Source organism: Rutidosis leptorrhynchoides, chromosome 6 (assembly GCF_046630445.1).
Source record: "Rutidosis leptorrhynchoides isolate AG116_Rl617_1_P2 chromosome 6, CSIRO_AGI_Rlap_v1, whole genome shotgun sequence".
NCBI classification, from domain to species: domain Eukaryota; kingdom Viridiplantae; phylum Streptophyta; class Magnoliopsida; order Asterales; family Asteraceae; genus Rutidosis; species Rutidosis leptorrhynchoides.
In genome coordinates this window covers 38,296,884-38,441,062 of record NC_092338.1, presented here as the reverse complement: position 1 = coordinate 38,441,062, position 144,179 = coordinate 38,296,884, and the positions used below count along the sequence as shown (strand labels likewise).

Sequence of the window (144,179 nt, the reverse complement as noted above, 5' to 3'; positions counted from 1 at the left end):
AGTTTTCGGGGTTTCCCACTTTTCAACAGTTTCTATCTTTGCCGGATCCACCTTAATACCTTCTTTGTTCACTATGTGACCGAGGAATTGAACTTCTTCCAACCAAAATGCACACTTTGAAAACTTAGCGTACAATTCTTCCTTCCTCAATACTTCTAACACCTTTCTCAAATGTTCACCATGTTCTTGGTCATTCTTTGAGTAAATAAGTATGTCATCAATGAAAACAATGACAAACTTGTCAAGGTATGGTCCACACACTCGGTTCATAAGGTCCATGAACACAGCTGGTGCATTAGTTAAACCAAACGGCATGACCATAAACTCGTAATGATCGTAACGTGTTCTGAAAGCAGTCTTTGGAATATCATCTTCTTTCACCCGCATTTGATGATACTCGGAACGTAAGTCAATCTTTGAATAAACAGACGAGCCTTGTAGTTGATCAAATAAGTCGTCGATTCTCAGTAGTGGGTAGCGGTTCTTGATGGTAAGTTTGTTCAACTCTCTGTAGTCGATACACAACCTGAATGTACCATCTTTCTTCTTGACAAACAAAACAGGAGCTCCCCACGGTGATGTGCTTGGTCGAATGAAACCACGCTCTAAAAGTTCTTGTAATTGGCTTTGCAGTTCTTTCATCTCGCTGGGTGCGAGCATGTAAGGGGCACGAGCTATTGGTGCAGCTCCTGGTACAAGATCTATTTGAAATTCAACGGATCGATGTGGGGGTAATCCCGGTAATTCTTTCGGAAATACATCGGGAAATTCTTTTGCAATGGGAACATCATTGATGCTCTTTTCTTCAGTTTGTACTTTCTCGACGTGTGCTAGAACAGCATAGCAACCTTTTCTTATTAGTTTTTGTGCCTTCAAATTACTAATAAGATGTAGCTTCGTGTTGCCCTTTTCTCCGTACACCATTAAGGGTTTTCCTTTTTCTCGTATAATGTGAATTGCATTTTTGTAACAAACGATCTCTGCTTTCACTTCTTTCAACCAGTCCATACCGATTATCACATCAAAACTCCCTAACTCTACTGGTATCAAATCAATCTTAAATGTTTCGCTAACCAGTTTAATTTCTCGATTCCGACATATATTATCTGCTGAAATTAATTTACCATTTGCTAATTCGAGTAAAAATTTACTATCCAAAGGCGTCAATGGATAACTTAATTTAGCACAAAAATCTCTACTCATATAGCTTCTATCCGCACCCGAATCAAATAAAACGTAAGCAGATTTATTGTCAATAAGAAACGTACCCGTAACAAGCTCCGGGTCTTCCCGTGCCTCTGCCGCATTAATATTGAAAACTCTTCTGCGGCCTTGTCCATTCATGTTCTCCTGGTTCGGGAAATTTCTAATAATATGGCCTGGTTTTCCACATTTATAACAAACTACATTGGCATAACTTGCTCCGACACTACTTGCTCCACCATTACTCGTTCTGACACCATTTGTTCCTTTCGTTCTATTAACCCCTGGTCCGTAGACCTCACACTTCGCCGCGCTATGACCATTTCTTTTACACTTGTTGCAAAATTTGGTGCAGAACCCCGAGTGATACTTTTCACACCTTTGGCATAGCTGCTTCTGATTGTTGTTGTTGTTGTTGCGGTTATTATTGTTGTTGGGATGATTGTTGTAGTTGCTGTTGTTGTTGTTGTTGTTGTTGTTGTTGTTGTTGTTGTTGTTGTTGTTGTTGGGCCGTTTGTTGTAGTTGCGATTGATGTTGCGATTGTTGGGATAATTGTTGCGATTATTGTTGTAATTGCTGTTTGTAACATCCCGCGTTTTTCCGTTAAATTTATTTTAACACCGTCTTTTTTTTTAAATAATATCTTTCGTATTTAAATTCGTCGACTCCGTTGATGAACGTTCATAATATTCTCGTTATTTAATTATAACATCTCTCGTTAACTTGCGTTTTAAAAATATTCGATCGGTTAAATCCCGCACCCGCTTCTAAACTCGAGGGACTAAAATTGACACGGGGCAAACTAGTTGACTAGGTCAACTAGTCCACCCCAATCACCACCATTCAACCATCTCCCTCTCTCTCTCTTTCTCTCTAGCAAGAACACACACACAAACCCCAACTTCATAAATCATCATCTAAATTCGATCTAGGAGACTTACAACAAAACAAATTACATATTTGGAATCCTTGCATCTTCCTCTTCGATTTCATACCAACCTCATCTCGTTTGGGTAACTTTCTAAAATCACTAATTTTATGTGTTCTTGAGATTTTTGAGTTATAAAGTTGTTAATTAGTGTCTATGGCTCATTGTGATGTCGTGTATGTAATTTGTATGCTCGATTCGTTATTTTTGGTGTAACTAGTTCAATATGAAATTACTTGCTAAATCCTTGATTTTGGATGAACAAATGTTGTTAGATTGTTAAAGTGCATGTTTTAAAAGTGTTACTAGTATCATTAGCTTCATTTTGATGTATAGGTTGATTAAGGAAACTCCAAAAATATGATTATTGATTTTGAGATGTTTGACTAGGGTTTGATAGTTCTTGACATGAATTTTTGGATGCTTGAATGCCATGGAATGTTAATTATTAGTGTTTAGTTGTAATGTATGTTTCATTACCTTCAAAACGGCATATTATATGTGTGAATTGGTTTCCCGAAACTCAAATTGCATTTGAAGAACTTGAAACCTTAAAAATGAACGTTTAATGATCACTTGATGAGTTTTCGGCTATTATAAATGATGTTTTTGTTTGGTGAAACATGTTTAGTTGTGTTCCTTGTCAAAAGAGCTTTCCAACGGTATAAGATACGTCTTCTAGTTGTTTACGGTTTGAGTTTTGCGTTTGTTTGAAAATTGACCAAGTCTTGAACAAGTGAAACAGGCCTGGGACCAGGCCACGGCCATTGTCGCGGCGCGACAGGCCTGGCCGCGGCGCGGCATAAGCCGTGCCCAGCTTCTGTCTCCAATGTCCATTTCACGTGAAATGTTTGCCATGTTTTAGACTTCCAATTCGCATGCAACTTGTTCTAACATGCTTATATATGAATAACTAGCATAGAAAATTTGTCCGAGACCCGACCCGAACATGTTGACTTTTTCGTTGACTTTGACCAAGTTTGACTTTTTGTCAAACTTAACCAATTAATTATGCAATCTTTCTAACATGATTCTATACTTGTATCTTGCATGAAACTTGACAATTTGACTCACATGCTTCATAATCGAGTCGTAACGAGCCATAGGACTAATTGAACATCTTTGACCGTTTGTGTTACCGTTATTGATATAACCTATATGTTTAGGTCAAGACTAGCCTTGTCCTTGCACACGGTTACTTGTTGAAGTACTTTATTAACTCTTGTACTCAAGGTGAGATCATAGTCCCACTTTTTCAATCACTTTTATTCTTTACATCGTGGGCTGAGAAACACATACATTTCATACTTATTTACTTTTCATGCTTTTACATTGTGAACAAATACGAATACAAAGATGCATACGAGTTTGAACAAAAGTCCTCAATCCAATTATCATTAGTTCCACTTGCAGGGTGTAAGTGTAAGCGTGTAATTATGTTGTGTGGCCATACGGGTTTAACAAACCCTCATTCAGACGGTTCGCTACCGTTAGTGAATGAAATATAATTTCAACAATGTATAGTGTAAGTTCTAACACTAAATTCAAAATTCAGAGGGAAGATTCGGTTAAGCCTTGATAATTGGGTGCTCGTGATACAAATACTATTTTGGAATGTGAATGATTCTGGTTGAGAAATTCTTAAAGAACCTTGTGGTTCAATACAATTTACTTACTAAACCTATGATTTCACCAACGTTTTTCGTTGACAGATTTCTATGTTTTTCTCAGGTCTTGCACGATATGTGATACATGCTTCCGCTCATTATTTGATACTTGCTTTGGATGTCGAGTATACATGCTTTTCATGGAGCGTCTTTTGACTTTACTTTAAACCGTGTCGCCTAGATTTCAATCGTACTTATAACGTTGTAACTTAACTTTTGGTTGAACAATTCTTGTAAACTTTGAAACAATCTTTATTTTGAAATGAAGGCGACATATTTTGGTCAAACGTTATCTTAAAGACTTATAATCAGGTAATGGGACCCACGTAGCCGACGCCGTCACTTGACGATTTGTCGGGGTCGCTACAGGTGGTATCAGAGCCTTGGTTGTAGGGATTTAGAGTTCATTTGTGTCCACCCCGAGTCATAGGGTACATAGGTGAATCTAGACTACAACCGGCATATAGACTGAAGTAGGAATTACTTGACTATTTGTGCATTTATACTCGAACTCTTCTATCATATCTAACTCGTATTCGATCTTGATCTTACGTTGATAAATTTTGTTGACGCGCCACCTTGACTTTATGAAGTAATGTTAAATGCACATGAGAATCAGGGTAATATAATTTCCGGGATTATATTACGGTGATTCATATGGACATTCCGACATTATGACATAAAGAATTTAAGGCGAGTCAAGGAAAATTTTCTCTACATCATCATTCCATATCATGATTAGTATTATTGAGAATACTAATCAAAGATATTCTTGTGTCTTGAAGGAACAATGCCTCCCCGTCGCGGGCCACGTAATGAAACTTCCGAACAAGCTTTTCAACGCATGATAGCCGCCGCCATAGGTGTGGCTATGGCTAGTACCTCCTCCGACATCAATAACAACCACAACCACAACAACCATGGAGCCGGAAATTCAAACGAGGGTTGCTCCTACAAAACTTTCATGGGGTGCAAACCTCACACCTTCGATGGGACCGGAGGACCGGTTGTGCTCACCCGATGGTTTGAGCAAACAGAAGCCGTTTTTAGCATAAGCGGTTGTCGGGACCAAGACAAAGTCAAATATTCCACCCACACTTTTGCCGGTATCGCCCTCACATGGTGGAATACATATGTGCTGTCGGTGGGTATCGATGAAGCCCACACACTCTCATGGGCCGACTTAAAGAAAAAGATGATCACCGAATACTTCCCGCGCGAAGAGACCCGTAAGCTCGAACACGAACTAAGAACTTTAAAAGCGGTCGGGAATGACCTTAAGGCCTATAATCAACGATTCTCCGAACTTGCTTTGATGTGCCCAAATCTTGTGAACCCCGAATCTTTAAGGGTTGAACTTTACATGGATGGTCTCCCCAAGAGCATCAAACAAGGAGTAATGTCATCCAAACCCGCTAACCACCAAGAGGCTTTGAATATGGCTCGCCAATTGATTGAAACAGTGGACGAGATTGAAGTGCCGGCACGTAAAGCCGAGGATAAGTCGGGTGACAACAAAAGAAAATGGGAAGCCCCCCAATCAAGCAATTACAACAACCCCGCCAAGAAGCCCTTCATCCCCAACGGCAAGAAAGGTTATACCGGACACCTACCGTATTGTAACGAGTGCTACAAACATCATTTAGGTGAATGTGGCAAACCATTTTGCTTGAAGTGTCAAAGAAGTGGCCATGTAGCCCACGATTGTAGGAATACCGCTCCCGTCGCCCAAAAGGAGCACAATGCACCCAAGACGGGTGTTTGTTTTGAATGTGGCCAACCGGGTCATTTTAGGAGTGCGTGCCCAAACAAGAAAATCAACCCCAACGCACGCCGTTGAACTTTCAACATCGACACCTAGGATGCCCGAGATGACGATGGACTAGTCACGGGTACGTTTCTTCACAACAAACAGTATATTTCATACTTATTCGATTCGATTACCGCTAGATGTTTATTAACCAAGTCTTTGACTCGTGCTCTTTACATTCCACTTTTTTTCCCCTAGATATTACTTAGACGATTTAAGTGACCAACGGAAAATATTGTGTGCCTATAAATTTTATTGGAGGATATACGTTAAGACTTTTGACTTGACACCTATAGAACTAGGGAGCTCGGAACCTATTCGTTAAAAAAAAAAAAAAAAAAAAAAAAAAAAATGTTTCCCCATCATCTTGTATAGATTATCGTGAACTGAGTAATTTTCGGTTGGAAACCGATACCCTCTCCCTCGCATCCATGACCTCATGATTTCTTGCATGAATCCCGTGTGTATTCCAAAACGACCTCCGTTCCGGTTATCATCAATTGGGGGTTAAGGGAGACGATGTCTCCTGAGTCTTTTCCGAACTCGCAACGTTAGTTGTAAATCCCTCTTAGTACCATTCGATTTATCCAAGGCTCGTCCGTATTCATGAACCTCCTAAACCACGTATGCAACTTATCTAGACAAATCTGTTATCACATTTATAGATGACATCTTAACTTATTCAAGTAAAGAAGGCAAACGAACAACATCATCATCTTACGCTCGAACTTTGAGAAAAGAGCAACTCTATACCAAATTCTCCGAGTGAGAATTTCTGTTAAACGAAGTCAAATTTTCTAGACCATGATGTTAATGGTCAAGGCATTACAATCAATCTCGAAATCAAGCCACACGTGATCATGAAACTCTCTCAACTCAGACTTGTATTCGTAAAATCTTAGAACTCGCCTGTTATCACCGAAGATTCATTTCTGACTTTTCTCGTGTTACCCGACTTTTAAACTCGTTAACTCACTAAGGGAAAACTTTAAACCTCTCCGTGTTCGAACCTTGAGCGTGATTCTTCACACCAACATTTCTAGTTAAAATCGTATAGCAACAGATGGAACTCAAACATGGAAATATTTCTACATGAACGCCGAAAGGCATACTCTCTCGACTCAAAAATTAACGTAACTAAAATTCGTTAGTTTGCACGAAGAAGTCGAATACTAAATTGTGGATCCGATCAATTTTCTCGTCATCACGTACCACACTACACACCTCTGATATTTCACCGTTACCGTCTGATATTACTGAAATTTAAGATAGCACACAATCCAATGATACTTCACTCTTCTTTGACTTAACGCCCTTGCGTTGCTGATAATCGTCCAACCATTATTCAACCCCGAACTATACAATTACGTGTACTATCTCGTTTCTCTTTCAGGCTTCATTTTTTTTTTACAACTAGAGGCACGTTATGGCAACCTCGAGATGTAAGCTCATCCTATTCAAAGTCCTCATTTCACTCCTATCCTCATCGCTCGCATTTCCGTTAAGGAAACTCCTTGTGACATTTCTTCATGGATAGAGAAACTCCTCATATTACATTAGTATTCACCACGAGGGTGAATAGTCCTAACGAACATTTTTCGAACCCTAACTGACTTGTTCAAACATATCTTAAGAAATTCTATTCCAACACGGTGTATCTTCGTCATTTATCCTGTATTGAAATACTCGTTTCACCTCTAGCGTTGCAAGAGACCTTGGGAACCCGCTTAGACATATGTACCGCGTATCTTCCACAACCGACGAACCGAGCAAACGTACGATTCAATCTTGGAAAGACATGTTACAGACTGGTATTGTCACCTTTAGTAGTTCCCCTTACTGCGACAGCTATCACTCGTATATTAATGCAGCACTTCCGAAACCCTATATGACCGCAAATGTCATACCCCTGTTCATTTAACCAAAGCATGCGGCAAGCAAATCGCCAAATCTGAACTCCATCAAGAAACAACAATTGAGATAATCCAAGTCCGAGAAGGGCTCGAGACGACCCGTAGTCGCCCAAAAGAGTCATACCAAACTTAGATGAAAACCTCACAAATCCCAGTGTGTAACCGCGTAATATTGAGAAACCGCACCTTGGAAGGGTGTAATCCAATTTGAGAAATCGAGAAAGGCTATATCCGCAATATCGAACCTTTTGAAACCTTGGGGCGTATTGGAACCGCTTCCTATCGTTTAGAACTTCCGACTCAATTAAGTTTCCGTTTACCTTACATTACGAGTAACAAACTTAGAAACGTGTCCTGCGGAACAGGAGCATGCAATCCTGCTAGATACATCAACTATCGATGACAACTTCTCTTCATAGGGAAAAACCAGTTGAAACCGGAGATCGTAAAACCAAACCCAAATACAACGTAAAACCCTGACTATCCAACTCATGAGAACACTCAAGGACGTACTTTCACTTATTCATTGCATGGACAACGTAAAGTCTCGAGTAAGAGATATCGACTACTACTTCCAACTAAATTTCGGGACGAAATTTCTTTTGAGTTGTGGATAATGTAACATCCCGCGTTTTTCCGTTAAATTTATTTTAACACCGTCTTTTTTTTAAATAATATCTTTCGTATTTAAATTCGTCGACTCCGTTGACGAACGTTCATAATATTCTCGTTATTTAATTATAACATCTCTCGTTAACTTGCGTTTTAAAAATATTCGATCGGTTAAATCCCGCACCCGCTTCTAAACTCAAGGGACTAAAATTGACACGGGGCAAACTAGTTGACTAGGTCAACTAGTCCACCCCAATCACCACCATTCAACCATCTCCATCTCTCTCTCTTTCTCTCTAGCAAGAACACACACACAAACCCCAACTTCATAAATCATCATCTAAATTCGATCTAGGAGACTTACAACAAAACAAATTACATATTTGGAATCCTTGCATCTTCCTCTTCGATTTCATACCAACCTCATCTCGTTTGGGTAACTTTCTAAAATCACTAATTTTATGTGTTCTTGAGATTTTTGAGTTATAAAGTTGTTAATTAGTGTCTATGGCTCATTGTGATGTCGTGTATGTAATTTGTATGCTCGATTCGTTATTTTTGGTGTAACTAGTTCAATATGAAATTACTTGCTAAATCCTTGATTTTGGATGAACAAATGTTGTTAGATTGTTAAAGTGCATGTTTTAAAAGTGTTACTAGTATCATTAGCTTCATTTTGATGTATAGGTTGATTAAGGAAACTCCAAAAATATGATTATTGATTTTGAGATGTTTGACTAGGGTTTGATAGTTCTTGACATGAATTTTTGGATGCTTGAATGCCATGGAATGTTAATTATTAGTGTTTAGTTGTAATGTATGTTTCATTACCTTCAAAACGGCATATTATATGTGTGAATTGGTTTCCCGAAACTCAAATTGCATTTGAAGAACTTGAAACCTTAAAAATGAACGTTTAATGATCACTTGATGAGTTTTCGGCTATTATAAATGATGTTTTTGTTTGGTGAAACATGTTTAGTTGTGTTCCTTGTCAAAAGAGCTTTCCAACGGTATAAGATACGTCTTCTAGTTGTTTACGGTTTGAGTTTTGCGTTTGTTTGAAAATTGACCAAGTCTTGAACAAGTGAAACAGGCCTGGGACCAGGCCACGGCCATTGTCGCGGCGCGACAGGCCTGGCCGCGGCGCGGCATAAGCCGTGCCCAGCTTCTGTCTCCAATGTCCATTTCACGTGAAATGTTTGCCATGTTTTAGACTTCCAATTCGCATGCAACTTGTTCTAACATGCTTATATATGAATAACTAGCATAGAAAATTTGTCCGAGACCCGACCCGAACATGTTGACTTTTTCGTTGACTTTGACCAAGTTTGACTTTTTGTCAAACTTAACCAATTAATTATGCAATCTTTCTAACATGATTCTATACTTGTATCTTGCATGAAACTTGACAATTTGACTCACATGCTTCATAATCGAGTCGTAACGAGCCATAGGACTAATTGAACATCTTTGACCGTTTGTGTTACCGTTATTGATATAACCTATATGTTTAGGTCAAGACTAGCCTTGTCCTTGCACACGGTTACTTGTTGAAGTACTTTATTAACTCTTGTACTCAAGGTGAGATCATAGTCCCACTTTTTCAATCACTTTTATTCTTTACATCGTGGGCTGAGAAACACATACATTTCATACTTATTTACTTTTCATGCTTTTACATTGTGAACAAATACGAATACAAAGATGCATACGAGTTTGAACAAAAGTCCTCAATCCAATTATCATTAGTTCCACTTGCAGGGTGTAAGTGTAAGCGTGTAATTATGTTGTGTGGCCATACGGGTTTAACAAACCCTCATTCAGACGGTTCGCTACCGTTAGTGAATGAAATATAATTTCAACAATGTATAGTGTAAGTTCTAACACTAAATTCAAAATTCAGAGGGAAGATTCGGTTAAGCCTTGATAATTGGGTGCTCGTGATACAAATACTATTTTGGAATGTGAATGATTCTGGTTGAGAAATTCTTAAAGAACCTTGTGGTTCAATACAATTTACTTACTAAACCTATGATTTCACCAACGTTTTTCGTTGACAGATTTCTATGTTTTTCTCAGGTCTTGCACGATATGTGATACATGCTTCCGCTCATTATTTGATACTTGCTTTGGATGTCGAGTATACATGCTTTTCATGGAGCGTCTTTTGACTTTACTTTAAACCGTGTCGCCTAGATTTCAATCGTACTTATAACGTTGTAACTTAACTTTTGGTTGAACAATTCTTGTAAACTTTGAAACAATCTTTATTTTGAAATGAAGGTGACATATTTTGGTCAAACGTTATCTTAAAGACTTATAATCAGGTAATGGGACCCACGTAGCCGACGCCGTCACTTGACGATTTGTCGGGGTCGCTACACTGTTGTTGTTGTATTGGTGATTCTTATCACCGTTTTCCTCCCACTTTCTTTTGACTTGCTTTACATTGGCCTCTTCAGCAGTCTGTTCTTTAATTCTTTCTTCAATCTGGTTCACTAGTTTGTGAGCCATTCTACATGCCTGTTATATGGAGGCGGGCTCGTGTGAACTTATATCTTCTTGGATTCTTTTCGGTAATCCTTTCACAAACGCGTCGATCTTCTCTTCCTCATCTTCGAATGCTCCCGGACACAATAGGCACAATTCTGTGAATCGTCTTTCATACGTGGTAATATAAAATCCTTGGGTTCGTAACCCTCTAAGTTCTGTCTTGAGCTTATTGACCTCGGTTCTGGGACAGTATTTCTCGTTCATCAAGTGCTTGAATGCTGACCACGGTAGTGCGTACGCATCGTCTTGTCCCACTTGCTCTAGATAGGTATTCCACCATGTTAACGCAGAACCTGTGAAGGTATGCGTAGCGTACTTCACTTTGTCCTCTTCAGTACACTTACTTATGGCAAACACCGATTCGACCTTCTCGGTCCACCGTTTCAATCCGATCGGTCCTTCAGTTCCATCAAATTCCAAAGGTTTGCAGGCAGTGAATTCTTTGTAGGTGCATCCTACACGATTTCCTGTACTGCTAGATCCAAGGTTATTGTTGGTATGTAGCGCAGCCTGTACTGCGGCTATGTTTGAAGCTAGAAAAGTACGGAATTCCTCTTCATTCATATTCACGGTGTGTCGAGTAGTAGGTGCCATTTCCTTCAAAATAGTCAAATGGAACAAGTTAATCATACAGAATATTAAGAGTAGTTAATAGTATTTCGTAGCATAATATGAACTCATTTATAAAAGCTTTTTCTTCATATTAGCGTTTTATAAGTTTAAATTCGGGTAGTATCTACCCGTTAAGTTCATACTTAGTAGCTAATATACAATTCAACTACTACAATTCTATATGAAAAACTGATTATAATAATATTTCGCGTTCAAACTTTTACACAATATTTTACAAACTTACAATACCGCTTATTTTACATATAGCATGAAATATAGCACACAATAAATTTGATACAAGATGGTTGTGAAGATAATTCTAGCTAGTACACAAGTCGTTCAGCAAAGGCAATAAAGACACGTAATTCATACGTCCAGAAACAAGTCATGCATTTTGGTTTTACTAGGATTACTTCCCATCCTTGGTCTTGTGGAACATAACCGTTATGGCCGTTGATAAGACAGCGTGTTGTAACGTCGTCAAAGGGACGAGGGTTACGTAATGTCCAACAGTCCCGTAACAATCTAAAAACCTCATTTCTTACCCCAATTACCGACTCCGTCACTTGTGGGAACGTTTTGTTTAATAGTTGTAGCCCGATGTTCTTGTTCTCACTTTGGTGAGAAGCGAACATTACTAATCCGTAAGCATAACATGCTTCTTTATGTTGCATGTTAGCCGCTTTTTCTAAATCACGAAGTCCAATATTCGGATATATTGAGTCAAAATAATTTCTTAACCCATTGCGTAAAATAGCATTTGGGTTCCCCGCAATATATGCGTCAAAGTAAACACATCGTAACTTATGGATTTCCCAATGTGATATCCCCCATCTTTCGAACGAAAGCCTTTTATAAACTAAGGCATTCTTGGAACGTTCTTCGAATGTCTTACAAACTGATCTCGCCTTAAATAGTTGTGCCGAAGAATTCTAACCGACTCTAGACAAGATTTCATCAATCATGTCTCCGGGTAGGTCTCTTAAAATATTGGGTTGTCTATCCATTTTGTGTTTTTATACTATAAAATAGACAAGAGTTAGATTCATAAAAAAAATACTTATTAATACAAGCAATTTTTACATATATCATAAAGCATAAGCACATTATATTACATATATTACACCACACGAATACAACTATCTTATTCCGACTCGCTTGTTTCTTCTTCTTCGGTTTTGGTTCGTTTTGCCAAGTTTCTAGGGATATATGATATTCCCCTAATACGAGCCGTCGTTTTCCACATTGGTTTAGAAAAACCTGGTGGTTTAGAGGTTCCCGGGTCATTGTTACAACTTAAGGACTTCGGGGGTTGACGATACATATAAAGTTCATCGGGGTTGGAATTAGATTTCTCTATTTTTATGCCCTTTCCCTTATTATTTTCTTTTGACTTTTTAAATTCAGTTGGGGTAATTTCTATAACATCATCGGAATTCTCGTCGGAATCCGATTCATCAGAGAATTGGTAATCCTCCCAATATTTTGCTTCCTTGGCGGAAACACCATTGACCATAATTAACCTTGGTCGGTTGGTTGAGGATTTTCTTTTACTTAACCGTTTTATTATTTCCCCCACCGGTTCTATTTCTTCATCCGGTTCCGATTCTTCTTCCGGTTCCGATTCTTCTTCCGGTTCCGACTCTTCTTCTGGTTCCTCTTCGGGAACTTGTGAATCAGTCCACGAATCATTCCAATTTACATTTGACTCTTCATTATTATTAGGTGAGTCAATGGGACTTGTTCTAGAGGTAGACATCTATCACATAATATCAAACGCGTTAAGAGATTAATATATTACATAATATTCACATGTTAAAAATATATAGTTTCCAACAAAATTTGTTAAGCAATCATTTTTCAAGTAAACACGGTCGAAGTCCAGACTCACTAATGCATCCTAACAAACTCGATAAGACACACTAATACAAAATTCTGGTTCTCTAAGACCAACGCTCGGATACCAACTGAAATGTCCCGTTCTTATTGATTAAAAACGTTCCATATTAATTGATTTCGTTGCGAGGTTTTAACCTCTATATGAGACGTTTTTCAAAGACTGCATTCATTTTAAAACAAACCATAACCTTTATTTCATCAATAAACGTTTATAAAGCTTTACGTAGATTATCAAATAATGATAATCTAAAATATCCTGTTTACACACGACCATTACATAATGGTTTGCAATACAAATATGTTACAACAAAATAAGTTTCTTGAATGCAGTTTTTACACAATATCATACAAGCATGGACTCCAAATCTCGTCCTTATTTAAGTATGCGACAGCGGAAGCTCTTAATAATCACCTGAGAATAAACATGCTTAAAACGTCAACAAAAATGTTGGTGAGTTATAGGTTTAACCTATATATATCAAATCATAATAATAGACCACAAGATTTCATATTTCAATACACATCCCATACATAGAGATAAAAATCATTCATATGGTGAACACCTGGTAACCGACATTAACAAGATGCATATATAAGAATATCCCCATCATTCCGGGACACCCTTCGGATATGATATAAATTTCGAAGTACTAAAGCATCCGGTACTTTGGATGGGGTTTGTTAGGCCCAATAGATCTATCTTTAGGATTCGCGTCAATTAGGGTGTATGTTCCATAATTCTTAGATTACCAGACTTAATAAAAAGGGGCATATTCGATTTCGATAATTCAACCATAGAATGTAGTTTCACATACTTGTGTCTATTTTGTAAATCATTTATAAAACCTGCATGTATTCTCATCCCAAAAATATTAGATTTTAAAAGTGGGACTATAACTCACTTTCACAGATTTTTACTTCGTCGGGAAGTAAGACTTGTCCACTGGTTGATTCACGAACCTATAACAATATATACATATATATCAAAGTATGTTCAAAATATATTTACAACACTTTTAATATATTTTGATGTTTTAAGTTTATTAAGTCAGATGTCCTCGTTAGTAACCTACAACTAGTTGTCCACAGTTAGATGTACAGAAATAAATCGATAAATATTATCTTGAATCAATCCACGACCCAGTGTATACGTATCTCAGTATTGATCACAACTCAAACTATATATATTTTGGAATCAACCTCAACCCTGTATAGCTAACTCCAACATTCACATATAGAGTGTCTATGGTTGTTCCGAAATATATATAGATGTGTCGACATGATAGGTCGAAACATTGTATACGTGTCTATGGTATCTCAAGATTACATAATATACAATACAAGTTGATTAAGTTATGGTTGGAATAGATTTGTTACCAATTTTCACGTATCTAAAATGAGAAAAAATTATCCAATCTTGTTTTACCCATAACTTCTTCATTTTAAATCCGTTTTAAGTGAATCAAATTGCTATGGTTTCATATTGAACTCTATTTTATGAATCTAAACATAAAAAGTATAGGTTTATAGTCGTAAAAATAAGTTACAAGTCGTTTTTGTAAAGGTAGTCATTTCAGTCGAAAGAACGACGTCTAGATTACCATTTTAGAAAACATACTTCCACTTTGGGTTTAACCATAATTTTTGGATATAGTTTCATGTTCATAATAAAAATTATTTTCCCAGAATAACAACTTTTAAATCAAAGTTTATCATAGTTTTTAATTAACTAACCCAAAACAGCCCGCGATGTTACTACGACGGCGTAAATCCGGTTTTACGGTGTTTTTTGTGTTTCCAGGTTTTAAATCATTAAGTTAGCATATCATATAGATATATAACATGTGTTTAGTTGATTTTAAAAGTCAAGTTAGAAGGATTAACTTTTATTTGTGAACAAGTTTAGAATTAACTAAACTATGTTCTAGTGATTACAAGTTCAAACCTTCGAATAAGATAGCTTTATATGTATGAATCGAATGATATTATGAACATCATTACTACCTCAAGTTCCTTGGATAAACCTACCAGAAATGAGAAAAATAGATCTAGCTTCAAAGGATCCTTGGATGGCTTGAAAGTTCTTAAAGCAGAATCATGACACGAAAACAATTTCAAGTAAGATTTCCACTCGAAATAAGATTGTTATAGTTATAGAAATTGAATTAAAGTTTGAATATGATTATTACCTTGTATTAGAAAGATAACCTACTGTAAGTAACAAAGGTTTCTTGATCTTGGATGATTACTTGAAATGGATTTAGAAAACTTGGAAGTAAACTTGCAATCTTGGAAGTATTCTTGATTTTATGAAACTAGAACTTTTGGAATTTATGAAGAACACTTAGAACTTGAAGATAGAACTTGAGAAAGATCAATTAGATGAAGAAAATTGAAGAATGAAAGTGTTTGTAGGTGTTTTTGGTCGTTGGTGTATGGATTAGATATAAAGGATATGTAATTTTGTTTTCATGTAAATAAGTCATGAATGATTACTCATATTTTTGTAATTTTATGAGATATTTCATGCTAGTTGCCAAATGATGGTTCCTACATGTGTTAGGTGACTCACATGGGCTGCTAAGAGCTGATCATTGGAGTGTATATACCAATAGTACATACATCTAAAAGCTGTGTATTGTACGAGTACGATTACGGGTGCATATGAGTAGAATTGTTGATGAAACTGAACGAGGATGTAATTGTAAGCATTTTTGTTAAGTAGAAGTATTTTGATAAGTGTCTTGAAGTCTTTCAAAAGTGTATGAATACATATTAAAACACTACATGTATATACATTTTAACTGAGTCGTTAAGTCATCGTTAGTCGTTACATGTAAATGTTGTTTTGAAACCTTTAGGTTAACGATCTTGTTGAATGTTGTTAACCCATTGTTTATTATAACAAATGAGATGTTAAATTGTTATATTATCATGATATTATGATATATAATATATCTTAGTATGATATATATACAGTTAAATGTCGTTACAACGATAATCGTTACATATATGTCTCGTTTCGAAATCATTAAGTTAGTAGTCTTATTTTTACATATGTATTTCATTGTTAATACACTTAATAATATATTTACTTATCATTTAACATAATTAACCAAGTGTATCAATATCTTAATATGATTCATATGTACCTAGTAAGACGTTGTTATAACGATAATCGTTATATATATCGTTTTCGAGTTTCTTAAATTAATAGTCTCATTTTTATGTATATAACTCATTGTTAAAATACCTAATGAGATACATACTTATAATAAAATCATGTTAACTATATATATAACCATATATATGTCATCGTATAGTTTTTACAAGTTTTAATGTTCGTGAATCTCCGGTCAACTTGGGTGGTCAATTGTCTATATGAAACCTATTTCAATTAATCAAGTCTTAACAAGTTTGATTGCTTAACATGTTAGAAACACTTAATCATGTAAATAACAATTTCATTTCATATATATATAAACATGGAAAAGTTCGGGTCACTACACCTGCAGTGGGCTATTTTTTTCAGAATTCGTTTTCTTAGAAGGTAGTTTCCATTTTTAATAATAATAATAATAATAATAATAATAATAATAATAATAATAATAATAATAATAATAATAATAATAATAATAATAATAATAATAATAATTATTATTATTATTATTATTATTATTATTATTATTATTATTATTATTATTATTATTATTATTATTATTATTATTATTATTATTATTATTATTATTATTATTATTATTATTATTATTATTATTATTATTATTATTATTGTTGTTGTTGTTGTTATTGTTATTATGATTATCATGATTATTATTATTATTATTAGTATTATGATTATAATTGTTACCACATTTATATTTATAAGTATTACTAGTGTTATTATTATTATTATTTGTAACACCGCTAATTTTTTTTTTTTTTTTAAACGTGGCGGAAGCATTAACATTAATTAAATACGATATCGACATTTGTACAAACCGATGTCACGTGTCATTAAAACAATTTACATATTAACAGGAAGAGACGTAAATACATTCTGTTTTCAAAAGTACATGGTTCTTATTCTAAAAGACCACATCAGAGTTAACCCTGTCAAACATAACATCATCATGCCCGTCTTCTCCCAAAAGCACTATCTACAAAAGCTAACAACCTGCGGGGAGGAGATAGAGGGGAATTAGCACGAAGCTAAGTGAGTACGACTAACTACAGGTAATAGCATACAAAGTTGTTATACTAATCATGTCACAATAGTCTAACACACAAACATCACCCAAGTGCCGTCTACAGAGACTCTGGCGGCTCGGCCAAACCATTAACCACCAGCTGATCGGACTGGGGCTTACCAGAAGTTCCTCCACCACCGTATGTATATACATAATCCACACGCGACGGACGCGTCATTCACATATATATACACCACGATTGTATAGGCCACCACATGAGGAACCCAACCCGCAGGTTGATCTCTCCTACCGAGGCCACCACACAATAGGGACGCACTGGGCTCCAGCAGACAAGCATCAACCAACATGCAGTCATCACAATGTACTAACTATCCACAACAATAAGTATATCTAACAAGCATGGCAGTCATAATATAACATGCTACTATATGCTATATTCTCCAGTTAGTCCCACTCACCAAATACCAGCAAACGAGAAGGTGTTCAGCTATCTAATCACTGAACCTTCTCTTTCTCCTTTTCTCCTGAGAAATACATATACACGAGTTAGTTTATGTCCATAAACACCAAATAACACAATACAGAAAATTTTGTCAGAAAACTGTCCGCTAAAAATTTTCTGCTTAACACTTGTGCACTTTCAAAATTTACATCTTAAACACCAAAATACAAACCGGCAGCATAACCGCTAAAAATCAACACTTAGGTAAAATATTCTGCCCTGGACACTCAATCGGTCGACTGACTCTTACAGTCGATCGACTGTCGACACAATCGGTCGACTGACCTTCCCAGTCGGTCGATTCATTTGGTATTACATCAATCGGCCGAAGGTAAATCTCAGTCGGTCGGTTCACTCAACAGTCAGTCGGTTGTCTGTAAATAGGTCGGTCCACTACCTCAGTCGGTTGACTGTCGATCGACAGTCGGCCGAGTGTGTTCATCTTCATCAAAAACTGAACACAGGCTACGGACTTCACGATGAAATCCTTAAATCTCGATCTAGAGCTCATTTTAAACACTAAAATCGACCACAACTGTAACGACCCGGATTTTTACGATCATTTTATACTTATGAGATTAATATTTACATAAAATAAACCTTACCAACATGATAAGCAATCCAAACTGTTGAGACTTATGTTTTTGAAAAGAGTTTTACACAACGTTTGACCGTCCAATTTGACCGATGATATCACGAACTATATAATACACGATAATTATACGATTATGTATATGTACATATCTATACATATTTAACATGATTTAAGGATGGTTTAACATTTCATTGTGAACTAACAACAATGAGTTATAAGTATACTTTGAGACCACTAACTTAAGTTATCAAAACGATAACTATATGTAACATTCTTTGACATTTATAGTTACAATATATAATGTGTTGGTGATCTATGTGATCAATATGATTTAAGTGTAATGGGATTAATTTGTAACCAAAATAATCTTGATAAATATCGAACAAGTTTGGGGAAGTGTGGAGTGCACACTTGTTTGAACTTATCTTGATTATGACGGGGGTTCGGGGGCAGCGCCCCCGATAAGCGGGGTCCAAGGGGTGGCAACCCCTGGCGGGGTCCAAGGGGCAGAGCCCCTGGCTGGGGTCAGCTTGGAAATTTTTTTTTTGGGCTAACATTGCTTTATTAAAAATGTCTTAACATTTTATTTTGGCCCAGTTTGACCCAAAAATAAAAGCCCAGTTTTGAGCCTCTTTTACAGTTATAAACCGGTCCATATTTGAATTCTTATTCCGATTCCTCAAAATTTCTACAAGTATATCTAGGGTATATGTAACCGTATCATACCCAGCTTCTATACGTATTTACTATTGGTATATACCAACAATAAACTTCAATGATCAGCCACTAGACATGATGTTACATGTGGGAACCAGCCATTTAACCTCATGTGTGACTTTTGTGCAAGAAAACAAACTAAATCTCCTATATATCCATCCCATAATCATGCTATTTTGCACACACACACATACAATTTCATTTCCAATTTTCTTTCAAGTTAATTCACTCCCTAATCTCTCTTCATTTACCTACTCAAGAACGTATCAATATAGTCATCCGATTTCAAGGAGATTACATCCAATCTTTCAATCCCACTCCACCACTCTTTTGATTCCAAGATTTTCCTTACCTTTTCCAGTAGCTTTGTCCAAGTAACTTGAGTTAGTAACCTTATTCATAACCTTATTCGATTCATATTTATATAGCTATCTTATTTTGTGTTATAAAATTTTAACAACAAGAACATAGTTTGAGTGATTTAAAACTTGTTCGCAAACTAAATAGATCCTTCTAATCTGATTTTTAAAAACACTTCAAGACCTGTAATATATCATATTATGACAAAATCGGATTAATCATATCTTGGCTAATTAACATAATATTTAATATATATTTACTTATGATTTTATTTTATATATTTCAGGACCACCCGTAAACAACATGAGAAGATTAATCATAAGACCTCATGATTGTACGCAACACGTCATTTGACAACACGGTACTTTATGTACGCAACACGTCATTTGACAACATGGTACCATGGGTCAAGATTAATTCTGATCAACACGAATACGATGGGGTCTTTATTTATTTTATTGAGCAACTAATTGTGGACCACTAATATCGGACTGCTAACTACGGACTAAGAAAATATTAAAAGTATTATAAGTATATATATATATATATATATATATATATATATATATATATATATGTAACGATTACTTGAAAAGAAAATATGTTGATATATTATATATATATATATGGTTAGGTTCGTGATATCTATCGGAGACCAAGTCGAGTTAAATACCTTCAAGGCAAAAGTGAGTATATAGTCCCACTTTTAAACTCTAAATATTTCGGAATGAGAATACATGCATTTTATGATTTACGTTATGGACACAAGTGATTAAAAATATATATTCTACGTTGAGTTGTACCACTGGCATACTTCCCTGTAACTTGGTAACTACTATTTACATGAGGTATTGTAAACGCGAATCCTGTTGATAGATCTATCGGGCCTGACAACCCCAACCGGACTGGACGACCAGTATTCAACGGTTGCACAGTACTTCGTTTCGGTGACTACACTTGGTACGGTGTAGTAAGATTTCATAATAAAGGGAATATGCGACGTGATTAAATGTTAAGTATGGTTATCAAGTGCTCAACAACTTAGAATATTTTTATTAAAACGTTTATATATGAAATCTTGTGGTCTATATTCATAACGCTGCCGGCATTAAACCTATATCTCACCAACTTTATGTTGACGTTTTAAGCATGTTTATTCTCAGGTGATAACTAAAAGCTTCCGCTGCAACATGTTGAATTTAAGCAAGATCTTGAGTATGCATATTTGTGTCAAAAATAAAACTGCATATCGGAGGATTTGTAATGTAAAATATGTTGGAGGTCGTATTGTTATTATCACATGTAAAGTTTGTAAGTCTAAGATTATCACTAAACGATAATCATTATTAAGTTGTTTAAACCTTGTATTTGTAATAAAAGCTATGGTTTGTATTGTAAAAACGAATGCAGTTTTTGAAAAATGTCGCATATAGAGGTCAATACCTCGCGATGAAATCATATGTTATTGTACTCGTCCTTATGGTTAAGGTCGGGTTATGACAACAACTTGTTCACTACCTGTTATATACTCAAAACCCACAACAATTTGACCATAACAACACTTAAATCACTTGTTTTGACACAAATTTACACTTTTATGAAAACTAACACAAAAACTCCATTTTCTTGAAGATTAAAGCATGAAAAGCTATGAATCTTACCTTGTTAGAATCAGTAAATCACAAGGAACACAATGATATGAACAATTTGAGCTCTAGCTAAAGATTAAGGATTAGGGTTTGATTGTAGGTGAGGGGGATGAAGAACGGGTGTGTTTGGGAATTTTCTAGAAATGGGAAGAAATGAGCTGCACTAGTCACTTAATTTAGATTAATTTCTCACACTGTGCAACACACGGGTATTTATCAGTTATCTGATATCTTTTGCACATCATTTGGTAGCCCAAACGAAGTCCAAACTAAATAAACAAACCTGTTATGTGACCCTTGTCACAAACTGGTCCTAACCACATCATTAAATAATAACAAATATTAAATAAAAATAAAAGCATATAGTAATATGATGTACGAAAAGTGGTATATGAATTGTCGTATAAAATAATATGGAAAAATACCGATTAGAGATTGCTACACACTAACGGGCAGTGTACCCGATCGTGTAGTAGTATAGTAACTGGTTTAGTTCCGTGTATCGTTCCAAGGACAGTTGTATTAGTCAAAATAGAATTATAAACTATATTATGATTAACTAAGTAAATGAAGCTTAAAGGTAGAAGTTTTATGTTTTGGTGGCTATTTAACGATTTAGCCAAATCAGAGAAGGTTAAATGTAAAAACAATATTTTTGGTCTTTTAAGTTTATAAGATGAAAATAAGTGCAAAGAAAGTAAGTAAGATAGATTCGATATCAATTTAAGGAAAAATACTCATCTAGACTTTTTACCCTCGATGTTGAATGTTATTTAAGATTAAGACCGGATTGATTAGTTATGCACGAGAACTAATTGATCGGTTCACCAAGAGTAGTCTTGAGTAAACACTCAAACGGGATTACAAGACGCAAGTGATGTTCTTGACATCTAAGACCTCCTATTTGTAATCAACTAATTCAACTAGTCTAAAGACTTGAAGAATGATCAAGTCAATGGTGTGTTGATCATGATCCACCCCTATGTCAACTTATGATTTAACCTAGTTCATTCCCTTGGTCCGGTTAAATGCTCAATTCACCCAACCCAAGTAATCAATTTAGTGTGGTAATAAGATCCCTATAAACGTCACTAGATAAGGCAAATTACTAACACCTATTAGTTATATGGAATCGAGTAATGAAAATATGTATAACAATATCTAGGGAATTGATCGTTCACCTATATAACTACACATATCAATTAGGCTATCCGAAAGTATCTACAAGAGTCGTTCTTACATCCCTATATAAACTAACCATTTGAACTCAACTTATCCCTTTTGGTAAAAGATGGATAAACACATGTCACTAGATGTAAATCAATAAATTAATTTAACAAGATGATGTTTCTTAATCAAATGAACATATCAACTAGTTGAATCGAAAGGATTAAGCTTTAACAAGAATGGTTTTTGTATTCAAACATCAAACTATCGTGCATAATAACAATCAATCAAAAGTAAACATTCAACATCTCAGTTATTTATCTAGATGAACATTATAGAGTTTAGCCAACAATCATAATTACAAACAAAATAACAATCAACTGATAAGTAGATTTCATTGTTGGAGGACAAGAAAACAACCTAATAGAGAATGAATCTTGGATGGAGAAGGTTTTGATCTTTGAAGACTTGATGTTGATCCTCTTTCAAGAGCTTGGAGTTCACCAAATTTGCTCCCAAAATCGTCTCAGTAACCTCTGGTTTCGTATATGATTAAACAGTCCCTCAATCAGTAGGTTTTAAAGTGGAGAAAGTAGGTCAAAAGGCAAAAGTAGCTGAAAACCTACTACAGGACGGCGTCCTAAAGTCTGGACGGCGTCCCGTTCTTAAGAGTTGGATGGTGTCCCAAAGACTTGGACGGCGTCCCACATTAAAAGGCTGGACGGCGTCCCAAAGCCTTGGACGGCGTCCCAATGTAACGAAAATTGCTGTTTCGTTTTCTTTTCAATCTTATTTCATTTGGACGAAGCCTAACACCTTTGATGCCTTGTTTTACCATTTTAGAGCATAAATTAGACCTTAACTTGTATCGGGATCAACCAAGGTCATAGATCATCAAAACTCTTTATAAATCACTCTCCGATACAAATTTGAACATCTTGGCCTATTACTTGTAGAAACGCCTTCATTATCCTTGATTCTAGAGCATTTTTACACAATATTGCGATAGATATATATGATGTTATTGAGCAATATCAAAACACCCCACACTTAAACCTTGCTTGTCCTCAAGCAATTCTTTCTTTACAAAGTAGAACAATATCAAACACAATCACACAATATAGATTACAAACATTACATAAATCACTCGAAGCACATGATACACACACGTTGATATGGAACGCAACTCACGCTATATGAAACACACGCTTTAAGTATAACACACCTTTATTGTAATCACACTCACGCTATATACACAATGGAAATACACACACACATTTTTGGGAGATTAGAGCCAAGTATCCGAAAAATTTGATCCTACGGAAATCAGGACCTTATGAAAACATTTTATGGTTTTTGAAAATATCATGCTAGTTTTAAAACTAGGCACATTTTCCGATTTTGTCGAATTTTCTGAATTTTGAAAAATGAGTGCGGGTTTCCGCTATTGGTTAAGCCAATCCCTCCCACGGTACCTAACACCACGCGATGCCGGTAAGAAAATAATGTGCTTAGGAGGATACACATTACGTCCGGATATCATTGACAATTATGAGGTAATCATCTAATCCGTTAAATCAATCATGAAGATTGAGGTTCATCAGTCTTAAAAGCTGATATCTTACCTTTCCGGAGGTTATCCACTGGGAATCTGATCAATTCACTGACATTTTGTATATCATGGTGCGCTTCCCATTTTACTAGTAAATCTCCCTCATTGAGACAAACTTTGACTACCAGTTTCCCTGTTTGACGTTGAGGCCTGGTAGATTTCCAGTCGATGTTAGTAATGACTTTTCAAGATTTTTCGTCACCCTACAACTGGTCTGGACTACATCTTCTGAATTAAATCAGTAAGTGTGTCATTCGGAAGACTTTACTTCCTTGAGGATGGAATAGATACATCCTATTGGTCATAAGAAGTGGTCGGACGCAACATTGTCCTTGTTAGGAGAAACAATGAGGATCGTCCTTAGGGTTTTCGATCTGGCGCGAGATCCGGTTTCCGACCATGCTATACAATCACCGCTCTCTCACGGTTTACACTCGTTTTGGTACAAGTGACCTACAAGTTAGCTTTACTAAACTAGTAGGATTTTCATCCAAATAATTGAATGATAGAGCAACTTCAAAGACTATTAATAATTTAAAACATAAATCAACATTTATTTTCTAGATTTTAAGACCACAATGTGTGTAACATGGTTTTTGGACATTTAATCGTTTTTAAGGCTACTTGAAAATTTTAAATTTTTTTTTTTTAAATAAACGCCTTAATTTTAGTAAAACGAGTTCCCGATAAATTTCTATTCCCCACCCCACACTTGAGATCATGCAAGGCCCCCATTGCATGAAATCAGAAAAAGGATTAAATTTAAAGGGCAAAGTGATAGGGTGATTGTAGAAATTTTCAATTTTTAACCTGCAAATCGTGAAACATGTAGACGGATGCCGCTGAACTTACTGCCAGCATAAGAGCATCGTCCATTCCGCGATTATCATCATACACATATCATAATATCAAATGTTGCTGAACTTAATGCCAGTCTTTGAAGTTCAATCACGCTGCACAATTTAATAAACCACACAAATAATACTAAAAATAATGGTGTTTTTTCAACCACACCCATTATCAATCCACACAATTAGTTAAATATTACAAACCAAAAATTTTCTAAAAACACACCATACAAATTAAATTGTCTGAAAACAGTGTACAAAATGATCAAAGGCACGCAGGCCTTAACTGGATTAGTTACCATATGGCCAAAAGTAGTTTCCCGAACCATCTCTGTAAGGGCGTCCTTGCGGGTATTCCTGATCAAACCGGTTCCTAGCATCCTGCATCGTAGCGTTATTATCATAAATCGGGTGAGGAGGAGGTGGGTTTTGAGGATCCGTGTAATATTGGGGTGTCAGACGTGTCGTCCCATAGTACTGCTCGGGGTTGGAATAAAACAACTCTGAGTTATGGTTATTCCAATCAATACCATAACTCATCCATCCCTGATCGTGCACTTGAGCAATCTGTCGTTGCTCCATTCGCTGCTGACTATCCCACATTCGATCGTTGTGTGTCCTTTGCTCACTCGGACTCAACCTCATATTATTAACACTACTAATCAAATTATCCCAACTAGATTGGGACGGATGCTAAGGGCCCTGATCACCAACGTTCGTTTGCACCTCCATTTCTGCTTCCTCCTCTACCTGCTGTTCTTGCTGCACGCCACTACCACTCGCGCCACCTGCGCCACCTGCCACAAAAGGTACCAAATGCCCATTTCTATCTTTCATAAGAATTTCAGCATTGATATAAGAAACCTTTTTTAATGGTTTCATGACGTTAGTACACTCCTGTAATTGGCTGAAATCTATGTTGAAGTGTCGAGCAATTCTGGTGATGTAGTGGCCTTCAAGAAGCGGCTTTTCTCGCCGTGTCTCGGTAGCGATGGTTAGGAAATAGTTTCCTATCAACCCAGGAATGTCGGTATAGCGACCCCGTTTAATTTGGTCCATTATCCATAGATCCAAAGTTTTAACCTTTTCATTGCCTTCGACTCTCGCATTGAAAGTGCATGCAATGAGTCGATGCAGAAGTCTATCATCCCTGGATGCAATCTCATTATACCTGTGTCTGCTCGATTTGAATGGTGTAGATGCATTTGGCCTACAAATTCTTCGCCAATAAACAGTGTCATTAAAAACATATCGACCAACGTAATCGGAACCCCGCAAGTATTCACCTAACTGGGTGTCGGAGAGTTCCTCAAAAATACCCAAAACTATGCATAGCTCAAAACTGTTTATACCCCTATATTCGCCCCCCAACCGAAACTGGAGAAAATCATTTGACAAATAATCACGGACATTATTAAACCGTACCGTTGAGTAGAATTCTTTTAGTAGTACGGGATAAATTGGTTCGTTGATGCTGAAAACTTGTTCCCATGCGTGGGTAACTATCCTACCGTAGGGTATGGCTAGTAAGTTGGAAACATGGCGGTGCATACCCGCCTCATCCAACGGGCCCCAGATAAAATACCATGTGGCATTAATAGGCCTGCTATTTACCTTCTCAAATGTTTCTGCGTAGTCGTCGTCATTTTGAACCAGTCTCAACCAAACTCGAGGATCATTTAGATCCTCCTCTTCTTCCTCTCCAGATGATGATGATGAATGTTGTTGCGGTGGTGGTGGGGGTGGAGCCAAACCTGCGGTCCTGCCTCTCTTTGCTGGTCCTCCTCGACTAGATTGTCCCCTAGAAAACATGATTGGAGCTTGGATTTGGTAGAAGAAAACGCGAATTTGAGGTAGGAAATTAGGGTTTTTGGAAGTGTGTTCGTGTTTGGCAGAGAGAAGTTGATAAAAAATGTGTTTTGTGGTTGAGAAATGGGGTGGATAGGGTATTAAACGCGTTTTTTTTTTCTGAGTCAGAGGTCTTGGACGGCGTCCAGTACCTGGGACGGCGTCCAAGTCTTAAAGATGGGACGGCGTCGAGTTAAATGGGACGGCGTCCAGGAGCCTTAAGGTGGGACGGCGTCTAGGAAAATGGGACGGCGTCCCAATTAACTAAAATTCACTGACCTTCTTTCTTCGACACTAGCCAGTTTTAAGTCCAAACGTAAATCATTTTGCACAACACTAAAAATTATCGTACACACAATTCAAAATATTTACATTTGTGAACCATTTTTTTAACGAGTCGTTCACCCAACTTGTCCCCATTTTGATTTACGCTTTGTTCTCGAAGTTGAGGCTAACCTCATCTTCGATTTCTAGGGGACCATTAACATAGTGCTTGACCCGGTGGCCATTCACCTTAAACGTTTCACCTTTTGAATTCCTTAACTCCACCGTTCCATATGGAAAAGCCTTGTTAATAACAAATGGTCCCATCCATCGGGACTTGAGTTTTCCAGGGAAAAGTTTAAATCGTGAGTTAAATAGCAAAACACGATCACCCTCTTTAAAATCTTTCAGATTCCTAAGACGGTTGTCGTGCCAAACTTTTGTCTTTTCCTTGTATATGAGCGAGTTTTCATATGCATTTTGTCTCAACTCATCCAACTCATTAAGTTGGTTTAAACGAAGGTTTCCTGCTTCTTCAAGATCGAGGTTACATGTCTTAAGAGCCCAATGTGATTTGTGCTCTATCTCCAAAGGGAGATGACATGCCTTCCCATAGACTAGGCGGTAAGGTGTGGTTCCAATAGGAGTTTTGTGGGCGGTTCTAAATGCCCACAAAGCATCGTCAAGCTTCATTGACCACACCTTAGGATTTGATCCAACCGTTTTCTCAAGGATCCTTTTTAGTGCCCGATTTGTATTTTCAACTTGCCCACTTGTTTGTGGGTGATAAGATGTAGAAATTTTATGGGTTACCCCGTATCGTTTCAACACCTTTTCCAATTGGGTGTTGCAAAAATGGGTACCACTGTCACTAATTAACGCTTTCGGGGTACCGAATCGGGCAAAGAGCTCTTTAAGAAAAATTACAACAACTCGTGCATCGTTTGTGGGGAGAGCCTTTGCTTTCGCCCATTTTGACACGTAGTCAACTACAACGAGTATGTATTGGTTGGAATTAGATTTTGGGAATGGTCCCATGAAATCAATGCCCCAAATATCGAAAACCTCACAAACTTGGATTATGTTTTGAGCCATTTTGTCTCTTTGACTAATTTTTCCTGCCCTTTGGCAAGAATCGCATGATGTACAAATTTGGTGGGCATCCTTGAAGATGGTAGGCCAATAAAAACCGGCCTCATAGACTTTTATCCCCGTGATTTGGGGTCCGAAATGTCCACCAGTGGGACCAAGATGACATTGGAGAAAAATTTGATTGCATTCTTCCCCGGACACACAACGACGGATTATCCCATCGGGACACCGTTTAAAGAGATACGGGTTTTCCCAAAAATAGTATTTTATGTCACTGAAAAATTTCTTTCGTTTTTGATGTGACATACCGGTTTCTAGGAATCCACCCGCAAGATAGTTGGCTATGTCTACAAACCAGGGATCATCAATTTTCTCAATTTTCATGAGATTTTCATCAGGAAAATTATCTTGAATAACGGTCTCATGGAGAACCTCAAGATTCAGGTTCTCAAGTCGAGAAAGGTGATCGGCTACTAGGTTTTCGGTCCCCTTTTTGTCTTTAATATCAATGTCGAATTCTTGCAAAAGCAAGACCCAACGTATTAATCGGGGTTTAGCATCTTGCTTAGCAAGCAAGTACTTTAATGTCGAATGGTCTGTATAGACAACCGTCTTTGCTAGTACCAAATAGGATCGGAATTTATCAAACGAAAAGACAATTGCTAGGAGTTCCTTCTCGGTGGTAGTGTAATTAAGTTGGGCTCCTTGCAATGTCTTACTAGCATAATAAATGGGCTTGAAATATTTTTCAATTCTTTGCCCCAAGACTGCACCAATAGCAAAGTCACTAGCATCACACATAAGTTCGAATGGAATTGACCAATTCGGCGATATAAGAATGGGTGATTGCGTGAGTTTTACTTTAAGGAGGTTAAAGGCGTTAAGACACTCGTCTGTAAAGACAAATGGAGCGTCTTTCTCAAGAAGTTTGTTCATCGGGGTTGCAATTTTGGAAAAATCTTTAATGAACCGCCGGTAAAAACCGGCATGCCCCGGAAAACTTCTTACACCTTTCGCATTTGACGGTGGTGGTAATTTGGCTATGACTTCCACTTTAGCTCTGTCCACCTCCAGTCCCGCAGAGGAAATTTTATGACCTAAAACAATGCCCTCTCTTACCATAAAATGGCATTTTTCCCAGTTAAGAACAAGATTAGATTCTTCACACCGAATTAACATACGCTCAAGATTATGAAGACGTGAATCAAAAGAATCACTGAAGACTGAAAAGTCATCCATGAATACTTCCATAAAGTCTTCAATCATCTCATGAAAAATAGCTACCATACACCTTTGGAAGGTAGCAGGAGCATTGCATAAGCCAAAGGGCATACGTCGATAGGATAAAGTACCATAAGGGCATTTAAAGGTGGTTTTCTCTTGGTCCTCGGGTGCTATAGGGATTTGGAAATATCCCGAGAAACCGTCAAGAAAACAATAAAAATTCTTTCCTGCCAACAACCTTTCCAACATTTGATCAATGTAAGGAAGGGAAAAATGGTCTTTTCGGGAAGCATCATTTAATTTTCTGTAATCAATGCATACCCTCCAACCCGTGATAGTCCTGGTGGAAATTAATTGGTCGTCTTCATTGGTGATAACGGTCATGCCACCCTTTTTGGGTACACATTGGACTGGACTCACCCAAGGACTATCCGAAATTGGGTAAATAAGACCTGCATCAAGGAGTTTGACAATATCCTTTTTAACGACTTCCTGCATATTAGGGTTTAGTCGCCTTTGTCTTTGTACACATGGTTTATAGTTATCTTCCATTAATATCTTATGCGTACAATAAGAGGGACTTATACCCTTGATGTCATGAATTTTCCATGCTAGAGCCGGTTTATGGGCTTTTAACATGGAAACAAGCTTAGACTTCTCACTTACAGAGAGTTCGGATGAAATGATAACCGGAAGAGTAGAACCCTCTTGAAGGTAAGCATATTCCAAGTGTTTTGGGAGTGGCTTGAGTTCTAAAACGGGGGGTTCTTCAATCGATGTTTTACATCGGTATTCATTTCCCAAATCCAACTTTCTGTACTCTTCATCATTTGGCTCATAACCGTTAGCCATCAAGGTGGTCAACATCTCCACTTCTTCCACCATATTCTCTTCATCGCCTTCCGCAAAAATGCATTCTCCCGTACCTTGCAATTCTAGAAATTCCTGCAACAACTCCGAATATGTGTCTACGGTTTGCAAATAATAACATTGATCATCAGTAGACTCGGGGTATTGCAAGGCATGGTCAACGGAAAAGGTAACCTTCATATCCTCAATACTAAGGGTCAATTTCTGCCCATGAACATCTATCATAGCTCTAGCAGTATTGAGGAAAGGTCGACCTAATATAAGAGGCACACGTGTGTCCTCCTCCATGTCCAAAATTACAAAATCAGCCGGAAATACTAGGGTACCCACTTTTACTAACATATTCTCTAAAATTCCATGGGTGAATTTAACGGAGCGGTCCGCTAGTTGAATTGCCATTCGGGTTGGTTTTAGTACTCCGGGGTTTAGCTTAACATATAATGAATAAGGCATTAAATTTAGGCTAGCCCCTAAATCCGCTAATGCTTTAATGCATTCCAAATCTCCCAGGAGACATGGTATTGTAAAACTTCCAGGATCAGCTAACTTCTTTGGTATTTTGTTCATCAAAATTGCTGAACAATTGGCATTCATGGTGACGGATGAAAGTTCCTCCATTTTCTTCCGATTAGTAAGTAAGTCTTTTAAGAACTTAGCATACTTGGGCATACCCGAGATTACATCAATGAAAGGCATATTTATGTTAATTTGTTTAAACATATCTAGGAATTTTGACCTTTCGGCCTCTAGCCTTTCTTGTTTTTGCTTTCTTGGGTATGGGAGCGGTGGTTGATATGGTGTCACTACGGGTTTTTCCCGTTCTTCCTTTTCAACCACTTGTTCCGGCTCCTTAACCGGTTCATCATTTTGGTTCAACGAAACACTGAAATCAGAATTTTCGGGCATTTTTGGAGCATCGTATGCTAAACCACTCCGTGTGGTGATAACATTGGCGTGCTCATTTCGGGGGTTCTTATTGGTATCACCCGGTAAACTTCCTGGTTTTCTCTCACTAAGTAAACTAGCTAACCCACTCATTTGCTTCTCCAAGTTCTGTATTGAGGCTTGTTGGTTTCTAAACTGGTGTTCGTTTTTCTCGTTGGTTTGGTTTATGTTTGTGACAAGCTGAGTTTGTGATGCAATTAACTTTTCCAACATACTCTCCAAATTTGACTTTTTCTCTTCCTGTTGGGGTTTTTGATAAAAACCCGGAGTTTGTTGTTGGTACCCGCTACTTGACCCTTGTTGGTAATTGGAATTTTGACCTTGAGGGTTATAGGGGTTGTTAAAGTTCCGGTTAAACTGGGCTCTTCCTTGAAATTGATTATTATTTCTTTGGCTTATGAAAGCCACCTCTTCTTTTTGAGCCATAGTTAAACCGGCATCACAATCTTTTCCTAAATGGAGTCCACCGCAGTATTCACAACCTACTTTCATACTATGAATTTCCTTGGTGATTTTGTCCATGTTTCGAGCAACACCGTCTATTTTTACACTTAGGGAACTAAGGTCATCATAAGCACCGGCGCTTTGGACTTGAGCATTACGAGTAATTGGGCGTTCTTGATGCCACTCATGAGAATAATCGGCTAGCTTCTCGATTATCTCATAAGCCTCTTGCTCGGTTTTGTCCATAAGTGAACCTCCGGACGCTTGATCAATGGAAATTCGGGTTGCAACATCACAACCCTTGTAAAAGATTTGGACTTTTTGAAAGGTATCCAAGCCATGGTTTGGACAACCTCTTAGCATTTTGGAAAATCGATTCCATGCTTCGTACAAGGTTTCCATCGGCTTTTGACAGAATTGAGTAATTTCGTGTTGGAGTCTCGCGGACTTAGAAGCTGGAAAATATTTCTTAAGAAATTTTTCCAACATACCATCCCAAGTTTCTATCGTAGCCTCGGCCAATGAATCTAACCAACTTCGTGCTTCCCCGTGGAGTGTCCATGGGAAAAGTCTTAAAAATATGGCCTGGTCAGTGTCTGGTTTAAGTTTGAAAAGAAGACATATCTCTTGAAAGAGACGAATATGTTCGTTTGCATCTTCATTAGGACCACCACTAAATTGACACCTGTTATTAATCATTTGAAGAATAGGTCCCTTTATTTCAAAATTTACCTCACCAGTGGGCGGAGTAATGGCACTACCTTGGCCGGTTCGGGTTGCTTTCATCTTAGCCACCATTGATTGTCTTGGTACCAACGGTCTTTCTCCTTCCATTTCAAAATTTGGGGGTTGAACGGGTTTACTAAAATCTGAATATCGAGGCTTGGTTGTACTTGATTCTGAATCAAAAGTTTCTTGCTTTGATGAAGATTCAAAAAGTTCAAGTACTTCTTTTGGAATTCTACCAAGCTTTCTATCAGGTTCCGTAAATGGTGTAAGTAATGGAGATTCTGAACTTCGGGTATGTGGCATATGCAACCTATAATCTGTCAATCACACAACTAACAAAAACTATTAAACATACCGATTCTACAAGATTATTCAAAGACTATTAATAATTTAAAATAATTAAGAAACTACTTAATCACAAATTAGTTAATAATTCTATTTTGACACAAAACTGTCCCCGGCAGCGGCGCCAAAAACTTGATGTGCAAAAAGTAGTATATGAATTGTCGTATAAAATAATATGGAAAAATATCGATTAGAGATTGCTACACACTAACGGGCAGTGTACCCGATCGTGTAGTAGTATAGTAACTGGTTTAGTTCAGTGAACCGTTCCAAGGACAGTTGTATTAGTCAAACTAGAATTATAAACTATATTATGATTAACTAAGTAAATGAAGCTTAAAGGTACAAGTTTTATGTTTTGGTGGCTATTTAACGATTTAGCCAAATCAGAGAAGGTTAAATGTAAAAACAATATTTTTGGTCTTTTAAGTTTATAAGATGAAAATAAGTGCAAAGAAAGTAAGTAAGATAGATTCGATATCAATTTAAGGAAAAATACTCATCTAGACTTTTTACCCTCGATGTTGAATGTTATTTAAGATTAAGACCGGATTGATTGGTTATGCACGAGAACTAATTGATCGGTTCACCAAGAGTAGTCTTGAGTAAACACTCAAACGGGATTACAAGACGCAAGTGATGTTCTTGACATCTAAGACCTCCTATTTGTAATCAACTAATTCAACTAGTCTAAAGACTTGAAGAATGATCAAGTCAATGGTGTGTTGATCATGATCCACCCCTATGTCAACTTATGATTTAGCCTAGTTCATTCCCTTGGTCCGGTTAAATGCTCAATTCACCCAACCCAAGTAATCAATTTAGTGTGGTAATAAGATCCCTATAAACGTCACTAGATAAGGCAAATTACTAACACCTATTAGTTATATGGAATCGAGTAATGAAAATATGTATAACAATATCTAGGGAATTGATCGTTCACCTATATAACTACACATATCAATTAGGCTATCCGAAAGTATCTACAAGAGTCATTCTTATATCCCTATATAAACTAACCATTTGAACTCAACTTATCCCTTTTGGTAAAAGATGGATAAACACATGTCACTAGATGTAAATCAATACATTAATTTAACAAGATGATGTTTCTTAATCAAATGAACATATCAACTAGTTGAATCGAAAGGATTAAGCTTTAACAAGAATGGTTCTTGTATTCAAACATCAAACTATCGTGCATAATAACAATCAATCAAAAGTAAACATTCAACATCTCAGTTATTTATCTAGATGAACATTATAGAGTTTAGCCAACAATCATAATTACAAACAAAATAACAATCAACTGATAAGTAGATTTCATTGTTGGAGGACAAGAAAACAACCTAATAGAGAATGAATCTTGGATGGAGAAGGTTTTGATCTTTGAAGACTTGATGTTGATCCTCTTTCAAGAGCTTGGAGTTCACCAAATTTGCTCCCAAAATCATCTCAGTAACCTCTGGTTTCTTATATGATTAAACAGTCCCTCAATCAGTAGGTTTTAAAGTGGAGAAAGTAGGTCAAAAGGCAAAAGTAGCTGAAAACCTACTACAGGACGGCGTCCTAAAGTCTGGACGGCCTCCCGTTCTTAAGAGCTGGACGGCGTCCCAAAGACTTGGACGGCGTCCCACATTAAAAGGCTGGACGGCATCCCAAAGCCTTGGACGGCGTCCCAATATAACGAAAATTGCTGTTTCGTTTTCTTTTCAATCTTCTTTCATTTGGACGAAGCCTAACACCTTTGATGCCTTGTTTTACCATTTTAGAGCATAAATTAGACCTTAACTTGTATCGGGATCAACCAAGGTCATAGATCATCAAAACTCTTTATAAATCACTCTCCGATACAAATTTGCACATCTTGGCCTATTACTTGTAGAAACGCCTTCATTATCCTTGATTCTAGAGCATTTTTACACGATATTGCGATAGATATATATGATGTTATTGAGAAATATCATAATACAATACTAACTTAAGGGCAATCTAGTAATCTTACTTCTAGGCCCGCTTGAGAATGTTACAAATCTACCCCCTTAAGAAGATTCCATCCTCGGAATCTGGTCAAGGTCAAACAAATGAGGATAGCGCGCTCTCATTAACTCCTCGGTTTCCCACGTCAAGTTAGAACCTAAACTGTGCCACCATTCCACTAACACCATTGGAATCTGTTTCTTTCTTAGCTTTGTGACTTTCTTGTACACTATTCTAATCGGCTCTTCTACTTATCTCTTAGTCAAATCAACTTTTAAATCCTTCATTGGAAGAATCTAACTTTCATCATCCACTTTGCACTTTCTCAGATAGCACACGTTGAACGTGTTGTGTATTCCTGCTAACTCTGATGGAAGATCTAAAACAACAGTCTGATCATTCAAAATTTCTTTGATCGGAAATGGCCCAATAAACCTCGGTGCTAGTTTACCCCGTTTACCAAATCTGATCACCCCTTTCCATGGCGAAACTTTCAGATAAACACGATCACCTACATTAAATGTCACAAGATGTCTGCGCGGATTAGCATACATCTTTTGTCGGTCTCTGGCTGCTTTTAACTTCTCACGTGCAATTTCAACCTTTTGTGCAGTTATCTGAACAATTTCAGGACCTGCAAATTGTTTCTCACCCGCTTCTAACCAACTTGTAGGAGTTCTGCACTTGCGACCATACAATTTCATATGGCGGCATTCCAATACTCGAATGATACGAATTGTTGTAAGCGAACTCTATCAATGAAAGATGTGAATCCCAAGAACCACCATATTCTAAGACACACGCTCTTAACATGTCTTCTAACGTTTGAATCGTCCGTTCACTCTGACCGTCTGTTTGTGGATGATATGCTGTACTTAGATTCATACGTGTACCCAAATTCTGTTGTAAACTGTTCCAGAAGTTCGATACAAACCTAGTATCTCTATCGAAAACTATTGACAACGATATACCATGTCGACTAACGATCTCTTTCAAGTACAATTATGCCAAATCACTTAACGAAGCTGTTTCACGAGTAGCTAAAAAGTGAGCACTCTTTGTTAAATGATCCATAATCACCCAGATCATGTCATGTCCTTTCTGGGTTCGGGGTAACTTGGTTACAAAATCCATCATTATATGATCCCATTTCCAGTGAGGAATTTCTAACTGTCTTAGAGATCCATACGGTTTCTAATGTTCTGCCTTAACTTGCGCACAAATATGACATTTTTCGACAAAATTCGCAATATTTGTCTTCATTGTCAGCCACCAATACAATGTTTTCAAGTCTCTATACATCTTTGTACTACCTGGATGCACTGATAATCTCGATTTATGCGCTTCAGTAAGGATTAAATCCCTCAAATCTCCAAGCATAGACACCCAAATTCGATCTTTATAGGTCTTTAATCCTCTAGAATCATTGCATAGGTCAAATTTTCTTTTGGTCATTTGTTCAGTCTTTAGGTTTTCATCATTCAAGGCTAATAACTGAACGGTTTTCAAACGATCAATCAAGTCTGAAACTATTTTGATTCTCATAAATCTAACATTTTTGATGGTTTTCTTGCGACTCAGAGCATCTGCGACCACATTTGCTTTACCTGGATGGTACTTAATCTCACAATCGTAGTCTTTAATCAATTCTAAACATCGACGTTGATGCATATTTAATTCTTTCTGCGAAAAGATATATTGAAGACTCTTATGATCTGTATAGATTTCACAATGTGTACCATACAAATAATGTCTCCAAAGCTTCAAAGCAAACACAACTGCAGTTAACTCTAAATCGTGAGTAGGGTAGTTTCGTTCATGATTCTTCAACTGTCGTGAAGCATACGCTATAACATTATTTCTCTGCATCAAAACACAACCCAGACCTGCACATGATGCATCGCAGTAGACCACAAAATCTTCTGTTCCCTCTGGTAAAGCTAAAACCGGCGCTTGACATAACAACTGTTTGAGAGTCTGAAAAGCCTTTTCTTGTTCATCAGTCCATCGAAAGGCTACATCTTTTCTAGTTAACTTATTCAACAAACCTGCTATTTTAGAGAAGTCTTTGATAAATCGGCGGTAATAACCTGCTAAACCCAGAAAACTCTTAATTTCTGTCGGCGTTTTCGGTGAGTTCCAATTCATTACGGCTTCTATCTTAGACTGATCTACTTTAATACCCTGTTCACAAATCACATGACCCAGAAACTGTACTTCCCACAACCAAAATTCACACTTAGAAAACTTGGCGTACAACTGTTCATGTTTCAGAAGTTCTAATACCAATCTCAAATGTGTAGTATGATCTTTCTACATTTTTCGAATATATCAAGATATCATCTATGAAGACAATCACAAACTTGTCAAGATACTGACGACACACCCTGTTCATGAGATCCATAAACACTGCTGGCGCATTTGTTAACCCAAATGGTATAACTAAAAATTCATAATGACCATATCTAGTTCTGAATGTTGTTTTCGGTATATCACTCTCTGCAACACGTACCTGATGATACCCTGAACGTAAATCAATCTTTGAAAAGTAGGAAGCACCCTGTAACTGATCAAATAAGTCATCTATTCTTGGTAACGGATACTTATTCTTGATTGTTCTCTTATTCAAGTCGCGGTAATCTATACACATACGAAGCGACCCATCTTTCTTTTTCACAAACAAAACAGGAGCACCCCACGGTGAAGAACTTGGTTGAATAAACCCCTTATCTAACAGTTCCTGAATCTGAGACATCATTTCTCGGATTTTTGACGGAGCTAATCTGTAAGGAGCTTTTGCAACTGGCGTAGCACCTGGAACCAAATCAATTTTATACTCTACTTCACGTACTGGAGGTAACCCTGGTAAATCATCTGGAAATACTTCTGGATATTCTGACACAACGGGAATATCGGTCACCTGCTTCTTATCTTTCTTAACATCAATCACGTAAGCTAAGAATGAATCACACCCTTTCGTTATTGCCTTCCGAGCTTTCATTAGGGAAACCATAGGGAAGTTAAATCCACTGCGCTCTTCCCTAGCTATCACTCAGGATCCGTCAGCCAAACGGAAAGAAATCATCTTCTTATCACACTTAATATTAGCCCTATTAGCTCTTAACCAATTCATGCCTATGACTACATCAAAGCTAGGTATAGGCATCAACAAACAAGTTAAAGGGAAGGAATGGCCGTCAATTTCGATGGTAATTCCAGACACAGATGATGTGCATGGAACCATTTTACCATCAGCTACTTCTACTTCCAAAGGCTCATCTAACTTCCTAACAGGCAACTTCAACTTATCACAGAAACCTAAGGACATAAAAGATCGATTCGCTCTAGAATCAAATAACACACGAGCTGGCAAGGAATTGACCAAGAACATACCGGTAATGACATCATCGGTAGCGGTTGCAGCATCTACCGTCATCTAAAACACCATTGCCTCTGCTGTTAGAGGATTCTTTCTCTTCTGCCCGGCAGTAGAAGCAGAAGATCCCCCAGAAGTAACTGACCTTACTCCTGACCCTGCCCCAGAACCGGATCTTGACGCAGATGGACAATTAGCAGATCTATGCCCCTCTTGATGGCAACTCCAACAAACATTAGACTTAAATGAACAAGCTATTGATTCATGACCTAACACTCCACATTTTAAACACCTTCTGGTCATTGGAGAACACGGACCAACATGGGTTGACTTACAAACATTACACCACCCAGACTGAGTTGAACCTGACCCACTCATACCAGACTTACTTTTCTGTTTAAACCCACCTGACTTCTTACCACGAAACCCTGATTGCTTACTTGATTGCTGAATAGACTGACCCCCAGATTGACTTTCTGTTTACCCCCAAAAGATCCACTTCTCGAACTTTCTCTTTTTGCTGCCATTATAGCACCTTCTGTAACTTTAGCCATCTCATGAGCCTGCGCCAAGGTTGTTGCAAATCTCGCAACGGTTCTGTACTCCGGCTTAATCACCCGCATGAAATGCTGAATTTTATCCTTTTCAGTCGGTACCCATTGTTGAATAAACCTTAACTTCGATATGAAATCTCTGAAAACCTCATCAATCGTCATACTTTCTGTCATCTTCATACTCAGAAACTCGGTTTTCAATCTTTCCATCTCATACTCAGAACAATACTGCTCACGAACTTTAGCAGCAAATTATTCCCAGGTAATTTGACTGATCTGTTCTTTAGGTAAATATGCAGTGATAGAGTCCCACCATTCCATTGCTTCACCTTTGAAAAGCCTACTAGCAAATAACACCATGGATTCAGGCTCACAAAAACATGCTTCTAACGCCCTCTCCACTTCTCTTAGCCAATTGAGGGTCATCGTAGGGTTTGTGTGTCCGCTGTACTCAGGAGGTTTGCAGTCCATAAACTATTTATAGGTACACTTCCTTCTTGTCTCAGGGACTTGAAATGGGTACATCATTTGATTAGGAAAAGTCTGGTTAAACGGAAATGGCATTTGATAGTTTTGATAGGTATTTTGTGGAAATTGTGACTGAGAACTGCCACCGGCTTGATTATAAAAGTTAGGATGAAAGGTTGTATTTAATGCAGTGGTATTAGGGTTCCATTGCGCCCGTTCTTGTTCCCATTCCTTAATTTTCTCCTGAGCTTCTAGTAACCGACTTTGAAGTTCTATTACTTCTTGAGAAGTTTCTTCTTCTGAAGACAGATGTCCATCTTCGTCAGGGGCTCTGAATGTACCAGTTCCAGGGGCAGTAGGGAAAGTAACGTTAGCTTCGTTATCTGTCATTGCTGCACTACCACAACACTCACACCAAAGCTTAGTATAAATTCTGTTAGTACTAACAACTAACACATATCCTGTCCTAATACTCACTTAACCTATCCCCAGCAGGTTATGTTTGACATGACTCTACTAAGTTTGGGAACATGACATGTAGATCACAATGCACATGCTGCCAAACTCAGCTCTGATACCAACTTGTGACACCGCTAGATTTTTTTTTTGTTTTTAAACGTGGCGGAAGCATTAACATTAATTAAATACGATATCGACATTTGTACAAACCGATGTCACGTATCATTAAAACAATTTACATATTAACAGGAAGAGACGTAAATACATTCTGTTTTTAAAAGTACATGGTTCATATTCTAAAAGACCACATCAGAGTTAACCCTGTCAAACATAACATCATCATGCCCGTCTTCTCCCAAAAGCACTATCTACAAAAGCTAACAACCTGCAGGGAGGAGATAGAGGGGAATTAGCACGAAGCTAAGTGAGTACGACTAACTACAGGTAATAGCATACAAAGCTGTTATACTAATCATGTCACAATAGTCTAACACACAAACATCACCCAAGTGCCGTTTACAGAGACTCTGGCGGCTCGGCCAAACCATTAACCACCAGCTGATCGGACTGGGGCTTACCAGAAGTTCCTACACCACCGTATGTATATACATAATCCACACGCGACGGACGCGTCATTCACATATATATACACCACGATTGTCTAGGCCACCACATGAGGAACCCAACCCGCAGGTTGATCTCTCCTACCGAGGCCACCACACAATAGGGATGCACTGGGCTCCAGTAGACAAGCATCAACCAACATGCAGTCATCACAATGTACTAACTATCCACAACAATAAGTATATCTAACAAGCATGGTAGTCATAATAGAACATGCTACTATATACTATATTCTCCAGTTAGTCCCACTCACCAAATACCAGCAAACGAGAAGGTGTTCAGCTATCTAATCACTGAACCTTCTCTTTCTCCTTTTCTCCTGAGAAATACATATACACGAGTTAGTTTATGTCCATAAACACCAAATAACACAATACAGAAAATTTTGTCAGAAAACTGTCCGCTAAAAATTTTCTGCTTAACACTTATGCACTTTCAAAATGCACTTTCAAAATGCACTTTCAAAATGCACTTTCAAAATGCACATCTTAAACACCAAAATACAAACCGGCAGCATAACCGCTAAAAATAAACACTTAGGTAAAATATTCTGCCCTGGACACTCAATCGGTCGACTGACTCTTACAGTCGGTCGACTGTCGACACAATCGGTCGACTGACCTTCCCAGTCGGTCGATTCATTTGGTATTACATCAATCGACCGAAGGTAAATCTCAGTCGGTCGGTTCACTCAACAGTCGGTCGGTTGTCTGTCAATCGGTCGGTCCACTATCTCAGTCGGTCGACTGTCGACTGACAGTCGGCCCAGTGTGTTCATCTTCATCAGAAACTGAACACAGGCTATGGACTTCACGATGAAATCCTCAAATCTCGATCTAGAGCTCGTTTTAAACACCAAAATCGACCACAACTTGTTCACTACCTGTTATAGACTCAAAACCCACAACAATTTGACCATAACAACACTTAAATCACTTGTTTTTGACACAAATTTACACTTTTATGAAAACTAACACAAAAACTCCATTTTCTTGAAGATTAAAGCATGAAAAGCTATGAATCTTACCTTGTTAGAATCAGTAAATCACAAGGAACACAATGATATGAACAATTTGAGCTCTAGCTAAAGATTAAAGATTAGGGTTTAATTGTAGGTGAGGGGGATGAAGAACGGGTGTGTTTGGGAATTTTCTAGAAATGGGAAGAAATGAGCTGCACTAGTCACTTAATTTAGATTAATTTCCCACACTGTGCAACACACGAGTATTTATCAGTTATCTGATATCTTTCGCACATCATTTGGTAGCCCAAACGAAGTCCAAACTAAATAAACAAACCTGTTCTGTGACCCTTGTCACAAAGTGGTCCCAACCACATCATTAAATAATAACAAATATTAAATAAAAATAAAAGCATATAGTAACACAATACTAACTTAAGGGCAATCTAGTAATCTTACTTCTAGGCCCGCTTGAGAATGTTACATTATTAATTTATCATTTTATGATTATTATCATTAGTGTGAGTATCATTAACAGTAGTGTTATTATTACAAATGTATATAATTATTACTAAAAGTATTATTATTTTTAATCTATCATTATTTTCATAAAAACTATTAATAACACTACCATTATTATTATTAGTAGCATTAAAATTATTATTTTTATTATCACAGATACAAGTATCATTATTAGTATTATCATTTCTAATAAAGTTATTATTAATATTAGTAAATCATTATTACCAAAACTATTATTTTTAACAAATAAAAATTTTGTTCATAAAATACACGTATTACATATACACTAATTATAATAATATTTCATATATAACCATATATCAAACATATTACATTTTTATATAAATACTTTCATACAATAAACTATTGAATTTAACGTTTAATATTAATCATAGACATATATATATATATATATATATATATATATATATATATATATATATATATATATATATATATTAGTAGCATTAAAATTATTTTATTTATTATCACAGATACAAGTATCATTATTAGTATTATCATTTCTAATAAAGTTATTATTAATATTAGTAAATCATTATTACCAAAACTATTATTTTTAACAAATAAATATTTTGTTCATAAAATACACGTATTACATATACACTAATTATAATAATATTTCATATAACCATATATCAAACATATTACATTTTTATATAAATACTTTCATACAATAAACTATTGAATTTAACGTTTAATATTAATCATAGACATATATATATATATATATATATATATATATATATATATATATATATATATATATATATATATATAGTAATATAACTAAATGTATAGATATTAGTTATTTTAAATATATACAAAATAAACAAATATAACATAAGATATAATATATATAAGTAAAGAATATATATTTTCAATGAAATTTAGTATAAATTCTATATAACTACAAATATATAAAATTTATATAGTTAATAAGTGAAATTATGAGATTCCTATTATATGTTTTAATAAATATACAAATGATATAGGTTCGTGAATCCAAGGCCAACCCTGCATTGTTCAGTATCGTCATATGTATTTTTACTACAAAATACAGTATTGTGAGTTTCATTTGCTCCCTTTTTAAATGCTTTTGCAATATATATTTTTGGGACTGAGAATACATGCGCTGCTTTTATAAATATTTTACGAAATAGACACAAGTGATCGAAATTACATTCTATGGTTGAATTGTTATACCGGATATCGCCCCTTGTTGAACTTGGTAACCTAAGAATTGGTGTTTATTATAATTACCACCAATTGACACGAATCCTAAAGATAGATCTATGGGCCTTGACCAGCCCCAGTCAGAGAATTTGAACTGCTTTAGTACTTAGATTTAATTTTTGGGGATATTCAAGATGCATTTTGTTAATGTTGGTTACCAGGTGTTCAATTCATATGAATGATTTTTATGCGTGATGTTTATGAGAATTGGAAATATGAAATCTTGTGGTCTATTAAAATTATGAAAATGATTGATTACGTTAAACTAATGAACTCACCAACCTTTTGGTTGACACTTGAAAGCATGTTTATTCTCAGGTATTAAAGAAATCTTCTGCTGTGCATTTGTTCATTTTAGATATATTACTTGGAGTCATTCATGACATATTTCAAAAGACGTTGCATTCGAGTCATTGAGTTCATCAAGATTATTGCTAAGTCAATTATAGTTGGATATATTATGAAATGCTATGCATGACGTCAACTTTTAATGTAATGAAAGGTTGTCTTTTAAAAACGAATGCAATGTTTGTAAAATGTATCATATAGAGGTCAAGTACCTAGCGATGTAACCAAATGTAATGTATTCGTCCAGATGGATTAGGACGGGTCATGAAAATTAACCATTAAATACCTAAGTTTTATGTAATGTCTGTAATGACCCGACAAAATTGTCATTGACGGCGTCGTTAACTTAGGTCCCATTACGTGGTCATAGTCCCTATATGAGACGCGTTTGACCAAAATTATGTCGCATTCATTTGAAACGTACAAGACTTGCAAAGTTTAGTTTACCAAACGGATCGACAACAAGTTTAAGTTTACAAAAGTATAAATTACAGTTTAAGTAACTTGCGACATAATTAGTTGAAAATCACAGTTGCTATAAATAGCGTAAACATGTATGCTTTAAGTTTGAATCCAAAAGTGCTATCGCTAGCAAATGCATGTATGCTTGACTCCAAGCAAGTAATCAAAGTGTGCGGAAGCATGTATCAAGTAGCCAATTATGAACCTGAGAAACATATAGAAAACTGTCAACGAAAAACGTTGGTGAAATCATAGGTGTATTTGTAAACGTTGTTTTTGAACCACGAGATTTTGTATTTCCATAACGTTGATTATCCAAATCGTTTGCATTCCAAAAGTATGTTCGCGAGCTCCCAATTATCAAGACTTAACTTTCCTTCCATAGAACCCCATCACAATAGTGTTAGAACATACACTGTTTCTCGAAAATATATTTCATCCGCACAACGGTAGCGAACCGTCCGAATGAGGGTTTGTCAAACCCGTATGGCCACACAATATAAGTTCTCGCTTACACCCTGCAAGTGTAACTAATGATAATCGAATTGAGGATTTTTGTTCTAACTCGCTGTGGAATATTTGTTTCCGTACTTGTGTTCAAAATATAAAAGTATGTAGTATTAAACGGTATATGTTTCTCATCCCATGATTTAAAAGTATAAAAGTTGTTGAAAGATGGGACTATGATCTCACCTCGAGTGCACGAGTATAAATGTACTTCACAAAGTAAACGTGTGCATGAAAGTTGCTTAGCCTTGACCTAAACAAGTAAGTTGTATTAATTAACCAGTTACGACACAAGGTCTGGCGAAATGTGTTCAATTAGTCCTATGGCTCGTTACGACTCGATTATGTAGCATGTGAATCACGTTGTCAAGTTTCATGCAAGATATAAGTGTAAACGAAAGGTTATAACGATTAAAAAAAGTATTGGTTAAGTTTGAATAAAAGTCAACTTTGGTCCAAGTCAAAGTCAACGAAAAAGTCAACACGTTCGGGTCGGGTCCCGAACTATTTTTCTGAGGTTTTTAATCATATATCAGCATGTTAGAACAAGTTACATGTGAATCGAAGGTGCGTAGCATAGCAAACATTTTTCGTAAAAGTGTCATGGTGAACAGCTGCTGAACACGGCTTATGTCGCGCCGCGACATGGGATGGCCGCACCGCGGCAATCAACTGGAGCTGGTGCCTGGCTCGTTTCAAAAGTCTAAGTCCCAAACTAAATTTCATTCAAACACGTTTAACGAACCGTAAACATTCAAGGCACGTATCTTATATCGTTGGAAAGGTATTTTGATGAGGAATACAACTAAACACATTTCATCAATCAAATTCATCATTTAAAACAACAAAACCTCTTCGAATGATCGTTAAATGTTCAAAATCAAAGTTCAAGCTCATGAAACGCATTTCTTGACTCGGGAATCCAATTTACACATACGATACGCCGTTTTAAAGGTAATGAAACATACAATACAACTAAACACTTACTAACAACATTTCATAGCATTCAATGCGTCAAAATTTCGTTTTAAAGTTCATCAAACCCTAACCAAAATCATGAATTTGAGAAATCTAGAGTTTTTAGAAACCTTACCCCAAGTAGTGAAATTGGTACCTAATCGAAGAGGATGAAGAGAGGATTATGAATATGTAATCTGTTTTGATGTTTGCTTGCTTGAATTGATTTAGATGATGATTCTTTGAAGATGTTAAAAAGTGTGTTCTTGAGCTAGAGAGGGAAAAAGAGATGAGGGAGGTGGAAGTATGAATGAATGGTGGAGATGGTGGGTTGACTAGTTGACCCAGTCAACTAGTTTACCCACTTGACAACTTCGGTCCCTCAAGTTTAAAGCAGGTGCGTGAATTTACCAAACGAATTAATTTTAAAAACGCTAGAGTAAACGAGAGATGTTAAATCAAATAACAGAAATATTAAGAACGTTAGTTAACGAAAGATACGAATTTAGATAACGAAAGATATTATCTAAAAAAAAGACGGTGTTAAAAATAAATTTAACGGAAAAACGCGGGATGTTACATTACCCACACCTTAAAAGAAATTTCGTCCCGAAATTTAGTTGGAAGTAGTAGTTGTTGTTTCTTCTTTGAAACCTTTGCGTTGCAAATTCTACGAATAGGTGAAGGCACTTCCTTGGGCATTTCAACAAACTTTGACAGTCGGGATTTCACGTCGTCCTAGAGTTTGGTTTCACGATCTATAATTTCAACGGGTTCTTCTACGAAGTGGAGTTTGTCATCGATAGTAAACTCATCGAAAGGAATAACAAGTTCTTGTTGGGCAAGACACTTTTTCAAGTTTGACACGTGGAATGTAGGATGCACGGGACTCGGTTGCGTCAAAAGGTCGAAACGGTAAGTAACGGTTACAATATGCTCCAAGATTTCAAAAAGGATCAAAATATCGCGGATTTAGCTTTCTACATTTCCCGAAATGGATTACACCTTTTCAAGGTGCGATTATTAATATTACGCGGTCACTCACTTGGAATTTGAGAGGTTTACGTCTAACATCGGCATAGCTCTTTTGGCAACTACGGGCCATCTTGAGCCTTTCTTGGATTTGAACGATCTTAAAGGTTACTTCATGAATGAGTTAGATTCCGGTGGTTTGCTTGTCGCCTACTTCAGCCCAACAATTAAGAGAACGACAAATGCGGTTATATGAGTTTTCGAAAGATGTGGCGTTAATACTCGTGTGATGACTATCGTTGTAAGAGAATTCGGTTAAAGGCAAAGACTTTTCCCCGAGTAAATTTGGAGTCGATAACATAAATTCGTATTATGGTTTCGGAGGTTTGAATCGTATGTTTGTTTGGTCCGTCAATTTGTGGTTGATGTGCTGTACTCATGTCTAAACGTGGTCCCGAGGCTTTTTATAAGGCACTCCGAAATCTAGAAGTGAAACGAGGATCCCGATCCGAAATGAGGTACATTTCTTTAAGGTATATTTGAACAAGTTTTCGTTTCTCAAGAATTTCGCGCCGCGGAAGATTCTTCGATTTTCGAAAATGTTTGTTAGAGCAAGTTTCTTATTGGTTTCTGAAAACGTTCATTAGGACTATTCACCCTCGTGGCGAATACTAGTATAACGTGAAGAGTCTCTCTCTCCATTGAAATTAGATAAAAGATTTCCTTATACGGAAGTACGAGTGTAATACGAGAGAAGTTTCCGCCTCGATGTGAGCATGACAAGCATATTGTAGTTCGTCGATAAAACCGTTCGAAAACGAGATAGTATACACGTGTACATATGTTTGGGGTTGAAAGAATTTGTCATTCATTCGGAAGCATAAATATGGTTCGACAATAATCGAAGGTGTGTCCTTGGTATGGTTGTTATCAATATTCTCGGAGTTTTCGGATGTCCAACAAGAAAAATGAAGTAATGTACATGGCACATGATGGTGATTAGGTTGATCGAGTCCAATCACCATCACGAGTCATTAGAACTTTGGTATGACTTACCATAATACAGCCACATTGATCGAGTGTCGTTATATTACGCTAACTCATATCTCCATTCCCACATCACTCCATAGAATCAAGTTCGTGTGATCGTGAAGTTTTAAAATGAACAAAGTGTAACGACGTCTCTAACGTGACTCGTATTGAATCGAAAGAATTAGTGCAACTCTAAAGAAGCGTTCCCCGAGGGAAGGGTATAAATGATTGTTCACGTTAAATGCAGTTCAAGTCAAACAATAATATATTCCGGTACGAGAAGTGTAACGAATTATGATAACGAATAGTACGCAACCGTAGTGATAAGTATTGATGATGATACTCTAGGTGAGTAGTGGTGGTAATAACAAGAAGTGGTAGATAGTAAGGAACACCGGTGTAACGTCGGTAGTGGCTACTAATTGCCATAGTGGTGGAAACTTTACAACACTTGTGGATAGTAAGCTGGGACGGTGGTGAATAACAACATGGGAGACAGAGTTCCCGAACTAGTATCACTAATGAAGTCGTCGTCCTCCCTACGCGTATGAATCTTAAGTTTACGTGTGTTACCAGAAAATGGCAGAGTACGAGTTCATATGAATGAAAATTTGGTACCATTAAGGAGTTCACCTAGGAAAGATTCAAGTATGAATGCACAAGTAGTCAAGTAAGTGCTATCTATAGCAAACGTATGTCAGAATGCAATGGCTAACTATCCGGTTGTAGTCTAGATTCACTAATGCGTCCTAACGACTCTGTCAGACACACTATTGCATATCCTAGTTCCCTACAACCAACGCTCTGATACCATTAGTATCGACCTGACAAAATCGTCATTGACGGCGCCGTTAACTTAGGTCCCATTACGTGGTCATAGTCCCTATATGAGACGCGTTTGACCAAAATTATGTCGCATTCATTTGAAACGTACAAGACTTGCAAAGTTTAGTTTACCAAACGGATCGACAATAAGTTTAAGTTTACAAAAGTATAAATTACAGTTTAAGTAACTTGCGACATAATTAGTTGAAAATCACAGTTGCTATAAATAGCGTAAACATGTATGCTTTAAGTTTGAATCCAAAAGTGCTATCGCTAGCGTATGCATGCATGCTTGACTCCAAGCAAGTAATCAAAGTGTGCGGAAGCATGTATCAAGTAGCCAATTATGAACCTGAGAAACATATAGAAAACTGTCAACGAAAAACGTTGGTGAAATCATAGGTGTATTTGTAAACGTTGTTTTTGAACCATAAGATTTTGTATTTCCATAACGTTGATTATCCAAATTGTTTGCATTCCAAAAGTATGTTCGCGAGCACCCAATTATCAAGACTTAACTTTCCTTCCATAGAACCCCATCACAATAGTGTTAGAACATACACTGTTTTTCGAAAATACATTTCATCCGCACAACGGTAGCGAACCGTCCGAATGAGGGTTTGTCAAACCCGTATGGCCACACAATATAAGTTCTCGCTTACACCCTGCAAGTGTAACTAATGATAATCGAATTGAGGATTTTTGTTCTAACTCACCGTGGAATGTTTGTTTCCGTACTTGTGTTCAAAGTATAAAAGTATGTAGTATAAAACTGTATATGTTTCTCATCCCATGATTTAAAAGTATAAAAGTTGTTGAAAGATGGGACTATGATCTCACCTCGAGTGCACGAGTATAAATGTACTTCACAAAGTAAACGTGTGCATGAAAGTTGCTTAGCCTTGACCTAAACAAGTAAGTTGTATCAATTAACCGGTTACGACATAAGGTCGGGCGAAATGTGTTCAATTAGTCCTATGGCTCGTTACGACTCGATTATGTAGCATGTGAATCATGTTGTCATGTTTCATGCAAGATATAAGTGTAAACGAAAGGTTATAATGATTAAACAAAGTATTGGTTAAGTTTGAATAAAAGTCAACTTTGGTCCAAGTCAAAGTCAACGAAAAAGTCAACACGTTCGGGTCGGGTCCCGAACTATTTTTCTGAGGTTTTTAATCATATATAAGCATGTTAGAACAAGTTACATGTGAATCGGAGGTGCGTAGCATAGCAAACATTTTTCGTAAAAGTGTCATGGTGAACAGCCGCTGAACAAGTCTTATATCGCGCCGCGACATGGGATGGCCGCGCCGCGGCAATCAACTAGAGTTGGTGCCTGGCTCGTTTCAAAAGTCTAAGTCCCAAACCAAATTTCATTCAAACACATTTAACGAACCGTAAACATTCAAGGCACGTATCTTATATCGTTGGAAAGGTATTTTGACGAGGAATACAACTAAACACATTTTATCAATAAAGTTCATCATTTAAAACAACAAAAACCTCGTCGAATGATCGTTAAATGTTCAAAATCAAAGTTCAAGCTCATGAAACGCATTTCTTGACTTGGGAATCCAATTTACACATACGATACGCTGTTTTGAAGGTAATGAAACATACAATACAACTAAACACTTACTAACAACATTTCATAGCATTCAATGCGTCAAAAGTTTGTTTTAAAGTTCATCAAACCCTAACCAAAATCATGAATTCAACCATTTTGCAATTGAAGCTTTTCTAAATCAACCAACACATCAAATTGAAGCTAATGATGCTAGTAACACATTTAATACATGAACTTTAACATTTAAACAACATTTAATCACTCAAAACTAAAGATTAAACACACCCATTTTTTATATTCAAACTAGTTACTCAAAACAACAAATCGAGCATACCAAACACATATTCATGTTAGACTTGAGCCATAGACACTAACTAACACCATTTCAAGTCTATAAAGCGAATTTGAGAAATCTAGAGTTTTTAGAAACCTTACCCCAAGTAGTGAAATTGGTACCAAATCGAAGAGGATGAAGGGAGGATTACGAATATGTAATCTGTTTTGATGTTTGCTTGCTTGAATTGATTTAGATGATGATTCTTTGAAGATGTTAAAAAGTGTGTTCTTGAGCTAGAGAGGGAAAAAGAGATGAGGGAGGTGGAAGTATAAATGAATGGTGGAGATGGTGGGTTGACTAGTTGACCCAGTCAACTAGTTTGCCCACTTGACAACTTCGGTCCCTCAAGTTTAAAGCGGGTGCGTGAATTTACCAAACGAATTAATTTTAAAAACGCTAGAGTAAACGAGAGATGTTAAATCAAATAACGGAAATATTAAGACCGTTAGTTAACGAAAGATACGAATTTAGATAACGAAAGATATTATCTAAAAAAAAAAAGACGGTGTTAAAAATAAATTTAACGAAAAAACGCGGGATGTTACAATGTCATACTTAAATCATACCATAAACACTTATCAATCAAGTATTTTGAATATTTCATATATTTAAAACGTTAATAACATAATTTTACCTCATTCAAATTATTTATTCATGTTAATTATCAAATAACTTACTGTCATTCAAAGTATTTAAATAAGAATTAATTATTGTTTAATCATTACGTTTAATCAAACGAACCGTTAGTAAAATTAATGATTCTTCACTTAAGCTCATAATTTTGATCTGAGGCAAAAGTGTCAAGGGTTTCGATCGGTTGATGTTGATTCGGAGAACAAGATTGATGAGAATTCGGGTCTTTATGAACATCAATATAAGGAGATAGATGTAGCACTTGAAGGTCAAGGTTTCATCAACAAAAAAAGAAAATTAAACGAGACCGTAAGTGTTGTTTTGGGGTCGGAAGCTACTCAATCGGACGGGTTGGAGACGAGACGCTTGTTAGATAATTTGGCTCATGTTGCTACGGGTAATGTTGCGGGCAGGTTGCATTGTATTTGTACGGACATAAAGTGTAAAGGTTTTTGTCGGGGTTGGTTCAAGCATTTGAGTAAATTTCGTGGGCCCGGGGTGAAGATATATGGTCCTAAATGTAAAGCTAAAGATAAGGAAAAAAAGAAGACTATGTCGGATAATTTGTTTTGTTTACAGGATTGATCTGATGGTGATGAGGAAGGGGATGCGTTACAAATTTCATCTAAAGATGCTCGAGTGGATGGGTCTTGCAAGTGGTCGTACGTGGGCTCGGGATCAGGACGACCGTTATGTGATGGGGGTTTTTTCGATGTGTTTAAAAAGCACGGGTTTAGTCCTCCTCCGTCGGGTTCTACTTCCAGCTTCGTGATTAGGAACGGGTCACCCTTTTCATTTAAGGCTGGGACAGGTAAGGGTATCGTTAACACCAACACGGGGGACGAAGTTTCCTTGGCGCATCTCAATGCTATTAAGGTGGTTGACGATATCGGTTAGTGGGTTTGGGTTTTCTTTGGTAGTTGGTTATTATGTACTTTGTTAGATTGTTCGTTTTTTTTCATGTTTTTTAGACGTTGGTCGTGTTGTAGTCGGTTCTCGATGGGGCTTGGATCTAGTTAGCTTTTGTTCGGTTATAATGTTAGGTATAGTTTTATGTTTTCGAGCCTTATCCATGTCTTTTTCTTGTATTTGGTTCTTCTTTTTTCTCTTTCCGAGAAAAAGTTATTGTTATAAAGTTTTCGTTTTTTGCCGGAAAAAAAAAGTCAACCAAGCCCTTAAAAGTTAAAACAATTATGTCAGGGTCTAACCGGTAAATTTCCATACATATAAGGTTTAATATGCATTTTCTTTAAAATTGCAGGCGGCTGCTTATAATTTCGAAGTTGCGAAATATCTGACCTAGTTAAAACCCCTTTATCAAACCCTAGTTTTCAAGCAACCAAAATCACCGCTGAAAACCTCCTAGAGAAACAGAGCAGATATGGTGGAAGAAGAACAGCAACAACACAATGGTGGATACCAAATCGACCTTGGGAATCTGATGGCATATGATCCTCAATTCCAGTTTTCATCTGTTCCTATCAACAGGTTTAGGGCTTTAATTAATTAATCGTGAATTAGTTATCTTGTTATTTATTGTGTATTTAATCTTCTTCAAATGATGTCAATCGTTTACTAAGCTTTAAGTTAGGGCTGCTAAAGAGTCGAACTAGCTTAGTGTAAGTCTAAAAAGCTTGTTTTTATATGTGAACACTGTATGCAATAGCTGAGCTTAAGTACATCACTACCTAATATCTCAAATTACATGATGGAGACTGTTTGTTAATGACCTTAACCTGCAAGCTTTTGGACTGCTTAGGGTATATTTTTGTGATGCTTCATCAATCTTGTGTATAGCAGGGACTATCAGCTGTATTTTGAAACATTAGACTAGTATTTAGACCTAAGTCTTACGTAATAATTAATATGAGAGTTTGTAAGATATCTGGTACGAGTGGTATTAACAATTTGATATATAATCTTAACGCAATTCTCTGTTTTGTCGATTGCCTGATTATATGTTAGGGAGGATATGGTGAAGGAGACCATATCACACGCTACTAAATTAGTTCAGGCGGTTGCTGATTCTCTCTTTACATTACCTTCTGCTGAAGATGCTTCTGGGCCAATTGTCTCCCTGCCACCACCAACTACAAAATTGCCAAGAGAAAAGCCTGTATGTTATTTTTCTTATCATACATTTTCTACTTGCATTCTATGTATGTGGCCGAACTGCTAAACATGTTTGGTATATTCTAAACATGTTTAGTCCCTCTGAATAAAACAACACCATGACTTCAGTTTCTGAATCTTTTTAAATTTCTTTCTGCTCGATATTTTTTTATCTAGGATCACTGTTTGACATGTTGTTTAGGGCTTTAGGGTCTATGTGTGTCTTAGACTGTATGAACATGTCAGTCACAAGTTTACAATGTGTCATCAATTTATTAAAAAAACTAATAGTCAAAAGTCATAAAGGTGGTTATATCAAGTGCATGTGAAGTTAGTTACCCTTCTCTATATCTTCTGTTTGTAATTCATGTAAGACTACTTGTATGCTTTCAGCTACCAAAGCCTAAACCTCCAACAAAATGGGAAGTTTTTGCCAAAAAGAAAGGTTAGTACTGAGCAATATTAACTTTTAATTAGTTAGCCAGTCATATGGAGCAAGACCTTCACTTATAGGTCATTTAACGTACTAATTTTTTGACCCTTTTGCAGGCATTCAGAACAAAAAGAAAGATAAACTTGTTTTTGATGATCAAACTAGTTCTTGGAAGCGTCGCTATGGTTATGATCGGGTAAATGATGACAATGATCTTCCAATTATTGATGCAAAGATGACAGATGGTAAATATATCTAAACTTTAGCTATTGTATTCTCAGTGTTGGTAGTTGATTACATAAATAAAGTAAGTACGATGTGAAACATCCTTTGCATATGAATGGAAGCATCAATGAATTTAACATGGTTTGGGACACTTCATTCTTACAGAATCTACATTTGAGTTTTAAATCTTAAAAAGCTGTTTCCTTTTGCTTTACAATTTGATTACCCAACAACTCTCTTCAACAATCAATCTATCAAATCATTCCTTTAACTGCTTTTATACTAAAAAAAATGTAAACGACAATGTCTACTTAAATTTAAAAGTTTGTGTTGTTTTGGGTGTTGATGTGTATAATATACTTTGATTTATCTACAGAGCCAGGAGTGGATCCTTTTGCAAAAAGACGGTCAGAAAAGAAACAACGAGTTGATAAACAAGAGAGGCACCGTTTGGGTAATTTGAAAGAGGCTGCAAAAGTTGGTGCTTTACCAAGGTTAAACCTTTTTTTAACCATAATCCTTATCATTGAGTGTTTAGTGTCATACTGATCATTTAATCTCTCTGTCTTTTTGTACTACAGTCATGTTCAACTAGCTGCAACAGCGTTGCCTATAACCGGGACCCAGACTGCACCTAGAAAGGCTAGCAAGGATGAACTACAGAATGTAGCCGGGATGGCGGCAACTTCAACTGCAAGTGGTGGTAAATTCGACAAAAAATTGGCTGGTGAAAAGCCTCCAAAACATGATAAGAAATACAGGAAGGTGTGTAATATAAACCCTAAATCTGAAAAGTACATGTGCTGTGTTATATATTCATCCAATGTTTCTTGTTTGATGATTTATCTTCATGGTTACTTTGTCTATCTCTCCAGTTCTTGCCTGTCGTTGAAGGATCAGGAATGGGAAACTTAGAGAAGCAACAAACAGACAAGATTCTTAACAAATTAATGGCTAAGAATTCTCATGAAATACTCAATGTTGGAAAGGTATTACGATTTTGACCTCGCTTATGAATGGTTTGATTTGGACTGTTTTTTGATCTCAAATGAACCAGATCAAAAAATTTAGCTGCACATGTTGTGATTAACAACATATTACTTATATACAAATGACTTGAAATTTGACAAAAGTACTGTCTGGTTGTCCCATGTTACCTTTGTATTATATTTTTTTGTTACCATTTTTTAAATGTGTCAATGCTATTGATATGAGTCTATGAGATGCATTTGTTTTGTTTCTGTTTGTTATGTTAGTTTATGAATTTTCTGCTTGAAAATAGGCTGTTGACATGTACAATGCAAAGAGTGACAAGAAACGAAGAAATCATCAAGGAAAGTCTTCATCAACTTCGAGTAAATTGAAAGTGAAGAAGAGCCCGTACAAGAACGCTGGAAAGAAGAAACCTTCGTTTAAAGGAAAATCGAAATGAAAACATGTTTACAATTTTGTCAAATGATTTTGTTTTTTCTTCAAGCATTACATATGAACCAGAAAGACAGCAATGAAGTTTGTGATTTTGTACTTGTAGTAGTAGTGCTATTAAAATATATAAACTTTTATTTTCATCCTTGTGTTTACTATTGAAGAAATGTTACGTAGTATATCATATATCTGGCAAAACTTCCTCTAAGATTGATACTGTTGAGAGTGATCATTCTTTTGGAGCCTATTGACCAAAACGCCAATTTTCGTAGCTCATTACAAGGATTCGCCCTAGAAAAACGAAATAGCCAAAATGGGACTTTAATTCCCATTTTCTTGTCAACTGTTCGTTAGGATATAGGAGTATGTTGTGCTCAATACTCTTCTTTCCTTTTAATTTTCTATTAATTTAAAATTTAATCTCGAGAGTTTAGAATAGATGATATTATGTGCATCTAAGTGCAGTGAGCATACTGAACGATATTATGTTAGTTGGCACAAGTTCACCCGTAGGTTTGAGTCCGTTAGGATTAATTACGGTTTATAGGGTTAACTATTGTTTTGGAGCACATGGAGTCATCTCATTATTGTGTAAGAAAATAGCGGACTATTTTAAAGAGTTTGAGTTACTTTTTCAAGCACCTATTATCATAAACAAACGATATTATGTTAGTTGGCACAAGTTCATCGGTAGTATTGAGTACATTAGGATTACTTACTGTTTACAGGGTTAGTTATTGTTTCGAAGCACATGGAGTCATCTCTTTATCTATGTGTAAGAAAATAGCGGATTATTTTAGAGAGTTTTGAGTTTACTTTTTCAAGCACATATTATCATAAGGGTGATAAGAGCACTGGGAGTGGTGACTGATGTCACTTGGCATGTCAGGCCTGACTTGCTGAGTCAGAAAAAGTGGGGAGTGGTGACCTCTGTCAGTTGGGCATGTCAGTTTATATTTTTATTATTATTTTTATGATTTTAATTATTACATAAATGAATATAATTATAAAAATTAACATAAATAGAAATAACTTCCATTAAAATAAAAATTAAACATTACATTTCCTAATAATAAAAAACCATACGATTCCTAAAAATTAAAAAAAAAAAAACATTACGTTATCGCGATTAAAAAGTTACAATTCGTTAACTATTTCGTCATCGCGATTATGCCATAGATGCGAAACTAGAGTATGTCGAAGATACTCATGCTTGTCTTTGTCACGCAGCTCTTTTGTCTTCTCGGCATATACATCACACCTTTCGTACCAAGTTGATCCTTGTAGGTTGTTGACAGGCAAGTAGTAAGATTTATTTTCAGCGATATTAAAACCATTGTCTTCAATTATCATGTTGTGCAATATGATGCAACCATACATGATTCTTTTGATTTTGTTTACGCTATATGCCCTAGCAGGTTGTCTTAAAATACCCCCAACGACCTTGCAAAATTCCAAATGTCCTCTCAACGTCTTTACGAGCTGCAGATTGTTTCTTTGTAAAGTATTTCCTTTTTGCGTCAACAACACTTGAGAATCCCTTAACGAAAGAAGCCCACGAAGGGTAAATCCCATCAGCAATATAGTAGCCTCGATCGAAATCAACGTCTCCAATTTCGTATGGAACTTGAGGAGCCGTGTCAGTTAGTAAACTATCAAACAATGGAGATGCATTAAGGACATTCAAGTCATTGTTCGAACCGGCCATTCCAAAATATGCATGCCAAATCCAATTGTCATACGATGCAACGGCTTCCAACATGATTGTCTGGTAACCGTGATCGCCTCGGGTGAAATGCCCTTTCCATGCATTTGGACATTTACCCCAAACCCAATGCATACAATCAATGCTTCCAAGCATTTCAGGAAAGCCGTGAAGTTCTTCATGTTTATGATACAAACGACGTATATCGTCCTCGGTCGGTTCTCTCATGTATACATTACCATACAAGTCTATAATACATCTTGTAAAATTTTGCAAAGACTCACGTGATGTTCTCTCTGAAATTTGTAAATATTCGTCAAATAGATCCGGTGAATCACCGTATGCTAGTTGACGAATGACAGAAGTGACTTTTAAAATAGTAGATATTCCGAGAACACCACGTGCATCGGGACGTTGTTGAAAATATGTAAACCACTTTGGTGCATTGGGACGAGTAGAGTAAGAAAGTATACCTTCAATTATTTTTTCAAGAAGACTTTGTGACATTCGATAACGCCGTTTGAAATATTCAGGGGGATACTTCGGATCTTGAACAAAATAATCTTTCATCAAACGATTGTGCGCTTCTACACGATCACGATGAATGTAGCGACGTTTTCGTCTTGAGCTTTGAGCCTCATTTTGTTCCTCGACCTCTCTACGTATTACCACGTTATTTCGATAGGCAAATATATACTTTTCATTGCGTTAACCAAACTTTCTTCGTCGGAACTACTCATTTTTAAAGAAATATTTTTATTTAGATGATAGAATTTGGATTTGATTGTGGGAGTATATGTTGAGTAAGATGGATGTAAAATGATATGTGTTTGTGTTTGTGTTTGTATATGTGTTGTGTATATATAGCATTAAAAAGGAAAAAAAAAATTAAAAAAAGCCAACGGTCCAATATAGAGCCGTTAGATGTATTTAATTTTTTTTTTAATAAACCGAACCCCAAATTTCCGTCGTCTGGGCTACTGACGAGGCCGCGACTGAACCTCGATCAAGGGATGGGGAGTGGGGCGACTGGGAACGAGGTGTGGGACGGGGTAAATGACACCTTCCACTCCCACCGCTCTAAAGGTGATGATATGTACTTAATCCATTTTTGTTATGTACACAACCATCATATGCTTTACAGTGTTGTCATTCACAATGCTTTTGAATTCATTCTACCAGGTCACAAGTGACGACAACAAACCGGCGGTGGTTAAAAAATAATGTATTCATTTAGGGAAATTCGCCCAAATACACTTTTTTTAAAACTTTTCTTCCAAAATACACTTTCGGGAAAAAAATTGTCTATTTACACCATTAGGTCGACCACCATTTGGGTCGACTACCCCTTTACCCGGTCGACCACTTTAGTTTTCAAGGTAATCGACCAACATTCTTCATTGACGTTGGTCGACTACTTCAATGATATGGTCGACTTCAAGGTCGACCGACTTGTTAGCCATAAGTGGGTCGACTAACCCTATTCGACCATACTTGCGTTGTAGGCGACCGATTAGTGGGTCGACTATATTAGTGAAATAAACTTTAATTTGAACAACAAATATTATATATTATCTCATACTACATTTATTGATTACACAACAAATAACACAAGTTACAGACACAACACATACACGACAGTTAAACGGCGGAAAACATATGAACACACATACCTATCATCCATGGCAGTTAAACACATTTAAAACACAAAGAAGAAGCTAATCATCACTCAAATTGTAAGTGGAGCCAAATTGTGTTGAGCATGAGTCTTCACGTTTTCCTTTACCCTTGCCCTTTACCAACCCCTTCGGTTTTGCCTTTGTTTTTGAGTTACACTTGGACTTTTGTTTACCTTCAGAAAGATCATAATGTGCGGTGCAAGTTGATCTAGTATGTCCATATTCCAAGCAACGACTGCATTTTCTTTTAGATTTGAAATTGTCTTTGTCCTCTCCTTGGGACGGTATACGAGCAGTACTCTTCAGTCTACCCGATTGTCGCTTTGTAACCAATGGCGGTAGGACGGTTTGTAGGTGTCCTGGATCTATCCATTCAGAAATATGATCTAGCGGGTTAATATCTTCCATGTATGCCGACTTGTACGTTTCAGTGTGGAAATACTTCTGAACGTGTGTAGTAACGTTACGTAGAACAAAATACCTTGCTACTGCCATTACATGTCCACAGGGTATACCGGAAAACTGCCATTGTTTACATGTGCAAGTTTTATCTTGTAGATTGACTTTACCGCCCTTTTTCATATCCAATACCTCAAACTTAACTTGTGATATCGGTTTGACAGTCCAACTAATAGACTTACGATTTCTTTTACCAAGCTTACGCTCTGCATATGGTGTGACAGGGGTTGTTAAACCATCAGCAGTGTTTCGGTGTTCCCAAAACCATTGTTGAACTGAAGCTCTAAAGAATTCAAGAAGCATTGTAATCGGGAGTTTCCTCGCATGAACTGACAGTGCGTTCATTGACTCTGCACTATTAGAAGTTAGGTAAGCATACCGAACACGATCTGCATGATGTCTAGACCATCTGTTGAACCCAACAGTAGTGAGTGTACATGCACTGTCTGGGATACGTCGTGCTAGTATACCAAAGTGGTGATCAAAATCAGATTTTCTATACGCTTTGCACATTTTCCAGTAGTGCCACTCGTAACTTTTAACCCTTTTAGACACACTTTTGAGGTTTCCCAACAAATGTCTAGCACATAGTGCATGAAATACTTCTGGAAATACGTTTGATATGTCAGCAGCTATTGCAGGTGCCCTGTCAGATATAATGGTAAGATTAACAATACAACACCCCGAAGACTGTAGAGAGTCTCTTAGATTACCAAAAAACTATGTCCAATGATCGGTGGTCTCTCATGCTCCAATACCGTAGGCTAATGGAAGGATTCCATTGTTAGCATCCATAGCGACAACAATCAAGTTAGTCCCCAAGTAACGACTTTTTAAATGAGCCCCATCGACTATGATTACTGGTCGTGCATAGTTAACAAACGAACGTGTTTGCATATTAAAGTATTGAAACATTATTTTTAAATACGAGTTAAATTAATAAGTAAATAAAGAAAGCATTAAACATACCGCTGCACCAATGGACATGTAACTCATAACAAATCTGCCTTTGTTGTCCGTTCGAATGTTGGTTACACTGCCTGGATTAGACAATCTAAGATTATATAGATAATTAGGTAGTATTTGAAAGGAATCTTCAAGACTACCCCTCAACATCTCAATTGCGTAACATTTGGCTTTCCATGCTTGGTGGTATGATAGACTTATTTTAAATCGCGCCGACATATCAGTCCTTATATCACTCGGTCGATAGACACGACCTTCTTGTTTCATCACCTCTTTCAGTATATTACCTAGGACCTTCTTGGTGGCATGCTTATTGTTCGGAAGAATTTGGGTATTTGAGCACGTGTGTAGATCATTCAACTTCCGTACTTGAAAGTTGTTGCTATCTTGTATACACCTAGCAGTAATTTGCCATGAACAATTTGGTGATATGCATGTAGCTGTATACCTTGACTTATCTGAGTACTTTGGTTTTATCTGGAACCCTTCAGTAACACACTTTGTACGTAATTGCATAAGAAAATCTTCCTTGTTTTCGAAAGTCTGATTCAATTTAACTAGATCTGAGGTTTCATATATTGTCATTGATCTAGGTTTCATTTCGGGTTGAGTGTTCGACAGTAACGGTGGCATGTTCCAAAATATATCATCTGGTTGGGGATTATACTTATTTGGCTGGTCATAAGTTTGTGTTTGGTCGACGTATTCATCTTCGTATTCATCATCACTATCAGGAACATCAGCCTCATCAACTATGTAGTTAGAAAAAGGGTGTTTTGTTGGTTTGATTGGATTCACATTTTCCATATCATCATGCTCAGATCCGCTTTGATCAGATGTAGGTAGGTCAACGATGTAATGATCTTCGTTACCTTCAAACGGTGGTTGTTTATCATTCAACAAATTGGTGTATTGTATTTGTTGGTTGATTTCATTTGTGGTTTGAGTTTGTAAGTTGATCTGATTTACAGATTGATTTTGTAGGTTCAAATTATTTGTGTATGGATGTGGTTGGTTGTACTGATCAGTGTATGGGTGGTGTAGGTTGAACTGATTGTTACTTTGGTGTTCTAGGTCGTACTGATTGATGGTTGACTGTTGTAGGTTGAACTGATTGATGGATGACTGTTGTCGGTTGAACTGATTATTGTATGGATGATGTAGGTTGAACTGATTATTGGATTGCTGAGGTAGGTTGAACTGATTATTGGATGGATGATTAAGGTTGTACTGATTATTGTAAGGATTTTGTAGGTTGAACTGATTATTGGTCGGATGTTGTAGGTTTAACCGATTATTGTATTGTTGTTGTAGGTTGAACTGATCATTAGGATTAGTAAGGTTTCGACCTAAAACATGCATTGAATTCGTAATATCTTCTAGATATATGTGAACGGGTTGATTTGAGATGGCGAAATTCATAAAATCATTAAAATCATCTTCATCATCAGTGATATCCAAGACACAGTTATCGACAACGTATTTCATAGATATAACTAAATCTTGTGAAACATCAATTTTTTTCAACACATATTTTAACAAAAGCGTATGATTTAAGGGTTTGTTTGGCGCGATTATAAGTTTCAAAGGTACTCTGGGACAATTAAGTGGCATATAAACTATATGATTATTGACATGTTCAAAATAACCTCCTGAACAAATATATATCTTTAACTTACTCATCACTATAAATGTAAAGACATATAAAAGTAGGGATTACTCACCAATAAGTGATGACCTCAAACTGCGCAAAGAGTTAACTTCAACTACTAAGTTGTTGTGAATATGAATCTGGTGTGTTTGAATATCGATCAAGTATGGTATTTATTAAGTATGGGAATTACTTATGGGATCCCATTACTTATAGAGTACAAATGGATAACATGAATAAAAGGATCTACCATTATCCAATTAAATTCATGAAAGGTGGATTTCCTATCCGTAGCTAATAAGTATAAGAAATGTTATCTAAATGTGGGACCTAGGTTGCCTTTTTAATCATGAAAGTCCACTGTGGTCGACTACTTCATATATGGGATCGACTATGTCATTTTTATTAAGTGGTCGACCCACATCAGGGTCGACCACGGTGTATTTAAGCAGTGGTCGACCACATTTTACTATGTGGTCGACTACTTCATATATGGTGGTCGACTATGTCATTTTTAGTAAATGGCCGACCCACATCAGGGTCGACCACAGTGTATTTAAGAAGTGGTCGACCACATTTTACACCAGTGGTCGACCAGTCATTTGGTGACTGTCAAAAGATTACAGTGGAGCATGTTCAACCTGCTGACCTAATATGACAACACAAACATTAGAGCTACCTTTTACAGTGGATCCTGTTCAAAATACAATACCAACACAAACATTAGAGCTACCTTTTACGTACTTCGATTCGAGATCTAAAGAATATCTTCCCCATCCTATGTCTGTATTCTAATGCAACCTTCGCAGTATCTTTCTCGAATGGGTAGGTTAGCTGGCAAAATACACGCTCCATGTTTATGCAAACCCATACGCCACAGTCACCGTAATATCCTGACTGCTGAGGTGAGTCGATATACGTAAATGTAGATGGCATCGAGACGTGTGGTGGAGGAGTGTAGTTAATTGCCCTCAAAAACTCTGGCAGACACTTACCCAACTCGGAAACATAATAAGCGCGGTGGTCAATTGAGCTGTGCTTGACAAAACTATCGTAAATGACGACGGTGAAGTCCTTAAGATCAAGCACAATAAGCACCCAGTGATCCGCATCTTCCAAACATGTTGGGAATAGGACCTACAATTAACGTTAGAAAGTTATACATATAACTCCCACCTGAATGTATATGTCAATGTATATTTAAACTGTATATGTATATGTATTTGATATTGTAACCTTCTGACACTTCGACCAATGTGGGAAAGGGAGTCTCGATCCGTCTGCATAACAAGTAATATTGGGATTGGTGTAATTCGGGTCAAGTGTTACACCCTTTTTAAAAATCCCCATCCACTTAATCATGTCAACCGACATGATCGTACATCTTTGGCGGTCCTTTAGTGGCTGAAAATCCATTTGATCTAAACGGTAGCTCCACCACAACAACATAGATCCCCAACCATTAATATTCTGAAATTAACAATCACTTAGTCAATCTCAAGTTAGCGGAGTTAAATGTCGACCACTTTAATAATAAGTTTATAAAACACTTACAAAGTTATCTAAGTAACCGCCTTCAAATTTGTTGTAGATCCGCTCCCAAAACTCGTCAGTGATGAATATAAATCTGTCGGATAGGCCCCGAACAAATACCGATAAGCACTCGTAATGTGGAGTCATCATCTCTTCCGGTGTCTTAGGGCCGTTGATGTCAAAGCAGAGGGGTATAAAATACTATTAAATTTTAGCAGAAAATACTATTAAATACGATACAATTTTACACAAGATATTTATTTATTTATAGAATGGATATACTTAAACCTTGCTACAACACTTATAGGCAGTGTACCTAATCGTACAGTAGTGTAGTTTTTAGTAAGTCCGGTTCGTTCCACAGGGAGATCTTTAAGCAAAGCTCAACGCTATATTAGTTTACTTTTATAAAAATACAAATATATATATAAGTAATATTATTATTATAAAGAGGGGTTTTTACCGTTTAATGACCGGTTTGTCGATTTTAAAACTTTAGTCGCAGTTAAAACCTAATGTAAAATATAAAATAAATACAAGACTTTAAATTAAAGCGTAAAGTAAATAACGATAATGAAATTGCGAATAATAAAAATGCGATAAAAATTAAATTGCGATAATTAAAAAGTACGATAATTAAAAGTGCGATAAAATGAAATAACAATAAATAAAAGTGCGATAATTAGAAGTGCAATTAAATATACAATAAAGGAAATAAAATATGATATAAAAGAATTATGCTTATTTAAACTTCCGTAATCATGATGTTTGACGTGTTGATTTTAGTTTTATGCCCATGGGTTAATTGTCCTTTGTCCTGGATTATTCAATATGTCCGTCTGGTTTTTGTCCATAACAGTCCATCAGTCATAAATATAAATTGCAAGTGTCCTTGTCAAATTATTATTATACCCGAAGATAAATATTCCAACTAATTGGGGATTCGAATTGTAACAAGGTTTTAATACTTTGTTTAATGAATACACCAGGTTATCGACTGCGTGTAAACCAAGGTTTTACTACTTTGTTAACAATTACACCAATTACCCTTGAATGTAATTTCACCCCTGTTTTAATTATTCTAGTGGCTATTAATCCATTCCCGTATCCGGTTAAATGAACGATTATTCGTACAAATAAATACCCCGCCCATCGTGTCCGATCGAGTGTATATGGTAATTTATAGGGACGCCCAATTGTAAATCTTTATATTAACATTAACAAACTTTCATTTAGTTAAACAAATATAAAGCCCATTAATAGCCCATAGTCTAGTTTCCACAAGTGTCGTTCTTTTGTCCAAACCCCAATTATGGTACAAAGCCCAATTACCCAATTTTAGTAATTAGCCCAACATCATGATTACTTCGTTTTAAATAAGCATAATAATAACTTAGCTACGAGACATTAATATAAAAAGGTTGAACATAACTTACAATGATTAAAAATAGCGTAGCGTTACACGGACAGAATTTCGACTTACACCCTTACAACATTCGCTAACATACCCTTATTATTAGAATTATAATTAAAATTAAAATATAAATTATAAATATAAATATATTACGTATATATTGAGAGAGATTGAGAAAAATAAGATGTAAAATTCGATCAGAATTCGGTTGGCTTTATAGCCAGAAATGAATTTTGGGGCTCCGCGACTCGCGGCAAAAAGCCCTTCAAACTCCGCGAGTCGCGGAGAGGTATTTTCATTTCACACCCTTGGAGTTTCTGGCTGCCGACGGTTTTAATAATATATATATATAATATATATATAATTAATATAATTAATTATATATTATATTATATTTATATACATAGTTAACTTGTAATTTTTAGTCCGTTGCGTCGAGCGTTAAGAGTTGACTCTGGTCCCGGTTCCGGTTTTTTGAACGTCCTTGCGTACAATTTAATATCTTGTACTTTGCGTTTTGAATCTTGTACTCTTGTGATTTCGAGACGTTTCTTATCAATAATTGGAACCTTTTTGATTGTCTTTTGTTCTTTTGAGCTTTTTGGTCGTTTGCGTCTTCAAATCGTCGAATCTGTCTTTTGTCTTCACCTTTTATTATTTAAACGAATATCACTTGTAAATAGAACAATTGCAACTAAAAGCTTGTCTTTCTTGAGGAATAATGCTATGAAATATATGTTCGTTTTTAGCATTATCAAATATTCCCACACTTGAGCGTTGCTTGTCCTCAAGCAATATTGTCTTGAAATACTAGAATCACTTCTTTATTCTTCACACTTTGTACATCAGTGATTTCTATACGGCGGTATAAACAATGGTAGTAACGATATGGTTTACAGTCCCACATGACTATAAAAATTTAGATCCATTAAGGAAATTGGATCTTTATGAAAACATTTGATCTTTTGAAAATTAAATCTAGTTTTTTTTTTTTTTTTTTTTTTTTTTTTTACCCTAGATAAGTTTTCCGGAATAACCCTTTACCGGTGTTTGCAAAATATTTTTGTGGGTTTGGTGGGTTTCAGATTTGAAAATTTTAGCTCAAAACTTGCGGTTTTGTGTCACCCACTTGCTAACCTTGTATTTGGAAAGCAACACGTCCAGTTTACTTGTTCCGTATATTACCTTTCGGCAAACTACCGTCCGGTTGTAAAGGAAAGCGTTGAACAAGCAACTGTTAAGGCAATGTCCCGTGACATGCTTTTGATTATGGTCTATAACGTGTCGGACGCAATTACTATCCTTGGTAGGAGCAATAGTAAAGCTCACCCTTATAATTTGTCGGTCTGGCACAAGGTCCTGTCTTTGACCATGTTATGCAACCACCGTTCTTACGGTTGACACCCGATTTAGTTCAGGTGACCTAATGAATTCCAGGTGAATTCCTAGGATTTTACGTTCAATGGTAATGAACGCATTGAAAATAGGGTTTTCAGAAAACAAATCGGTTTATAATTTTGATCAAAATATTTTCTCGTTCAAGCTCGAGTTTAGATATCATTGAATTCCATGAGTTTGTAATTCTCAATCTTTAAGGTCAATCTCTAGGATTGAGTAATATCAGTCTTAAAAGCTGATTTTTAATCTTTAAGGAGATTATCCTTTCTGGGGATCTGATTCATTAGTCTTATCCAGCTAATTTGCACGGTGCCTCCCCATTGTACGAGATAAATCCTTCTCATGGTTAGGATAAATCTGACCACTTGGCGACCCTGTTTAATGCTGAGGTCCGTGGATTTCCTGCTGATTTTAGTGATGACTTTTCTAGATTTTTCGTCAACCTACAGCTGGTCTGAACGACAACTTCATGACCTAAATCAAGAAGCGCGTGTCTTTTTCGGAAGACTTTACTTCCTTTTAATGATGGAATTGATTCATCGTGTAGATCCATCTCTTCTTTTCTTTCATCGGGTAAAACAGTTTAGTTTAGTTCAAAGCAAAAGTATTTTCAGTTATTTGTTACAAATATATGTGACATATGTTTAAAATAACTTGGTAAATTTTCCCACACTTGGCTTTTTATTTTTCTTTTTATCGTCCTCTATTCCATTTTAAATGAATTTTAACATTTTAGTTTGTTTCTCAATTTATGTCCTTTCCGAGGTAACAATAATTTCGGTGTTAAAACCTAGTTTTATCGTTCATAAATATGTATAAACATGATTTGAATTCATTTAATTGAAAATTTTGAAAAATTTTACTAGAATTGGGTAGTCAGTATATAAGACTAGGGCTGTTCTTTTTTTATCAGAGAGCACTAGATTCTAATACAACTACTGCTTTACTAGTATTTTTAATGGTAACCAAGTGTTTAATAAAAATTTTTAAAATCCGAAAGAATTTAACCCCTTCCCACACTTAAGATCTTGCAATGCCCTCATTTGCAAGAAATCAGTAACAATTTAAATTATTGAGGGTGATTTGTGTGAAAATGATTAAATTTTTACCAAAGTTTCCAAATATATTGGCGTTTGTTTGCTGAATGATAAATGGTGCACGTCATTTGTTCATTCCGTCTTGTTGTTATTTCACATATATTTTGCATCATTGTCGTCAAAATTACTTGCTTTTGCTGAACTTAATGCCAGTCTTTGAAAATGCGTTGTTTTACCCTGTTGTGTACATAAGATAAACTGCAAACATATATACATATTTTTGAAGTTTGGTTTATTACCCCACATTCAAAAATTATTAAAATCTAAGAATAAAAGTTAGATAATTATAAAAATGATTACAATATTAACAAAAATATTAAATACATCAATAATTACAAATTACAAAAAAAAAAAAAAATAAGTAAACTAAGGATGATATTGGTACCAATAGGGGTTCCACGCATAACCATAAGTGCTATAGAATGCTTCGGCAGGGTCATACGTAGGATATGGTGGCTGCATCTCTATCGACCAAGGAGGGAAGACGGGTTTCGGTGTAGGAATATAGTTTCTACCTATATGTTGGCAATGCGCTATGATCTGGTTCTGATGAACTTGCCAATCTTCAAATGCTCTCTGTCTAGCATTTTCGTATTCCTGAGAAGCTATAAACCTTTGCATTTCTTGCATCTGGTTCCCCCCTCCTACATTACCTTGTTCTTGGTTTCTCTCTACCTGTGGATGTCTACCATTGTATCGTACTGCGGCGTTATTTCGCCGCTTCAAAACTTTAGCACCATGGTATACATTTAAACCTATAGTGTCGCGGGGTTCCGGCTCTTCTACTAATAATCCCCCCCGACTTATATCCACACCGAGATATTCACCAATCAAAGTAATAAAAATACCACCTCCTATTATGCTATGTGGACGCATCCCTCGAACCATAGCTGATAAATAATAACCCACACAATATGGTATACTTACAGCGCTGTGTGGGTCTCGAATACACATATGGTAAAACAAATCTTGTTCATTTACCTTTTCTTTGTTTTTACCCCTTTGTGTAATCGAATTAGCTAAAAACCTATGTATTACTCTTAATTCGGCTCTATCTATATCCAAATAAGAGTAGTTTCCCCCTTTGAAACGGTGGTGGCTTGTCATTTGACTCCACACACCGTGTGTATCAAAATTCTCATCTATTTTCCTACCGTTTAGTATCAATCCTCTACAATCGGCAGACGCTAATTCCTCAGGCGTATATATACGTAAAGCCTGAGCCATGTCCAGTAAAGACATGTGGCGCATCGAACCGCCTAACAAAAATCTAATAAAAGAACGATCGGTTAAACTAGCTACCCGATCATTCAACTCTATACTACATAACAACTCTTCACACCATACTTTATATACAGGTCTGCGTATGGTGAATAAACATATCCAGTCATTAAAATAAGAATTACCATACCTCTGTACCAGTAATTCCCTAATTGGCCCGGCCAATTCTACAGCTTCCAAGGGTCCCCATTCTATGACCCTTGGTACCTCAACAACCTTGGAATGAAGAGTATGCAAACCCCGTTGATATTTTGGATAATCTATCCAAAGTCTGTCAAATCGCAAGTTCGGGTGCAACTGTTCCAAGTGCATATCTGAAAAGGTCATGACTGGATGAGGTACATCCTGCTTGTAGTAGTTATCTACCTCCTGTTGTTCCAAGTTCTCAGCAGGAGCGTGACGGGCTTGGGATGAAGATTCACCCCTTTCAGTCTGCAAAACACATCAAACACAAATTTTGTGCATCCAAATATGCATTAGTGTCAGCAAAATCATCAATCAAAATAAATTCAATGACATTATCAATTTATATCAAACTTAAGCTTATTTTCACATTTTTATCAAGTCTACACTTTTTCAAATAAGCATATACGAAAATTTTCACCAAGTTCATAAGCATTCAACTCAAATAACATGTCAAAATAATCATTACTAGCAAATAAACAAGTCTCAAATGGCATTATCTTTCAAAAATCAAGTTCATGAATTTTGGACTTGAAAAAGTCCACTTTAATTCTCAAAATCATGTTTAGGCTCAAAGTTTGGATCATTTAACTACCTAGACATGTTACACTACTCAATTTAGCAACAATTCATGACAAAAATCGGCCATAACCTGTTTATATCAAAAAGCCCCAAATTGCTCAAGAACACAAACCCTAGATTCTAAAGAATTTGAAGTTTTTGGCTTCAAATCATGTTAACAAGCATCAATCTAGGTTATACATGCATAATATACTAACAATTTAACACTAATTACACTAAAAATTAACAAAATTCAAATTATGAAAATATGCTCAAGAACACACTAAAATTCGGATTTAAAGGTGATTTGGGGTGTAATTGTACCTGTTTTCTTGAGTAGTTCCTAGATATCATCCTTCTCAACATGATTGTAGTGAAAAATTTGAAGATTAATGGTGAAAAATCGAGTTTTTGGGATGATTTTCGTGGGTTTTCTCGAGCTCTTTTTCGCAGTTTTTTTTTCTGTGTTTTTGTGTTTTGTGTGTACAGATCGTGCAGCTGGTTATATTTTTTTTTTTCTGTAATTTTGTCCCTCCGCGAGTCGCGGAGGTTTTCACTTAAAACTCCGCGAGTCGCGGAGTTATTATTTTTTTTTTTTTTTTATTTTTTTTTTTTTTTTTTTTTTTTTTTAATCCTTAACTTATAACACAATTAAGAAATTAATTTTAAAATTTTGTTTCCCTTGTTATTTAGGACGAGGTCGTTTCGGATCGATGTCCTAGTCCGTCCTTCGACAAAATTTTAAAATTTGTCTTTTTGTAGCGATTGTTTTAAAAGCTAAGATTTTTGGGTTTTTTAATGTTTTTGGCATACTTTAAATCAACAAGATTAAAAATATTGATAATAAAAGTTCTCGTCCCTTCCTCGGGTAAGCAATTTCGGTTCAAAGACCTAGTCTTCAACTTACGACGAATTTTAAAAATCATATTTTTAACTTAATGAGATAAAGTAAATTTTTGTTTTTAAATTCACACAACTTAAATATAAAATTCAAAATTAAAATTAAAAATTCACACCAAACTCAAAATTTAAAATGCATAAAATTAAAAATTAATATTTTAAAAATTAAAAATTCACACCAAACTTAATTTAAAAATTTATAAATTCATACCAAACTTATATTAATTTTTCAAATATTTACAATTTTAAAAATATTGTTTTTACAAAGTTTACAATATTAATTTAAGATTTAAATATTAATTTTAAAAACATGGTAAAAATAAAATTAAAAATCTTTTTGTCTTTTTATCCCACTTTAATCAATCAAATATTATCAAAAATATGCGCCCCTCTTTTCGGTAAAGTAATTTCGGTTCCAAGACCTAATTTAACTCATGACGAATTTTTTGAAATATTTTGGTTTGATTGATTAAAGATATTTATACCTTAAGAATAAACGTTAAATTTCGCAGTGATGTAATAAATTTTTGAAGGATATCAATAATTTCGGTCGCCAAACCTAATTTTATTTAATACCAATTTAATACTTTTTAGCGAACAAATTAGCGTTTATTATCAAAAGGTTAAAAATAAAAATAAAACTAAAAACTGTACAGACATACCTGTGAAATAGATTTCTTAGTTATATGATCTATTATATTCATAAGATAGTCGGTTTAATTGGTCTTCCATGGCTGCATAGGCGTAACCTCGAGCATTCATTGTCTTTTCTTCTAAACATATGAACGGTCCGTCTCTGCATAAAGTAACAAATTCGGTATTTGAATAAGTTTGATTATTAGAACATTTACCTCCATGTGACCATTTTCCGCATTTGTGACATTTTTCTAGGTGTCGTGCTCTTCTTTTCGCTGCGGATTTTGATTTTCCTTTACCAAATTGTAACTTATTATCTTCGCATCTGGATCCTTTTCTAACTCCGTCCATTCTTTCTCTGATTACTGATACTATTTCACTTGGGAGTATGTCATTATTACGTTTAGTGATCAAAGCGTGTAGCATTAGACCATGGTTTAATTCACAGGCAGTCTTCATTTTGTAAAAACCTAAAAAAAATAAAAATTCAGAATGGGGGGAGAAGACTAGTTCTTTAGGGTCTGCTAGGGAAAGACCATACGTGTTCCATTTTCGAGAACTATACGAAAACAGACAATCTAACTCTAACAGAAATATATATTATCCTTTAAAGACTTGATTCTCCCCACACTTAGTTAGCTGTGGCATCGAAATTGTGATTAACTTCGTTGTTGACCTCCATCGGACCATGTATGTAATGTTTAACTCTGTGACCATTAACTTTAAATTCAATCCCATTTGAATTTATTAATTCTATCGTTCCGTATGGGAAAACTCTTTTGACTATGAATGGTCCAGACCATCTTGATTTCAATTTTCCAGGAAATAGCTTGAATCGTGAATTGAAAAGAAGAACTCTATCTCCTTCTTTAAATTCTTTTGAACTTCTGATTCTTTTATCATGCCATTTCTTCGTTCTTTCTTTATAGATTAACGAATTCTCGTATGCTTCATGTCTTAATTCTTCTAATTCGTTTAGTTGACTTAATCGTAGACGTCCGGCTTCATGTAAATCAAGATTACATGTCTTCAAAGCCCAAAATGCTTTGTGTTCAATTTCTACTGGAAGATGACATGCTTTTCCATAAACAAGTCTAAAAGGTGTGGTTCCAATTGGAGTTTTGTAGGCTGTTCTAAAAGCCCAGAGTGCATCCTCCAATTTAATGGACCATTCCTTTGGATTTGATCCTACGGTTTTTTCAAGAATACGTTTTAAAGCTCGGTTTGTATTTTCAACTTGTCCACTTGTTTGTGGATGATATGCGGTGGAGATTTTATGAGTTACTCCATATCTTTTAAGAACTTTCTCAAGTTGATTATTACAGAAATGAGTACCCCGATCACTTATTAAAGCTCTCGGTGTTCCAAACCTTGCAAAAAGACGTTTCAAAAAGTTGACTACAACTCGTGCATCGTTAGTTGGGAGAGCTTGTGCTTCCGCCCATTTAGATACATAATCAATGGCTACGAGTATATATAGATTATTATGAGATTTTGGAAATGGACCCATAAAGTCAATACCCCAAATGTCAAATACTTCACATACTTGGATGACATTTTGTGGCATTTCATCACGTTGATTTATTTTTCCGGCCCTTTGACATGCATCACAGGATTTGCAAAGAAGGTGTGCGTCTTTGTAAATTGTAGGCCAATAGAATCCAGCTTCATAAACTTTTCTTGCTGTTAGTTGAGGCCCATAATGCCCTCCTGTTGGTCCTGTGTGACAATGGTTTAAAATTTTACTAGCTTCATCTCCAAATACACATCGGCGTATTATTCCATCGGGACAACTTTTAAATAGATGTGGATCTTCCCAGAAATAGTGTTTTATATCACTGAAGAATTTCTTTCGTCTTTGGTATGATAATCCTTTTTCAAGGAATCCACAAACTAAGTAGTTTGCATAGTCTGCAAACCATGGGATTTCTTTATAATCTATCTTCAATAGATATTCATCAGGAAAGTTGTCTTGTATGGCTGATTCATTCAGAACTTCTAATTCGGGATTTTCAAGACGAGAAAGATGATCAGCGGCGAGATTTTCTGCTCCTTTTTTATCTCGGATTTCAATATCAAACTCTTGTAAGAGTAAGATCCAACGGATTAATCTTGGTTTAGCATCTTGTTTTGAAAATAGGTATCTAAGAGCAGAATGGTCGGTATAGACCACCGTTTTTGCTAGAACGAGATATGATCGAAATTTGTCAAAAGCAAAGACAATAGCAAGGAGTTCTTTTTCAGTAGTTGTATAGTTCGTTTGTGCTCCTTGTAACGTCTTACTAGCATAATATATAGGTTGAAATCGTTTTTCAATCCTTTGTCCTAAAACGGCTCCCATTGCAAAATCACTTGCATCGCACATTAGTTCAAATGGTAGATTCCAATTTGGTGTTATCATGATCGGCGCATTAGTGAGTTTTTCTTTAAGAATATTAAAAGATTTGATACATTCATCTGAAAAGATGAATGGCGCATCCTTTTCTAGGAGTTTATTCATAGGAGTGGCAATTTTTGAAAAATCTTTTATGAAACGTCGGTAAAAACCGGCATGCCCTAGAAAACTCCTAACTCCTCTAACATTGGTGGGATGTGGAAGTTTAGCAATTACATCTACTTTAGCTCTATCCACTTCAATTCCTTCTTTTGAAATTTTATGTCCAAGAACGATGCCTTCTTTAACCATGAAATGGCATTTCTCCCAATTAAGTACTAGATTTGATTTTTCGCATCTAATTAGCATTCGTTCCAGATTAACTAGACATGATTTAAATGTATCCCCGAAGACTGAAAAGTCATCCATGAATACTTCCATGCATTCTTCTATCATGTCGTGAAAAATCGCCATCATACACCTTTGAAAGGTTGCAGGGGCGTTGCAAAGTCCAAAGGGCATGCGTTTGTAAGCAAAAGTACCATAAGGGCACGTGAATGTGGTTTTCTCTTGGTCTTCGGGTGCTATTGGAATTTGAAAATATCCGGAAAATCCATCTAGAAAACAATAGTAACTATTTCCGGCTAATCTTTCCAACATTTGATCTATGAAAGGTAAGGGAAAGTGATCTTTTCTGGTGGCGTCATTTAATTTTCTATAATCAATACATACACGCCATCCTGTTACAGTCCTAGTAGGAATAAGCTCATTTTTCTCATTTGTAATGACAGTCATGCCACCCTTCTTAGGCACGCATTGAACTGGGCTTACCCATGGACTATCAGAAATTGGATATATCAAACCTGCATCTAGCAGTTTAATAATCTCTTTCTTAACTACATCTTGCATATTAGGATTTAGTCTTCGTTGACGTTGCACATACGTTTTATGACCTTCTTCCATAAGAATTTTATGTGTGCAATACGAAGGACTTATTCCTTTAATATCATGAATCTTCCATGCAATGGCTGGTTTATGAGCTTTCAACACAGAAATGAGTTGTGATTTCTCATTTTCAGTAAGAGAAGACGATATTATTACAGGTAATTCAGATTCACCATGTAAATAAGCGTATTCCAAATGGTTTGGAAGTGGCTTTAACTCTAATTTCGGAGGTTCTTCTATTGATGATTTATATCGATATCTGTCTTCTTCTTTTAGCATTTGAATTTCTTCTGTTGTTGGTTCATATCCATTAGCTATTAGTGTAGCTAACATTTCAGCTTCATCAATTGGTTCATTACCTTCTCCTAAAGAACATTCTCCTGTTCCTTGTAATTCTGGAAATTCTTTTAATAATTCTGCATGTGCATCTATAGTTTGAATATAATAACATGTATCATCTGCAGATTGTGGTTGTTGCATTGCTCTATCAACTGAAAAGGTAACACTCTCATCCTCTATACTTAGGGTCAGTTTCTTACCGAACACGTCTATCATTGCTTTAGCCGTGTTTAAGAATGGTCTTCCTAATATGAGAGGAACTTGAGAATCTTCTTCCATGTCCAGAACAACAAAATCTACTGGGAATACTAAAGTACCAACTTTAACTAGCATGTTCTCCATTATCCCTCTAGGATATTTTATTGATCTATCGGCTAGTTGTATGCTTATTCTGGTTGGTTTCAATTCTCCAAGGTCTAGTTTAGCGTATAGTGAATACGGCATTAGATTTATACTAGCACCTAAATCTGCTAATGCTTCTATTGAACTAAGACTACCCAGAAAACATGGAATTGTGAAACTTCCTGGATCAGATAGTTTTTCTGGTATCTTATTCAACAGCACTGCTGAACAATTGGCATTCATAGTAACAGCCGAGAGTTCTTCCATTTTCTTTCTATTCGTGATTAGATCTTTCAAGAATTTAGCATATCTTGGCATTCCTGAAATTACATCAATGAAAGGAAGATTTACATTTATCTGTTTAAACATATCCAAGAATTTGGATTGCTCGGCTTCAAGTTTTTCTTTCTTCATTTTACTCGGATAAGGAAGAGGTGGTTGGTATGGTTTAACATAAGGTTTATCCTTAACTGTGTTATCTTCATTAACCTTCTCAACTACCGGTTCTTTTTCCTTATCTTGATCAGGTTGTGGTTCTTGTGGAGTAGGAATAGTTTCATCAGAAGTTACAGGTATTTCAGGTGGTTTAAGTGTTGTACCACTTCTTGTGGTAATAGCTTTAGCTGTTTCATTCCGGGGGTTAGCATTTGTATCACTAGGTAAACTTCCCGGTTTTCTTTCACCTATTAACCTTGCTAGGTTACTTACTTCTTGTTCCAGATTTTGAATAGAAGCTTGTTGATTTCTAAATGCTTGAGCATTTTGTTCATTTGTTTGTTTTTGAGATGTGAAAAACTGCGTTTGAGTTTCAACTAGCTTCGTCATCATATCTTCTAAATTTGGCTTTTTATCATCGGTTTGTTGTGGTGGTTTGTTTTGAAAATTAGGTCTTTGCTGATTGTAAGTATTATTGGATAATTGTGGATTGCTAGGACCTTGTTGGTTGTTGTATGGAATATTTCGGTTATAATTCTGGTTTTGATTGTAAATCGGTCTTGGCGGTTGATAATTATTCTGATAATTATTTCCAGGCCTTTGGTTTATGTATGAAATATTCTCTCTTTGTTCCATTGTTAATTCAATACTGAGACAATCTTTTGTCAAATGTGGTCCTCCACACTGCTCACAACTAATTCGTATTGAGTGAATATCCTTAGTCATCTTTTCCATTCGTCTCTCCACAGCATCTATCTTTGCCGAAATGGAATCTAAGTCATGGCTAGAATCGGCTCTAGCTGCTTTAGATGATCTAATGATATCTTTTTCTTGGTGCCACTCATGTGAGTGGGAAGCAGTATTATCAATAATTTTGTAAGCATCAGTTTCGGTTTTCTTCATAATCGAACCACCAGCTGCTATATCTATGTCTTTTCTTGTAGTGATGTCGCATCCTTGGTAGAATATTTGTACTATTTGACAGGTGTCTAAACCATGTTGCGGACATCCTCGTAATAACTTTCCATATCTTGTCCACGCCTCATATAGAGTTTCATTTGGCTTCTGTGTGAACGTAACAATTTCTGCTTGAAGTCTTACGGCTTTAGATGCAGGAAAGAATTGTTTAAGAAATTTGTCAATTAAAACGTCCCATGTATCAATCGCCCCTTCGGGTAACGATTCCAACCAATCTTTGGCTTCTCCCTTTAAAGTCCAGGGAAATAACATGAGATATATCTGTTCATCCTCCACTTCTCGTATTTTAAATAGTGTGCAGATCCTATTAAAGGTACGTAGATGTTCATTTGGATCTTCCTTCGGCGCACCACTAAATTGGCATTGATTAGTTACCATGTGTAGAATTTGTCCTTTGATTTCATAATCTGGCGCATTAATGTCTGGATGAGTAATTGCGTGACCTTGGCCAGTGCGTTTAGCTCTCATTCGGTCTTCCATACTTAAAGGTTCCAGATTCTCCATAATTGAATTTGTTGAATCGGTATCACTAGATGATTCTGATTTAATAGTTCGTTCCTCAACAATCTCTGTTTGAATGATTGGTGGTTCCGGAGGAAAGTTTAGTGGTTCAGGATCTACGAACCGTTCCTGAATATTTTCTGGATTCTCAATTGTGAGGTTTGTTTCAAAAACTGGATTATCGGAAATTTGAACTGAAGTACTTGGTCGACTGGATGACGATTCTAAAGAAAAATCAACGGCGGTTATATTTGTTAAACGATGTCTTGATCGAGTTACAGGTGGTGAACGTACAAAAGGTGGTGAACGTCTTGCTCGGTGCATTCACAGAATATTCTATTAGTTTTAAAAAGGAAAGAAAAATTATAATAAGTTATCCAATCAATAGACTTTTCTGATTTTGCCCACGTTTCGAATAGCCAAAAGATGCAGCAGAGGGGCAGGATTCGTTTGGTCTCAATATAATTGAGGACTGTTTGGCTCCAATAACCCGGTCCACGTACAAATCCAACTATTACTACGAACCAGAAAATTTTGATGTCTATCAATTTAACCACTTAAAATAAATTTTCGTAATTTTAAGAAATTTAGATAAGAAGTAGAAAAAATTCTAAGTCCTAAAAACTAGAATAGCGAGAAATAAGAGAGAAAAAGAGTTCGTCGCAAAAGGTCGAAAAAGAAAAATGGTTGAAAAATAAAAGGTGACGGAAAAATAAAAGAAACTTATAAAAACTTAAAAATACTTAACTAATTTAACCTTATTACTACAACTAACTTAAAATTATAATCGCAAATTGAAATTACTAATTGGAATGATAATTGATACATAGTAAAAGGTCTAAAAATATTAAAGCTTACAGGAAAAACTAAATCCCAAATGGAAATAACTTAAAAAGAAACTAAAACTTAAAAAGGCGTCGCAAAATTCTAAAGCACCTAAATCTTAGTCTAAAGAAAAAGCACTTAAGGAATTCTACGGCAAAGCCTAAAAATATAGGAGTAAAAATAACTATAGCAAAAACTAAGTTTAAAATTAAATATGAGCTAAAAAATACAAATATTACGCTACAACGATTAAAAAGGTACAAAATATAAAAATATACAAAAAGTTGTAAAAAGTACAATTTTTATAAAAATATTATTTTTATATTATTTATTTTACTAAACTATTAATTTTACAATTTAATAAAAACTTATTAAAACTAAATACATAAATATAAATAAAAATAAAACTTAAAACTAATAATAATAATAATAATAATAATGTTTAAATAATAATAATAAATAATAACCCGTGATTAATGCGGTTTTAGGGTTTTTGTCCGTGTGTCAGAAGCCCTCCGCGAGTCGCGGTGATAAATGAGGAAAACCCCGCGAGTCGCGGGGTTCAGAAAAACAGTTGACAGGTTTTACTTTTTACGCGTTTTTCTTTATTTTTTTTTTTTTTTTTATTTTGTTTTCTGTTTTTAATTTAAATAAACGATTTTTAATAAAATTTATATTTTTATAAATTAAAATAAAGATAAAGAAACTTATAAAACTTAAATATTTAACAAAATCCTAAAAATACTTATATTTTTGTTTTTCTTTTTATATTTTTGAATGATTAAAACGTAATTTTTACAAAAACGACTTTTAATAAAAGTAAATAAAAATCTTTTTTTTTTTTTTTTATATTATATTAGCGTTGCGCTTCAGGTTTTTAAGATAGTCCCCGGCAGCGGCGCCAAAAATACTTGATGTCAAAGCAGAGGGGTATAAAATACTATTAAATTTTAGCAGAAAATACTATTAAATACGATACAATTTTACACAAGATATTTATTTATTTATAGAATGGATATACTTAAACCTTGCTACAACACTTATAGGCAGTGTACCTAATCGTACAGTAGTGTAGTTTTTAGTAAGTCCGGTTCGTTCCACAGGGAGATCTTTAAGCAAAGCTCAACGCTATATTAGTTTACTTTTATAAAAATACAAATATATATATAAGTAATATTATTATTATAAAGAGGGGTTTTTACCGTTTAATGACCGGTTTGTCGATTTTAAAACTTTAGTCGCAGTTAAAACCTAATGTAAAATATAAAATAAATACAAGACTTTAAATTAAAGCGTAAAGTAAATAACGATAATGAAATTGCGAATAATAAAAATGCGATAAAAATTAAATTGCGATAATTAAAAAGTACGATAATTAAAAGTGCGATAAAATGAAATAACAATAAATAAAAGTGCGATAATTAGAAGTGCAATTAAATATACAATAAAGGAAATAAAATATGATATAAAAGAATTATGCTTATTTAAACTTCCGTAATCATGATGTTTGACGTGTTGATTTTAGTTTTATGCCCATGGGTTAATTGTCCTTTGTCCTGGATTATTCAATATGTCCGTCTGGTTTTTGTCCATAACAGTCCATCAGTCATAAATATAAATTGCAAGTGTCCTTGTCAAATTATTATTATACCCGAAGATAAATATTCCAACTAATTGGGGATTCGAATTGTAACAAGGTTTTAATACTTTGTTTAATGAATACACCAGGTTATCGACTGCGTGTAAACCAAGGTTTTACTACTTTGTTAACAATTACACCAATTACCCTTGAATGTAATTTCACCCCTGTTTTAATTATTCTAGTGGCTATTAATCCATTCCCGTATCCGGTTAAATGAACGATTATTCGTACAAATAAATACCCCGCCCATCGTGTCCGATCGAGTGTATATGGTAATTTATAGGGACGCCCAATTGTAAATCTTTATATTAACATTAACAAACTTTCATTTAGTTAAACAAATATAAAGCCCATTAATAGCCCATAGTCTAGTTTCCACAAGTGTCGTTCTTTTGTCCAAACCCCAATTATGGTACAAAGCCCAATTACCCAATTTTAGTAATTAGCCCAACATCATGATTACTTCGTTTTAAATAAGCATAATAATAACTTAGCTACGAGACATTAATATAAAAAGGTTGAACATAACTTACAATGATTAAAAATAGCGTAGCGTTACACGGACAGAATTTCGACTTACACCCTTACAACATTCGCTAACATACCCTTATTATTAGAATTATAATTAAAATTAAAATATAAATTATAAATATAAATATATTACGTATATATTGAGAGAGATTGAGAAAAATAAGATGTAAAATTCGATCAGAATTCGGTTGGCTTTATAGCCAGAAATGAATTTTGGGGCTCCGCGACTCGCGGCAAAAAGCCCTTCAAACTCCGCGAGTCGCGGAGAGGTATTTTCATTTCACACCCTTGGAGTTTCTGGCTGCCGACGGTTTTAATAATATATATATATAATATATATATAATTAATATAATTAATTATATATTATATTATATTTATATACATAGTTAACTTGTAATTTTTAGTCCGTTGCGTCGAGCGTTAAGAGTTGACTCTGGTCCCGGTTCCGGTTTTTTTGAACGTCCTTGCGTACAATTTAATATCTTGTACTTTGCGTTTTGAATCTTGTACTCTTGTGATTTCGAGACGTTTCTTATCAATAATTGGAACCTTTTTGATTGTCTTTTGTTCTTTTGAGCTTTTTGGTCGTTTGCGTCTTCAAATCGTCGAATCTGTCTTTTGTCTTCACCTTTTATTATTTAAACGAATATCACTTGTAAATAGAACAATTGCAACTAAAAGCTTGTCTTTCTTGAGGAATAATGCTATGAAATATATGTTCGTTTTTAGCATTATCAGCCGTCCAGATTCCTTTCATCATGATATAATGTGGAAGGGCCGGGATAGATAAGTCCAGACTTATGAATCAAATCATCAATGATTTCTAGAATAACATTATCAGGCACTACCGGAGCACTCAGTCTCCCCGTCTTCTGTTGTTTTATCGGGATTTCTTTCTCTGGCATGTCAGGCTTTCTTTTAGCACCCTTTTTGATCATTTGTGACGGTGTAACGAAGGGAGACATCCTTGCCCGTGCAACCCGACGGTCCCTTTTGCTTCTCCTCACATAAATCGGTGAAGCAACCTTCACATTATCAAACATATCTTTCTTGGTTGTCTGAACTTCAACATCTGACACATATCCACCAATGAAACCACCATCATCCTGTCACAGAAACACACAGCAGTAAGTCATCAGAAAGTCATATATATAGTCGACCTTGACAAGGGTCGACTATAGTATAAATGTAATATAGTCGACCTAGTTAATGGTCGACTACAATGTAAACGTGGTGATAGTCGATCCAATGAAGGGTCGACTACTCATCTGCACACTGGACAGTTTATATAACTTACCAACTTGCATAAATGAATTATATAATAAGAAATTACCTGCTCTTGTTGATGGATATGTTGTTGTAGGTTTTGTATCATAGAATGGAGTTTTAAAATCATTGTCTTGTGGTAGTCTCTAGAAACATATAAACTCTGCACTATCTTTAGTGTCTCACGTGTAACACGGATGCCAGCCTTAACCCGATCACTCATCTCCTTAATCTCCTTGGCATGTTTGTTTTCCTGGTCATCTAATCTCTTTGTCAAATTCTTAATCATATCCGTCAACTCCTTCTTCGTCTCATCATCAAATTTCTTCGGATCATCAACTTTCTTCACCGGTACTTTAGCATCGGGGTTCTTGAAATAGTTTACACTATCAACCCGCCACTCACACTTAACCTCTGTGTTGGTGGGCCTCAAACGATTGAGAGGTCGTTCTTCGTCCGGGATATCATCCTGTCATACACATATTCATACACCTATTCATACACATATTCATATACATATACATATACATATACATATACATATACATATACATATACATATACATATACATATACATATACATATACATATACATATACATACACATATACATGTACATATACATATACAGTTACAATTACATATACATATACAGATACATATACAGTTACATATACAAATACAGATACATATACATATACATATACAGTTACATATACACATACATATACAATTACATATACATATAGATATACACATACATATAAACATAACACATACATAAATATTTTGGTATAATTATACTCACCGGGAGTTGCATCAACTCAACGTACTCATTCCAGCCCATGACTTTTTTCTTCCGTTTCCAGTGGATTCCACGAGGTATGCCTTCACTTTTCGGCTTGAAAGCATATGCTTTTATTCGGTGTTTGTATGCCTCCCATATCCACATCTACAAACAAAAACCAAATTTGGTTAAATATGAAACATGTTAATTGCTTAAAATTCATAAGTACGGATTACTACCTTAAACGCCCAAGTGAAGCCGCTCAAATGGTATGTCATTACCCCCATCCGGGTTTTATCTGCTACCCTCTCTTTATAAGGTACTAACACGTGATGCAAACTATTGTAAAGTTTGGTCCATAAGAAAGAACCCCACTGATACTTGTTCATCAACTCAAAGTCCTCTAATAAAAGAAGCATGTCATCGTTTACGCTATCCCGCAACTGCTTCCCAAGGAAGCATAAGTTAATTATCAACGCAATGGCGACTATGACCTTATCCTTGTCAGTTCCTTTCAACTCATCTTTAAAAAAGGCGTCGTGAAACTCCGAAATATGACGTTGACCACTATGTCGTTTAATAAAAACACGAGATGAAACCGAGTGGTCAAAATCCGACCTCTCTTGACCTATCCAATCTATAAAAGATGTAACTGGACCAAACCACATCCCGGTAACCAAGCAAAACTCACATCTACCACACCTAATGACATGGTCTCGGGTAACTCGAAACCATAGCTCTTCTGGCTCCTCACATATTTCGCGTCCGTTGATTACAAACTTTTTCGGACGGTCAGTCTGATTCATTAATAAGCAATGTATGTATCCAGGATCATTGTTATCACACTTTATATCTAACCAATGACCGAAACACGTCTCTCTGAAAATCTTTGTCTGAGCCGGAGTGAGTTTGTTCTTAATCTCCCTTATAAGAGACATCTTGCTTTGAATGGTGACCTTGGCCTCGAACCAAACTTGTAATCAGACAATGATAATGTCATTATACATAAATGTTAATATACATACACATACATACAGGTACATACAATTGAAAAGTAAATACACTATAGTCGACCTTCTTTTTGGTCGACTAAAGTTTTATTCAACTATAGGCGACCCAAAATGGGGTCGACTATAGTGTATGTTTTTGGAAGTCGACCCTTTGAATGGTCGAGTATGCAAGTGATCTTCTGACCTAAGGCATCCCCATAACCATATACAGATATATACACTTTAGCAAAAACAATGGGAGAATTGTATATCTATAGTTACATATACATATACATATACATATACATATACATATACATATACATATACATATACATATACATATACATATACATATACATATACATTTACATATACATATACAATTACAGATACCTATCATATACTGACATGTACACACATACAAATACATCCATACACACATATATATAAATACAGGGACCCATACATAGATATACATATATACACATATTTACCTCAATATCTGTCATTTTTGAAGGGAACTCTTGATTGAATCTAGGGACGAAATAGATACACTGACGATGGAATTAGGGTTTATCTACAAACTATTGAAGTGATCTCTTGATTGAATCTGCAATGAATGAGGGTTGATGAATCAGGTTTGAATCTGCAATGTTAGAGTTGAAATTTGAATTTTGTTATCCAAACTCGCTATTTCAGTGTCTTTTTGTATACTCGACCATCATTAAGGTCGCCCGTGTTTTTTGGGGTCGACTTCAAGGTCGACCGATAGCCAACAGAAGTCGACCTTGCCAGTTATAAATGATGGTCGACCACATTTAAATTTGGTGTGGTCGATCGGGTATAGAGGTAGTCGACCCAAAGGGTGGTCGACTTAATGGTGTAAATAGACAATTTTTTATTATCAAAAAGTGTATTTTGGAATAAAACTTTTTAAAAAAGTGTATTTTGGGGAATTTCCCATTCATTTACTTCACTTCACTTCGTATGTGCAAGTCATACTGAATTAGCATCTACTCATTTAATAAAGATTATAGCCCACATTGTTAAAAGGCATAAAGACCCAGATTCAGGTGTTAAAGACACGTGTCGTGATGCAATTGGACAACTTTATTGTTTGTATTTGAAAGGGGAAAATGGGGTTTCTGTTGTTACGTTGTTTGTGAAGCCATTATTTGAAGCCTTGAATGATCAAAATAATAAAGGGGTTCAAGCTGGTGCAGCAATGTGTTTGGCTAAAATGGTGGATATGGCTTCTGAACCACCTATTTTGGCTTTTCAGAAGCTTTGTGTTAGGATCTGCAAGTATCTTAATAACCCTAATTTCTTGGCTAAATGTGCACTTTTGCAAGTGGTTTCTACACTTTCTCAGGTTTACCCACCCGATCTCTCTATTTTAATATGATTATATTATAACATGTTTGTTGCAACAAAGCTGTTTATCAAAGGCTAAATTAGATTATCTTATTGTACAAGGATCAATCCTTCAGTGTTGGTTAGTGAGTTTCATGCTAGGTGCAACAAAGCTGTTGATCGAAGGCTAAATTAGATTATACGATAACCTTTTCATTTAATTGAGTTTGATTGACTCGTGATATCATCTAACACTTGTTTAAGTAATCAGTATCATCAGACGCTAAAGTACATCATTGTCTGATTATTATTCAACATCACAATAACTTTCAAGTAAACAAGAAAACATCCATTCAAACATTCAATAAAACTTTTACGTATACTGGTTTATTAGGTTGGTGCTGTACTGCTATCTTTACACAAGGCTTGGAGCCACTGCTACAAAGTATTCAAGATTGTCTTACCGATTCCTGATTGGGCAACTTGTAAAGCAGCCGCTGATACATTAAACGCTTTGGCTTTGCATTCAAGCAGCTTAATTGTAGGAAAGACAGGGCCTACTATAACCGCCCTCGAGGCTTGCCGCTTTGATAAGGTTAACCTAAAATAAGTCAAACTTTTCCCTCTTCAAAGTCAGTATATAACTAGAATCTATCGTGTATTGCTGCAGATAAAACCTGCAAGAGACAGTATAATAGAAGCTTTGCAACAATGGCGAGGTTTTTTGGGTGGTTCTGAAGATCAGAAAGCATCTGGTCATGGTATATATCATTCTCTTTGTTAGGTATTGTAATACTTAAGGTGGTAATTTGGGTTGAAACAAAATTTGTTACTAAATAGGATATGGGTCAAATGTTTTATAAAGGTTGAAAGTTGTTTGTGTTAGGAATTCGGTAGGCCCTAACAAGACAAGTGATTTATGCGAATCACTAACCCACAAATGACAAACGAATAATTAAAGCATAACGATAAATAAAGTACAAACGAAACGGGTATTTAACGTGGTTATATCCCAACTCCAAAACACGGAGAAGGGTTTACTTCACGGGCGCAAACCAGAGATTTTTCTTCTATTAATTCCGTGCACACATTACAATGAGGCTAGGGGTTACAATTTATAGGAAGAGTTAAACTTGTCCACCAAGTTAAACTTGTCCTTTAAGCAAAAGACATTCCAAAAATATCTATTACTTGCTTCATACTCCATTCATACTAGAAGATTTAATTAAGGCAACAAGATCTCTACGACTTGTTCACCAAGTCAAGCTCCCTACAACTTGTTCACCAAGTTAAGCTCCCTACGACTTGTTCACCAAGTCAAGCTCCCTACGACTTTCATCAAGTCAAGCTCTCTTCGACTTGTTCCTTTGATCAAATTCTTCACACCTTCAACAATCTCCCACTTGAAGACTTTGAGCAAACTCTTCACTACTCAACAATCTCCCACTTGAAGATACCCGAACATCAATCTCCATTCCATCCAAGAAAGTCAAACCACCATTATACCGCCAAACTCCATTTGGGACACGCACACTCATCACATACGTCGAATGAGTAGACTTTCGATACAAGGTCTTCAACACTACTTGTCGGAACTAGAAACCAATAACCGCCTCAACTGTCAATGTTGTTCAAACACCCATAGCAACTCCCGATCTCCTCTCAGCTACGACTTTTGATACCGCCGAAATCAAACATCCGGGTCACACCACTCTTCCACACCGGAGGGAAGGAAGTCTTTCGACATCAAAACCGCTAAACTTCAACCCGATCTCCAGTTACTATCATGTTCCATCTCGGTTTCTTGCACCACCATCTTCTTACACAAGAAGATCAATTGAAGTATGCAACTCTTCAATTATAGGATTCTTCATGAGACTACACCGCCTCACCGATCACTCTAGACATGTCCAATCCCGAACACACATGTCAATGATCACCCTCGTACAGGATTTCCCGTCTATCTATGATTTCCTTTTACCAGCAATCAGAAAACCCAACAGACGACCTCTTTGTAGACTATTCATTAAGGCTCCAGTGAGAATGCAAAACCTTAAAATCTACACCTTTGAACTTCTACCGCTTTCGCGCTGGTACACTGACCCACCTCATAGCTATGAATTTCACAAACCCCATTTTCTCATCCCAAACACACTCCCACTGTACGAGTAAGAAATAAAATCGTGGCTATCTGAGAAGAATCTGGTTTGTTCCACAAGTCAGTTGCAAATCTATTTTCCATTCGAGGGTATGTTTGCAGCATCCAAGTACCCTAGTATTATACGCACTAATCATGTGAATACCAGAGACCCACATTGCATAACCGTCTCCATAACTCCTATTAGTCGTCAAACTCCCACTAGTCCGTCGGTTACCAAATTCCCATCGAATTCCCGACACCCTCTAGAAAGCTCAAGTTCCAGGACTTACAAGATTATCCACTTCTACCATCACCTGAAGATTCCTAATTGGTCACCCATAAGAAACTGCTCGCTTTGTTGAACAAACCATCACCCAAACCCGAGCCACAGTCGAACACGTCCTATCCAACAACTTCAAACCAATTTCTTCAGTGAGAGAAGCTAACCCTGCCCACATACTCCAAAATACTATGGAATATTCGACCAAATACATTGGTCAACCCGTTCAATAATCTGATGTTGGACTTTGGTTTGCAAACTAATAATCCTCCCCTCAAACCTAAGTTCAACTAGGCCTTTCTCCAATGATAGACAAGTTCCGACCTTCTTTAGTACCTGCCGTAACCTCGAAACACAACTTGAATGGGACCACATCAAGTCTAGTTACGGTACAAGGCTCCAAGATCAACTCATCAACCGAGGATGCACAACCGCGTGTGCCAACCAACGGGTTAAGCCAACCGTCGACATGCTGCAAATGTCACGTTCCGCTATCCACACATTCAGACTACAACCTGCAAGTATCCAACCTTCACAATAACTCTCACTGTTGATTTTCAAACGAATGTCCCACTGTTTGCTACCTTACTGCCCAAACCTGAGAGAAACCAACTTCTTAAGCACACACACTTGTTTCTTCCCAATATTCGATGTATGACTAAGGTTTGCACCCAAAACAAACCTCCCCTCAAACCCAAATCCATATGAGCCTCCCTTCCAAAGATAGTTCGGACCCAATCTTTACCGCCACCAAATGGAACTCCCAACTGTCTGTGTGTGGACCAGTGAGATTTCGATACAAGACTCCAGGATCAACTCAACGTTACCAGGAGAACGCACGCGCGCTGAGAGGTGCGCCCACGACGCCGTCCATCACATTCGGAATATATTTGGCTCCCGTAACAAACCTACATCTCTGAAAAAAATCACAGCCTTTATCGCCCGAAGATTCGCAAAACAAATCATCTTGCCACTCGCAACATTAAAACCGGAACTCTCTCATTAAACTGCTGCAACTTAAAAAATCGTATCTTAAGATCCAACGGTCTGATCATCACCAAAGTTTTACCACTCTTAGATCCGTACTTCTGGAACCTACAGTCCAAGGTTCACATCGATCCAACGATAGACGAACCCTCTATGATTTTTCTCTCACTGCAGCTCCAAACCCGAACAACTACAACTTCCAAAAAACATAACTCCAGATCTAACAGTCTGATCACCGTCAAATTTTGACCACGACTAGATCTGTACGTCTTTTACTTACAATAAAAGTTTCAAGGCGATCCGACCGTTAACGAACCCGTAATGATTTTTCTTCTCTAACAGCTTCGTAACAAAACTTTGAACAGAATCATTCAAAAAATCATATCTTGAAATGTAACTGTCCAATCATCCTGAAATTTTTATGGTCACTAGAACTATGTATCTAGCACCTTCGATTAAAATTTTAAACCGATCCAACGGTTAACGAACGTGTTACAATTTTCTCCTCCAGCTGCACAGTAGAATCCGAATTTTGAAAAGTTCATCATTCCCTCGAACGGGACCGCAAGGAATGATAACTTAGATCCGACACCCGTATCTTCCCGAATAATCTCTTCTTTGTCTTCTGCAACAAGACCTTCTCTAGATCTTGACACAAGTTGCAAGACACACAACCCTGTCTTTGATCTAACCTTGATGAAAAACCCAAATCATCAAACGAATCGAATATCTTGCTTTCAAATCGCCATCGTGCCCGTCTTCGAACCTTAAAGCTCTGATACCACTTGTTAGGAATTCGGTAAGCCCTAACAAGACAAGTGATTTATGCGAATCACTAACCCACAAACGACAAACGAATAATTAAAGCATAACGATAAATAAAGTACAAACGACACGGGTATTTAACGTGGTTATATCCCAACTCCAAAACACGGAGAAGGGTTTACTCCACGAGCGCAAACCAGAGATTTTTCTTCTATTAATTTCGTGCACACATTACAATGAGGCTAGGGGTTACAATTTATAGGAAGAGTTAAACTTGTCCACCAAGTTAAACTTGTCCTTCAAGCAAAAGACATTCCATAAATATCTATTACTTGCTTCATATTCCATTCCTACTAGAAGATTTAATTAAGGCAACAAGATCTCTACGACTTATTCACCAAGTCAAGCTCCCTAAAACTTGTTCACCAAGTTAAGCTCCCTACGACTTGTTCACCAAGTCAAGCTCCCTATGACTTTCATCAAGTCAAGCTCTTCGACTTGTTCCTTTGATCAAATTCTTCACACCTTCAACAGTTTGTCCCGAGTGTATTTGAAAGCAGGCGACCTCCTCATAATTATAACTGGTCAACCCATACAAAATTTACCTATTATACCTGGCCACTATAGTGGGCTCTAGGGTTTAGTTTAAGTGTCTCTATATATACAAATTAATGTATAAGCTTATGAGTATTAGTATTAATAATACACAAACATTGTGGTTTATGTCTCATTTTGACCAACCCACCTCTTTAGGTCGTTAACGTGCATAAAAGGGTTGTACAATGTAATAACCGTCCATTGAAAGTCAACATATAACCGTTATGTACAATTCATTCATGCACGGTTATTGACCACCCTAAGGGCCGTTGTTAGAAAATTCCATATTTTTAATAATGTGTGAATGTTTGTCAATCCTTTAGATGGTGAAGATTCTAAACTAGTTAAGTCGGATGAAGGAAAAACAGAGGCCCCACCAAAGAATGATGATCCCGACGGTCGTAACATACCTGAAAAGGCTTCAGGAATCTTGAAAAAGAAAGCACCTGCTTTGAGTGATAAAGAACTAAACCCCGACTTCTTTCAAAGACTTGAAGAAAGACGGGTTTCTATAAGGCGAGAATTCGAAGATATAAATGGCCTGAGTCAAAGGGAGGGATTTTGGAATAATAATAATGGAAGTAGGTTGGCTATTCAGATGCAATTACTAAAACTCGAGAGGCAACAGGCTCATCTCATGAACATGTTTCAGGTATCTGTTAATTATGGAAATTGAATTACTGAATATTATATTAATAAAAATCTAATCTAATCTAATTTATTTTAGATAAAACAATGTACAACATTGTAAACAATACCACTTCAGAAGAGTTTTACCACTGGGCCTGTTTATTTTTTTTATTTTTACCTGTTAGTCTAATAGATTTCAAACTAGACTTTGACTTATTTTCATACAAATGGGTTGAAATTGCCACTTCTAGTTTGCATGTTCTTATGTGAAAAGGTTTTTGTTGCTATTGCAGGATTCCGTTGGTGGATGTCGTGATGACATTTCGACTCTGTCGAAGAAAGTGGATGGTCTTAAGCGAGTAGTTAAAGACATGGCCGATGATCTGTCACTATCGGGTATCAATCGAAGAGGTGGAAATTATATGATGATGGGATTTGAGGAATCGGGTCGACCATTAGGCAAGTACAACGGTTTTTCCGATCATCCCAATACCAAGTTAGGTAGAAACGATGATCAGATTTCTTACATGGGTTCAAGTATGAGAGGTAGAGGATCTTCATGGAGAGAAAACGGGCCCGAAAATTCGGACTATCCTTCATACGTGGGCAGAAATTCACAAATGGGTTTAAGGAGAGGTATAGATGGTTAGGCCACTTAATTCTCAAAACGAAACTGAGCCCGTTATTAGGAGAGGTTGGGGGGATCTAAGTTCATGGTGGGCCCGCCGCCTACAAGTGTTTGGCAAGCTTTGAATGAAGAAGCTACGTTGGAAGCAATTAACGTGGCGAGTGATGACAATGGGCCCGCCAGAGTAGCGGTTCCCGAAATGACGGATGAAGCAGTAATGGGATCTGAGGAACTGAGGACAGCTTGGAATAATGCCGTGGATGCGCTTAGCGTGGGTGATGCTGATACGGCTTTCCTTGAAGTTTTAACCACGGGAGATGATTGATTACTTTGGAAGTTAATGAACTAAACGGGCCCGGTAATTGATCAGCTCTCGAGTGAACTCGGGACTGAAGTTTTGTTTGCTGTTGCTGAGTTTCTGTTTCTTCCTGACGAAAACGCGCTTGGTATCGGCTTGTCCTGGCTTCAACAGGTTTGACTTACTATTTATCATTTTATATTGAAAAAGTTATTATCTTTCATATAATCACCCGAAGACAAACCAGTAGTACCATACATGGAAGTTTTAGGGTGCGTTTAATAAAACATAATGATTAAGCACTAAATGATTTGAATAGGGACTTACATTTGGATAAATAGTTTAACTCTGAATAGTTGTGCTGAAGGATTTAGCATCAATTGTAATTCAGATGTCAAAAACAAACACACTGAATGTTGGATGGACCCTACCCTAAATTATTAGCAACAAATAGCCAATTTCAACAGGTTCTTTAATATGGACTGACATTTTCTATTTCATTCTTTGTTATGTGCAGTTGGTCGATATGATTATAGAGAACGGAACGGACATTGTGGAACTACCAATGGAATGTAAAGAAGAGATTTTGGTGAATTTAAATGAGGCTATTGGAAACCCAATGCGGTTGTCGCCTGGGATAGAAACCCAAAAAAAGAATTTAAATGAGGTGGTTTTAACTCAGATTTTGTTGCAGTTGACATATGCATGGGAATTTGATCTGCATAAGCTAAATAGGTGATCACGTACATTAATAGTATATGAAGCACTCAGATTTTTTTGTTGAAATTCATATAGTTTTTGGTTGAAGATTTGTTTAGAACTGGATTTGGTTGATATCATCGTTAACATCAGGATGTAGTTTTTGTTCCTCTAGCAAAATGAATTGCAATGGTGGTAACATTTTTTTGAAACTGTGTCTCTTTTAGCTTAAGAGTGCTTGGAAGTGCTATATAACAATTCAGTTAATAAATTTTTTATTGCACAACAGTTGATCTATTAATGAAACTTCAATAGATGTTATTAATTAGTTGATTATGTTATTAATTATCCGGATTAAGACTATGTTTTATCAAAAAAGGTCAAATGGGTTGAATGTTACCTGCGCTTTAGAAGAAAAGGGGGTTAGTACATCGGGTCAGCCCGGCTAGTTTGACACATGATCCGTCATCCATTCTTGTTGGTGCATATTGTTAATTCATAGTTCGATATACTTTATGATGTAATTCAGTCTTATACACTTGATCATGTAATAACATTTGTGAGTTGTGACTATTGAGTATTGAATGTTTGATATTGTGCGTAAACGTTTTCATCAATAGTTAAACTGAGCAGATAGTCGACCGGCAGACGACGTCAGACGATCGACTGTAGCCACTGTCGACCGATAGTGCTAGGTCAGTGTAAGTTGATCAACGATCGACTAAATATGATAGTCGACCGACTGTCGAGGTCAGTCGATCGACTGTCCCTGCATGCAGTATATATACGGGTTTCTTGTTTCATTCTTAGGTGTCGCATTCCAATCAACCTAATCGACCCTGTCTGCTCTGTAATCATCTCCTACCTCCAATCCACCAATTTACAACGTTTAGGCACCGTTCTAATCTAGTTTGAAGTCTAGGTTTGGCTATTTCGGTCCCGATAACGACCCGTAACTCGATTAACCCTCGTTCTATTGAATTCCGCCTTTAGATCGAGTCTAGACCGTTCTAACATCCGTCATAATTCGTCTACAATTCTGACTCATTCCTGAACGTTGCCCAGTCAGGTCTTAACCTGTTTTGACCCCCCTAATACATACAAACTTCTCCAATATGCCAGCTCTAATAAAAACCTAATTTGTTGGTGATAGTTTCTTGTTTTGATGAAATATAATAATCTGTGGCAGTGTTGGGTTTTCTTTTAAGTTTTAACATAATAATTGTGTGTGTAAATTTGTTCTTTGTTATAAATCTTGTAATTAGATCAACATGTGTATACTGTTGTTTAATCTCCCTACAACTGCAACTAATTTTTTCAAAAATACCACTCGATTTTTCAAATCTTCCCAACTATTTTTCCTCCCTCACGTTGAACTCAGCCCGCAAGCTTTAACCATTCAAAATGAAGAATCAAAGATTCATAATTCATCCCGTAATGATAAGACATGGCTGAGAGGTTAGCAAAATTGTTAATGCTCACACGAGCAAAAAAGCTTCCTTTAGATATTATTGACTCAATGCGAGTCAATCTTGGTTTTCCTCCGCTGGTTTTATTTTTTGATAGAAAAATTGATATGGTTACTTTGTGAATGATGTTATCCCACATAGGTGGGAGGAGAAAGTTGGAGGTAGGTGACTTGGTTATAAAAGGAGGGCTAAGTCTTCATTCCAATTTGCACCAATCAATACACTTTAAGTATTTGATTATTTCTTTCTTTCTTACCCTTGTTTGAGAGTTGTATTAGTTAAATATTTTGGAGAGTGTAGTTGGCTTAAGAGAGTCGTCTATATCATTGTAACAATTTGTGATAGTGTATTTCTCTCTTTGGGGGGCCGGTGGTTTTTTCTCCTGTTTTGGAGTTTCTACGTTAAATCTTGTGTTGTGTATTGTTCTTATTTCTTTTCTGTTTTTCATTGGATGTTTGTTGGGAATTAGTGAGGCCGTAATTTCCCAACAACTGGTATCAGAGCGTCAGGTTTGACGAGGGTCTCGGTTATATGAGTCAGAGTATGCTCTGTGGTTGCCACGGGAGTGGATCGTCCACATCAGAAACAAGTTCCATTGATCGTATAGGGTATCTGGTTAGACAATATTTTTACTGATTCGGAGTAAGTGGTGTCTAGAATTTGTAGTGGACCGGGTGTTGGATTTTCCAATTTAACGGATCCTGTGCGCCACTCCACTACATCTGTCGGCCAGTCGAAACGTGAGCAAAATCAGAGAAAGTGTTGTTTATAGGATACGGATACGATGTCGAAGTTCAGTCCAATGAGGTTTGATGTAGAGAAATTTGATGGGAGGATCAATTTTGGCTTATGGCAGGTTCAAGTCAAGGATGTGTTGATTCAGTCCGGGTTACACAAGGCATTGAAAGGTAAACCCACATTTGTTCCCGGCAGTGATTCTAGCAGTAAGTTCGATGAAGAAGAATGGGATGATATGGATTTGAGGGCAGCAAGTGCGAATCGTTTGTGTCTTGCAAAGAATGTGCTTGCAAATGTGCACGGGTTATCAACGGCAAATGAGCTTTAGGTTAAACTAGAGCAGTTGTACCAGGGCAAGGGCATCTCAAATCGGTTGTATCTTAAAGAACAATTTCAAACTCTGCGTATGGATGGGGGTTCAAAGATTTCAGATCATCTAAGTATTCTTAACGGTATTGTTTCAGAACTGGAGGCTATTGGAGTTAAAACGGATAATGAAGATAAAGCTTTGAGGTTGATATTATCTTTATCATCGTCTTATGAACACACGAAACCTATTTTGATGTATGGGAAGAAAACTCTGAAGTTTGAAGACGTTACTAGCAAGCTCCTATCCGAGGAGAAAATACTGGAAGGTAACGGGGTCTCGTCATCAGGAGATACGATAGTGTTGTGCTCGGATAGGCGAAAGAGAAACTCTGGGAAGAATCTGGTATGCTGGAGGTGCGGAAAAACTGGGCATGTAAGGGTTAATTGTCTAGGTGGAGCTAAATCGGTAAATGGCTCTAAAGGCGCTAATGATGTCTCCGTTGTTACGGAGAGTGACGAATTCCTCTGAAGTCACACCATCCTCATGGTGTGTCCGCACCACCGTGGAAAGGGATGTTCGTTAGTGGTTCCACAATTACACATGTGCAGTGGTTTGGCGTTGATGCAGGTTGTGTGGTGGAAACTGATGTTGTAGCTGATGGGACTTTCGGAAAAGCCAAACAGGGAAGTTGCACTGTGACGACCCGGAAAATTTCGACTAATTTTAAATCAAACTCTCGATACGATTTAATATTTTGACACGATAAGCAAAGTCTGTTAGGTTGAGTCTCAAAAATTTTGAACTGTATATTCATTTGACTTTCGACCATTCCCGACGATTCACGAACAACTATTTGTAAATAAATATGTGTGTATATATATAAATAATAATTGGAAGTATAATATGAAATATTGAATGTTGTTGTTATGAAGATATTATAATAATTATTATTTAAAATATATCTATATATACATAAACATATATTAAAAATAAATATTAAATGATTGTAATACTCGTTTGATGTTCCGATTGATATTAGACAAGTCTAAATTTAAACTTATATAATTATAAAATAAACGGTGATCCGAAAATGAGTCATGTGAATCATAGGCCTACTAAAAATATATTTAGAAGGTAAATAATAAATTTTAACACTTTTTATATTTTACTCTGGATCGAGCGCGGACAGTTGATTTAATTAATAATTTTAAACAATTAATGACCGTTTTTTTTATAAAATAATGATTAGAATAAATAAAGATGTTTAATATAAAAATTTGGGATTTTTCTGTGTACTTTTATCCATTATCACCGGAGCACGAATTTCAGTCCGTGAATGAAATAGTAGACGACGGCTAACTTAATCACACGTTTTTATTTTAAATTATATTATAATAATATTATATTATTATTATTGAAAATTTAGATTGAGATTCATGGACGTATTATCGATATTTTATTCTGCTTTTTGGTCTTTTTGGTCTACTGTGCCAATCACACTATCACTGTAGTTAATTGAATACCTTTTCGTTACCTATCATTTTCTATCAATATCAATCTTTAAATAACTCTACCTACTTATATACTCCCTCCGTCCCAGATTAATTGTCCCCAGACAAAAAACACACAGTTTTAGGAAATCCCACTAACTTTATTTCTCCACCAATGAAATATCTTCTCTCTCCAGATCCACCAATGAAATATCTCCTTTCCTTTCTATTTATGGAAGTAGACAATTAATTTGGGACATCCCAAAATGGAATACTGGACAATAATTTAGGGACGGAGGGAGTAATATAGATATAAACATATATGTGGAAAAGAATGAACACATTCTCTGCTTCTTTTGCTTCCTATTAAACCAAAGCTATCCCCACACTTAAATTTATATTAGTGCTCCTTCCTTCCTTCTTTCACTGAATCGACATATAGATACATATACATGCTGATGCAGTAGATGAAAGAAAAGAAGAACCATAACCCATCTTCTTTGCTCAATGATCAACAAAAAAACTAAAACCCACCATCACCCTCAATCTCCCACTACTACCATAAACCATTTAATCATTATCACCATCTAGTTAACTATTGCTTGTTTTCTTTTCCATCGAATAAAGGATCAAACTGAAACAATCACATTCGCACCACCATCATCATAATGATACCATAAAAACCACCAACACAACATCTTAAATCCTCTTTAATTTTTCTACTTCCTTGCTACTACTCGAAACATAATCGATCACCATTGGGTATTGTTAACCGAGATCACCACACCACCTCACAACCTACACCATGTCTCCACTAACAATCAGAGCAACTCATCACTATTATAGTTGCTAACTTGTATTTTGTTTCCTGTTTTGTTTACAGTACTAAACCGAACCTTCACCACTAATTGGTTCTATTTTCATGCAGCTGATTCGAACCACCCAAAGACCACAACAAAAAACACAACTAACCACTTATTTTTTTGTTGTTGCAATCACCATTCAACTCAACCACAAACCATCATCCAAACCTGCAACTTTCATATTTTCTTTTTCTTCCTTTCAAACAGCCACTGCTACTGCACGTTTGCTTTTTGTTTCAGTCTAGTTCGAGTGCTACTGCCATCGATTGTTTCTATTTAGGCACCTACACCACCCCACCTTGCAATCACCATTACACCCGAACCACCACCTTATCACCTCCATTGCCACCTCTAACTTTTATTTCTGTTTTAACATCGAAAATCACCACCATCGAGTAACCCTCAAACACCTACAACCCAAGTTGTGTTACTGCAGTTCTAATTATTTTATTTTTACAACAAAAGTGAAAAAGAAACAAAGTGAAACATGTGGAACCAGTGGAGAATTATGGCCGACAAATGGGGAATAAAAAGGGACTTGTTTATTATGAATGGACTTTATTACCATAAGTGTACCATGTCATCTATAAACTATCATATTACAAGTAATTTAGTTATTAGAACATTTTCTTTTCCTATCAAGTGTTAACTAAATAAAGAAGCCGAAGTTAAGAATATTTGAACTTTCGTTCTGTTGGTGATTGTTCGAATGATGACGTTTTGGGTTGCAAATATATTCATGGTTCAACAAAGCTTTTTGTTGATTAAGAAGAAACAGTGACGAGTTAGTGACACAGAAATGAATGATTCGTGATTTTGTTATAGATGATGATGATGTTATGATATTATGATGAAACTGTGATAATAAGAGGATGAAAGAAGAAGACGAGGTGCTTAAGGAGTCAGGTTACAAAGTATAACGTTATTTTTTTTTCTTTTGGTCAGTCCACTAAGCAAGCAAAGCCCAACTTCCTTAAGCCCAATTTTTTTTCTACTTAGGTTCATAAACATGTTGGGTTTTTCTAATGGGCTAAAACCGCTGAGGCCCATTAGACCTTAGTGAACTTGCTTTAGGCTAATTGATGATATCGGGATAGTTAACAATGATGATGAATACGATATTTAGGATGATGATGTTCGGATGTAATGATAAAAATGATGATGATGATGTCATGATGGTGTACATGAAATGATGATAGCTTACGTGAATCATAATGATGATCATGGAAAAAGAATGATTATGATGAGCGTGTGATGACGATTAATATGATAAAAATTGTTATACGATGATGATAATTAGAGATTAAGATGATAATTAGATGATTACAATAATGATCATAAGATAATGATGATATTGATGATTGTGTAAAATAAGTATGATGATGTTAAATGAATTTTGAAGAAGGCATCAGGCAATTATAGTTTAAAAGAATTTAAAACGCTAATAAATCAGAAAAGCATAGACAGAGCAGTTGGTTTGGAGTGTTGGGGTTAACCGAGAGGTCTCAGGTTCGATACCGGGCTGAGGCAGTTTATTTCTTTTTGGAGCTTTTTTTGTGAGGTAGTATTATTTATTACTCTTATTATTATTACTATCATTATTTTTATCACTATTATTGTTATTATTACAAATAAATATTATTTTACAAAAATACATTACAAATATATTAAAATTACATATTACTAAGTTTTTATTATTAAAATGATATTAAGTAAGCTATATATAAAATATATTAATAAAATACATATATATATATATTCTTATCATATATGAATCTTGAAATAAACTTCTATTTTTAATATATTATTATTATGATAAATGATAAATATTATATTTTTAAACTACTTTAACAAGTATTTACTACATTAATATTAATAAATGTATTATAGAAATAAATAATTACTACTTAAAGTATATAGGATAAAAATAACTTATTTAGTAATATGATATGTAAATTATTAATATATAAACTTGTTAGTTGTTATTATATGTGTTAATATACATAATTGATATAGGTTCGTGAATCCGAGGCCAACCCTGCATTGTTCAGTATAGTCGTATGCATATTTTTACTACAAAATATCGTATGGTGAGTTTCATTTGCCTTTTTACCCTTTATATTTTTGGGCTGAGAATACATGCGCAATTTTTATAAATGTTTTATGAAATAGACACAAGTAATCGAAACTACATTATATGGTTGAATGATCGAAGCCGAATATGCCCCTTTTTGCTTGGTAGCCTAAGAATTAGTAACCTGATCTACTAATTGACGTGAATCCTAAAGATAGATCTATTGGGCCTAACGAACCCCATCCAAAGTACCGGATGCTTTAGTACTTCGAATTCGTTTTTATCATGTCCGAAGGATTTCTCGGAATGATAGGAGATATTCTTATATGCATCTTGTTAATGTCAGTTACCAGGTGTTTAATCCATATGAATGATTTTTTGTCTCTATGCATGGGACGTATATTTATGAGAACTGGAAATGAAATTCTTGTGGTCTATTAAAATGATGGAAATGAATGATTATGATAAACTAATGAACTCACCAACCTTTAGTTGACACTTTAAAGCATGTTTATTCTCAGGTATTAAAGAAATCTTCCGCTGTGCATTAGCTCATTTTAAAGATATTACTTGGAATTATTCGTGGCATATTTCAAAAGACGTTGCATTCAAGTCGTTGAGTTCAGTAAAGATTATGATTAAGTAACTGACAGATTAGATCATTTATAGGTGGATATTACAAAATGGTATGCATGCCTGTCAACTTTCGATGTAATGAAAGATTGTCTTTTAAAACGAATGCAATGTTTGTAAAATGTATCATATAGAGGTCAAATACCTCGCGATGTAATCATATGTTATTGTATTCATTCTTATGGATTAGGACGGGTCTTGACATGTGGTATCAGAGCGGTGGTCTTAGCGAACCAGGTCTGCATTAGTGTGTCTAACTGATAAGTCGTTAGGATGCATTAATGAGTTTGGACTTCGACCGTGTCTGCATGTCAAAATTTTTGCTTATCATTTAGTGTTAAAAATTATTTGCTTATCATCCTTAAGGTCTAGACACGTATTACTGCCTCTATTGCATAGACAGTGTATAGATAAATTCATATCTTAGCATATCTGTTATTGTTACCTTTGCCTGACAGCTTCCGTAGATTCCTCCGTAACTTATAGGATTTTAGTATTATATATGCATATGTAAACTATGTATTGCAGGCTACTAATCTACATCCTATAATCTATTTCTTTTCGAAAATCCTTCATCTGATCGTACGAGATGAATCCCTCAACCAGTTCGAGTCTCTCAGATGCCGATAGCTATTCCGATAGTTATTCCGACAGCTATTCCGACATGGATATTCACCTAAGCTCCGAAAGCAGCGTCACCAGAATGAATCAACCAATCAGCTATCCCCAATTCATTTGATGGGTTCGTAGACGACTTAACCGATGGAGACGCGAAGAAGGCGATCCTTTCCATCCACCACATTCCCCTCTTGGCGAAGAACCTGAAGCACTTACCGGTGAACCTATCCGAAACATCATTTTCAGCCTCATTTCTAGAGTAGCTTGACACGATTATATTCTATCCACAATTCTAGATCTTATTCATCCACTCGTCTGAATCGACAATCATCCAAGTGTAATAGAAGAAGTCAACGAGCTTCGCGCTCGAGTAATAAATTTGGAGAATATGGTGCAAAATTTACCAGCTTCAACAACATCACCGGCACCAACAGTACCATCAGTAACAGCACCAGTACCATCAACAATCCATGCCTCAACATCTCATTCTGTACCCCGAGTATAATCATCGTTCTACGTATCTTTCTACATCAATTATCTTCGTTCTTCATGGCGATTATGTAATCTCTAATGTTTTAGAGATTATGTATTCTAGTTTTGACTGTAAACCAAATGAGTTTAATACTATATTAACTCATTAAATCCATGATTACATCTGAAGAAAATATATATGTATATATGTTTTCATAAAGATTGTAATTAAAAATTCTTTCGTACAAACTGATAATGGTGAATATATTTTAACGGGTAGGTAATACCCGAGAAATATTTAGATTTCACATTAATAAGTTACACTGTACATTCTTCGAATCTGATTCAACGATCATTTACTATCCTACTTACATCCACAGATATACGAATCCGTTCACCACAGAATAACCATTTTCATTCGATTTCATATTTGGATTTTGACCTATCAGAATCCAACGAGTGGCATAATGAAGAAAACATTTAACAAAATAAAATTTGTTAGAAACAAACAAATTAACTATGAGAAAATTTGTTAAGAAACCACGCTAACGAAATCCTAGCTAACTGTTCCTAGCTAACTGTTAATTCCGTATTACATTTTATTTATCGCAATTTTAATTCTCGCAATTTTATTTATCGTTATTTGATTTCTGTTATTTATTTTACGCACTTTATTTATTGTCATTTAAATACTGTTATTTACGCATTTTAAATATCGGGACACGTATACAAGGTTTTGACATATCATATCGACGCATCTATATATATTATTTGGAATAACCATAGACACTCTATATGTAATAATGATAGAGTTAGCTATACAGGGTTGAGGTTGATTCTCAAATAATATATATACTTTGAGTTGTGATCGAGTCTGAGACATGTACACGGGTCACGATACATATTAATCAATTCGAATATTATATATTAAACTATATATAAATTATTGGACTGTTAACTGTGGACTATCGATCGTGGACTACCAACATTGGACAATTAAAATGAATTAAAATATTGATTATAACATATGAAACTAAACAATTCTTCAAGTTTGCCACTTGATTTCATCTTGAAGCTCATTTGTATCTTGACGATTATAATCTGCGTTCAAACCTTTCATGATTCTTGAAAACACCTCAACCGAGAGGATGAACCAACTGCATTTAATCTACGGAAGAAAAGATTGATGCATATTGTTACGCACCTGAAAACACTCGGAACTTGAGTAAACGTTAACAAGTACTTGTGCTAGCTCCTTTGGCGTTATTATTACCAAAAATAACTTTACAATCCCTCTTCAAATTAGCCAATTTTGCCACAGCTTCAACAAATCAATTTCAACTTTTCATTCGAATAAACTCTATTATAACCTTGATATATTCGTTGTCTCTTCACCTTCGTTACCGGGAAACCGTTTATATTCCACCACATTAACAGTAAACTTACCAGCAACTTCATTAATCTTTGACTTTTTGAAGAGTTATTATGTTCATAGAAACCCTAGCATCTACTCATCTGCATATGATAACGAGAATTTCCGTACTAAATACCTAGAATCAGCAATCAGTATTTTGAAATCTCGCCGCCTGTCTACATCAACAGTTATATGTATACATATAACATTTATCTCCTAGAATTATGATCTTCAATTCTGAATTTCTGAAAAGCGCTTTAACCTATGAAATCAGTTTTTTGAGTTTTAAAAAAGCTGAGAAAGTAGTGAAAACTGAAGACTGCCTTAACAGTCAAAAGTTTGATGATAAAGAATGGAGTGATGGAAACACTCAATAGAAAATTTGTACTAGAAAACAGATTGAGTAAACCATGAAGGAGACTCTGAACAAATCACAAGGACTAAACTTGTACATAAAGAATCCAGATGATTCTGCTTCCGATGAAATCTTTAGCAAACACCTTGCTTCTGAATCTAAACCCTTACGGACAAATCTTCTTCATCATCCTTCGATATTATAAATTCTAAGATATCATCGTATCTTTCATTATAAATATCCTCAATATTTATGAAGATATTTTCATAAATATTCTTGTTCGATATTAATTATCTTTCCGCGACATCTATACTATGTCATAAAAGGAAACTGTTTTAGTTTCTATATTCTATGAACCTTCGAATTTAATATATGAATGTTTTTGAAGTAGTGTTGGGAACTGATGCATGAGTTAGTATAATATAATGACACTTGATCAATGTGATTATATTACAGTAAGCCATGCTGAGTTTCTAATGGAACGTGATGATTCACAGACTATAACGTCATCATGTGCCATGCTACACGACTCTTACATTCTACCTGATCTCCAAACATATTAAGATCATATCTTCTTGATGAATCTATTTTTCCAGGATATTCTGGTAATTTGACAAATCAAGATCGTGTTATTACAATCTCTCTCTTAGAACATTAGTCATGTTCATTCGAAACTTCATACCTACGAATTTTGGACCATTATTCGCTTGACTTAAAATCGGAAAGAGAAAACAAAAGCATGGAGCTTCGAAATATAAAGGAGAATATAAAGCCTGATAACAACATATAAATTACAAACCGTGTATATCAATGTTTATTGCAACATAAAGACACGGGAGAACTAAAAACACTATAAAACTAAAAGTATAGTAGAAGTGAATAGATTCCTCCGGTGGCAGATAAAAAAGTAGAATGACAGATATGAAAGTTAGAAGTATAACGAGAACCAAAACTAGATGGGGCATATTGATAAATGATTCAAAGTATGAATTAAAGGAGAAAGAATAGAAGGTGTGAATTGTAAGGAAACGAAGGGGGTGGATTTATAGTAAAATATTCGATAGAGCAATCAAAACAGATGATCGCATTTAAAGTAGATCCTAATATCCTTGATTACCGATGTATCAAATCTTATTACGAAGATTTCCTCTAAATTCCTTGAATTCTGGAAATCAACCGTGACTATGTCACCGATTAAGACAAACCTACATTTACTCATTTCACTCTTTTGGGATAGCTTCACTCGTACGTTTCGAGTAATCGAATTATTTTATCAATATTACTCAATATTGATAAAACTCTATTTATCAACTCATAATCGTCATGAAAACATTTTTATTGTTAGCCATGATGACCTCACTCAAATTTCGGGACAAAATTTCTTTAACGGCTAGGTACTGTGACGACCCGAAAAATTTCGACTAATTTTAAATGAAACTCTCGATACGATTTAATATTTTGACACGATAAGCAAAGTCTGTTAGGTTGAGTCTCAAAAATTTTGAACTGTTTCATATATTCATTTGACTTTCGACCATTCCCGACGATTCACGAACAACTATTTGTAAATAAATATGTGTGTATATATAAATAATAATTGGAAGTATAATATGAAATATTGAATGTTGTTGTTATGAAGATATTATAATAATTATTATTTAAAACATATCTATATATACATAAACATATATTAAAAATAAATATTAAATGATTGTAATACTCGTTTGATGTTCCGGTTAGACAAGTCTAAATTTAAACTTATATAATTATAAAATAAACGGTGATCCGAAAATGAGTCATGTGAATCATAAGCCTATTAAAATATATTTAGAAGGTAAATAATAAATTTTAGCACTTTTTATATTTTACCCTGGATCGAGCACGGACAGTTGATTTAATTAATAATTTTAAACAATTAATGACCGTTTTTTTTATAAAATAATGATTAGAATAAATAAAGATGTTTAATATAAAAATTTGGGATTTTTCTGTGTACTTTTATCCATTATCACCGGAGCACGAATTTCAGTCCGTGAATGAAATAGTAGACGACGGCTAACTTAATCACACGTTTTTATTTTAAATTATATTATAATAATATTATATTATTATTATTGAAAATTTAGATTGAGATTCATGGACGTATTATCGATATTTTATTCTGCTTTGTGGTCTACTGTGCCAATCACACTATCACTGTAGTTAATTGAATACCTTTTCGTTACCTATCATTTTCTATCAATATCAATCTTTAAATAACTCTACCTACTTATATAATATAGATATAAACATATATGTGGATAAGAATGAACACATTCTCTGCTTCTTTTGCTTCCTATCAAACCAAAGCTATCCCCACACTTAAATTTATATTAGTGCTCCTTCCTTCTTTCTTTCACTGAATCGACAAATAGATAAATATACATGCTGATGCATTAGATGAAAGAAAAGAAGAACCATAACCCGTCTTCTTTGCTCAATGATCAACAAAAAAACTAAAACCCACCATCACCCTCAATCTCCCACTACTACCATAAACCATTTAATCATTATCACCATCAAGTTAACTATTGCTTGTTTTCTTTTCCATCGAATAAAGGATTGTAAGACCCAAATATTTCACCGTACATATGTGTAAATATGATCTTTGAAGTGTGGGTGTTCGTTTCATAATTTAAAAAGAAGGCAGAAACTGGTCTGGGCGTTTGGCGCGCCGCGCGGCCTTTTGGCGCGCCGCGCCACTGGTCTGTGACAGATTCCCTCCTTTTTAAATTAGATATTTTGGGAGTAAATTGGTAAAATCACATGGGGTCCGACTTTAAGGCCCTAAACCAGTTGTTGGGGCCTCATTAACTCCATTTCCACCTACATCAACCTCATCCATTCAATTTTAGAGAGAGAGGGTTTGTCTAGAGTGAGAGAGCTCAAAATAAGGAAGAAGAAGGTTGAATCGGGTCTAAGTGCAAGCTTTAAAGTTGTCCATCTATCCTCTAGCTTCGTTTTGGTAGTAGTGGTATGCTCTAATCTTAACTTCCTTGTTTAATTTGATTAATGGTTAGGGTTTGGGGTAGATGATGAACTTAAAACCCATTTGTGGGTAAATTGGGTGAAATTGGGTCGTGTAGACTCAAAGATGACTAACTAGGGTTTTTCAAGTATAAATTGTTGTTTATAAGCCTTAATTAGTTAGTAAAATTGCTAGCACACCTATATGTATGTAAGTGGGCGTTGTGTGGGTTAGTGATGACCCGAAATGGGTGTGTTGACCTTAAATTGGTCAAACGGGTCAAAATGGTCCTAGGTTAGTTAATGTTTGTGATTAATGCATAAACCTTGTGTTGAAGGGTGTTTTAAACCTATCATGGCTAATGTTAGGGTTTTGGTGTGAATTGACCCAATTTTAGGGTTAAGTGTCCAAATGGGTCAAAATGACCTAGTAATGGTGAGTGTGTGAGTTTGACCAACTTGAATGAATGATTGATTATATGTTCATTGTAATAGGTGCGTTACCTTGAAGTTTCAAGCTTGGTTTATCGATTCACCGAAGGCGTAAGGTGAGTGGAATAATTATATGCGTAGGTATATAATGTATTTATTTGTTGTAGCGTGAGATGTGAAGTGTCGATGTGCTAAGACACCACATTTCACGTGACGAGTGAAGTGTCGATGTGCTAAGACACCGCTCAAAGTAATATGACGGGTGAAGTGTCGAAGTGTTAAGACACCACCCGGGGTGAAGTGTCGACGTGTTAAGACACCACCCGGAGTGAAGTATCGATGTGCTAAGATGTCACTACGAGTAAGTTGAAGGGTGAAGTGCCGATGTGTTAAGGCGCCACTCGAGGTGAAGTATCGATGTGTTAAGATGCCACCTCAAGTAAAATGAAGAGTGAAGTGTCGAAGTGTTAAGACACCATTCGGGGTGAAGTGTCGACGTGTTAAGACGCCACCCAGGGTGAAGTATCGACGTGTTAAGATGCCACCCGTGGGGTTAGTGTACGAAGTGTTAAGTGAACTAATGGTAGTTATGAACTCCGACGGTCTTTAAACACCGTTCCTTGTTCGATTGGTTAACCATGGTTATTGTGTTGTAGAGTAAGCATATTATATTTGTTCAAGTTAAATATGCTATTGCTATGCTAGTTTGGTTATTGGAGGTTATAGCTTGTATTTATGACGATAAGCTAATTGTGTTTGCTAGCATGTATACGGTATGCGTGTAAGTGTTTGAAAATAGATATATTATATATGTATGTGTATAATTATTGCATTCACTAAGCGTTAGCTTACCCTCTCATTGTTTATCTTTTTATAGGCTCCGGCGTGGACAAGGGTAAGGGCATTATTTTGAATTAGAGATCCCGCTTTGTTGATTGGGGGACGCTTTTTGGATTGAGTTAGCTTTTGGAGTTTGACCGAGACTTGGGTAGTTTAACCCCAAACACCGTGCTCATAGTGTCGTTTAGAAATTAAACTAATGTGGTTGAAACTCAAACTTTTGTATGAACTCGTAAAACGGCCGATGTGGGCCCCACTTTGTAAAACTTATTTTATGTTTGAATCTTGTTAGTTTTACATATTGGAACTTGTTGTAAAAAGTGTTTCGTCTAAATAGGTCGAGAAGTGGCCAATCTTTTTCACGTTTCAAGACTTTTTGGATAGACAGGTTTGGCGCGCCGCGCGGGGTTCTGGCGCGCCGCGCCAGTAGCTGATCAAACAATTTTTTTTTTATTTTTGCATATTTCATTTGCATAAATGTTGGGTTGTTACAAGTGGTATCAGAGCATGGTCTAAGGGATTTAGGTGACTTGAGATAGGCGCCTAGACTTAGACTTTCTGTGTGTGCGTTATGCGGGACTTGTAGGACTTTGGGTCGAATCGGGTTTTGATTAGTGTATAGGTTTATGTGAACTAATCATGCGCTATTGTTTTGTGTGGTATTTAAAATCGTCGAGCGAGATAGACGTGGTACTAGTGAGTTAATGCGAGGTGCTCGCGTAACAATGATTAGCTACCATTGTTACGGGTTCAAATCGTGTCAAACAAGCGATGTACGACGATTGTTGAGCAAGATGGGGTAGTGTGGTGTATATGTATATACATATGTGTTACGTCCCTTCGTTTCATTGTTTAATCTTTTTCGTTTTATAGAATGAAGATGAGAAATGGACACGACACCAATGATGGAAGTACGAGTGAGGACGCTGAGTTCACGGCCAAAGTTGAGGCCATCTTTAAACGTCAAAAGGCGGAGTTCCTCGAGGATGTTAAGAAAATGTTTCTAGATACGATTGATGAGCAATTAGTCAATGTAGTCAAGGAGCAAGTGAAGGCCGTTCTTCACGAAGATAATGTGGGAAGACGGGACTTTCTCTATAAGAACTTCAAGGATTCTCAACCTCCCACCTTTGAAGGTGAACGAGACCCTCTAAAGAGTGCCCGTTGGATCTCCGATATGGAGGGGGCCTTCCGTACTTGTGAATGTCCTCATGATAAGAAGACAAGGTACGGGTGTGGTATGTTGAGGGGTGATGCTAAGTTGTGGTGGGACGCAAAACTCCAAGTTTATGGCGAAGAGCAATGCATGGAATTCACGTGGGATGAATTCAAGTCCGAATTTTTCAAGGAATACCGAACTTCGGCCGATCTTACTAGGATTAAGGATGAGTTACGTTCCTAGAGGCAAGGGTCAATGGATTTGAACACTCTCAAATCCGTGTTTTTGTCCAAGACCCAATTTTGCCCGGAGTATGTCGGGAATGATAAGATGTTGAAGGAAGACTTTTACCGAACGTTGAATGATTGTTATCAAGATAAGATTAGTGTAACGGTGGTGAAAACTTTTGATGAGTTATTTGATATGGCCAAGGGTTTTGAGGCGCTCGTATTGAGGAAGAGCGGCTTTACTTTTGGCAAGAGAAAGAGTGAAGGTTCGAACCATTCGAACTTTTCGAACAAAAAGAACAAAAAGGGTTTCGATAATGCTAGTGGTGGGAAGAAAGGTGCTTCCAGGGATTTTTCTTATTCGTGTTACAATTGTGGACAAAAGGGCCACATGGCTCGTGAATGTCCAAGTTTATCCCCCGCAACCAAAATCACTTGTTTCAATTGTGGTAAGGAGGGGCACAAAAGGCCCGAGTGTCCCGAGTTGCGCAATGATAATGTTAAGCGGTTAGAGAAGGCGGCGGGTACGGCTAGGGGTCACAATTATTTGATGACCAATGATGAAGCCAAGCAATCCAACGAAGTTGTCTCAGGTACTTTTATGGTTAATTCTAATCCGGCAAGGATTCTATTCGATAGCGGTGCAAATTTATCGTTTGTGTCTCCTAAATTTGTGCCTAAACTAAATAGACTGTTAGCTAAGTTAAGTCGTCTGGTAGAATTCGAAATAGCAGACGGCAAGACGGTGCTAGTGGTTGACGTGTGTAAAAATTGTGATGTTGTGTTTGGTGGCGAAAACTTTAAAATTGATCTCATTCCTATGACTTTGGGCGATTTTGATATCGTTGTGGGTATGGATTGACTCGATCAAAATAGAGCCGATATTGCATGCCATGAAAAGTCTATTCGTGCGAAGACCCCAAGTGGGGGAGAGTTATTTATTCATGGCGAAAAGCGAAGAAGACTCGTGCCGATATGTTCTTTTGCACGGGCACGTCTTTTTCTTGTTAGTGGCGGCATGGCTTTTCTTGCCCATGTTGTTGATACTCGTGATGAGCCACCACCCATCCGTAAAATTTCGGTGGTTAATGAATTCGAAGACATTTTTCCGGACGAGTTACCGGGTGTTACGGCAAAAAGACAAGTTGAATTTCGCATTGAGTTGGTTCCGGGGGCTACTCCCATTGCTAAAACTCCTTATCGTTTAGCGCCAATGGAAATACAAGAGTTGTTAAATCAAACCCAAGAGTTACTTGAGAAGGGTTTTATTCGACCGAGTGCTTCGCCATGGGGCGCTCCGGTTTTATTCGTGAAAAAGAAGGATGGTAGTATGCGGATGTGCATCGATTACCTGGAGTTGAATAAAGTGACGATCAAGAATTGTTATCCATTGCCTAGGATTGACGATTTGTTTGACCAAGTCCAAGGTGCAACGTATTTCTCTAAAATCGACCTACGGTCCGGCTATCACCAAATGCGGGTCCGCGAGGAAGATATCGAGAAAACGACTTTTCGAACGCGTTATGGGCATTTTGAGTTTGTGGTTATGCCTTTTGGTCTTACGAATGCACCGGCAGCATTCATGGACCTTATGAACCGAGTGTGCCAACCTATGTTGGACAAGTCGGTAATTGTGTTCATCGACGATATACTTGTTTATTCGAAAAGTATGAACGAACATGAACGTCATTTGCCCGAAGTATTGAAGATGCTACGAAAGGAGAAGTTGTATGCTAAGTTCTCCAAATGTGAATTTTGGTTAAGGGAGGTTCAATTCCTTAGCCACATTGTGAACAAAGACGGTATTCAAGTAGATCCAGGGAAGATAGAGACGGTGAAGAGTTGGAGACAACCGACTACGCTTACGGAGTCCCAAAGTTTTCTCGGATTGGCCGGTTATTATCGTCGGTTTATCCAAGACTTTTATAAGATCGCTTCTTCATTGACGAAGTTGACGAGAAAGAACGCGAGATTTAATTGGGAGAACGAGCAAGAAATTGCTTTTCAATTGCTAAAAGAGAAGTTGTGTCAAGCTCCAGTGTTAGTGTTGCCGGAAGGAGTGGAAGACATGACGGTTTATTGTGATGCTTCGTTAAATGGGCTCGGGTGTGTTCTAATGCAAAGAGGTAAAGTCATCACTTATGCCTCTCGACAACTAAAGGAACACGAAACGAGATATCCGAATCATGATCTTGAGTTGGCGGCAGTTGTGCATGCGTTGAAAATTTGGCGCCATTACTTGTATGGTGTCAAGAGTACGATTTATTCGGATCATAAGAGTTTGAAACACCTCTTCAATCAACGATATTTGAATTATCGCCAACGTAGGTGGATGGATGTGGTAAAAGATTATGATTGTGAAATACTTTATCATCTGGGCAAGGCGAATGTGGTCGCGGATGCGTTAAGTTGAAAGAATCACCACCCGGCGTTACGATTGGGATTGTTACATATGATTATTACTAACGATTTTCTCGAAAAACTTGGTGTGACTCAAATAGAGGCTTACGTTCACAACAAGCATGCGGAATGAATTGCGGGGCAATCGGAATTCATTACTATGGGTTCACGTGGTTTGTTATCTTTTCAAGGAAGGGTGTGGGTGCCTAAGATGGGGGATTACTGGCGGGTGCTACTTGATGAAGCACATAAGTCAAAGTATTCCATTCATCTGGGCGTGACGAAAATGTATCATGATTTGAGGAAGGATTATTGGTGGCCGGGCATGAAACGTGATGTTGTGAAGTATGTCGAGCAATGCGTCACGTGTTTGCAAGTTAAGGCCGAGCACCAAAAGCCGTATGGTAAGTTACAACCGTTAGAAATCCCGAAGTGGAAATGGGAGCACATTACCATGGATTTCATTACAAAGTTACCTAAAATGGCGAGAACCCAATTTGATTCGATTTGGGTAATAGTTGATCGATTGACGAAAAGTGCTTTGTTTCTTCCCATTAAATAAGCAATATCATCGGAGGCCTTGGCTAAGTTGTTTGTCAAGGAAGTAGTATCGAGACACGGGGTTCCTATATCTATTGTTTCAGATAGAGATACTCGTTTTACATCTCGGTTTTGGGAAAAGTTTCACGAAGATATGGGCACACAATTGAAATTGAGCATGGCGTATCATCCTAAAATGGACGGTCAAACTGAACGTACGAATCAAACATTGGAGGATATGTTACGGGTGTGTATTATTGATTTCGGTGGTAGTTGGGATGAGCATTTGCCTTTGGTGGAATTCTCGTACAATAATAGTTATCACACTAGTATCGGGATGCCACCTTATGAGATGCTTTATGGGCGTAGGTGTCGAACTCCAATTTGTTGGGGTGACGTGGGTCAAAGAGAAATCGGGAGTACCGATTTGGTTTTGGAGACGAATAACAAGATTGATATTATTCGGGATCATTTGAAGAAGGCTCAAGATAGACAAAAGTCGTATGCCGATAAACGTAGACGCACGATCGAATTTCAAGAAGGTGACATGGTAATGCTTAAGGTTTCGCCATGGAAAGGGATTATTTGGTTTCGAAAATGGGGAAAGTTAGCTCCTCGGTTTATTGGGCCATTTAAATTTTTAGATCGTGTTGGTGAAGTCGCATATCGTTTGGAATTACCTGAAGAGTTTGCGGGGATTCATAATACATTTCATGTTTCTCATCTCCGTAAGTGTCTTGCGGATGATTCATCTTGGGTGCCATTAGACGAGATTGAACTAAATAATAAGTTAGGGTATATTGAGGAACCGATTGCTATCCTCGATGAGAAGGTCAAAAGGTTGAGACATAAGGAGGTTAGGACTTTTAAAGTCCAATGGCGTCATAGTAAAGGTTCCGAGTTTACTTGGGAGCCCGAAGAATTTGTGTTAGTTTATCTTCCCTCTTTTCATGCGGCTTGGATCGCGAGGACGCGCTCCGATTCAAGTGGGAGAGAGTTGTAAGACCCAAATATTTCACCGTACATATGTGTAAATATGATCTTTGAAGTGTGGGTGTTCGTTTCATAATTTAAAAAGAAGGCAGAAACTGGTCTGGGCATTTGGCGCGCCGCGCAGCCTTTTGGCGCGCCGCGCCACTGGTCTGTGACAGATTCCCTCCTTTTTAAATTAGATATTTTGGGGGTAAATTGGTAAAATCACATGGGGTCCGACTTTAAGGCCCTAAACCAGTTGTTGGGGCCTCATTAACTCCATTTCCACCTACATCAACCTCATCCATTCAAATTTAGAGAGAGAGGGTTTGTCTAGAGTGAGAGAGCTCAAAATAAGGAAGAAGAAGGTTGAATCGGGTCTAAGTGCAAGCTTTAAAATTGTCCATCTATCCTCTAGCTTCATTTTGGTAGTAGTGTGTGACGATCGCTCCAAATCCATATGGACGAACACGTCATTCATTGATTTCATTGCGAGGTATTTGACCTCTATGTGATACATTTTGTAACATTGTATTCGTTTGAAAAGGTATTTCATAAATGAATATATAAATTCCAGGTTTTTAACATCTGATGATTTCTACGTATAGACAATCACCATTTAATGGTTTACAATAATACATCTGTTGACAATACAGTCAAAATAAGATACATGGTAATGGTTTGGTGAATGCAAGTTTCTTGTATATAGCATGTATGACTCCAAGCACATATCTTGTATCACGTATAAGCAAACAGCGGAAGACTTCTAGAATCCTGAGAATAAACATGCTTCAAGTGTCAACACAAAGGTTGGTGAGTTCATAGTTTTAATATTACACATAATCCGTATATCAATGTGGATTACAAAAGTTCAGTTGTTTTATTTAAAACGTTATCAATAGGTTTTACATAAAAGGTGAATCACAAGATTTCAGTTGTTTCATCCGAAACGTTTATCAATCGGTTCTACAAAATTGAGCACCCTGGTAACTAAACTTTAATGCTTATATTATTTGTACCCTTTGTATAATCATCTTAATAATACACGCAAACCAACGTGTACGCTTCTCAAATAGCATACGTCCGTTAAAAGGCTAGTGCTCTAGCTCGGACGGGGATATCAAGCCCTATGGATCCATATACTACTACTCGCGCCCACCAGTTCTTATAACCGGCAGTTACTAGTTACCAAAGTTAAGGGATTTTCGGTTTAAACTCAGTGTAGAATTTAGTATGTACTTGTGTCCATTTCGTAAAACAGTTTATAAAACAGCGCATGTATTCTCAGCCCAAAAATATATGTAAAAAGGGAGCAAATGAACTCACGTATATAAATATTGTATATTGGTTAACAAAGCATTTGCATGTATTCTCAGCCCAAAAATGTAGAGAGTAAAAGGGATCTTATGAAACTCACAGTTAAATATTGATATACAATATTGTAGGAAAGCACGTAGACGCATCGGAGATGATAAACACGAGGTTTGATTCACAAAAAAAATACCCCCGAACATTACCCATAACCTCCTTGGCAATAACCCATAATTTCCTTAGCTCTAGCTTGCTCGAAAACTCATTTTGAAAATTACTTGGACAGCACTCCGTCGTAATATTTTTTGTACATTATTATTTTTGTATCGCAAAAATAATAACACTAATAATAATAAAAAAATAATAAGATTAATAATAATCTTATTAATAATAATAATAATAATAATAATAATAATAATAATAATAATAATAATAATAATAATAAATAATAAATAATATTACGGAGTATATATATATTTGTGTATGTGTGTGATTTAAATCGAGCGAAAACACTGAAATTTATAGATGTGGCCTGAAATCTGGAGTCATGCGACTCGCATGGAAATGGCCTTCTGGCCATGCGACTCGCATGAGGACCAGGGACAGCTCACATTGTTTTGGCTCCTAGCTTTTCGACATAATATAAAATAAATATAAATATATAAATAATTAATATAATTATTTATATATTATATTTTATTCTTGTGCATAGTAGACTAGATATTTTTGGTCCGTTGCGTCGGGCGTTTCTTCTTGACTCGGGTCCCGGTTCCGGATTTTCAGACGTCCTTGCGTACTATTTTATATCGTGTACTTTGCGTTCCGCAACTTGTACTCTTGTCATTTTTTTAGACGTTCTTCATCAATAATTTGAACCTTTTTAATTGTATCTTGTACATTTGAGCATTTTGGACCTTTCCGTCTTCAATTCTTCGTTTTCGCCTTTTGTCTTCGCACTTATTAAATATAAACGAATATTACTTGAATATGGAACAATTACAACTAAAATCCTGTCTTTCTTGGGGGATAATGCTATGAAATATATGTTCCTTTTTAGCCTTATCAATAGCCTTAAATTATCCCTTAATTATATCACTCAAAGTGTATCTTAAACTTTCGAGTGTTTTGGTCATTTACTTCTATAAATCATCGTCTCGCTATTTGTTAAAATACATTTTTATAATAGCGTTTTACTGTAGCAATTCACTGTAGCAAAGTCAATTTCACTGTAGCAAATAGTGATTTTCGAAAACACTGTAGCATTTTGAGTAATGTGGCAATTTGAAAACACTGTAACAAATTAGTGTTTAACTGGTTCATCTTAAACGCTTTAGTTAACTTATCTAAATATCAATTGAATCAATAATCTAATGTTATTATCGTTTACTAAATAACTTGAAATCATATATATTCAAATAGATATTTAAATCAATAAGTTTAATGTACGGTATCAAACAATTAATACATTGTTACCTTTTCATGTTATAGTATATATGTATCTATTTACATATAATTGTTCGCGAATCGTCGAAAACAACCGAAGGGTATTTAAATATATAAAAGTAATTCAAAAATTTTGAGATTCAGTTTTACAGACTTTGCTTATCGTGTCGAAAATGTTAATCATACAAAGATTAAGTTTAAATTTGGTCAGAAATTTCCGGGTCATCACATAGTGGTATGCTCTAATCTTAACTTCCTTGTTTAATTTGATTAATGGTTAGGGTTTGGGGTAGATGATGAACTTAAAACCCATTTGTGGGTAAATTGGGTCATGTAGACTCAAAGATGACTAACTAGGGTTTTTCAAGTATAAATTGTTGTTTATAAGCCTTAATTAGTTAGTAAAATTGCTAGAACACCTATATGTATGTAAGTGGGTGTTGTGTGGGTTAGTGGATGATCCGAAATGGGTGTGTTGACCTTAAATTGGTCAAACAGGTCAAAATGGACCTAGGTTAGTTAATGTTTGTGATTAATGCATAAACCTTGTGTTGAAGGGTGTTTTAAACCTATCATGGCTAATGTTAGGGTTTTGGTGTGAATTGACCCAATTTTAGGGTTAAGTGTCCAAATGGGTCAAAATGACCTAGTAATGGTGAGTGTGCGAGTTTGACCAACTTGAATGAATGATTGATTATATGTACATTGTAATAGGTGCGTTACCTTGAAGTTTCAAGCTTGGTTTATCGATTCACCGAAGGCGTAAGGTGAGTGGAATAATTATATGCGTATTAATATAATGTATTTATTTGTTGTAGCGTGAGATGTGAAGTGTCGATGTGCTAAGACACCACATTTCAAGTGACGAGTGAAGTGTCGATGTGCTAAAACACCACTCAAAGTAATATGACGGGTGAAGTGTCGAAGTGTTAAGACACCACCCGGGGTGAAGTGTCGACGTGTTAAGACACCACCCAGAGTGAAGTATCGATGTGCTAAGATGCCACTCCGAGTAAGTTGAAGGATGAAGTGCCGATGTGTTAAGGCGCCACTCGAGGTGAAGTATCGATGTGTTAAGATGCCACCTCAAGTAAAATGAAGAGTGAAGTGTTGAAGTGTTAAGACACCACTCGGGGTGAAGTGTCAACGTGTTAAGACGCCACCCAGGGTGAAGTATCGACGTGTTAAGATGCCACCCGTGGGGTTAGTGTACGAAGTGTTAAGTGCACTAATGGTCGTTATGAACTCTGGCGGTCTTTAAACACCGTTCCTTGTTCGATTAGTTAACCATGGTTATTGTGTTGTAGAGTAAGCATATTATATTTGTTCAAGTTAAATATGCTATTGCTATGCTAGTTTGGTTATTGGAGGTTATAGCTTGTATTTATGACGATAAGCTAATTGTGTTTGCTAGCATGTATACGGTATGCGTGTAAGTGTTTGCAAATAGATATATTATATATGTATGTGTATAATTATTGCATTCACTAAGCGTTAGCTTACCCTCTCGTTGTTTATCTTTTTATAGGCTCCGGCGTGGACAAGGGTAAGGGCATTATTTTGAATTAGAGATCCCGCTTTGTTGATTGGGGGACGCTTTTTGGATTGAGTTAGCTTTTGGAGTTTGACCGAGACTTGGGTAGTTTAACCCCAAACACCGTGCTCGTAGTGTCATTTGGAAATTAAACTAATGTGGTCGAAACTCAAACTTTTGTATGAACTCGTAAAACGACCGATGTGGGCCCCACTTTGTAAAACTTATTTTATGTTTGAATCGTGTTAGTTTTACATATTGGAACTTGTTGTTAAAAGCATTTCGTCTAAATAGGTCGGGAAGTGGCCAATCTTTTTCACATTTCAAGACTTTTTGGACAGACAGGTATGGCGCGCCGCGCCAGTAGCTGATCAAACAATTTTTTTTTTATTTTTGCATATTTCGTTTGCATAAGGGTTGGGATGTTACAAGGATCAAACCGAAACAATCACATTCGCACCACCATCATAATGATACCATAAAAACCACCACCACCATCATCATAATCGATCACCATTGGGTATTGTTAACCGAGATCACCACACCACCTCACAACCTACACCTTGTCTCCACTAACCATCAGAGCAACTCATCACTATTATAGTTGCTAACTTGTATTTTGTTTCCTGTTTTGTTTACAGTAACCGAACCTTCACCACTAATTGGTTCTATTTTCCTGCAGCTGATTCGAACCACCCAAAGACCACAACAAACAACACAACTAACCACTTATTTTTTTGTTGTTGCAATCACCATTCAACTCAACCACAAACCATCATCCTAACCTGCAACTTTCATATTTTCTTTTTCTTCCTTTCGAACAGCCACTGCTACTGCACGTTTGCTTTTTGTTTCAGTCTAGTTTGAGTGCTACTACCATCGATTGTTTCTGTTTAGGCACCTACACCACCCCACCTTACAATCACCATTACACCCGAACCACCACCTTATCACCTCCATCGCCACCTCTCACTTTTATTTATGTTTTAACATCGAAAATCACCACCATCGAGTAACCCTCAAACACTTAAAACCCAAGTTGTGTTACTGCAGTTCTAATTATTTTATTTTTACAACAAAAGTGAAAAAGAAACAAAGTGAAACATGTGGAACCAGTGGAGAATTATGGCCGACAAATGGGGAATAAAAGGGGACTTGTTTATTTTGAATGGACTTTATTACCATAAGTGTACCATGTCATCTATAAACTATCATATTACAAGTAATTTAGTTATTAGAAAATTTTCTTTTCCTATCAAGTGTTAACTATATAAAGAAGCTGAAGTTAAGATTATTTGAACTTTCGTTCTGTTGGTGATTGTTCGAATGATGACGTTTTGGGTTACAAATATATTCATGGTTCAACAAAGCTTCTTGTTGATTAAGAGGAAACAGTGACGAGTTAGTGACATAGAAATGAATGATTCGTGATTTTGTTATAGATGATGATGATGTTATGATATTATGATGAAACTGTGATAATAAGAGGATGAAAGAAGAAGACGAGGTGCTTAAGGAGTCAGGTTACAAACTATAACGTTATTTATTTTTGTTTTCTTTTGGTCAGTCCACTAAGCAAGCAAAGCCCAGCATCCTTAAGCCCAATTTTTTTTCTACTTAGGTTCATAAACATGTTGGGTTTTTCCTATGGGCTGAAACCGCTGAGGCCCATTAGACCTTAGTGAACTTGCTTTAGGCTAATTGATGATATCGAGATAGTTAACAATGATGATGAATACAATATTTAGGATGATGATGTTCGGATGTAATGATAAAAAATGATGATGATGATGTCATGATAGTGTACATGAAATGATGATAGCTTACGTGAATCATAATGATGATCATGGAAAAAGAATGATTATGATGAGCGTGTGATGACGATTAATATGATAAAAATTGATGATGAATACGATATTTAGGATGATGATGTTCGGATGTAATGATAAAAAATGATGATGATGATGTCATGATAGTGTACATGAAATGATGATAGCTTACGTGAATCATAATGATGATCATGGAAAAAGAATGATTATGATGAGCGTGTGATGACGATTAATATGATAAAAATTGTTATACGATGATGATGATTAGAGATTAAGATGATAATTAGATGATTACAATAATGATCATAAGATAATGATGATATTGATGATTGTGTAAAATAAGTATGATGATGTTAAATGAATTTTGAAGAAGGCATCAGGCAATTATAGTTTAAAAGAATTTAAGGCGCTAATAAATCAAAAAAGCATAGACAGAGCAGTTGGTTTGGAGTGTTGGGGTTAACCGAGAGGTCTCAGGTTCGATCCCGGGATGAGGCAGTTTATTTCTTTTTGGAGCTTTTTTTGTGAGGTAGTATTATTTATTACTCTTATTATTATTACTATCATTATTTTTATCACTATTATTATTATTATTATTACAAATAAATATTATTTTACAAAAATACATTACAAATATATTAAAATTACATATCACTAAGTTTTTTTTTATTAAAATGATATTAAGTATGTTATATATAAAATATATCAAAAAAATAAATATATATATTCTTATCATATATGAATCTTGAAATAAACTTCTATTTTTAATATATTATTATTATGATAAATGATAAATATTATATTTTTAAACTACTTTAACAAGTATTTACTACATTAATATTAATAAATGTATTATAGAAATAAATAATTACTACTTAAAGTATATAGGATAAAAGTAACTTATTTAGTAATATGATATGTAAATTATTAATATATAAACTTGTTAGTTGTTATTATATGTGTTATTATACATAATTGATATAGGTTCGTGAATCCGAGGCCAACTCTGCATTGTTCAGTATAGTCGTATGCATATTTTTACTACAAAATATCGTATGGTTTGTTTCATTTGCCTTTTTACCCTTTATATTTTTGGGCTGAGAATACATGCGCAATTTTTATAAATGTTTTTCGAAATAGACACAAGTAATCGAAACTACATTATATGGTTGAATGATCGAAGCCGAATATGCCCCTTTTTGCTTGGTTGCCTAAGAATTAGTAAACCGATCTACTAATTGACTCGAATCCTAAAGATAGATCTATTGGGCCTAACGAACCCCATCCGAAGTACCGGATGCTTTAGTACTTCGAATTCATTTTTATCATGTCCGAAGGATTTCCCGGAATGATAGGGGATATTCTTATATGCATCTTGTTAATGTCGGTTACCAGGTGTTCAATCCATATGAATGATTTTTTGTCTCTATGCATGTGACGTATATTTATGAGAACTGGAAATGAAATTCTTGTGGTCTATTAAAATGATGGAAATGAATGATTATGATAAACTAATGAACTTACCAACCTTTGGTTGACACTTTAAAGCATGTTTATTCTCAGGTATTAAAGAAATCTTCCGCTGTGCATTAGCTCATTTTAAAGATATTACTTGGAATCATTTATGGCATATTTCAAAAGACGTTGCATTCAAGTCGTTGAGTTCAGTAAAGATTATGATTAAGTAACTGACAGATTAGATCATTTATAGGTGGATATTACGAAATGCTATGCATGCCTGTCAACTTTTGATGTAATGAAAGATTGTCTTTTAAAACGAATGCAATGTTTGTAAAATGTATCATATAGAGGTCAAATACCTCACGATGTAATCATATGTTATTGTATTCGTTCTTATGGATTAGGACGGGTCTTGACATGCACCATAAAGTTTCAGCTGGTTGTTCAACAACATGTGCTGAGGTGAAATACTTAGAATGTGATATTCTAAGTGCTATACTCTTAATGGTGGAGTATGATAATTCTTGTTAAGAGTTATGATTGTCTGTGATGACAATGATTGTCGGTTTAGACAATGTTCGGTAAAGATGCAAGTTTTGTCTCTTGGGAGATAATGTCATCGGCATGAAGATGAGGATCTTGAAGTTGTCGTCGAGGAAGCATCTGTATCGGTTATCCTTATAATGTTAAAGTATGGTTATCTTTTTTTATCAAAAAGGTGGAGATTTGTTGGTTTTATTTTTTGATAGAAAAATTGATATGGTTACTTTGTGAAGGATGTTATCCCACATAGGTGGAAGGAGAAAGTTGGAGGTAGGTGACTTGGTTATAAAAGGAGGGCTAAGTCTTCATTCCAATTTGCACCAATCAATACACTTTAAGTATTTGATTATTTCTTTCTTTCTTACCCTTGTTTGAGAGTTGTATTAGTTAAATATTTTGGAGAGTGTAGTTGGCTTAAGAGAGTCGTCTATATCATTGTAACAATTTGTGATATAGTATATTTCTCTCTTTGGGGGCCAGTGGTTTTTCTCTTGTTTTGGAGTTTCCACGTTAAATCTTGTGTTGTGTATTGTTCTTATTTCTTTACTGTTTTTCATTGGGTGTTTGTTGGGAATTAGTGAGACCGTAATTTCCCAACAGCCTCATGTTATATTTTTTTAACAGCGATATCGACATCGAATGCTCTCATTTGTCACGCACACACGCGTTAGGAGGAAACCCATATCGCGACGATGTTGGCAGTACCATCGAAGGTTGGGAAACTCCCAGAGACCTTCCTAAATTGCATTGACGTTGGCAATACCATCAAAGGTTAGAAACTGCCTGATTGGAGTGAGAATCGAACCTGAGTTGGTAGTACCACAAGTTGAATCCCACCCCATAGCACGTAAGCCAAGCTTCAGTCACACTACCTCTTGAATTTTCCCGATTATTTTCAGATTTGTTATATGGGTAACAATTCAAAAGACAACCATCCAGGCATAGCCTGGGTGGCCACCAGGACTTCTAATGAAGCAAGAGGTCACGGGTTCGATTCCCTTCAAGGCAAAATACCTTGGGGCGAGCTCCATTTAGTGACTAATTGACTAGAGGATGCTTTGCCTGGTAGCGGTGGAGGCCTGGCTTGCTGTTTACCCGGGGTTTACAACTAGAGGGGAGCCATTATGGCTCGTCGCTAGGGGGGTTCCTCGTAAAAAAAACAATTCAAAAGACGATAAAGTGTTTGTTCTCGAATTGGTATCGTGGTGAGATAATCTTGCCACATCACCGTTGCAGAAAAATTTAACGGAGGATGATAATGGTACTAAAAGAGGAGTCCCGATTAAGTTTCCGATGAACTTACCGAAAGGGTTTGAATTTGAAAAGAAAGTAAGTATTTGGGAGCACGAATGGTAAACCTTACCTTATATATCACCGTACGAAGTTGCATTCTTTTTGTCACTCAAAAGTGATCAAGCTGAGAGAAATGGACAGTTGTTGTACTACATGAACTGCTGCATCTTCTTGTATGAAAGAAGACAGAAAAGGAAAATTTATTGGCTTTAGGGGATTATATAGTTTTCGGGCCAAAGTTTAAAAAGGCTTTGGTACACCATCCGAGAATCGAGCTCGTTGAAGCTCGGCTCGAATCGAATTTTTCACTAGCTTAACTCCAGTAGCTCACGAGTAGCTTAACCCATTTATAGCCCTACTTCTAAGTCTAAGCAAATATTATTCACAACCATTGTTAGCCTACTACCCATTTATCTTGTATTGGGCCAAGCCAATCGTTAAGCTAGTTAAGCTAGTTTACTTTTCCTATATATTATATAATCGAATCGGATTTGGTATTGAAAATATATGTTCGGACCATATACAACGTGTTAAAATACAATGCAAATTTGGTATTAGTAGATGTATATATGTAAAATATCTAGATATTAATATGTATAAGAAAATATCTAGAATTTAGAATATGGTAGGAAAAATCTAGAAATTTGTATTTGATAGGAAAAATCTAGATATTTGTATGTATAGAAAATATCTAGATATTTATTCATGGAAATATCTAGTTTCTAGAATGTTCCATGGAGTAGTATAAATATGGGTGATGAGTAGTTCATTTTTGTAAGGTGTGAGTAAGTGAAGTGTGAATTAGAGAAGAAGTAAGAAGTGAATAAGAGTTAGAAGTAGAAGTTGTGAAGAAGTAAGAGTGTGAGTTGAGTCCATAATATTGTAATTGTTTCTTTGTATTAATAAAAGTGTTCTTTGTTAAGTTTCCCGGTTAAGCCTCAGTTTGTGTTTAAGTTCTCAGTGCACTTGTGTTGTATCTATTATATGGTCGGCTTTGCCACCTAAGTGATATATGGTCGGTTATACCGCCTGAACGATATATGGTCGACACTGTCGCCTAAGTATTATTGTGCACTAAGGATTTATAAAATTAAAGGCTAACCAACGTCAAAGTGTTGGTGTAGTGAGTGAGTATAACCTAGGTCCTCTATAGTGGGTGTGTTGGGCTCGTCGAAGCTTCCAACAATTGGTATCAGAGCGGGTCGTTCGGTGTGACGATCGCTCCAAATCCATATGGATGAACACGTCATTCATCGATTTCATTGCGAGGTATTTGACCCCTATATGATACGTTTTGTAAACATTGCATTCTTTTGAAAAGGCACACCATAAATGAATATTTAAATCAAAGGTTTTCGACATTTGATGATTTCTACATATAGACAATCACCGTAAATAATAGTTTACAATAGTACTTCCATTGACAATGCAGTCAAAATAAGATACATGGTGATGATTTGGTGAATACAACATTTCCTTGATAAACATGCCATGTAAGGCTCCATGCACATAGCTTGTCTAACATATAAGCAAACAGCGGAAGACTTCTAGGAACCTGAGAATAAACATGCTAACAAGTGTCAACACAAAGGTTGGTGAGTTCATAGTTTTAATGTTTTGTATAATCTGTACATAAAGGTGGATCACAAGATTTCAGTTGTTTCATCCAGAAACGTTTATCAAAATATTCTACAAGATTGAGCACCCTGGTAACTAAGCTTTAACGTTATAATAAGTACCCCTGTTTTAACATACATGCAACCAACATGTACAATACACGCAAACCAACGTGTACTAAACTCAAATAGCATACGTCTGTTTTATAGTTCAGGCTAGGGTTTCTATACCTGGAACAGACGGCGATGTCAAGCCCTATGGATCCATATATAACTACTCGCGCCCACCAGTTCTTATAACCGGCGGTTACTAGTTACCAAAGCTAAAGGATTTTCGGTTCAAACTCGGTGTAGAATTTAGTATGCACTAGTATCCATTGCGTTTAAAATAAAGTGCATGTATTCTCAGCCCAAAAATATACATTGCAAAAACAATTAAAAAGGGAGCAAATGAAACTCACATTAGCAGCATATAAAGTCGTTCACCAAAATGTGACCGAAAATCGGATTACCAAATAACCGTAGATCTCAACCTAGAGAACATATGTTGGTCAATAAATGTCTATCAAGCTAGGTCTAGTCATAGTGTATCACAATCCTAATGCTCGAGATCGACATACAAAAGTTATCCAAAGTCGTTTCAAAAAGTCAATTTTGACAATAGTTCAATAAAACGAGACATACCTTATATAAGGAGTCATTTACTCGGTTGGTAATATTCAAAAAACCATTTTATCAATCTCGTAAACAAGTTGTTTAAATCTTAATTGCAGATTCAAAAGCAATTTCAATTAACGTCAATCATAATTCACTTGATCATATCTCTTAATCCGTTCATCGAAACTATTCGATATCTAAATGAAAAGTCATTGATTTTTCGCCAGCTTTCCAAAAACATGCATATCATATACCTTTTACCAGTAATATATGTATTTAATTCGTGATTCATCATAAACTGTTTAACGATGAAATTTAGCATACAAGCATGCATAAATATATATACTCGAGTACTAGACATGGATACACAATTAATATATAAAAGATAAAATATGCGTGCTTACGTATCAATATTGAGATTCAATATTGTAGGAAAGTACGTAGACGCAACGGAGATGATAAAAACTAGGTTTGACTTGCGAATAATACCCACGAATATTACCCATAATTACCTTAGCTCTATCCCGCTCGAAAACCCATTTCAAAAATGACCCGCTCATGGCCTCGTCGTAGTATTTTATGTACTAATACTACTACTAATAATAATAAGATTAATAATAATAATATTAATCTTAATAATAATAATAATAATAATAATAATAATAATAATAATAATAATAATAATAATATAAATATAAATATATACGAGTGTAATATGTGTAAACAAAACTTGAACAGAAACTGGACTTTTATAGGCACCTTTTTGGAATCTGATGCCCATACGATCGCATGGGTTTTTAGTGTATTTTCCATGCGATCACATGGTCGCCTGATCCAGCTCAAAATGTTTTTATTTTCTTGTTTGTCGACATATTATTATATAATATATATAATATATATAATTTAAATAATTAATTATATATTATATTAAATTCATGTGCATAGTTAACTTGTAATTTTCGTTCCGATGACTCGTACGTTGTCACTCGACTTATGTCCCGGTTCCGATTTCTCGAACGCATTTTCGTACGCTTAGAAAACTCGCAATTTACGTTTTGTGACTCGTACCTTTGTCAAAATATAGTCTTAAATTATCAATAAACTATATCATTCAAAGTGTATCTTAAACTTTCGAGTGTTTTGGTCATTTACTTCTATAAATCATTGTCTCGCTATTTGTTAATATATATATAATAACAAATCGTTTTATGACCAAGTTAATATATATTTTCAACATTCATAAACACGTTTTAAATATACGTCGCAAGTTATTCATATAATTAATATTCCAACTTATCATATATATTCAAATAAATATTTAAACCAATAAGTTTAATGTACGGTATCAAACCATTAAAACTTTGTTACATTTTCAAGTTATAGTATATATATGTATCTATTTACATATAATGGTTAGCGAATCGTTGAGAACAACCGAAGGGTACTTGAATAGTTCAAAAATTTTGAGATTCGATTTTACAGACTTTGCTTATCGTGTCGGAAATGTTAATCATACAAAGATTAAGTTTAAATTTGGTCTGAAATTTCCGGGTTGTCACAGTACCTACCCGTTAAATAAATTTCGTCCTGAAATTTGAGTGAGGTCGTCATGGCTAACAATAAAAATGTTTTCATGACGAATATGAATTGGTAAATAGAATTTTATCACCATTGAATAATACGGATAAAACAATCCGATTACTTGAAGTGTATGAGAGAAGTTATCGTAATAGAGTGAAAAGGAGAATAGAGATTCGTATTATCTCTTGATGTAGTAACGATTGATTTTCCGGAATTTAAGGAATAGAAAATCTTCATAATTTAAATAAGATTTGATTCTTCGGAATTTAAGGAAATTAGGATTTCCTTTGATTAAATGCGTAATCTGCCTCGATTGTTATGTCTGATATTTTGCTATAAATTGACCTCTTTCGTTTCATTTATTTTCACCACTCCTATAATCTTCTTTCTTATTTCATACTTATAAAAGATTTGTGAAAATGCTTTATCCAGTTCTGATTCTTGATATTTTCTTGGCTATCATATCATTCATTCTTCTTTTTCATCTGCCACCAGAGGAGGTTATTTTCTTCTACTATTACCTCGGGATTATATTATTTTTCATTCTCCCATGTCTTTATATTGCTATACGCATTGATATACACGGTTTGTAATTTCGGAGTTGTTTTCGAGCTTTATATTTTCAATTATATTTCGGAGCTTCATGCTTTCGTTTTCTCTTCCCGACTTTAAGTCAAGCGAATAATGGTCCAGAATTCGTAGGTATGAATTTCGGAATGAACATAATTAATGTTCTAAAAAAGAAACAGTAATGGCACAATCTTACTTGTCAAATTACCAGAATACCTCGAAAAAGACTGAATCATCAAGAAAAATATTTTCTTTATATGTTTAGAGGTTAAATAGAATAAAAGAGTTATGTAACATGGTTCATGATGAGGGTATGATCTGTGAACCTTTATCACGTTCCATTAGAAACTCAGCATGACTTACTGTAATATAATCACGTTGATCAAATATCATTATATTATACTAACTCATGCTTCAATTCCTAACACTACTTCAAAAACATCCATTTTTCGAAATTTTTAGAAATTAGAAACTAAAATAGTTTCTTTTATGATGTAACACAGATAGCGTGAAGAGATAAATAATTTCGGATGATAATAGTTATGAAGATATCTTTAGAAATATCGAAGATATTTATAATGAAAGATATGATAATATCTTAGAATTTCTAATATCGAAGGATGATGAAGAAGATTTGTTCGTAACGGATTTTGAGTCAGGAGCAAGGTATTCGTTAATGACTTCAGCAGATACTGAATCATTTGTATTCTTTGAAGGAAGATTTAGTCTTTGTGATTTGTCCACATCCTCCTTCATGGTCTGCTCAATCCGTTTTTAGTTCCAAACCTTCTCTTTTTCTTAGCTTTACCACCATACTATTCTTTATCATCAAACTTTTGACTGTTAAGGTCGTTTACAGTTTTTGCTGCTTCATCAGCATTTTTCCAAAATTCGGAGAACTAGTTTCGCAGTTTGGGTGTTTTTCAGAAACTTGACCTTTGAAGTAAATAAGTCTAGGAGATAGACATTATATGTATATATATAACTGTTGGCGTAGAATTTCTGCGAAATTCGAAATACTGATTGCTAATTTCCGGTAGTTGGTATGGCAATTACCGTTACAAGATGTGGATGAGAACATGATAGGGTTTCAATGAACAATTATAATGGTTTTTCGGAGAGAGTTTAAGTCACAGATTAATGAATTTGCTGGTACATTTACTTTTAATGTGGTGGAACATGAAAGGTTCCCCAGTAACAAAAACGTATATGCCAAAGTTACAAGTCTGAAAGGTCATCGTTGACTGGTTGAACGGTTGATAATACTGGATACTTTTGAAAAGGAATTGCAAGGTTATTTTCGGTAAAAACAATGCTAATGGATCTTGCACAGATTTAAAGTCAAAGTATAGCTTTGAAAGATGTAGAGATCTAAGAATGATGTCACCGGTTCAGAGTTATGACTTGGATTCTGATCCGTCAATATCAGAATATGTAATTGAATTTGTATGAAAACGATTGTATATCGTTGTGAGCATTGTTAATAATTTTTGAATCAAAGTTGAAGAATGTACAGTGTAACATATTAATTGCGAACTTATATATTTCTCGGGTATTACCTACCCGTTAAATATTTCACAATTAATACTTTGTACAAAAGAATTTTTATTACCGTCTTTATGAAAATATATGTATGTATATTTTCTTCAGATGTAACACAGATTTAATGAGTTATAATCATATTAAGCTCATTTAATTTTCGGCTTGACTTAGAAATGATTAATCTCTAAAACATTAAAGATTACATAATCTTTGCGGAGTATTTCGCTAATGTAATCGACACTTCATTATTTATTCTTATTCCTCGTTGAAGGATGTTGATGCTCGTGGAATTTTTGTGAACCTTACAAGGCATAGATGATGTTTTCTGGAAAGTTTCGAGTACATCGAAAATGAAAATGTAAAATCAATTATGTAATTGAATAATACACTTGGTTTATTATGAAATAGAATTCATTAAGTTGAAACAGAGATTGTAGTTAACAATGGTTAAGTTGTTAAGGAAGGATGTACATCATTGCATATTAGTAATATGAACTAACCGAGTAGTACCAAACAGTTAAGATTCACACGTAATAGCTTAGTACGAAAAGATTTATTTTGATTTCAAAATTCATATATATTAAATATACATAAAATTTCTTCAGGGGAAATGAGTTAATACTTCATCGGTTATTGTTGCTAGTATTTCTTGGTAACTACGATGCGTATAACGTTGATGTTCAAGGTACATATTGTAATGTTGAGGCTTGCGGTGCGGATGTTGTTGGTGGTGGTAATGGTACTGTTGGTGTTGTTGTCGGTGGTACTGTTGATGCCGGTGATTCCGCTGGTTCTTGTAACCTTTGCACCATATTCTCCAAAGCCACTACCCGAGCGCGAAGCTCTTTGACTTCTTCTACTACACCGGGATGATTAGCGGTTCGGACGAGCGGATGAATAAGATCCAGAATTTGAGAGAGTATATGATCATGAGGAGATACTCTGAAAATGAGAGAGAAAATGGTGTCTCGAACAGGTTCGCCGATAAGTGCTTCAGGTTCTTCACCAAGAGGGCAATGTGGTGGATGGAAGGGATCGCCTTCTTCTTGTCTCCAATAATTAAGTAGGCTACGAACTCATCCCCAATTCATCCAGAATAGGTGATGACTGATTGGTTGATCCATTCCTGTTACACTGTCTTCGGAATTCAGGTGAATATCTATATCGGAATAGCTGTCGGAGTTTAAGGAATTTGAACTAGATACGGGATCCATCCTGTATAATTATGGAGATGATTTTTGATATGAATTAGATTATAGAATTTAGTTTGGTATTCTTCAATACATAATTTACATATGTATATATAATACCAAATTCCATAAATCATGGAGAAATTTTCGGAAGATGTCAGGAAAAGTTTACAGTAACAGATACGCTAAGATATGTATTTTTGTCTATACACTATTTATGCAATAAATGCAGGAAAATGTGTCTAGACTTAAGAATGATAAGCAAGTAATTTCCGACAAGAAATGATAAGAAAAACTTTTAACATGCAGACACGGTCGAAGTCCAGACTTACTTATGCATCCTAACAACTATCAGTTAGACACACTCATGCAAGACCAGGTTCGCTAGGACCAACACTCTGATACCAACTGTGACAATCGTTCCAAATTCATATGGACGAACACGTCATTCATCGATTTCATTATCAGGTATTTGACCTCTATATGATACGTTTTGTAAACATTGCATTCTTTTGAAAAGGCACACCATAAATGAATATTTAAATCAAAGGTTTTTGACATTTGATGATTTCTACATATAGACAATCACCGTAAATAATAGTTTACAATAGTACTTCCATTGACAATGCAGTCAAAATAAGATACATGGTGATGATTTGGTGAATGCAATGTTTTCTTGATAAACATGCCATGTAAGACTCCATGCACATAGCTTGTCTAACATATAAGCAAACAGCGGAAGACTTCTAGGAACCTGAGAATAAACATGCTAACAAGTGTCAACACAAAGGTTGGTGAGTTCATAGTTTTAATGTTTTATATAATCTGTACATAAAGGTGGATCACAAGATTTCAGTTGTTTCATCCAGAAACGTTTATCAAAATATTCTACAAGATTGAGCACCCTGGTAACTAAGCTTTAACGTTATAATAAGTACCCCTGTTTTAACATACATGCAACCAACATGTACAATACACGCAAACCAACGTGTACTAAACTCAAATAGCATACGTCTGTTTTATAGTTCAGGCTAGGGTTTCTATACCTGGAACAGATGGGGATGTCAAGCCCTATGGATCCATATATAACTACTCGCGCCCACCAGTTCTTATAACCGGCAGTTATTAGTTACCAAAGATAAGGGATTTTCGTTTCAAACTCGGTGTAGAATTTAGTATGCACTAGTATCCATTGCGTTTAAAATAAAGTGCATGTATTCTCAGCCCAAAAATATACATTGTAAAAGCAATTAAAAAGGGAGCAAATGAAACTCACATTAGCAGCATATAAAGTCGTTCACCAAAATGTGACCGAAACTCGGATTACCAAATAACCGTAGATCTCAACCTAGAGAACATATGTTGGTCAATAAATGTCTATCAAGCTAGGTCTAGTCATAGTGTATCACAATCCTCATGCTCGAGATCGACATACATAAGTTATCCAAAGTCGTTTCAAAAAGTCAATTTTGACAATAGTTCAACAAAACGAGACATACCTTATATAAGGAGTCATTTACTAGGTTGGTAATATTCAAAAACCCATTTTATCAATCTCGTAAACAAGTTGTTTAAATCTTAATTGCAGATTCAAAAGCAATTTCAATTAACGTCAATCATAATTCAGTTGATCATATCTCTTAATCCGTTCATCGAAACTATTCGATATCTAAATGAAAAGTCATTGATTTTTAGCCAGCTTTCCAAAAACATGCATATCATATACCTTTTACCAGTAATATATGTATTTAATTCGTGATTCATCATAAACTGTTTAACGATGAAATTTAGCATACAAGCATGCATAAATATATACTCGAGTACTAGACATGGATACACAATTAATATATAAAAGATAAAATATGCGTGCTTACTTACAATATTGAGATTCAATATTGTAGGAAAGTACGTAGACGCAACGGAGATGATAAAAACTAGGTTTGACTTACGAATAATACCCACGAATATTACCCATAATTTCCTTAGCTCTATCCCGCTCGAAAACCCATTTCAAAAATGACCCGCTCATGGCCTCGTCGTAGTATTTTATGTACTAATACTACTAATAATAATAAGATTAATAATAATAATATTAATCTTAATAATAATAATAATAATAATAATAATAATAATAATAATAATAATAATAATAATAATAATAATAATAATAATAATAATATAAATATAAATATAAATATAAATATATACGAGTGTAATATGTGTAAACAAAACTTGAGCAGAAACTGAACTTTTATAGGCAACTTTTTGGAATCTGATGCCCATGCGATCGCATGGGTTTTTAGTGTATTTTCCATGCGATCACATGGTCGCCTGATCCAGCTCAAAATGTTTTTATTTTCTTGTTTGTCGACATATTATTATATAATATATATAATATATATAATTTAAATAATTAATTATATATTATATTAAATTCATGTGCATAGTTGACTTGTAATTTTCGTTCCGATGACTCGTACGTTGTCACTCGACTTATGTCCCGGTTCCGGTTTCTCGAACGCATTTTCGTACGCTTAGAAAACTTGCAATTTACGTTTTGTGACTCGTACCTTTGTCAAAATATAGTCTTAAATTATCAATAAACTATATCATTCAAAGTGTATCTTAAACTTTCGAGTGTTTTGGTCATTTACTTCTATAAATCATTGTCTCGCTATTTGTTAATATATATATAATAACAAATCGTTTTATGACCAAGTTAATATATATTTTCAACATTCATAAACACGTTTTAAATATACGTCGCAAGTTATTCATATAATTAATATTCCAACTTATCATATATATTCAAATAAATATTTAAACCAATAAGTTTAATGTACAGTATCAAACCATTAAAACTTTGTTACATTTTCAAGTTATAGTATATATATGTATCTATTTACATATAATGGTTAGCGAATCGTTGAGAACAGCCGAAGGGTACTTGAATAGTTCAAAAATTTTGAGATTCGATTTTACAGACTTTGCTTATCGTGTCGGAAATGTTAATCATACAAAGATTAAGTTTAAATTTGGTCAGAAATTTTCGGGTTGTCACATTCGGGACCATTTCTAGTGGAGGAAATCGGTAAACGTTGGACGTTTACATCGACTTGTTTTCACCAAGGCTCTAAGGGAGATTCTGTCAGAGCACAGTTAGGAACTGTGAAAGCTCATCGGTCAGGGACCAAGTTTATTGGACGTTGGACGTCATGATGGCAGATCTTGCAAGTATGAGCAGTGGAATCAAGAGTCTCAATAACCACAACTATGGTTATTGGCGGACTTGTATAGAATCCTACCTACAAGGACATGATTTATGGGAAATAGTTGCTGGCAGTGACACAACGCCTCCACCAAAAGAAAATGCCGAAGCCTTGAGAAAATGGAAAATCAAGGCTGAGAAGGCTTTATTTATACTGAAGACTACAATCGAGGAGGATCTATTGGAGCACATCCGTGAAGAGAAAACACCGAAGGCAGCTTGGGAAACTTTTGACAAGTTATTTTTAAAGAAGAATGAAGCACGCCTCCAGCTCTTGGAAAATGAGCTCGCAGGTATCTCACAAGGAAGTTTGTCTATTTCCCAGTATTTCACCAAGGTGAAATCTATTTTCCGTGAGATATCTCAACTTGCTCCTGAAGAGAAAGTGAGTGATGCAAGGATGAAGAGAATTATCATCCATGGGTTAAGATCCGAGTATAATGGATTTATAGCCGCTGTGAGAGGATGGCCTACTCAGCCATCATTAATAGAGTTGGAGAATTTATTGGCTAATCAAGAGGCATTAGCCAAGTAGATGAATGAAGTAACCATAAAAGACGGAGAAGATGCACTCTTCACCAATAAGAAGAAAGCAACATCTCGAAGATAAGAGGCGATGAAAGAAAGTAAGACATATGGGTGGAAGGGTCACCCAAAATCAAAAGGCAACGCTTCAGGGGGAGCTCAACAAGGAAGAAGAGATCATCGCCAACAATACGGGGGAAATGATAAGAGAAAGAATGGTGAATGCTTCAATTGTGGCAAGAAGGGTCATTTTGCTCGAGATTGTAGATTCCCCAGAAGGCGAACTTTTTCGAAGGAAATGTGGCCGCCGCAAGAGATGAGAAGAAAGAGGTCACATTCGAAGCAACCATTAATGAGGAAACATGGGATGCAGAAGCTGGACTCTCTGTTGAAGCTGACATAGATGATCAAGCTCTTACAACAACTTTAAAGTTAAAAATAAACTACAAAGATGATTGGATCATCGATTCTGGGTGCTCAAATCATATGACCAACGATGGGACGAAGCTGCAAGAAATGGAGGATTACAAAGGAAAGAGAGTCGTGTTGACAGCCAACAATTCAAGGTTGTCTATTTCTCACATTGGAAAGATAATAATTCCAAGTGAAGGCGACTCTCATAAGCTCCAACTTGAGAAGGTGTATCTTGTCCCTGGCTTAAAGAAGAATTTACTGTCAGCACCACAATTGACAGAAGAAGGGAATTATTTGCTCTTTGGACCAGAAGATGTGTTCGTATTCAAGAGAGTGAAGGTGGTTGACAATCCAATTATGCAAGAAAGAAGAATAGAGTCAGTCTATGTACTATCTGCTGAAACGGCATATGTCAATAAGACTCGAAAGAATGAGATGGCTAATCTTTGGCATGAACGTCTTGTGCATGTGGGCTACAACAAGTTAAAGGAGATGATGGTGAAACACATAGTAAATGGCCTTCCTCAAATTGATATCCGAACAGATACAATATGTGCTGGATGCCAATTTGGAAAAGCTCACCAATTGCCATTCAAGGAGTCACAACATCAGTCTAAGACACCACTAGAGCTCATACACTCAGACGCCTTTGGCCCAGTGAAACAAACATCAATTGGAGGAATGAAGTATATGGTGACATTCATTGATGACTTCTCAAGGTATGTGTAGGTTTACTTCATGAAGGAAAAGTCGGAGACTTTTCAGAAGTTTAAAGAGTTCAAGAAGAAGATAGAAAGTGAGCTCAATACTAAGATCTGGTGCTTACGCACAGATAATGGAAGAGAATATTTATCGACCGAGTTCAATATGTATATTGAAAAGCACAAGATCAGAAGGCAATTAACTTGCCCCAATACTCCACAGCAGAATGGAGTGGCGGAATGCAAAAATTGCCACCTTGCCGAAACTTGTCGAAGTATGCTTCATGGTAAGAATGTACCAGGAAGATTTTGGGCTGAATGTATGAGAACGACATCATACGTGATAAATAGGCTTCTACAAACAAAGTTGGGGCATATTTCACCGTATGAAAGATTATGAAAGATCAAGCCAACTGTAAACCATCTCAAAGCTTTTGGATGTGTATGCTACGTCTTCATACTAGATCACCTACGAAGAAAATTTGATAAGAAGGCAATCCGATGCATTTTTTTCGGTTATGATAAATCAAGAAAAGGATGGAGATGTTGTGATCCAAATACTGGAAAATGCCATACTTCAAGAAATGTGGTATTTGATGAATCTTCTTCATGGTAGTCACCTCAAAAGATAGAGCTTCCAGAATCTCATGGATTAGAAGAAGTTCCAGAAGAAAAAGAAGAACGTAAAGAGCAAATAGTGGATCCAACTAAAGAAGGAGAAGAGTCGTACTCTAAGGAAACGAGTCCATGGAAAACTGGTGTGCATCAATCTGTATCCGAGGAGGTTCGTCCAAGTCAAATGGATGTCGAGGAGCATGTACAAGAATTACGGAGATCAACAAGACCGAGGCAACCTAATCCGAGGTATGCCAATGCTGCTCATGTGGATAAATCAATACCTATTGAGCCTTCCACTTATGAAGAAGCAGCACAAAGTCGAGAGTGGCAGAAAGCGATGGAAGAAGAAATTAATGCACTAACAGAAAATCAGACATGGAATTTAGTTCCAAAGCCAAAAGATGTGAAACCAATATCTTGTAAGTGGGTTTACAAGGTGAAGACTCGATCCGATGGCTCCATTGAAAGGTATAAAGCTCAACTTGTTGCTCGAGGTTTTTCGCAACAATATGGGCTAGATTATGAAGAAACATTTAGTCCGGTGACGAAAATCACAACAATTCGAGCTCTACTAGCTTTAGCTGCTAGCAAATCTTGGAAGTTGTGGCAGATGGATGTCAAGAACGCTTTCTTACATGGAGAACTTGACAAAGACATTTATATGGAGCAACCAAGAGGCTTTGAGAACAAGATCCATCTCGAGCATGTCTGCAAATTAAATAAGGCACTATATGGCTTGAAGCAGGCTCCAAGAGCTTGGTACGGGAAAATTGGTGAGTTCTTGTGATGTTAAAGCGAAGGGGTACAAAATAGTTATATTTTTACTACAAAATACTATTAAATACGATACAATTTTATACAAGTTATTTATTTATTTATAGAGTGGATATACCTAAACCTTGCTACAACACTTATAGGCAGTGTACCTAATCGTACAGTAGTGTAGTTTTTAGTAAGTCCGGTTCGTTCCACAGGGATCTTAGCCAAGTTTAACGCTATATTTTTAAAAACTATATTTGTAAAAATATAAATATATATATATATATATATATATATATATATATATATATATATATATATATATATATATATATATATATATAAAAGTAGTATTATTATTATAAAAAGGGGGTTTTTATCGTTTAATGACCGGTTTGTCGATTTTAAAACTTAAGTCGCAGTTAAAACCTAATATAAAATATTAAAAATAAAAATAACTTAATTTTAAGCGTAAAGTAAATAACGATAATGAAATTGCGATAAATAAAATGCGATAAATAAAATGACGATAAATAAAATTGCGATAATTAAAAAGTACGATAATTAAAAGTGCATTTAAATAAAATGACAGTAAATAAAAGTGCGATAATTAAAAGTGCAATTAAATATGAAATAAAGGAATTATGCTTATTTAAACTTCCGTAATCATGATGTTTGACGTGTTGATTTTAGTTTATTCCCATGGGTTAATTGTCCTTTGTCCCGGATTATTCAATATGTCCGTCTAGTTTTTGTCCATAACAGTCCATCAGTCATAAATATAAAGTGCTAGTGTCCTCGTCAAATTATCCTTATATCCGAAGTCAAATATTCTAACTAATTAGGGACTTAAACTATAATTACACCAAGTGTCCTTGTATATAATTCACCCCTGTTTTAATAAGTCCATTGACTATTAATCCATTCCCGTGTCCGGTTAAATGAACGATTATTAGTACTTATAAATATCCGGCCCATCGTGTCCGATCGAGTGTATATGGTTATTTATAGGTACGTCCAATTGTAAATCTTTATATTAAATTAACAAATTATCATTTAATTAAACAAATATAAAGTCCATTAATAACCCATAGTCTAATTTCCACAAGTGTCGTTCTTTTGTCCAAACCCCAATTATGGTACAAAGCCCAATTACCATGTCTTTAATATTTAGCCCAACATCACGATTACTTCGGCTTAAATAAGCATAATAATAACTTAGCTACGAGACATTAATTTAAAAAGGTTGAACATAACTTACAATGATTAATAATAGCGTAGCGTTACACGGACAGAATTTCGACTTACACCCTTACAACATTCGCTAACATACCCTTATTATTATTAAAATTAAAATTAAAATTATAATATATATATATATATATATATATATATATATATATATATATATATATATATATATATATATATATATATATATATATATATATATATATATATATATATATATATATATATATATATATATATATATATACGTTGAGAGAAAGGAAAGAAAAAGATGTGTTTATTTTGGCCAAAACACGCGAAATTTATAGATGTGGCCAGCATATTGGGGTCATGCGACCGCATGACATTTGTTCTTCCTGGCCATACGATCGCATGGCCAGTTGGTTCCAGTCACATGGTTTTGTTTTCTTGTTTTGCAGACGTTTTAATAAATAAATATAATATATAAATAATTTTAAGAATTATTTATATATTATATTATATTTATGTACATAGTTGACTTGTAATTTTTGCTCCGTTGCGTCGCGCGTTGAGAGTTAACTCTGGTCCCGGTTCCGGATTTTAGAACGTCCTTGCGTACAATTTAATATCTTGTATTTTGCGTTTTGCGGCTTGTACTCTTGTAATTTTGAGACGTTTCTCACCAATAATTTGAACCACTTTGATTGTACTTTGTACTTTTTAGCTTTTTGGTCGTTTGCGTCTTCAAATCGTCGAATCTGTCTTTTGTCTTCACCTTTTATTATTTAAACGGATATCACTTGTAAATAGAACAATTGCAACTAAAAGCTTGTCTTTCTTGAGGGATAATGTTATGAAATATATGTTCGTTTTTAGCATTATCATCTTGGTACAAAGTGGTTTCACAGTTGCTCCTTCAGATTCTAGTTTATTTGTGAAACAAGATCAAGGAAAACTAGCCATAGTGGTAATATAAGTGGATGACTTAATCATCACGGGAGATCACTATGAGGAGATCCAAAGAACAAGAGAGAATCTGTCTATCAGATTTCATATGAAGGAGCTTGGAGAACTCAAACATTTTCTTGGACTCGAAATAGAGCAGAAAAGAGAAGGATTATTTCTGGGACAACAGAAATATGCGTGAGATCTTTTACAAAAGTACGGAATGCTTAATTGCAAACCTATTTCAACTCTGATGGATCCGAATACAAAACTACGAGCAGATGAAGGAAAAAGTCTTTAAGATGTTACCATGTATCGAAAGTTCGTCGGAAGTCTTATTTATCTCACACTAAGCCGGCCAGATATATCTTATGCAGTTGGAGTGGTTAGTCGATACATGAGCAATCCGAAGAAGCCTCACCTTGATGTTGTACGATGCATCTTAAGGTATGTTAAAGGTACTATTAACTTTGGCATTTTATATAAGAGAACAAAAGAATGTCGGGTGACTGGATATTGTGACGCCGATTACGCTGGAGACTATGATACATGACGGTCAACAACTGGATACATGTTTAGGGATGGCAATGGATCTAAAAATATCCGAGATCCGCTGGTACCCGCGCCCGTGATGGGCGGATAAAATCAAAAATTTTTACCCGCGGGTGGGTGATGGATTTAATCTTGTACCCGCTAGCGGGTCGCGGGCGGGTGATGGATGTATTACATCCGTCGCGGGTAAAATCCGATCCGCGGATCCGATACGCCCGTTTGAAGAATCCGCGGATATACCCATTAAATATCCGTTAAATATCCGTGGATCCTTACATTATTGTAATATTCATTGACTTTAAAAAAATTTCAAACAATAACATCGAAATTGGTGATCGATCACTATTAAATTCCGGTAGTTTGATGCGTGCAAGTAGTACTAGACTACTAGTATAACGTATTTTGAGTAATTTAACTTATATTGGTGTAGCTTCTAATAGAACAGGGTTGGCCAGGCTCGTGTTATAGTCTCTTTTCTGCATTCTTCATTTTCCAGTATTAGCCTAAATGTAATTTAAGGGCCTGTTTGTATGTAATGCGCATCATACGTTGTAAATATTGTTTATCTTTATAAAATTTATAGCTTTTTAAAAAAAAAATTAGATACGAATGTAGTACTAATTTATGAAAAAGATCTGCGGGTAAATCCGTAGCCCGCGAATATCCGCGGGTACGGGCAATGGATCCAAAATTAAATCCGATAATGAAGATCCGCGGGTTGATGGGTTAACAAAAAATTCCGAGGGTACGGGTGATGGATCCAATGGATCCGCATCCGCGACCCGCGGGTGCCATCCCCATACATGTTTAGTCTTGGATCAGGAGTAATATCATGGTGCAGCAAGAGACAACCAACAGTATCCTTGTCAAGCACTGAAGCAGAATATAGATCGGCATCATCAGCAACACAAGAAATTACATGGTTGAAACAACTAATGGAAGATCTTCATCAATCAACAGATTATCAAGTAAATCTTCTTTGCAATAACCTATCAACTATACGACTAGCAGAGAATTCAGTCTTTCATGCAAGAACAAAACATATAGAAGTGCACTATCATTATGTTCGCGAGAAGGTCTTTGAAGGGAAAATCAAGATGATGCCAAAAAAGACAGATGAACAGGTTGCAGATATATTCACCAAGAGCCTAAATAAACCAAAGTTTACAAAATTCAGAGAAGCACTTGGAATGGTCTGCAAGACATCGTTGGAAGAAAATTTGCATTGAGGGGGAGTGTTAAAATACAATGCAAATTTGGTATTAGTAGATGTATATATGTAAAATATCTAGATATTAATATGTATAAGAAAATATCTAGAATTTAGAATATGGTAGGAAAAATCTAGAAATTTGTATTTGTTAGGAAAAACCTAGATATTTGTATGTGTAGAAAATATCTAAATATTTATCCATGGAAATATCTAGTTTCTAGAATGTTCCATGGGGTAGTATAAATATGGGTGATGAGTAGTTCATTTGTGTAAGGTGTGAGTAAGTGAAGTGTGAAGTAGAGAAGAAGTAAGAAGTGAAGAAGAGTTAGAAGTAGAAGTTGTGAAGAAGTAAGAGTGTGAGTTGAGTCCATAATATTGTAATTGTTTCTTTGTATTAATAAAAGTGTTCTTTGTTAAGTTTCCCGGTTAAGCCTCAGTTTGTGTTTAAGTTCTTAGTGCACTTGTGTTGTGTCTATTATATGGTCGGCTTTGCCGCCTAAGTGATATATGGTCGGTTATACCGCCTGAACGATATATGGTCGACACTGTCGCCTAAGTATTATTGTGCACTAAGGATTTATAAAATTAAAGGCTAACCAACGTCAAAGTGTTGGTGTAGTGAGTGAGTATAACCTAGGTCCTCTATAGTGGGTATGTTGGGCTCGTCGAAGCTTCCAACACAACGTACATCCCATAAACCCTTATATTCACATCTCACGAATTCCTTTGATCATGTCGTCGTCACTATCAACGGAAAAACAAATCGTCTCCGGTTTTCCGGTCGCGTCAAACATAAACCACAACCAAAGTCACACACCTGATTTTGAGAATTTTGATAAAATATATTCTATTATACTGTTAATCTCTGTTTTTTGCATCGCTTTATTCTTTATCATCTATGGATTAACACTGCCGAATGACGTCCCAAAAGTTCACGTTGATGTTGCTCTCACTCGATTCACGCTCTCACCAACAAACCACACTTTGTTTTACAATCTTACGACAAACATGACGTTTCGAAATCCTTACAGACAACTAAGGATATATTTTGATAAAATTGAAGCCAATCTGATGTATCAAGGACACTGGACAACGATTAGGGACCACACGGATTCCCGATGTGTTTTACTTGCGGCATAAGGAGGAGAAAAGTATTGTGAATGTGGTAATTAGAGGTCAACATGTACTGCAACTTAACAATGGTGATGAGGACTTGGTTTACGCGTCCGAAAATAAGAATGGTGTTTATAAAATTGGTGTGAAAGTGAGACTTGTGATGAGGTCTAAAGACATATTTCCGGTGTCGAAAAGATATAAACGTGAGATTATGTGCTATAATTTAGACGTACCATTGAGTTCTGAAGGTAAGATTTCGTACGTGAAATTTGATAATACAAAGTGTTCGTATGAGGATTAAACTTTTTAACAGGACTATATATGAAGATGAGTTGACAGATAGTGATGCTTTTGATTAGGTTTGTTTGATATTATTAGTTTTGAATTAAGAAAGTTAGTAGATATAGATTCAAGTTATACTTATGGAAATTTGTTTATTGATGCTTTGATTTTTTTAGTTTTGATTTGATATTAATAACGTTGGAAACTTATTTTTAAGTGTTGATTTTTATTTTAGTTTTTATTAGATTGATATGTTGCCTTATTAATCAAGGTATTGATATATTCACCATATTTCTTACATTATTTTACCATATATAACGCATTAACAGTTTATATGTTACAATATATTTACATATTAGAAAAAAAATTATGAATAGTACCAGAGGCATCTATATTATATACCTATATTTAAAATGTAGAGGGGAAATGAATAGTACTATTCCTTTTTCAATTTCCACAAACTTAACCCCATAACTTTCATTAAAATACAAATCGAACCCCCATTTTATACGTATATTTTTTCTCAAATTTTACAAGCTTAACCCCCTAACTTTTATTAAAATACAAATCGAACCCCCACTTTACTAACTTTTTTTTTCTTTCTAATATACAATTTTCACAAACTTAACCCCTAACTTTTATTAAAATACAAATCGAACCCCCACTTTATACGTAAATTTTTTTTAAATTTCACAAACTTAACCCACTAACTTTTATTAAAATACAAATCGAACCCCCACTTTACTAACTTTTTTTTTTAAAATAAAACCCGAACGCTAAAAGAAGCAACTTTCACAAAAGGAACAACCCTTCAATGTTATGTCGAAAAAAATTCTTTTTTACAAAATAGATCAAGATTTTTTTTTTTTAACTCGCATTCAAAACGGAGCCCCCGGCGCGAAGCGAGGGCTCCACAACTAGTATTAAATAATAGACAAAAGTTATGAATAGTATCAGGGGTATTTTCGACTTTTCACTTTTTTTTATTTTACTTTTAACTAAATTTCATTTTACCAACAAAAGCCCCCACATTTTTTTGAAAAATTCAAATCGACCCCCTAAACAGGGGGGTAAAGTATCAAATAACCATTTTCATAAAAAATCTTAAATAAACTCCACCCAAATATTCAACGGGTCATATCTTCTCGCTCGCAACGAGTTAAATTTTTCCGACACCATCGTTAAACTCGAAATAATTTTAGGAACACAATGTCACTAGCTATACGCAAAACGGACGCTTTTTAAAAAACGCTAAATATTTGGGGTACTTTTCATACACGTTGATTTTGCGTTAAATTTTTAAAAACCGACAATTCCATAGCGAAACGCGGAGATGCACATATATTGTTAATTTAAAATAACATTTAAATCTCTCACGGGTTATACCTTTTAGTTCGACTCGAGTTGCGCTTCAACGACATCATCGTTAGCCACAAAATAATTTTACTAAATGCAATAAAAATACATTAAAAATCGAACCCGGCGCGAAGCGAGGGTTCAATAACTAGTTAATACATAATTTATGATAAATGTAGTAATTTTTTTTTAATATATCACTACTCTATTAATCAAATAAAGTTTGATGATAGGAGTTTACTAATGATAATTCTAAGAGTTATCTTTAAAAAATTTGAACATGCAAAATCACGCAGAAATATACTAGGATTTACTAGATTTATAACTCATCCCGTTACCAAAAAGACGTGGCAGAGAGATTAGCAAAATTGTTAATGCTCACACGAACAATAAAGCTTCCTTTAGATATTATTGACTTGATACGAGTCCCGATTAAGTTCCCGATAAATTTACCGAAAGGTTTTGAATTGGAAAAGAAAGTAAGAATTTGGGTGCACGAATGGCAAAATTTGCCTTATATATCACCATACAAATACAAATATGTTTTTTTTTTTTGGTCACCCAATAGTGATCAAGCCTAGAAATGGACAGTAGCTGTGTTACATGAACTGCTGCATCTTCTTGTATCAAATAAGACCGAAAAAGGAGAATTTATTGGCTTTAGGGAATTATTTAGAGTTCGGGCCAAGGTTTAAAAAGGCTTTGGTGCACCATCCGGGAATTTTTTATGTTTCTATTAAAATCAGAACACAAACGGTGGTTTTACGGAAAGCTTACAAGTAGGATCTTTTGGCTGACAGGCATTTATTAATGGGAATGAGGTATTAGTATCTTCAATCTATGAACCAAAAGGTGAAAGTAAAAAGATTATAAGGACTTGTACGAGTTAATGGTAGTAACAAACAAAATGGTTCTTCTGCTAGAGGGGGTTAACGTCTAGTGGTGGCAAAATGAACGGGCCGGATAATGGCTTTGGGTCGGAACGGGCCATTTCTTAGTACAGGTCCAAATGGGTAGGACTTGAATAATGGATGATTTATGTATCTACATAGCAAAAAATGTTTAATCACCGATAGCTATGTCAGAAGGGGGAGATGCGTACCTGATGAACCCCATTTGTGAAGGTAATAAGTGTGGTAAGTATTTGTTGAAAACAATTGAAGTTCCTTGCATATGGTTTATATATTTTCTTCGTAAAATTAAAAAGTTTACCCGCCTTTCACATTATCACTACATAAATTAATCCAGTGAAGTGGGTAAATCTAGTGTTATTTGAGTGATAACTTTTAAAGTTATGTGTGTGATTGGAGTAGTTTTAATTATGTTCATTTGGTTGGAAATGAAACTTAGAATCCAACAAATCAAGTAAGGTGAAACCATAGAGACAATCAGACAAATCACCAAAGCAAATTAAAAGGAGACAAGTGGTCCAAGTTGTACAAATGGTCCTAACTGATTTAGTGTATGTTTGTTAGGGAACAACCTTCTTACAGTTTGTTAGGGAGCAGCCCCTTACATCTCCAGCTTTTATTTTGACTCTTTTTTAGGGTTTAGAATAGTCTAGAACTTGATTCATCTATAAAAAGAGGTTCTTAGAATGTAACAACACAAATATGTTGAATATGAGTTTTAATGGATTGACATCCTTAGACCGGCAGGTTCTACTCGCTGTTTTATTTCTTGTTTTTATATTAGTTCAACAAGGCAGTCCAGCTTGTTAATAATATGTTTTACACTTGATTCACATCACATAGTTATAATCTGCATTACTACACTAAGCTATGTTTAAGCTTACTATTTAATTTATTTGTTCTCTTATACATGTAATTGGATTTACTTGCTGCAGATACAGTGTGAACTACAAAAGTGCACAGAGAATTCGCTGATACCATGTCGTTTGCTGTTACTTTCTCCCAACTGCGAGGTGACAGTTCTCTATTATTCCTCGTGTAATATTTATTCATGTTTTGACTTATGGCTCCATTTGAGAATCCTTTTGTTGTCTACAATAACATTTTAGAAAATGCGCAATTATGTTTAGAAACCGTGTTAATTAAACAAATAATTACGTGAAACCATAAACTGTTAGATCTTGCCTAATCTATACATGTATGTATACAATATGCATATTTTATATTCTAGAAGTTGAAAACCCCTTTGATGTTATCTGGGTTCAAAATAAAAAATAATACTCCGTAGCATATAGAAAATTGCAAGAGTACAGTAGTAACATTCTTTGTTGTTGTTGGTTCGCATTCTACCTCTACTACTACGACTACTACAACTACTAGTCTCTAAATGTTTGTACAGTCTATAAATGTTTGAGCGATCGAATAGAATAGTCGTTGACCCTTTTGAAAGTTGGTTGCTAATTATGTGACCGTTCTAAGATAGCATAGTTGTTAGGGTCTTGATATTCCCACAAAACATAGTAAGTTCAAATCCCCCTAAAATTATATCCAGGTGTGGTCAGGAAAAAGGGCGAGGGTGGCAAGGGATAACTTGGTTAGGCCGCATACGTATGCGTAGAATTTTTCGTCTCCCTCGGAAAGCCTGAACATGGAAGGCTTTATCCACTTACTAACTAAAATATATTATGGATGATTTGAAACAGGTTTTCAACAAAGAAAGAAGTGACGAACCCTGAAGACAACGACATTCGGTTCCAATGCTCAGATATGGACCTCATAAATTAGATACCGATTCCATGTGAGTTTATATATTCTTCACAAAGCCTCTAAAATAAGTTTTTTAAAGAGTATAAGCACATGTCTCATTTATTCTTCACAAAACCTCTAAAATGTTTTTTAAAGGGTATAAGTAGGGATGACAATGGATCTGCTATGAATCGAGTGATCATATATTCATATTCATATTCATTTAAGTTTTTAAAATCCATGTCCATATTCATTTGAAAAATATTCATCCATCTAAATACATATCCGTTGGGTTATGCAGGTTAACGGATATCCGTTGGATGTAAGTTTTTTTTTTTTAATTTTTTTTTGAAGTAATCTAATACTCGTATTATTTAAACACAAACATGTGTACCCGTTTTCGTCAATTGAGCAAATTATGTATGTTGCAACTAATATTACGTGTAATCTATAAGATTATTAATTAGTCGCGCATGCTTTGAGCTACTTTTGATTGTTATTATAGTTGATTATTGTTATGACAATTTTGCTAGCGCACCCACACCAGCGGAAGCGAGGATATAATTGTTTGAGACAAACTTGACAGAAATAATATAATGCAAAATAAAGTAACTGATAGCACGACGATTTAACGTGGTTCGGCAAAACCCTGCCTACGTTCACCCCAAGAGTCTCTTTTATTCTTATAATATAAAAGAACCCGGTACAAGAAAAAGTACACTATGAGTTAAACCCAAACCCAAGCCCCTTAGATTTTAGTATAAAATCTAAGTTTCTCGTACACCCTTTTACACTCCTTACAAGAATAAAACTCTCAACCTCATAAATACACACTCTCCGTTGGTATTATCGATCAACTATGTTTTTCTTTTGTGATACTTGATCCTCTCTCTCTGGATCACTTGATCCTTTCTTGGATGATCTAAATGAAGCTACATTTACTGCCTTTTATAGATGAATATAGTGCATACATGAAGACCTTTTACCAACCTACCCATTCACCATACGTAGGAAGAAGTATTTGAATTGCCTACTCCTTTATTTTCCATTTGTTTAAAACATGTTGCATGAAAAGTCTTTTATCACATCAGTGGCGAAACCAGGATTTTATATCATTGGTGGCACTAAATAATATTGAAATATTAGAGATGAGGTTAGATCGGCGGGGAACCTTTAACCCCGTGCACCCTTTGGATGCCAACTGCCTACCGGGTCGTGTGCAGTCCCAGGCAAGTGTGTGCTTCTCTTCAAACTTAAGTGATTCATCTAAACAACGATAAAAGCAGACATCCGAATCGCAAAATAAAAGCATGTCACCTAATATTCTTTGTTCGTACACGTTGGTCTTTCCAGAAAGAAGTTTTAAAAACGTCAGATTGTATATTTTGATAAAATGCTTATGAATTGTTAAATGCTTATGAATCTATGCATCTATGTAATAACATCTTTTTTATATTTTCTTATCATATTATACAGTATTTCCTATATGTTTCTTATATATACTCCCTATCTTTTATTGTTGTTA

General features: G+C 35.7%; 2 protein-coding genes, 1 long non-coding RNA gene and 2 pseudogenes across 3 annotated transcripts; 3 read left to right on the top strand and 2 right to left on the bottom strand.

Moving 5' to 3' along the window:
• Positions 1-51,784: 51,784 nt before the first annotated feature.
• LOC139852685 (ribosome biogenesis regulatory protein homolog) lies at positions 51,785-54,799 on the top strand. The gene is made up of 8 exons (XM_071842009.1): positions 51,785-51,949; positions 52,427-52,577; positions 52,967-53,018; positions 53,123-53,251; positions 53,608-53,725; positions 53,813-53,996; positions 54,107-54,220; positions 54,514-54,799. Exons 1-8 carry the CDS (start codon positions 51,843-51,845, stop codon positions 54,661-54,663), a joined length of 1,005 nt encoding a protein of 334 aa, XP_071698110.1. The 5' UTR covers positions 51,785-51,842; the 3' UTR covers positions 54,664-54,799.
• Positions 54,800-55,793: 994 nt separating this feature from the next.
• Positions 55,794-58,045, bottom strand: LOC139853563 (uncharacterized). The gene is made up of 3 exons (XM_071842949.1): positions 58,035-58,045; positions 56,100-57,019; positions 55,794-55,996 (listed from the first exon to the last, which is right to left on the bottom strand). The coding sequence occupies exons 1-3, from the start codon at positions 58,043-58,045 to the stop codon at positions 55,794-55,796; spliced, it is 1,134 nt and encodes a 377-aa protein (XP_071699050.1).
• A 4,062-nt stretch (positions 58,046-62,107) lies between these two features.
• LOC139852085 (uncharacterized) lies at positions 62,108-62,770 on the bottom strand. The gene is made up of 3 exons (XR_011760919.1): positions 62,671-62,770; positions 62,353-62,586; positions 62,108-62,253 (listed from the first exon to the last, which is right to left on the bottom strand). It is a non-coding gene; the product is annotated as an uncharacterized lncRNA (long non-coding RNA).
• A 19,437-nt stretch (positions 62,771-82,207) lies between these two features.
• Positions 82,208-90,495, top strand: LOC139853562 (microtubule-associated protein TORTIFOLIA1-like; annotated as a pseudogene).
• Positions 90,496-91,726: 1,231 nt separating this feature from the next.
• On the top strand, positions 91,727-142,693 carry LOC139853561 (protein WHAT'S THIS FACTOR 9, mitochondrial-like; annotated as a pseudogene).
• Positions 142,694-144,179: the final 1,486 nt, after the last annotated feature.

Coding starts and splice junctions, on each gene's coding strand:
- LOC139852685 (XM_071842009.1), top strand. CDS start 51,843: ATGGTGGAAGAAGAACAGCAACAACACAATGGTGGATACCAAATCGAC. Junction 52,578..52,966: donor AATTGCCAAGAGAAAAGCCT/GTATGTTATTTT, acceptor GTATGCTTTCAG/CTACCAAAGCCTAAACCTCC. Junction 53,019..53,122: donor AGTTTTTGCCAAAAAGAAAG/GTTAGTACTGAG, acceptor ACCCTTTTGCAG/GCATTCAGAACAAAAAGAAA.
- LOC139853563 (XM_071842949.1), bottom strand. Junction 55,997..56,099: donor GACATTTGGAATTTTGCAAG/GTCGTTGGGGGT, acceptor TGATAATTGAAG/ACAATGGTTTTAATATCGCT.